This window comes from Leguminivora glycinivorella, chromosome 16 (genome assembly GCF_023078275.1).
Source record: "Leguminivora glycinivorella isolate SPB_JAAS2020 chromosome 16, LegGlyc_1.1, whole genome shotgun sequence".
Taxonomy (NCBI): Eukaryota; Metazoa; Arthropoda; class Insecta; order Lepidoptera; family Tortricidae; genus Leguminivora; species Leguminivora glycinivorella.
Window position 1 is genome coordinate 2,580,402 of NC_062986.1, and position 144,179 is coordinate 2,724,580.

The window sequence follows — 144,179 nt, forward strand, 5'->3', positions numbered from 1 at the left end:
TGAAGTAAATCATCAAACTATTTTTTTTCTATTAAAGTACCACATAATCTAACTGGGGCATGAATGTATTTTTATTTAAGGTTAGTAGAATTAACTTTAAAATTCAAAATCATTACCCTGGTGCGTTCATTCGTCTTTTTTTGAATAAACTGTTACAAAAAGAAGAAGTCAGTTTCGGTTCACGATTTAATTTACACTCTGTATTAAACCACAAATTAGCAATTCCTGTTAAGTTTGTACATTTGGATCACGTCTCCGATTTTGATAAAAATTGGTAGGCTGATAGAGTCCATGATGCTGAGCAAGATCCACTAGGTTTCCCAAAATGTCCCATGTAGTCTGTATGAAACCTTCCTTTTTTGTTACCAGATTTCTATACATTTTCGGTAACAAAAAGGAAAGTTTCATACAATCAACCTACGACATTTTGGGAAACCTATGCTCATGCAGCATCATGGACTCTATCAGCCTACCAATTTTTATCCAAATCGGAGATGTCATCCAAATGTACAAACTTAACGGGAATTGCTGAAATAAGAATCAAATAACGAACAAGTACAGTCAACAACACAGCTGTAAATATGGAGAAAGTCCCAAAGATATATATACAAACCTTAATGTACAGGCAATAAAGTTCTGCACGGGAAGCATGGTCGCGCGATAGACGATAAAATATCAGGCCGTCCCTATCGCACTTACAAATAGTGCGATAGGGACGGCCTCACAGATGTCATATATACCATAGATCAAGCAAACGTATCTACTTAGCGTGTCAAATGAACTCAGTGAAATCCACTGAGTTGTCCGTCTTTACTCGCAGCTTGCAGCTTTCGGGCGTTAATTTTTGTAAGTTGAAGTCAACCAAAACATAAAAAATGCCTCGTTACGTGATATTCAATTGCAACAACACAAAAATTATGAACAATCAAGAGCCTGAGACATATTTAAAATTACAGGCAAGAATCAACTTCAGTACAAAATTTGACACGCTCGGCCCCTATACAAATATATGAATTTGTTTCTTCTATCTAAATTAAGTTCTGTGGACGGCCTGCTATTTTATCGTCTATCGCGCGACCATGCTTCCCGTGCTGAATGCATATATTTGGCACTTTGTATTCACAGCTGTGTTGTTGACTGTACTGTGGTCACCACACATCATAGAGGAATAAATAAGGGAAGAGTTGTAACTCCATACATCAATAAATGCGAGTTATTTTTATAGGCATATGTAAGTGACATCTAGCGACAATCACGCGTCAATCACACGTCAAATATCGTGAATTATCAGTACCACTACTCGATACTAGGTGTCACAGTGTCTCTCGTCTGCCAAAAATTTAATATTAGAACAGTTTAATATTAGAACTAATTTGTTCCGTCTATTGTCCTTTGAGTCGTCGGCAACCCAAACCCTCCTTTGAACTTGTACACTCCTTTTTGCTGTGCACTTAACACAGCAAGGAGGAGTGTACAAGTTTCTAATGGGGTGGCAACGCGCATGTGACACTCTTTGAGTTGCAGGCGTCCATAGGTTACGGTGACCGCTTTCCATCAGGCGGGCCGTATGCTTGTTTGCCACTGACGTAGTATAAAAAAAAAAGTTTACAACTTATATTATTTATTTAATCTTTATTGAACAAAGAAACACAATGTACAATAGGCGAACTTAATGCCATAAGGCATTCTCTACCAGCTTCTATTACAACCGGAAGGAATTGAAAACAGAATACTGATTAGCTATAATAGTATTAACTATTGTAATATTAGCTAAACATTGGTGGGCATTAGACTTTTCGTTCGTCGCGACATCTATTGACAAGTAGCAGTACTGATAATTTACGCTAGTTGACGCGTGATTGTCGCTAGATGTCGCTTAACTATGCCTATACAAATAACTCGCATTTACTGGTGTATGGAGTTACAGTAACTCTTCCCTTGCTTATTCCTCTATACCAAACATTGACATTTCTGCGATTCAATGAAAGTTTTTTGAGCCGGGTCACTCAACTATGTGTGCTACCAAAAGAAACCTCGTAAAAGTGTAAACAGCCCAAACCAACAATAAACAACCCAACAAAATAACTAAAATACGTTCTCCATATTTACCAAAGAGTAGGGAAACAAACCAGAGTGTTATATCTATTTAAGAAAACGTTTGCAGTTACAAAAGAACTCTATGGGCCATTTTTTTTTTCAAAGTTGTCCCCCCACTTTTTTTGTAACATGGGTATTTTTACGCGATTCATACTCAGAATCGAGAGGTCTTTCGATCCTGATAGGAGAAAAAAAATGTCCCAAGATTTCCGTACATTTCTCAAACCTTCAATGTATGAAACAACAAAATGTATGAAAAAATGGTAACGGAATGAAAAAAAATCTTGGGACACTTTTTTTCTCCTATTAGGATTGAAAGAGCTCGCGATTCTGAGTGGAAAACACATAAAAATTTCCAAATACAAAAAAAAAGTGGGGTGGACAAATTTGAAAAAAAAAATGGCCTCTATATAGCTTGCGACTTTTAAACCATCTTCTGGGCGTGAGTGACGCTTTGTCTGTCTGTCTGTTGGTCTATCTGTCTGTGTGTGTGTCTGTATGTGCCTCCCTGCTCCCGAACGGATGAACCGATTTAGATTTAGTTTTTTTTTTGTCTGAAAGCTGAGTTAGTCGGGAGTGTTCTTAAGGTCCCCCACATCTAGCGTCTCGCGAGCGTCGCGTCGGGCCAACTGTATGGGCAAAGCGTCGACGCGGCGTCTTTTTCCATACCAGGCCCCGTAGCCGAATGGCATTTCTCCGACGCCAAACGAAAGCGATACGCCGCTGACTCTGTCGCGCCAATACGCAAGCGCGATAGAGATAGATATCTACTAGCGCTTCGTTTCGTGAGCGTTTCGTGAGCGATTGTGCCATTCGGCTAGCCACCCAGTTGGCCCGACGCGACGCTCGCGAGACGCTTGATGTGGGGGGGACCTTAGCCATGTTTCATGAAAATCGGTCTACTATGTCGCGGTCGGGGGTTTTTTCAAAATTTTAATTTTGCGGTTAGGTTATAAAGAACTAATCGATTGGTCTTTTAATGTCCAACTATTTAATTTGGTTGGGATATGTAATCATTTTTTTAAACCTATTTGCGCCTCAAAGCTGTTTAACACTCTGTCGTGTCGTATTTGAAATTGTCACTCTTCCTTATTTGCCCCTCTGATACAAGTAAATATTTGACCAAACAATCACATCTCGCCTGACAGTGGCAGACTGTGCAAATATTGGAGATTTCATGCATCGCCGATAAGTGTGTAAAGTGCTTATGCTGACATCTCCGGGTAGGCTCTTGAGACTGCCTGGTGTAGTAACGGCTTAAGAGAAATCAGTTTTTTTTTATAATTATTATAAACTGGCCAGTGATTGACCTTAGTCGCCTGATGGAAAGTGACGACTTGGTGTTGGTATTTTTGTTTAACATTGACGGTTGTAGATTAGGATATAGTACTTTACGATACAAGGGCGGAAAACAAGAAGTTCGCAACGATACGAGTTACGAATTACCTTTTCGCACATGTATCGTACGACGTTTTTCATTACGAGTGCGAGAAGTGGTTTATTTCTTGTCAGGTCGAAACTTCGGAGAGTCATCTGTACTAAATCGTATCGATTTAAAACACTCCCTTCGGTCGTGTTTTAATTTATCGCCACTCGTTTTGTATCGTAATGTACATACTATTGGCTACTTGACTTTTTTTCAAAGTATGTCTTATATTATTAATTACTGTCTAATTAAACGAAAAAAAAATAGTACCATATTTTATTACGACTTAAAAACCCGCAAAAAAAATTTAAAGTTTACTTTTACTTCATCAGGCAAAAACAACATCAGCCATATTAATCTATAGAATATCACGCACGCGCGAATACGCACTGTAACTATTGACATGTAATTTTAAATTACCAATAAATTATTATGAATTATGAATTATCTATGACATGATGTCAGTATACTTATTTAGAAAAAATATTTCACATTGTCACACCCGTCAACGACTATGAATTTTAATACAATAGAGGTTGCTTCTATGGAGATCAGATTACTACCTCTAATTTCCATAGTTGATCTGAATTATGTGACGTCACTCCATCGGCCAACACCGTTTTCGGAGTCCATAATTTAAAAAAAATATACACACATCTTTAATTAAAAATACGCAGTCATCACGCATTTTTAATGCCCGCAAGCTATAAATATTGATTTCTTAAGTCAAATACTACAGAAAACAATAACTTGATGTGCTAAATTCGATACGAGTCTAGTAGCCTATTGAGTTTGTAATTAGAGAAAAGTACCCCGATAAACGAGATAATTTTAAAATAAAATTATACAATTGTAGCCTGTAGCAATTCTATTCATCTCAATTCACAAACAGAACTTGCTTCGTTAATCAAGTGCTAAGGACTCCAGCGATAAAACTGGCAATAAAATGTAAGAAAACAATGTACTAACATAAGATATCAATTATAGACTCTATTGTAGAGCGGTAAAGGCTAGAAGTGGTTAAATGTGCAACAATGCAAGGAAAGCTCAGCGCAGTTACTGTTCAAAAGAGCCTGATAATTGCCCTTACTTTACTATTAAAGAGAATAGTCTTAAATGCATACAGGGTGTGGAAGGAATCAACGATATTTATCAAAATAAGTTTTTTGCAAAAAAAAATCATTTTTGGCACAAGCTTTTATCGCTGACTGTACCTTTCTTTCAACAGTAATCTGCTCTCCGAGACGTTTCTAAAAACCCCTTACTCGATGGGGATACGACGTTTCATAACAGAGTTCCTATAGCCATCTTTCTGCTCCATCATCAGATCAGCTCCATGATACCATAATATTGCATTGTCACGTGATTTACATATGTGTGCAAATTTTCAGCTTAATCGGAAACCGGGGAGTGGGTCAAATTTAGCTTCTATTTTTTGACCCAAACTAACATACTAACAAGGCAAGTTGAATAAAAGCTTGTAATAAGATAGAATTTTACAAATATTTATTATTTTATTTTATTTTATTTTATTTTATTTTATTTATTTAGAATACATACAGTCATTTATACATATGAAAAGGGTGCATATAAATATACGCATGCAAACTTACTCTAAAAAAGGCCTGGAGGTTCATAAAATTTAGAACAGTAAAAATACATAACACTTGCAAAGCTATGCTAAGGTAAGGCTAATATAAAGTTACATAATACAATAAGTATTGAAAATACAAAAGTATGCAAAGATGGTTACTACGTAAATCTTTAAAAAGCATGTAGTAACAAGTGAATTTAGAATGAAGATGTCCAAGGTGTACCATAATTATATAAACGATGAAGTTTAGCTATAATATAAAACATTTAACTTTTAGGAAGTAAAAAAGTAAATATAACCTTTAATAGCTATAAGATTTATGACGACCAGTTTGGCTCAGTCGGTAGTGACCCTGCCTGCTGCGCCGCGTTCCTGGGTTCGAAACCCGGTAGAGCAATTATTTATGTGATGACCACAGATATATGTTCCTGAGTCATGGACGTTTTCTATGTATATATCTATCTCTATCGCTCGTGCATATTGGCGCGACAGAGCCAGACTACCTTTCGCGGCGTTTCGTTTTCGTTTCGCGTCGCAGAAATGCCATTCAGCTAGGGCACCTGGGTGGCTAGCCGAATGGCACAATCGCTCACGAAACGCTCACGAAACGAAGCGCTAGTAGATATCTATCTCTATCGCGCTTGCGTATTGGCGCGACAGAGCCAGCGGCGTATCGCTTTCGTTTGGCGTCGGAGAAATGCCATTCGGCTACGGGGCCTGGACTTGCAAGCGTCCATGCATCACATCACATTCATAAAATACAATGGTATATGTTTCTGACGTGTAATGTATATGTGCAATATCAATAAATATGAATATGAATATAAGTTACATTCAGTAAGTAGTAGTAGTAGTAGTAGTAACTCTTTATTGTACAAAAACACATTAAAAATAACATACATTGAGATGCGAAGTACAAAGGCGAACTTATCCCATAGAGTAAGTTCACAAATTCAATTTATCTATTGTTCGACAATTAATGGACTGTATGGGGGCGAAAAGGGGAAAACGATAGAGTGGAATTTAGAGCCGAGTCAGCAAGGAAGTTGGTATGGAGTGAAAATGATAAATGTGATGTTAGACGAATAGTGTGAAATGAGTGTAAGCGAAGTTTACCTTACAGTCCGGGAATGTGAGGACTGAGTCGTCGGTCGCGTTGTAGGCCCGCTGGCGGTGATTTCAGCTCCTTGTCGCAAGCTAGAGGAAGCGTAAAACCGTTACCTTCGAGCTTTCAACTTAGACCTTCGACGTTCTCTCCACGGATGATCCTGGCGCTCTCCGATACACAACACTGATTGAAATTAAGTTAAATTACGGGTGATGGTGCTTTCAAATAATTTACTGCGAGAAATAGCGAGACTGGCTAAGGTGATGGTGACTGTTCGCGAATCTGTTGCGTACTGGCTCTGTCAATTGCATGACAGAGCAACCGTTTTTTTTTTAATATTCGAATTTCAACTGTGACAAAGTGTTGCCACAGTTAACATGAAAAAATATCCGAAAAATGATGGGCAAAACTGAACATTCCGCCCACCAAAATACACTAGTATTTTGACGTAGTGCGAAAAAAAAATAAAATAAAAAAAAATGGCGAAAGCGATACGGATACGAAAACATTAAAATTAAACGAGAAAATAGACGACACAATTGAACCGCTTTAGAGCAGCAGCTACACCGGTAATGGGCACAGCTTGACCACAGGCCGTTTGTACAACCCTGTGGCAGTGCGCACGGAAACAACACGACAGATTCCATCGGATCCGGGGTGTGTCTCGACGATGCGACCCAGGGGCCATTTCATTGGGCTCGTCTGCTCGTTTATGACGAGCACGAGTGCTCCGACCTGGATGTTAGACTCTTTGTCGTGCCACTTCATCCTCTGTTGGAGAGTATGCATGTACTCCTTAGACCATTTGCTCCAGAAGTCTTGGTGCATTTTCTGCAGCAGCTTCCAGCGTTGGAGAGGGCCAACCCGGACGTCTGCCAGATCCTCCTCAGGCACGACCGACAGGGGTTCTGTGGTCAAGAAATGACCCGGAGTCAAGGCTGAAAAGTCATTAGGGTCGGAGCTGAGAGGAGTGAGTGGCCTTGAGTTCAGCAAAGCCTCGACCTGAGTTAAGACCGTCGAAAACTCCTCGTACGTCAGCCTTTGGTTCCCTATGACGCGCAAGAGGTGTGTCTTTACCGCCTTGATCCCGGCTTCAGCGAGTCCCGAGAAATGTGGGCTCCCTGGCGGGTTAAATTCGAAATGAATTGCTTCGCGTGCGGCAGCATCCTCCACGAGACGTTGGAGGATGTTGCTCGCACCGACAAAGTTTTTGCCTTGGTCAGAGACTAACCGACTGCACCGACCTCGACGGGCGACGAAACGCCGGAGCGCAGCCAGAAAGGCGTCTGAGGACAACTCCGTAGCCAGCTCAGTATGTATCGCCTTTGTCGCGGTGCAAACGAAGACGCAGATGTAGCCCTTGTACGTCTTGTTCCCGCGACCACGACCAAGGGCGATATCGAAAGGTCCACCAAAGTCGACCGCTGAGCTCGAAAAGGCCTTCAGTTGAGTGATGCGATAAGCTGGTAGGTCTCCCATGAATGGCGCAGGAGCGCCCAGCGGGCGAACCCGGAAGCATTTCATGCACTTTGAGACCACGGCGTAGATAGCCCGCTTAGGACTCATGATCCAGAAATGCTGCGCCAGCAAATTATGGAGCGTTTGGATGCCCGGATGCATAAAACGCCTGTGGTATTCGTCAATCAAGAGATAGGTCAGACGGTTGTCGCGAGGTAGCAAAAGGGGATGTTTAACATCGAATTCGAGAGAGGCTCGCGACAAGCGTCCGCCCACCCTCAAGAGACCCGCGTCATCTAGGAATGGGCACAGTTTTTTAAATGCCTTCGGGAGAGAGTTCGAAAGACTACTTGTCACCTTCTCGATCTCCGAAGCAAAGTGGTGCTTTTGCACATGGCACACGAGGAACATGAGGGCCTGTTTAAGTTCTAGCGGTGTCAGGGGACCGCTCAACAAGTTGTTGGGCATCTTCTGATTCCTCGCGTTATATGCGAACCTGCGACAGTATGCAAGGACATGTTGCAGTGTCCTTAGCGACGAGAATTTATTCATCAGGTTGTCTGTCCATGATTCTTTCACTGAGACAGTGAGCACAGTGACCTTGCGCTCTTCGTGTAGAACGTCCAGATCCACTGCCACCGTGGACTTAGGCCAGTCAACCTTATCCAAACCTAGCCAAGATGGGCCCTGCCACCAGTTATTGTGGTGAACCAGGTCATCTGGCAAGAGTCCTCGCGATCCACAATCTGCAGGATTGTCACCAGTCCTCACGCGCCGCCAACAGTCTGGAGGGATGATATCCTGAATGTGACTCACGCGGTTAGCCACGAAAGTTTGCCATCTGGACGGGCAAGACTTTATCCACGTCAAAGCAACGCTGGAATCAGACCACGCACAAATTTCACAAATCTTGTGGAGGGGCGTCAGAGCCTCTGCAACAGATGCTATCAAGTCAGCAAGTAGAACCGCAGCCAGCAACTCTAGACGGGGTATCGACAGCTTACGAAGAGGTGCCACTCTTGATTTGCTGCAGACCAGATGAACATATCGCGTTCCATCCTCACCTGACGTCCGTAAATAGACCACCGCGCAATACCCTCGCTCTGAGGCGTCGCAGAAACCGTGGACTTCGAGCGAGACGAAATCCTTGACCATACGGCGCGGGACAGACACCGATTTCAACGAAGGAAGCTGCGCTTTGAATTCTTGCCATTCGGATGCAAGGTTCTCTGGCGCATCATCATCCCATGAAACACCTGAGACCCAGAGCAACTGCATGAGGTACTTCGCGAAGAACGTCACAGGTGAGAGGAGGCCCAGAGGGTCGAAGATTCGAGCGATCTCTGAGAGGATAGTGCGTTTAGTGCACCGTCGATCCTCGACAGACACTTTGAAGGTGAAGTCATCCGTCTGGGGTAACCACGAGAGGCCGAGAATTTTTAGTGAGATGTCCCCAATGGAGTTGAACTCCCGAAAGTCCTCGGAATATAGGTCTGAGGAGGGGACACCCTCGAAGAACTCCTGGTGGTTAGACGTCCATTTCCGTAGATGGAAGCCACCAGAAGCTAAGATGGTAGACAGCTCCGATCGAAGCTTCCGTGCTTCTTCGACAGACTGAGCTCCAGACACCACGTCGTCGACATAGATGTCTCGGTCTAGCACTGCTGAGCCAGAAGGGTATTCTTCTCCTGATTCTTTCGCCAGTTGAGCTATTGTCCGAAGAGCTTGGTAGGGAGCTGAGGACACGCCGTAAGTAACGGTCAACAGCCGATAGTCCCGGATAGGCTCATTGACAGACGGACGCCACAGGATGCGCTGATATTCAGCATCTTCCGGGGACACTAAGATCTGCCTATACATTTGCTTGACATCTGCTGTGAACACAACACTATGCCACCGAAAACGAAGGAGCAAGTGGAAGATGTTGTTTTGCAGCTTCTGCCCTGGCAGTAGCGCGTCATTTAGTGAGACACCCCGGCTGTCCTTGGCACTAGCGTCGAAGACTACCCGAAGAGGAGTGCTGGTCGACGAGGGCCTCAACACTCCATGGTGGGGTATGTAAAAGAACCCCCCCAAATCCACCTTTGGAGGATCACATTCCTCAAGGTGGCGACAGCTTTTGTAGTCCTTCATGAAGGCTACATAGTTCTGGTAGAAGTCGGAGTTACTTAATAACTTCCGCTCCAACAACAAGAATCTCTTAAGAGCGATGGCTCGAGAGCCCGAGAAGATAGGTTTATTAGAAGTATCAGCAAAAGGTAAAGGAACGACAAATCTACCTTCTTCTGTGCGACGAAAATTAGCGAGAAAGTATTCCTCGCACAGCTGATCTTCCTTCGATAAAATGACGGTGTTCGGAGAGTTGACATCTTCCAACTCCCAGAACCTCTTAATGGAGTCGTCAAGCGATAACTTGCCCACTACCAGCTGACAACTGTTGTTACGGAACCGAGAACGACAAATGTCCGTAGTACAGTCGCCTGCGTCTCCCATCAGAATCCACCCGAAAACGGTGTTGACGGCAGTCGCCTGGCCCGGGGCCCCATGGATTAAACCTGGGCGCAACGAAGAAGCGAAAATATTGACATTCAACAATAGATCAACAGGTCCTGGAATGTGCCAGTAGGGGTCAGCTAATTCTAAGCCCCTAATATGTTGCCATGATGACAGGTCGACAAGCTCAGGCGGCATCTCAGGACAAATTTTAGGCAGCAAATAAGCCTGAAACGAGAGGCTAGTATCAGCCTTCCCAACGCTCGGTGTGATGGTACATGACAATGTGCCACCAGGCTTCGACACGAGTTCACCGATACCAGTGATGGCATGGTTCCCATATTCTGCCCGGAGACCAAGTCTCTGTGCACATGCCTCACTTATGAAATTACAGCCACTGGCACAGTCAAGCAAGGCCCTTACCTCAACTAAATTCCCTCTGGCATTCTCCACCAATACCCTCGCAGTCGAAAATAGGGATGAAGCGGCAACATTATTGGCTACCATCACCAGAGGATTTGTTGAGCTCGATGGATGCTTCAAATTATCCACATCCGTTGCCGGGGGTACAGGCACCTTACCACTATTAAAATGCAACAGCGTATGGTGAGAGAACCGACATTGCTCACACCGCTGCTTCGACTTGCACGACCTCATAGGATGTGACCCCGACAGACACAGAATACACAACTTATTCTCTTTTGCACATTTAAACCGAGAAGCGGGGTCATAACTCAAAAAGGTTGGACAGGATGTAAGACTGTGGCCCTGTCCACACACCTCACACTTAGGAGCCGAGACTACCAAAGCTACTTTTGGCTTATTAGATGGCTTGCTACTACTTGGCTGCGGAGCACTAGCGACAAACCCCGATGCCCCTGCCGCGTCTAAGGCACGGTGTCGCTTTTCAATAAAATCCTGCAATTTACTAAACTCAGGAATGTCATCAGAATTATGTTCTAATTCGAATTGCTCTTTAGTGTTCCTATCAAGCTTCGACCACAGTAGTTGTACGAGAAGGAAATTTTTGTCCGGTAAGTTAAAACCTTTCAAAATCGACAAATTTTCAGCAAAAACCCTATAAACCCGCTGCAGGTCACTAGCCCGAGATGCCTTTACCGGCTCACACTGTACAAGCTTCTCATAGTATGTAGTAGCAATTAATCTAGTTTTGTTATATTGCTTGTACAGCGCTTCATATGCTACCTTATAGTTGTCATCAGTGACAGGATAATTCTTTATAAGGTCATAAGCTTCGTTTTGCACACTGGACAAAAGATAATGTAATTTTTCGACCGAAGCAATGTCAGTCCGCTTGTCCACCAAAGAATTAAACAACTGCATAAATGTTACCCAATTTTCAATTTTCCCATCAAATGCTTTAATTTGCAGTTTTGGTAACTTAGGCAAGACCGGCTGCGGCACGCCCGAGACTGACGAAGTCCCAGCACAAGGCTTCCTATTCTGCAACCTCGACCGTACTGCCCTTACTTTCGAATCGAACATCGCGGTATGTGAGCAGATCTCCCTGTGTTCGGACCGAGGAGCACTACTTAATAACTTTATTTGCGCTTCATGGAAGTTCTTCGCTATAGAACACAGCTCACTTTCGTCACATAGCGCAAGTTCGGAGTCCGACAACATTTGCAAATATTCAATTCTCATTACCTGATAGTCACGCGCAATCATCACCGTGTCAACCTCGGTTCCGACAGACTTATCGCCATTCGTCATTATTACGGCGTTAAATTACACTAAAAACGGCGATATTAATATAAAATTACAACAAAACTAATCTTCACAGAATAAATCACAACACAAAGTCGGTTGATTGACACTGACAGAAGTGACAGGTGTCAGCTGACAGGTGAGACTTGACAAAATTGTTGCCAATAAAATGAAAAGTGAGTGAATGATTTTTGTTAAAGCACCATTACCCGACCAACTTTCTTGCTTACCCACAAAATTTTAACAAGTCTACCCTAAATTTTAAAGTGCGAAAAATGACAATACAAATTTGAGAAAGCGAATATTTAAACGAAAACGACAAACCATAGGCGCTTTATCAAAGTATGCGGGTCGAAGGCCAAAATGTTCGACAATTAATGGACTGTATGGGGGCGAAAAGGGGAAAACGATAGAGTGGAATTTAGAGCCGAGTCAGCAAGGAAGTTGGTATGGAGTGAAAATGATAAATGTGATGTTAGACGAATAGTGTGAAATGAGTGTAAGCGAAGTTTACCTTACAGTCCGGGAATGTGAGGACTAAGTCGTCGGTCGCGTTGTAGGCCCGCTGGCGGTGATTTCAGCTCCTTGTCGCAAGCTAGAGGAAGCGTAAAACCGTTACCTTCGACCTTTCAACTTAGACCTTCGACGTTCTCTCCACGGATGATCCTGGCGCTCTCCGATACACAACACTGATTGAAATTAAGTTAAATTACGGGTGATGGTGCTTTCAAATAATTTACTGCGAGAAATAGCGAGACTGGCTAAGGTGATGGTGACTGTTCGCGAATCTGTTGCGTACTGGCTCTGTCAATTGCATGACAGAGCAACCGTTTTTTTTTAATATTCGAATTTCAACTGTGACAAAGTGTTGCCACAGTTAACATGAAAAAATATCCGAAAAATGATGGGCAAAACTGAACATCTATCTACACTAAGTTGCCATTTTAAATGACAACAAGCGCCATTAATTTCTCCAATCCTGAATTTTTATGATGTTAAATAAAAGCGTATCAAAAATAACATTGAGATAATTTCACAACAAATGTAAATACACTAAAATAATTTTTCATAACCATCTACTTCGTTCCTTCCACCCTGTATCCAGGTATCCCTCTTACGAGTTTTCGCTTTTGTTCAGTACTTACGATCTCTCGAAAAGGAAGGTATTATGTACACCCAGTCTCATATATTTATACGACATTTTACTTTTGTATTCTGACGTAGCTAATTGCAGCATGTTTCTAAAGAACCGAGAAGATACTTGCAGTGGGTACAATGGGGGGGATAAAAGTTTACTTACTAGATATTCAACTGTGGAATTGTAATGGAAATATAAAAGAGAACGATGCATTATTTAACCGTTTTGTTTTTTAACAGCTTTGCCACATTATCTCGTAATGTTTTTCTTTATAAGTTATAACTCATTGATAAATAAGTTGCATCTATATAATATAAAGCTACAACCCGACTGACATTTTTCAAAAAATAGGCAGAGGGGGTTTTTGCGGGTGGCAGTGTTTGGTGTGGTCGTATAGAGTTTGGTCCTGCGACCCCGGATAGATCAGACCGTCGGTCTACCGGTTCCGGGTAAAAAAATGTTGGACGGCCTGGCCAAACGGCTGGAGTTAGCCGGGGAGTGTTCGACCAAATGTCATAGAAGACCCTGGGCAGTTTTTGACGCCGCCATTTTTTTTTTCAAAATGGCCGACTTTTTTTTTTGTCAATTTTTCAAATTTATCATAGAGAGCTCAAATTTTGGTCGTAGAATCTCCAAGCGGCCTTGATTCGAATGAAATAAAAAAAAATTGAAAAATGCTACAAATGTGAGAAACCTGGCCACTTTTATTTTGTATGGCAACTTTTAAACCGTAAGAGATAGCCGGGGGGTGCTCGACCAAATGTCATACAGGTATCCGAGTTGCATTAAAAAAAAATCAAAATGGCCGACTTTTTTTTTTGAAAATTTTCAAAATGGTCCTAGCGCGCTGAGATTTGGCACACGGGTGGACGGTCGCGCTAAGATTAGTATTCAAAAAGAAAATTTTGAAAAATTCAAAATGGCGGCCTTTGAGGGCCAATTGAAATTTGAATGGAGGTTTTTCTTTTAATTACCATTGCTCCGTAACGGTACCAAGAAGTGAAAAGTGCTCAAACAAATGTTATACAGTCACCCGAGGTCCATCGAATGGCATTAAAAAAAAATCAAAATGGCCGACTTTTTTTTTTGAAAAATTTCAAAATGGTCCGAGCGCGCTGAAATTTTGCACACGGGTAGACAGCCACCCCAAGATTAGTATACAAAAAGAAAATTTTGAAAAATTCAAAATGGCGCCCTTTGAAGGCCAATTGAAATTTGTATGGAGGTCCTTTTTTTAAATCCCCATAGCTCCGTAACGGTAGGGAAAAGGTTAATAGTGCTTGAACTAATGTTGTACAGTTATCTGAGGTCCATCGAATGGCATTTACAAAATTTCAAAATGGCCGACTTTGAAAATTTTTTTTTATTTTCGGTCCGAGCGCGTTCAAATTTGGCACGTGGTAAGAACGGGGGCCAAAAATAGAAATGAGAAAAAAAAATTTGGAAAAGTCAAAAACGGTGGCGAGAGGGGACAAAGTCAAATTTCCCTACCAGTTTGTATGGAGGTTTTTTTTTAAATCCCCATAGCTCCGTAACGGTAGGAAAAAGGTTAATAGTGCTTAAACTAATGTTGTACAGTTATTTGAGGTCCATCGAATGGCATTTACAAAATTTCAAAATGGCCGACTTTGAAATTTTTTTTTTTATTTTCGGTCCGAGCGCGTTCAAATTTGGCACGTGGTAAGAGCGGGGGCCAAAAATAGAAATGAGAAAAAAAAATTTTGGAAAAGTCAAAAACGGCGGCGAGAGGGGACAAAGTCAAATTTCCCTACCAGCCTGAGGGAGCGTTCTACAGTCCGACGGTCATTGCTCCGGTCCAAGTTCCGAGCTGCGTACAGACAGTGCTCCCAAGCAAGAAAATATAAGTAAAAGTGTCTAAAAAGCGACGCGGCGGGCCGGAGGCCGCAGGCCGGAGGTCCAACTTCCCTACAAATCCTACAATCCCCACAGTAACTACGCGGAGGGCCGAAGGCCGGAGCGTGTCTGACAGGCTCCCAAGTACGCGAAGGCCGCAGGCCGAGCTGCGGGCAGAGTGCTCCCAAGCACGCGAAGGCCGCAGGCCGAGCTGCGTGCAGACTGTGCTCCCAAGAAAACAATAACAAAAAGTATCTAAATAAGCGAAGCGGCGGGCCAAAGGCCCGACGCGGAGCTTCGAAACCTAGCGAAGGCCGAAGGCCGAGCTCCGCGTAGGGCCGAAGGCCCGGAGCGTCCCTGATCGGCTCGCCGGCGGACCGGGAAGTTGGAGCTTAAACACGACCCAATAGTAAAAGTGTCTTAGAGAAGCGAAACGACGGGCCGGAGGCCGCAGGCCGTAGGCCCGTCGTGAGCTTCTCAAGACACTTTTAATATTGGGTCGTGTTTAAGCTCCAACTTACCTACAACTCTCACAGTAACTACGCGGAGGGCCGAAGGCCGGAGCGTGCCTGAGAGGCTTCCAAGCACGCGAAGGCCGCAGGCCGAGCTGCGGGCAGAGTGTTCCCAAGCACGCGAAGGCCGCAGGCCGAGCTGCGTACAGACTGTGCTCCCAAGCAGAACGATAATCAAAGTGTCTAAAAAGCGACGCGGCGGGCCGAAGGCCCGACGCGGAGCTTCGAAACGAAACCCAGCGAAGGCCGAAGGCCGAGCTCCGCGTAGGGCCGAAGGCCCGGAGCGTCCCTGATCGGCGCGCCGGCGGACCGGGAAGTTGGAGCTTAAACACGACCCAATAGTAAAAGTGTCTTAGAGAAGCGAAACGACGGGCCGGAGGCCGCAGGCCGCAGGCCCGTCGTGAGCTTCTCAAGACACTTTTACTATTGGGTCGTGTTTAAGCTCCAACTTCCCTACAACGCCCACAGTAACTACGCGGAGGGCCGAAGGCCCGGAGCGTGTCTGACAGGCTCCCAAGCACGCGAGGCCGCAGGCCGAGCTGCGGGCAGAGAGTGCTCCCAAGCACGCAAAGGCTAAAGCAAAAAAGCAAACAAGCAAAGCAATAAATCAAACAAGCAAAGCAAAAAAACATAAAGCAAAGCAAAAAACAATAAAGCAAAGCAAAAAAACAAAAAGCATAAGCAAAGCACAAAAGCAAAATAAACAAAGAACACCGCGGGGCCCTCGGGCCCCGCGCACCTTTAAAAAACTAGTTTTATCTTTAAAGCGACAAAGTTGTCATTTTGAGATGGTTCTTTGATTGAGTTTTAAGATATCATTTTGAATGATAATAGCATCCATTTGTATTGTTTTGTTTAATTACTCTCTATCGCAGATAAAAAGGTACAAATGGTGGACTTAATTCCTTAAAACATTACCTACTAGTCAACCACTGGGTCAAAAAGAAACATTTGCTAGATGCAGGCATCAGGGCAGTAAATAATAACCAGATGTCACATTATCTTTGTAGGGTCCGCTTTGACAACTAATCCCAAGATCTGGAGTCCGGTTACCTATGTTTGTGTTGTTGAATAAAGGACTTTCTAAGAAGAAATCACCTTTTAATCTTATCATTTGCCCCTGCGCCATTACAATTAAACACCCCATACACTAAGTTCTACCGTTCGGAAATCATATCACCCATTCCAATTCATCCACACCTATCCCCGTTAACAAGCCATTTCAATTCTCCAGGACCCACCATTCTGTCGTACCTCTACACGGCCCATATATTCCGCTTCCAATGCTGACAACGATAACCTCCAAAACGTCCTATATCGCTCCAAAAGTAGGCGTAGATACGACCCTTCGTAACTTACTAGTTTCTAGTAAAGTAAATTTGAAAACGGCGTATGTGGTTGTGTAATCTGTGTATAGATACGAGGTTCTGTAGTTTTATTTTAGATTGCGTTGGAATTCCACATGGGCGGTGAACGGGACCTATAAATCTGTCTCCGCGGTGCAACCGTGTTCATTTACATATAACTTCGCAATTGTATATGTCTGTTTGTTAATTTATTTTAGTTTCCGGTAAGTTTTTTAAAGGGGTACGCTGAAAAGGCGGGTGGTAATTTTGTCACACTTTTAAATAACGTTAATTTGTTATATAAATGTTGCTTGTTATAATAATTCGATACCTTTGGGTTCAATTGGCGTAAAGGACAAAATGCAGGTTTTCAGGAGAAGCAAAAAACAACTTTTTTTTTAGAAAAATGTTTATATCTTTTTTGTTTTGTGTGACGTATATAGAAAAATATGTAGATTTTTAGTATCCTTCACCTAGTGTAGCACCTGTAGTGATAAACTAAACGGTTTAGAAGTTAGATGGTTGTAAAGGACATGTCAAAATGCTATGAACGTCCTTTACACCCACGATTTTTTTGAACAGTTAGAGTTGATAGGGTCGTAAATCTTGTGGTCTTAGATGATTTTTATACAAATTCGGGGCGTAAATGTAACCGGAATGGTACAAATGGCAACTGTTTTTAGCTTAGTTTACAATTGAAAAACTTGAAAAATGTATCAAAACGTAGTTAATATGCCATAGAATAGCCACAATAGTGTTACAGTGTATATTTATCTAAATATTTAACATGAAGACAAAGAACAAGACTATTTTATACCCAGTTTTGCAATAAAGAAACAACATTTGCTTGCAACTATCTACTTAGTATTTTGGAAAGTATTATTTTAGTACTCGCCGCTGTCTCAACTCTCAATAAGTTACGCATTCAGTATTTAATTCTAGCAGGGAAACGCTTTCGTAGTTTAAGTAAATATAAAAACACTAATGGTAATCACGTAAACTTTAATCAGCAACTGTGAACAGTAGACTATATTAATACGACATTAATTTTAAGTCTAAAGTAGAAAGTTCTAAGAATAACTAAGAGTTAATTACCAATTTATAAACGCAAGTTAGGACGCGTATACAAACTGTGAACAACTAATAAATAATAGTAACTGTAGTCAAGACTACCTACTATGTTGATTCATATTTTTGATAATTTTAAAACAGAAGATTGTTATTTAGTCTTTAACCTGTTAAATAAGAATAATCTTAATTATGAGTTCAATCCTAGAAATACTATAGTCAATGCTTTAAGTACCTGTGGGTACATAAGTCACCAAACGCTAACGCTCATTCGCTAGAGAAACGCACCTGTTATTGTCGCACTAAATGTTAGTATAGTCTACTGTTAAAGTTTACTGGCGGCGTAGCTGAATGGCAATCGTCGACGCCAGACGCCGACAAAAATGCAGTCTGGTGCAATACGCAAGAGCGATAAAGATATATAGCTACGAAATAGATATTATCGTGAGCGTTTGTGCATACGTTGTGGCCGTTGTGGGTACGTACCCTGATTACCATAGTGTTTTTTTTTTAATTACCTACATCTCGTCGCAGTATAATAATACTACGAAAGCGTTTCCCTGCTAGAATTAAAGGCTGAATGCGTAACCTACTGACTATTCAACAGCGGCGAATACTAAAAAATTAACTTTGAGCTTGTTGCCAAAGTATTAGTAGATCGTTTTTAAGCAAATATTGATTCTTTATTACAAAACTGGATATAAAATAGTCTTGTTCTTTTTTGTTTCTAAGATAGCTTAGATAAATAATACACTGCATTAAACTAATGTCTATTCTATGCCAGTCTTGTTCTTTTTTGTTTCTAAGATAGCTTAGATAAATAATACACTGCATTAAACTAATGTCTATTCTATGCCATATTAAGTACGTTTTGACACATTTTTCCAGTTTTTAATTGTAAACTTATCACAACATTTGTACCATTTAGGTTACAATTACGCCCCGGTTTTGTATAAAAATCATCTAAGACCGTCATTTACGACCCTATCAAATCATGGGTGTAAAGGAAGTTAATAGCTTTTGACGTGTCCTTTACAACCATCTATCTTCTAAATCGTTTAGTTTATCACTACGGTTGTTACACTAGGTTAAAGATACTCGTAATCTGCATATTTTTCTTATACACGTCACAAATATAGGTCAAAAAAACAAAAAAGTGGGTTTATCTTTCTCTTGGAAACCAGCATTATATATCCTTTAAGACAATTGAACCCAATGATATCGATTACAGTTGCGGATCAAATATTTTTATTGCTGGTCGTAAAGGACGAAGAACAAAAAAACTTGTCCTTTACGCCCAACTTTACCACACTACTATAGAAAGTGATCCTTAAAAAGTAAGGGCTTAAAGGGCAACAATATATATCAAGGTGACTTACGACTATATTTTTATTTGTAGATTTCCTTTACGACACAAATAATAATTTATAATTAATGACTTGATATTTACGCCCCTTCAGAAAAACTATTTTTGCAAGTCCATAGTAGAAAATCTTGGTCGTAAAGGCAACTTTTTAAGAGATATCGAAATTTTAACTACACAGATCGATAGCGCTTGAAATTCTGAACAAAACTGTATATATAACTCATTTTCGCCAAAATGTCCTTTACGCCAATTGAACCCAGAGGTATCGATATGTTAGCTCGATAAGTTCAGGCTCTGAACGGGTCCGCCAGTTCCTGAATAGAACTAAACCTAAAATGTTTTAGATAGTAGGCTGTCTAAGTAAATATGATATCTAATGTGATGTCCTCAATCCCCTTTTCGTTTTGGCGTTGGTTTACGAGATCTGCGTGCGTAGCCGAATGGCATTTCTCCGACGTCAAACGAAAACGAAACGCCGCGCCAGTTCGTCCGGCTCTGTCGCGCCAATACGCACGAGCGATAGAGATAGATATCTACTAGCGTTTCGTTTCGTGAGCGTTTCGTGAGCGTTAGTGCCATTCGGCTACGCACCCAGGGTGCGTAGCCGAATGGCACAAACGCTCACGAAACGGTCGTCGGTCGTAGATATCTATATCTATCTCTTTCGCTCGTGCTTTCGGGGCGTTTCGTTTTCGTTTCGCGTCGCAGAAATGCAATTCGGCAACGGCACCTGGTATGTATGTATATAGTACAAGGATTTATTTTGGTTTTGCTATGACCGCCGTACCACATCTCAGACACTGTGTGACGATCCGATCATCTCGTTTCGTACAAATCTATGCATGCATATATAATAAGAATAGGGTTCAATATTAATCATTATTTTCATTCCAAATAGAAACATCATTCAAAACATCGGTAGCAAAAGTTCTAGGAAACAGGTCGGAACTCGACTTGGCGTCAGGCGATGGTGCGCAGCCAATCACGATCGAGATGAGCGCGTCGGCGCTGGAGGGTGCGCTTCGGATGCCCATATATGGTAATACAAGCGAGCAGGGTCGTCGGGGCTCCGGGGGGACGCTAGCGTGGCAGGTTCGGGCGGGGCCGGCACCCGAGCGGGCTATATAAGCCAGTACACGGGGCGCAGGGATCATTCAGGAACGAGTCGCGGGTCGAAGCAGCCACGGGGAGATCTCTCCAAAGATAAGAAGGAGTCATGTGAGTTCTTTAATATTTATCACTGTTTTTCTTTGTGATTTCATTATGATGTTCTATTGTGCTTTGTTATATGACTATTTTGTGGTACTTTGAAACATAACTGATTTATTAAGGGTTTTTATTATACACTTTGAATAATCTATAGATTTTAAATAATTCTCTGAAATTCTGGAGCATATTATATTATAATTTTATTACAATGCTTATCTGCATATTTTCTGTGTATGAGATCCGAGGGTCTTACATTAATTCCAAAGAATGCTGAAGCAAACTAAATTATTTTATATGAGAACTTATTACAATGTTAATTATATGGTTATTTATACAAGCTTTTGCTTTTAAGTGAACTAAGGTTCTAAACAACTTCAGAAAAACAATGCTTAACTGCATGCTTTTGTGTTTGAGATCCAAGGGTCTTACTTTAAGTCCAAGGAGTTCTGAAGCAAACTAAATGATATTTTATGTGTTAATTATATGGTTATTCTGTACAAGCTTTTGCTTTTAAATGAACTAAGGTTCTTAATCAACTTCAGAAAATGCTGAAGCCAATTATATTTTATTTATTCTTCAGAAATAAAAGATTATTTTTATTTCTTTATACATGATATTATATTTTTATTATTTATTATATCTGTAGAATGAGCTGCTAATGGGGACTATATCTTTGGAGGTTTAATTGCTGAAGTATATGGGATAGCTGGGTTTTGAGGAGCTTAGGGACTAGGTTCTGTCGGGAATGCCAGTTTGAATTAAATATTTTTATTTCGGATTTGTTTTTGATAAATTAAAGAGACTCAGGTCTTTTCTCTTGCTACTTGGCATTGAAGTTATGATGCTTGTTTGGGCAGGAGGTCCAGGCTTGAGTATATCAGCTAAGCGTAACGTGACAGTTGAGGCAAGTTTTGTATAGCAATGCGTACAAGCTTACCACATACAATGATGGCCATTAAATGGAATTGTCTTGTTCAAATATAGTAATTGTAGTCTTCATTTGTCGATATGTTGGAGGAGAGTCTGGGGTTCTATGGTTTATAAAGTTCAAAATTTTTAAGAGAACCGGTTGATAGGTTCACATTCCAGAAAAGATGATTCTAAGAAAGGATCCAAGGCCTGGCATTTTAGATGACAGAATAGGCGACCTTACCTCATGCGCAAACCAGGGGGTATTTGCCTAAATAAAGCCCTAAATACAAAATAAAACAAGGGGTTCTTGGAATTCTTGAATTGCTGAGAGTTTTTCCTTTAATTATCTTTGAATAGTATTAACAGTGAAGTTGTATTTTCATTTTCGCTGATTCTCACTGACAATATAAAATAGAAATAATAGAAATAGAATTCCAATTTCGTATTCGATTCGAAGAAAGAATTGAATTGGCAAATAGCTTTACGTTGATGGTCAGAGCTTAGTATGTATTACTGACTATGTATTGTAATTCATACTAAGACGCGTTGGGGATGAAACACCTTTAAAAATAAAATTCCTAAAAATTTTACTAATAAATTGAATTTTTCACCTTAATTATTGTATTTTATTTCTTTCTACTTCACAAAGTGTATATTTGACTATGAGAATTGAAAGAATATGTTGGTTGTAATTGCTCTATAAAATAAATTATGTATCGGTACTCATCTATAGGGAATATCAGAATAGCGGAAACTATTATTACCTAGGAGGTAGAATTTCTAAATGTTAGGGGAATATCTAGTGTGTTGAAACTTCCTACACTTGAGAAAAGGATTTGTGGTTACTTCGTACAACTTAGGCGTCCTTCCTCTACTAAACGATCACATTTTATTATTTTTCTTATGGCCAATCGTTTTAAATGCAGAACATAACAAACAAAATAAATTGGGATTAAATTTAGGGGTAGTTCTTAAGCTTAATGGGTTCTTGGGTTGTTAGATATATGGGGTGCTTATGGTAGAGTTTAGGCTAGGGTAGGTAGGTCACCTTTTGACTGTTACAACTGGCGATCAAATATATGAAAGAGGCGCGTTCCTAGCACACATTCTAAACTCGTGTAGGTGAAAGCAAACCACGCTTGTATTGTGAGATATGACAGGTCGACGGCTCGCTTTTTTGACCGGCGGTAACTGTGAGGTAAACGAGAGGGGGTGGGCGGCATTTTCAGCGGGGAGCGAGTGTAGCCATACTGTACGATAGTGCTGTATTATACTGTGACCGTACGATATTTCCGTTTATGTAAAGCTAATAGAGAAAGTATAAGTTCATATCATATTAAACATGTAATAAAATCGGGTAACTCACGTAAAATTGTCGAAGGTCGCTCGACATGTTTCGCTCCGTAACGAGGAGCATTTTCAAAGCTTTTTTTGGAGCTTAGCGAATGACGTAGTGAGTGTAGTGTGCAACCCAACAAATGACAATTATGCCGAAAGTGAGGGTAGTTTCGCACCGCCCCTGCCGACGCCGACCCCCGCGCCGAGCCAACGGTCGCAGCGAGCTGCGGCCCGCAGTCTGCGTCGGGATACCATCGCGCGCGTGCTCAATGAAAATGCTCCTCGTTACGGAGCGAAACATGTCGAGCGACCTTCGACAATTTTACGTGAGTTACCCGATTTTACATGTTTAATATGTCAGTTCACGATAGTTTTATTATTAAGTTCATATCATTGACGTTGCAAGTTGTATTGAATTGTCAAAAAGCGTCAGCTAGAGTTGAACAGATCCTTATCTTTATTTCCTTGCTGACTGTACAAGTAACAGCATAGCCAATGTGACAATCGCTGACGTTACGTGGCAAAACGCTCCGTCGCGGCTCTACAGTAGAGCGATAGCGAGAGCTAGCGATACTCGTACCAAAGATTATTTATATAGGATTTACATCATTCATATGCAAAGAGGATCGAGTATTATAAAGAGTTATTGTTGAAGTAAAATGTGTAATCACAGTGCATAGACTGCCATCTCTTGACACAGGCTTAAAACTTTTGAACCTCAGTTTTGACAATTTGGCCCAAATTCTTAGTTTGATATGTGTTAAAATGTCAAATATTAATATTAGCGCCATCTAGCTGAGCGTATCCCAAAGGTGTAATGCCATCTAGGCCACCGTACCTTTTTCTGTATGGTACTGAGGTAAGTTTTTTCTTAAACTTTATCTGTCTATACGGAGTTATATATGTCTTTGATACTAAGAATCGTACCTCTATTTTTTAGCGCCACCTATTAAATACACATAACTACACTGATCAAGTCTGTAAATCTATTTCTCTCAAAATGTGTATTGACGTGATATCATGATTTTAAAATAAAGACACTCAAAAATATTTGGGGAAAATATGATTTTGGCCACTTCCAGGCTGCGAAGAGTGCCATTTAGTTTTAAACAAAAGTCTCATACCTTTCAGGGGTACGCTTTTTTGTATGGGCTTTGTCTTTCCAGTATTAAATCGTAATTGCTCGTACCAAAGAGGATCTCTCAGTGCATAGACTGCCATCTCTCGACACAGGCTTAGAACTTTGGAACCTCAGTTTTAACAATTCGACCCATATTCTAAGCTTGATATGTGTAAAACACATTAACTCCGTATAGACAGATAAAGTCTAAGAAAAAAACGTACCTCAGTACCATACAGAAAAAGGTACAGTGGCCTAGATGGCATTACACCTTTGGGGTATGCTCAGCTAGATGGCGCTAATATTAATATTTGACATTTTGACACATATCAAGCTAAGAATATGGGCCAAATTGTCAAACCTGAGGTTCAAAAGTTCTAAGCCTGTGTCAAGAGATGGCAGTCTATGCATTGTGATTACACATTTTACTTCGACAGTAACTCTCTGTAATACTTGATCCTCTTTAATATGTGTTAAACATACATATATACATATGTATAGTCACGCCTGTACCTACCCCATAAAGGGGTAGACAGAGCACATGAACTACTCAAGTTTCAGTGCCACTCTTGGCAAAAAGAGGTTGAAAGAATTCGAAATTGTGACATTGCAGTGACAGGTTCCCAGTCCCTCACCTACGCCACAATTTAACCATATCCCACAGTCGACTTCTACGACACCCACGGGAGAAAGGGGGTGGTGAAATGTGTGTTAAAATAATCATTATCATCATCATCCTCCTCCTCGCGTTATCCCAGCATTTGCCACGGCTCATGGGAGCCTGGGGTCCGCTCTGACAACTAATTCCAAGATTTGGCGTAGGCACTAGTTTTACGGAAGCGACTGCCATCTGACCTTCCAACTCGAGGGTAACTAGGCCTTATTGGAATTACTCCGGTTTCCTCACGATGTTTTGCTTCACCGAAAAGCGACTGGCAAATATCAAATGACATTTCGCATTCGATACCTCTGGGTTCAATTGGCGTAAAGGACATTTTGGCGAAAATGAGTTATATATACAGTTTTGTTCAGAATTTCAAGCGCTATCGATCTGTGTAGTTAAAATTTCGATATCTCTTAAAAAGTTGCCTTTACGACCAAGATTTTCTACTATGGACTTGCAAAAATAGCTTTTCTGAAGGGGCGTAAATATCAAGTCATTAATTATAAATTATTATTTGTGTCGTAAAGGAAATCTACAAATAAAAATATAGTCGTAAGTCACCTTGATATAATATATTGTTGCCCTTTAAGCCCTTACTTTTTAAGGATCACTTTCTATAGTAGTGTGGTAAAGTTGGGCGTAAAGGACAAGTTTTTTTTTCTTCGTCCTTTACGACCAGCACTAAAAATATTTTATCCGCAACTGTAATCGATATCTTTGGGTTCAATTGTCGTAAAGGACATATAATGCAGGTTTCCAAGAGAAAGATAAACCCACTTTTTTTTGTTTTTTTGACCTATATTTGTGACGTGTATAAGAAAAATATGCAGATTACGAGTATCTTTAACCTAGTGTAGCAACCGTAGTGATAAACTAAACGATTTAGAAGATAGATGGTTGTAAAGGACACGTCAAAATGCTATAACGTCCTTTACACCCATGATTTGATAGGGTCGTAAATGACAGTCTTAGATGATTTTTATACAAAGTCGGGGCGTAATTGTAACCGAAATGGTACCTACTACAAAATGTGCTAAGTTTACAATTAAAAACTGGAAAAATGTATCAAAACGTACTTAATATGGGATAGAATAGCTACATTAGTTTAATGCAGTGTATTATTTATCTAAGCTATCTTAGCAACAAAAAAGAACAAGACTATTTTATATCCAGTTTTGTAATAAAGAAACAATATTTGCTTAAAAACTATCTAAGTAATACTTTGGCAACAAATTCAAAGTTATTTTTTTAGTATTCGCCGCTGTCTGAATAGTCAGTAGGTTACGCATTCAGCCTTTAATTCTAGCAGGGAAACGCTTTCGTAGTATTATTATACTGCGGCGAGATGTAGGTAATAAAAAAAAACACTATGGTAATCAGGGTACGTACCCAAATGCACAAACGCTCACGATAATATCTATTTCGTAGCTATATATATCTTTATCGCTCTTGCGTATTGCACCAGACTGCATTTTTGTCGGCGTCTGGCGTCGACGATTGCCATTCAGCTACGCCGGCAGTAAACTTTAACAGTAGACTATACTAACATTTAGTGCGACAATAACAGGTGCGTTTCGCTAGCGAATGAGCTTTAGCGTTTGGTGACTTGGCTATGTACCCAGGTACTTAAAGCATTGACTATAATATTTCTAGGATTGAACTCATAATTAAGATTATTCTTATTTAACAGGTTTTAGACTAAATAACAATCTTCTGTTTTAAAATTATCAAAAATATGAATCAATATAGTAGGTAGTCTTGACTACAGTTACTATTATTTATTAGTTGGTCACAGTTTGTATACGCGTCCTAACTTGCGTTTATAAATAGGTACTTAACTCTTTAGTTATTCTTAGAACTTCTTTCTACTTTAGACTTAAAATTACTGTCGTATTAATATAGTCTACTGTTCACAGTTGCTGATTAAAGTTTACGTGATTACCATTAGTGTTTTTATATTTACTTAAACTACGAAAGCGTTTCCCTGCTAGAATTAAATACTGAATGCGTAACTTATTGAGACAGCGGCGAGTACTAAAATAATAACTTTCCAAAATATTAGATAGTTTTTAAGCAAATGTTGTTTCTTTATTACAAAACTGGATATAAAATAGTCTTGTTCTTTGTCTTTGCTAAATATTTAGTTAAATATACACTGTAACACTAATGTGGCTATTCTATGCCATATTAACTACGTTTTGATACATTTTTCAAGTTTCTCAATTGTAAACTAAGCTAAAAACAGTTGCCATTTGTACCATTCCGGTTACATTTACGCCCCGAATTTGTATAAAAATCATCTAAGACCGTCATTTACGACCCTATCAACTCTAATTGTTCAAAAAAATCGTGGGTGTAAAGGACGTTCATAGCATTTTGACGTGTCCTTTACAACCATCTAACTTCTAAACCGTTTAGATTATCACTACGGTTGCTACACTAGGTTAAGGATTCTAAAAATCTACATATTTTTCTATATACGTCACAAATATAGGTCAAAAAACAAAAAAGATATAAACATTTTTCTAAAAAAAAAGTTGTTTTTTGCTTCTCCTGAAAACCTGCATTTTGTCCTTTACGCCAATTGAACCCAAAGGTATCGATATCAGCAATTCCCGAAAAGTTTGTACATTGTGATCATGTCTCCGATTTTGATAAAAATTGGTAGGCTGATAGAGTCGATGATGCTGAGCAAGATCCACTAGGTTTCCCAAAATGTCCTAGGTTGTTTGTATGAAACTTTCCTTTTTTGTTACCGAAAAAGTATATAAATCTGGTAACAAAAAAGGAAGGTTTCATACAAACAACCTAGGACATTTTGGGAAACCTAGTGGATCTTGCTCAGCATCATGGACTGTATCAGTCTACCAATTTTTATCAAAATCGGAAACGTGATCAAAATGTACAAACTTTTCGGGAATTGCTCACATAAGCTCCGAAAAACATTGGTATGAGCCGGCGTTCGAACCCGCGACCTCCGGACTGAAAGTCGCACGCTCTTACCGCGCTTCTAAATGTGTGTTAAAATGTCAAATATTAATATTAGCATTTAAACCACCGTACCTATCTGTAGGAGGTCTGTTCCGAGGTATTTTTCTTAGACTCTATCTATCTATGCGGATATACATTTTGTCTTTACGCGTACGAATCGTAAACGAATGTGATGGTGGTTAGTTTACGAAAACGTCGTTAATATGCGCCGCATTGTACGGAGCCGGCGATAACGCTTGTCGAAACAATGTCTTGTATCCGATTGTTCTCAAGTTCTGTTCCCAAAGGATGCTATTCCAATTCATAGTTTACCACTACTCGAAAGAACCATTGTAGTAGATCGCGAGATATGGGGGCGATTTCTGAATCTCGAACGCACTCGTCATTTCATTGCCGCCCATGGACAATTGGACATTGTAACATCAAAGAAGCCACTTATGCGTTGCCGAACTTTAAGTACTCTAAATACCTGATTCTTGAAGAACCCCATGTCATATTTAGAGCAAGGGAAAGTGCGTGATGACACGACTGGCTGGTCGTTCGCAAGTACGGTCAACCAATTGGACTATGGTAGAACTATGTCATAGTGACGTTATAAATCAGATTGTAAAAAATCACTTACTGCTTGTCATTTTGACATGGTTGTAGAGTGCCCTAGGATTCCAATTGGTTGACTGTACCCAGACATTGGAATGATGCGCGTGTATTGCTCAATAGCCCAATAGGAGCGTCCATCTATAAGTGTGTGTGGGTTCAAGATATTGCGACAGGCGAATTCAATACAAATCGCCTGGCATGTTCGATCTCCTCATTTACAATATCTGTGAATACAACACAATTAGATAGTCCTATATACGTACTACATATATTTATATATTTATTTGAAAACATATTTCAATGACATTACAGATAAATCCAACGCGTCATGAAATTAAATTTAAAAAACAGTAAATTAGAACTTGATTAGAACACTAAAAAAAATATTACAAACAATCATCTCCTCCTAGCCGTTTTCGGCTACGGCGACTGCATAGATTTATTTTGTACTTATGTTTTATTTTATTTGCTTATTTATTGAATAAAGAGTATTTGGAAATCTCACAAAAAAATAATATCTTCTTAATATGGCAACCAAGAAACAACAATAAGGATGACGACTACATTAAAAAAATGGCATTCTGTTTAGTCCGTCAGTTAGATCGTCCAAAAATACTGAACACATATTTTTCGCTTTTTCTAATTAATGAAAAAATACAAAAATATAGAGCATCAAAGTTCTAGAGTGGGGGCTTGGAACGTCACTAAACTTCTAAGTAAAAATTGTACCTAGGCGTGACGTCACGCGTAACTTCAACGCACTGTACCGTCGTCATTTTTCGTTTACGAGAAAAAAGAAAAAATACGTGTCGAAAATTCTTTGATAATGTAACTGACGGACTGATTAGTTTTTTTAGTCGTCTCGCCTATTAGTCCTAAAAGCTCACTTTACATTGGATTTCCGAATAGATGCATATCCATTCTAGAATAATAACATTGTTGGTACTAGAAGTTCTTGCAATGGCGTCTCGCAAACGCATCGATGCAAATATTGTGCTATGAATAGAAACAATGGGGAGTAGTCAAATCTACTCGTGCGGCTTCAGAAAGCCTAGACAAGGTGCCAATCACGGAGCACGAAAGGCTTTGGCTCAAACGCTCCTACGACAGAATGTAGAAAGACATCTTTTGTCTTTCTATCACACTGAGAGAAAATACAACCAGTTTTCATGTTCGTTCAACAAGTTTTTTGGTTAAAATAGCGCCTACGTGCTCTTTGGTTCAAACAATAAGCTACGTCTTGTCATTTGAATCGGCAATATATTTGAATCAACAAGTCGATTTTATAAAAACAACCTGACACATATTGTTTTAAACATACGTTTGGCTGATTCAAACAAATAGACCGCAACAAGTCGAACTTGTTAAATTCACAATGCAAATTTCTGTCAGTGCACTCTTTGACATAGTGCAATAGTGATACTTATGTTTCTTTCGCTGATAATTATAAGTGACTGGAAAGTTGGCTATGCGGCCTGATTTAGAGTAGCAGAAACCTATTTCATTGTCCTAAATACATCCGGCATAAAGAAGTGATGATTTCTGTACCTTGTCGCTTTTAATCGTTTGACAATTTCGTATGACATTTCAAACAAGACGTTAATATGACAAGGTACAGAAATCATCACTTAATAATCCGGTGACTGTGCAATCATGCCTGTATCTCATAAAGTGCTAGGCAGAGCACATGAACCTACCTACTCAAGATTCAGTGCCACTCTTGGCAAATAAGGGGTTGCAAGAAAACGAAAATTGTGACATTGCAGTGGCAGGTTGCCAGACTCTCGCCTATGCCTTAATTTAACTCGTATCCCATAGTCGACTTCTACGACACCCACGGTAAGAATGGGGCTGGGGAAATTCTTAACCCGACACCACATGGACTTTTTATTTTTTCTAATCCCTAAAAGTACAACTTGATGCGAAATGTAATTTATTAATTGCCAGTCGCTTTTCGGTGAAGGAAAAACATCGTGAGGAAACCGGACTAATCGCTATAAGGCCTAGTTAGTTACCCTTTGGGGTGGCAGTCGCTTTCGTAAAACTAGTGCCTACGCCAAATCTTGGGATTGGTTATCAAAGCGGACCCCAGATTCCAACGAGTGGTCCGCCGATGGACCGTGGCGAATGGTGGGATAACGCAAGGAGGATGATGATGATGTTGATTGAGCAATCTCTTAACTGTGTCTGGTAAAGGTACACATAAGTAAGTGCTAGGTTTTTAGGGTTCCGTAGTCAACTATAGGAACCCCTATAGTTTCGCCATGTCTGTCTGTCCGTCCTTCCGTCCGCGGATAATCTCAGTGACCGTTAGGACTAGAAAGCTGAAATTTCGTACCAAGATGTATATCAATCACGCCGATAAAGTGCAAAAATGAAAAGTGGAAAAACTATTTATTCGGGTACCCCACTTTAAGTGTGGGAGTGATTTTTTTTTTCATTTTAACCCTAACTTGTGATATATTGTTGGATAGGCATTTAAAAATGAATACTTACTACAATCGGTTTTACTACAATCATTTTTTGATCATGCTCATATTTTCGAAAATAATCACTCTTAAAGTAAAAAAAAATGTGTGTAAATGTGTGTGTGTCCCTCTAACATTTGAACCATAACTTTAACAAGTATGGAAAAAATCATTAAAGAAGAACTTTATAAAGACTTTCTAGGAAAAATATTTTGAACTTCATAGGTTAAACAGTTCTTGAAAAAAAAATACGGGAAACTACGGAACCCTACACTGAGCGTGGCCCGACACGCTCTGGGCTGGTTTTTTTGTACCTGCTCTACTACATATTACACACCAATAAACAAATAATTTCTCACAATAAAGAACTTAGCTCACGAAGGCGTAAAAATCTGTCCTCAATAATAAAATATTCCGAACACGATTTTTCTACAACGAACTATCGCTGAAAAAATGTGTTTTCTGTAACTTTTTTGAATATTTAACTTGTCTGAGTCGTTATAAATATTTTATGACGAGGCAAAATAAAAGGGATATTTTTTACATCGTCTTATTAAGGGTTGTGCTACACTGAAATGAAATGAAATGAAATATTTATTTTCCAAGTAGGCATATTACAATGAGCTTATGAACGTCAAATAAAACTATGCCGGCTCTAACCCTACGCCTCGAGAAGATTTCAGTCCCCGCTCAGTCGGCGGGGGGTATCCACTATGGGGCCGGCAAGAAACTCGGCGGGCCACTTCTTTTCAAAACATTACATCTTATAATTAACATGCATTAAAAAAACGAAATACAATTTAATCAGCAAAAGTATTCATAAAAATAAAAAAAAAATAACAGACAAGGTACCTACTCTATGGAAATTCATTTCAATAAATTATACAAAGTACAAAGCTACTATGATTAGTAAGAGATGTTAGAAAAAAAGAAAAATTATACATGATGAAGATAAAAAAAACGAACTGATACAAATAAAAGATAACTAAAATAACTGATAGATCAGTAGCCCATTTCTCAAAGCTGAAAGTTACAAGTTACAAGCGGAAGTCTCTTTCCAACTTGTCATATTAGACAGTGACAGCCACTTGTAAATTGTACCTTTGAGAAATGGGCCCCAGGTGCCGTAGCCAAATGGCATTTCTGCGACGCGAAACGAAAACGAAACGCCGCGAAAGGTAGTCTGGCTCTGTCACGCCAATACGCAAGAGCGATAGAGATAGATATCTACGAGCGTTTCGTTTCGTGAGCGTTTGTGCCATTCGGCTACGTACCCTGAGATTTCTCAAGCTAATTTTACACGATTTCTGAACTTGAATTAAATGTGCATTGGGGTAATTTCGAAGTACAGAAATGCAAGGGTAATTTCGAAAGGGGAATCTTGATATGATAAATAAAATGGTGATTTTTATGTGACCTTCCGAATTACTACAGTAGTTTTTGTACTAAAATTGACACTTCCACGAAAATACGGCGGTAAAACATTGTACACTTCATCTGTATGTACCGGATCTGCCAGTATAATTACATAACCCTCATCTTGCGAAGCCATATAGGCGGCTAGTCGGGTAATAACCGAACCACAAAATTAAAATTTTGAAAAAAAAAACCCGACATAGTAGACCGATTTTCATGAGACATGGCTAAAAACACTACCAGCTAAATCAGCTTTCAAACAAAAAAAAACTAAATCTAAGTAGATCGGTTTAATCCGTTCGGGAGCTATGATGTCAAAGACAAACACACACAAACAGACAGATACGTCAAACTTATAACACCCTGATGTTGTTTTGACGTCGTCTTATAACACCCTGTTGTTAAAAAGAGACAAGCAACGTCTCTCTTGACACTGCCAGATACGATCTAGACAGTTCAAGATCACTATGTTGATATTTACTTTAGACTAGCTATACCTAGTCTCGTTTTTATCATAGAAAAATAATCTCATTGAAGTGGCAGAACTTACGTTAACCAAGCTAAAGACCCTGGCCCCGTAGCCGAATGGCATTTCTCCGACGCCAAACGAAAACGAAACGCCGCGCCAGTTAGTCTGGCTCTGTCGCGCCAATACGCACGAGCGATAGAGATAGATACTACTAGCGTTTCGTTTCGTGAGCGTTTCGTGAGCGTTTGTGCCATTCGGCTACGCACCCTGGTTCAATTCCCGCTTAGACTGTCGGTAGACTTGGTGACATCTAAATTTTTAACCCCCGACGCAAAACGACGGGGTGTTATAAGTTTGACGTGTCTGCATGTTTGTCTGTCTGTGTGTGTGTCTGTCTGTGGCATCGTAGCCTCCGAACGGATGAACCGATTTAGAGTTAGTTTTTTTTTGTTTAAAAGCTGAGTCGGAAGTGTTCTTAGCCATGTTTTATGAAAATCAGTCCACTGTGTCGGGGGTTTTTTCAAAATTTTTATTTTTGGTTAGGTTATAAAACTTATTCTGTTTTATATTTCTCACTCACTGTAGCAACTAAGCGATGGAATGCTATGCACATCTCCAACTGCAACCAATCCTAAGGCCCGCCGTCTAATATAACAATAAAATGCCAGGAACGCAAAAGGGATGGCTGGTATTTTGCGCGCTGAAAATTATGTCAATTTTATAATGGTCCCCTTTGTAAGGACGTTTGGGGTTCCTCGGGAATAATGGCCACTTTGCGGGGCTGTCAAACATCGTGTGTTATTTTACGTAAATATGTGGAGCTTCCTTTTACTCTGTTTTATCTACACCCTACCGATCAAATATATGAAAGAGGCGCGTTCCTAGCACACACTCTAAGCTCGTGTTGGTGAACGCGTACTATGCTTGTATGAGTGACATATGTCAGGTCGACTGTTCGCGTTTTTGACAGGCGGTAAGTGTGAGGTAACCGAGAGGGGGTGGGCGGCACTTTCAGCGGGGAACGGGAGTGGCCATACTGTACGATAGTACTCTTTATTATACTGTAACCCTACTGTGAAACTATTGTCAGTTTAGAATACGTGGTAACGTAGAGGAATGAGTTCTGAATTCGGAGAACTCATTTTGTAATACCGGTAGAGAGAACGACACAGAATAATAAATAAGATGCCGTGTGTAGTTATTTATTTTATTTATTTATTTATTTATTGGAAAACCAACAGCACATGAAACATGTTAACAGAAACAATAGAAACAAGAGGCCAATTACAGGTTCTCACCGATAGAAATCTTATAGAAATTAACTTCACTAGGTATTAGGTATTACAAGTAGGTATACAAATATGCTTAGACTAGACAAGTACATAAATCTAATGTTAATACAGATGCGAAACAAAAGAAAAAACCGGGAAGATTAAAAAGAAGAAAAATCATCAAGCACACGAAATAGAAAAGAAAACAAAAAATAAAAATTAAAAGGCAAGCTCACATAAAGAATTTAAGAGTTAAATTACGCCGTATAGCCTGGGTATTTGCATTAAATACGTCAATATCGTGCTCTCTAGATAGCCTGTTATGTATAATATTAAATAGGTTTAAGTATCAAGTTTGTACGCCTATTGGCAAGACCATTCTATGTATTTGTTGTTATGCTCCATCATTGTATTACCCATGTTCTACAGACAATAAATATATACCCCCTTATTCATAAACGTAAGCTAAAGTTATCAAGCCGATAAAGTTCTTTTGTCCCTTTCCGGCGTATTAGTGATATAGAAAGGGACAAACAAACTTTATCGGTTTGATAACTTTAGTGAACGTTTATGAATAAGGGGGTTATTATGTAAAATGTAGGGTGATAGAATAGCGCCCATAAAAGGCTACTTACTAGAACCAAAAATTACATAAGGTACAGGGGGACAACTTCGACTTGCGGGTAATTTCAGCAAATTTATTTTTTCCATGTTTCACAATGTATACATTAATAGTTATTTGTTATACAAGGGTGCAAAGTTGTATTTTAACGCAGAGTGTGGAATTGAAAAACGAGCAAGTGAAAGGATTCTATAGTTGAACCACGAGCGAAGCGAGTGGTTCGAGAATAGAATCCTGAACTTGCGAGTTTTTTAACACACGAGAAGTAAAATACATTTGCACCCGAGTGTAACACAAAACTTTTCCCCTCACTATAGCGAGGAAACTACAATGCAAAAAATGCGTTTATCACTGCTTCCAGTACTTCCACAGGTGGTAAATCATCTTTATTACTAGATTCACCTACTTTTATCAATTTTAAAGCAGTTATTTTGACTTTATTCAAGGTCAAATTACTTTACCCACTAGTGGATAAAATGCGTTTTTACCCGCTGGTATTAAAGGACAAAACACGTGTTTCCGAGCTAGTGAGGGGAAAATTAAATTTTTTATCATGCAGAAACATCTGCGAGCGGTATTACATATTTTTAAATTAAAGGAAAAATAGAAAAATTCACACCTTTGCCGGAGTGCAGTTGGGAGGGCGGCTGGCTCCGGCAATGCCAGAGGTCGCAGATTCGAGTCCTGCCGGATGTGTGATTTTTTTTTCTATTTTTCCATTAATTAAAAAACATGTAATTTATACATTATTGAATACAGCGTCCACTTGTCACATATGACACGTGTGTGTTTTCAATTCTGGTTGTACATTTGGTCGAATCAAGACTTGAAAGAATCAACATGCGATATCCACTGTTGATTTTAAAATGACGCTTCTCTGACAGTTAAAGTGAATTCTATTTACTCTGTGGTTGGTATGATTGCTGTATATTTTTGGTTTGATACTATATATCTGGCTTGTTGTATATTACTATTTAAGTATGTTCATGTAAGTCTATTTATATTCTCTTATATGTGTATGTTTATTCAATTTGTGTGTTGGACATTAGAATAATTATGATTTTTATTTCGAAGCACCTACTCTTTTTGATTATGTTTGTTATTTCCGCTACCCAAAGGTTGTCTGGTAGAGATCGCTCTTTAGCGATAAGACCGCCTGTTGTCTGCCTCTATTTATAATCATTTGTTTTGTCTCCACTGTATCTTTTGCTGAGGTGTGCCAATAAAGAGTATTCTATCTATCTATCTATCTATCAACTCATTGAGAAGCGTTTATTGAAACATGTTGACAGCTGTCAGGGGTGTCAGGGGTATTTTTACGATTGAAAGGTTCATTTCGCGAAGCGTTTGAGGAAAACATGGAAGTTTGAGGACTCTGGGGAAAAACTTGGATTTGTACTTAATTTATTTTATAAGTCGTCGTCCAATAACCCAGTGGGATTCCATAGGCACTTAATGATGTTTTGTCGCAGATGGATCAGAGCTTAATCTGTGCCTGCAATTTCAGAGGTACCTATTGACATGCAGGTTGCTGACTCTTAAAAAAAAAAAGGCCAAGAGCGTGTCGGGCCACGCTCAGTGTAGGGTTCCGTAGTTTTCCGTATTTTTCTCAAAAACTACTGAACCTATCAAGTTCAAAACAATTTTCCTAGAAAGTCTTTATAAAGTTCTACTACCCTAATAAAACAGTTTTTTCCATTTTTTATTTTTGCACTTTGTTGGCGTGATTGATATACATATTGGTACCAAATTTCAGCTTTCTAGTGCCAACGGTTACTGAGATTATCCGCGGACAGACGGACGGACGGACGGACGGACAGACAGACAGACAGACAGACAGACATGGCGAAACTATAAGGGTTCCTAGTTGACTAAGGAACCCTAAAAAACTAACTAAATATGGCTCTGCGATCCAAATATACTCCTGGCTTCCAAAACGAGCACACGCCACTTATCCTTAAAATCGCCGTCAATAGAAAATGTCAACAATGTAAAGAAACTACATATTATACGAAATATCAATATTTTTGCACAATTTTATTATTTTAAAGGTTGAGGATCATAATGTGAGATGAATTAATTAAATAACACACGGATTTAGCCAGTGTCTGATTAGTTAGAATGGAAATTAAAGACATTTTGACTACAAGGTTTGTTTACATTGTTCACTAATTCTATTGACGGCGTCTTTACACTTATTTTTAAAAATCTACATGTACAGGGTGGTCCAAACCTTGACGTCCAAATTTTTTTGTTAGATTCCTCACGTCGTGGGCTATCAGAATATACTCCAGGTAGGTATATTAGCCGATTTTTCGTAGTTTTCGAGTTATGAATTTTTAAACTTTTCATTGCTAAGAAACTCTGAGGTGAAACAATTTACTTATTAAAATAAAACTGTCGAAATTTTTTGAATGTTTCGTTTTGTAACATAATCGTGGAAAGTTTCCAAATCAGTAATTCATTAAAAAACCCTGTTTCGATATTCCTAACGTTAAGTAGTATATTTAACTAAAATTCCCAAATTGAAAGGGGGGCTCCTTTCCATTTTAGCATTTTCGCTCCTGTAGCGCCTTAACTTTTTGCCCTGTATTTGACCCATTTCTAGCTCAACGATCCCCCCCCCCCCCCCCTCCCCCGAGTCCGCCCGAGTCCCCGTTTTGCGTATATCACTGTGGTATGGCCTCCGATCAAAGCGGACAATCATGCGGCAGAGAATTTATGGCCGTCGCGATCGGGAATGTACCTTTATTTGTGTCTGGTTATGACTGACTGGTATAAATGTTGGATTTTAGTCTTGGTGTCTATTAACCACAAATCGCTTTTATGTTGTGTACTAGGCGACGCCACCTACACATACATTTATGTATAAAACAAGGATTATTTATATATTCCTTTGGTCCTGATTTACATACTTCATACTAAGAATCGTACCTCGATTTTTTAGCGCCACCTATTAAATACTATCATAACTACACTGATGATGCCTACATTTTTGTTATTGACGTGATATCATAATTTTAGAATGAAGAAATATGTCAATTATTCTTATAAAAAATAAAAACACGCAAAAGTATTTGGGGAAAATATGATTTTGGCCACTTTCAGGCTGCGAAACAACGCCATCTAGTTTTAATCCTAAAAGGCCCATACATTTCAGAGATACATCAGGCGGACCGTATGCATGTTTGCCACCGACGTAGTATAAAAAAGAAACGCCCTTACCGAAGTTACACACCCTCTATCATCGGCTTCACAGGCAGGATCACTAACTAACCCACAAAGGCAGACCGGTCAGAATCTAATCTAATCTAGAGCGATTAACATTAGTAAATAATAGGTTCAGTACAAGAGCGATGTCCGCAGGTAAATTCCAAGTACTTAGAGTGTCTAACTATTACGGGGATAGAACTCTAAAAAAACGCGTACCCTATCTATTAAATTCCTTACCGGCGAACATTGTTCTTGAACGGAAAAAAACAGTGTTCAAGAATAAACTCAAAAAACATCTCTTGGATATCCTATAGGAATGGCGATGGCCATTACTTCCTACCGGATTGTCCAATAGATAATTTTGATTAATATAGCGATATTTTTGTTTTGTTGTATTAGCGAGCTCTGACTCCACAGTCAAACTATATAAATAGTTTTGTGGAGCTATATATTTAAAATAATGTTTTTGTATCCACATGTATAGGTATTAATTGAATAAATAAATAAATAATAAATAAATTGTTTCAATATTTTTTCAAGTAAAAATGAACAGACGGGGAAACATGAGTTTTGTTTTTTAAACTTTAATTTTCAATGGTACCTATCGTAACTTTCACAAATATTTTACTTAGGTAGGTACCTACTTTCAACTAATACCTAAAAGAACAGAACGTGCGAATTATTTGCATTAAATATGAAATATAATAAAAGTAAAAACATCTGTAGGACGTTACAATAGAGAAATTGATAATTTTTGACCCACTGTTACAATTGCAATATAAAACGCACTAAAATCCTTTGATTTCCTGACCATAAATCGCGGCTATAAGGGCACCGCACACGATCAGGACGCCGCTCACGTACCGTTGCACGTGTGCAATAGCCTTTACCGTGCGCGAGTCAAAACCGAATGGCGATAACGTTGAAAGGAACCAGGGTGGCTAGCCGAATGGCACAATCGATCACGAAACGCTCACGAAACGAAGTGCTAGTAGATATCTATCTCTATCGCGCTTGCGTATTGGCGCGACAGAGCCAGCGGCGTATCGCTTTCGTTTGGCGTCGGAGAAATGCCATTCGGCTACGGGGCCTGGGTGGCTAGCCGAATGGCACAATCGCTCACGAAACGCTCACGAAACGAAGCGCTAGTAGATATCTATCTCTATCGCGCTTGCGTATTGGCGCGACAGAGCCAGCGGCGTATCGCTTTCGTTTGGCGTCGGAGAAATGCCATTCGGCTACGGGGCCTGGGGCCGTAACGAAAACGAAACGCCGCGGAAGGTAGTCTGGCTCTGTCACGCCAATTAGCAAGAGCGATATAGATAGATATCTACGAGCGTTTCGTGAGCGTTTCGTGAGCGTTTGTGCCGTTCGGCCACGTACCCTGGTCTCCTTGATCTAGTGCGCTAGACAATTCTGTTCTGGGTTGTCGTTTCTTGAAGTGCTGTTGTCAGTCGTTAGAATAAAACGGTCTACACTCATTAAAACAAGTTAATTTTGCAGTGATTTTGTTATACCCAGAGAGCACTTACGTGTTCTCTATAATAACATGTTTAGGGTTCTGATGGGACTCCCTAGATTCTGCAGCGCATCTGGAATGTTCGCTGACGCTCACGTAGACGATTTCCATGCCGTAATGCGTAAAAAAGTCATGTCCATCAGGAGCAGAATACAGGGTAGTCCCAACAGCATTCTAAGCATGCTTGCGGACAGGCCAGATAGTCTTTTGCAAAGACATTGGATGTCGGCACTAATAAACCCCCATAGTGGGGATATTTATTACTTAAATTAATTAGGTAAGAATTATTAATTGTAATTAGTTAAAATAACATAGTTTTTAAGAACTTAACTAACAATAATCAATATAATCATGGACTTGTGTCTGAATAAAGAAATTATTTGTTTTTATCATGCAGAAACGTCTGCGAGCGATATTAAATTATATTATTATTATAATATTACAGAGTATTAATTAAGTACCATATATTCTAAATTATCTGGCTTAGCAAACGTCCATTAGCAATAAGCACGCAATAGACGTTTCAAGGACGACATTGTCCCCGTTGTGTCGGAGCAGCCTCCACAATATAGTGTTAAAAACATAGTAGGTAATATTAGTAATACGCGATTAAGTCCCATTTGCATTTTTAAAAATTATACTAGTTTAACAAAACTACATTTTCGAACATCATCCTATTTAGGAGAAGTGCCCACACTATAACTGTCAAGAATAAAACTGTCCCCAGTTATTTATAGGTTGCCTAGGACGTGAAGCTACTTCTGGCCATCAGTAGATTGGTGGTGGATTTACGGATGGTCATTCAGGTGCAACTTTAATGGTAAAAGGTTACCCACTTAAAAAATAGAGTCGTCAATGTTGTGATGGTGAAGTGAACATCTTTTGCGGCGCTGAGACCAACACGTGGAGCCCCTTTTGACACTATTAAATTACCTGGGCGACCAAGTTTCTCTCGGACTTCTTCTCGACCGTATTTCTCTTTTAATAACGCGAAAGCATTAAAACTGAAATTCGCTTTTTCCGTGACCTAAAATTAATCTAGATCGATTTTTCAGCCATGTAAACCAGCACATAACTAATTTCAGCGAAATAGATAGAGCTGTTTCTGAGATTGCCGGAATATAAAAAAATCCTTTATAAGTATAGGTATTAGATGTAATTCAAGGTTAGTGGGCTGTCAACAACTGTCAAATTCCATATAAAATGGTGGGATCTCGGGTTAACCCTCTATATTCGGTGGTGCAAGTTACCCTAAAAATGATAAGATGTAACACACAGGTTACACCGAGCGGGTTTTCCAAGTTTTTCAACTGGTAAGACTGTTTACGCGGTAAGACTACAGCGCGCGTAGCCGAATACAGAAACGCTCGTAGATATCTATCTCTATCGCTCTTGCGTATTGGCGCGACAGAGCTAGACTAGCTTTCGCGGCGTTTCGTTTTCGTTTCGCGTCGTAGAAATGCCATTCGGCTACGGGGCCTGGGAATAGGTGGTCGAATCGCGTTCTGCTCGTCCCCTGTTCCAATTTCAAAATCCAGTGCAGCCGGACTCGAAAATAAAACAGAAGCTGTAAATACAGCGATCCTAATAGAATTTTAAAATATTTGTGTTTCCTATAAGGCGGCCAAACAAATATTGCGCAAGTGCTTCGCTTGCGATATGATTTTGGTTAAGATGTGGTTCTATTTGAACAATCTGTCGTTTTAAACGTATTTTAAAAGCATACCAATGTAATATTGACTGCATGGGCATTGCCGATTGGACAACGGCCACGATACAAAATCAAAATTTCGAAAAACCCCCAGATATAGAGGACCGATTTTTAACGCGATTAATTCCGCTTTCAAACAAAAAAAAACTAAATCTAAATTGGTTCACCCGTTTGTAAGCTACGATGCCACAGAGAGACAAACACATACCTACACAGACAGACAGACAGACACGTCAAACTTATAACACCCCGTCGTTTTTGCGTCGGGGGTTCTTAAGTCAAATGACTGATGACGAAGAACAAAAACAAAATTATTCAGAATGACGAATACTTACTTGATTTTATTGTTTATTAAAACACGTAAAAAAACTCCTTAACTAGAAATAATTACAAAAAGTAATCAGTCAATTATACCGCTCCGCACCGCTTCCGGTGCAAAAGTGCCCATAACGCTCGCGGCATTACCCCGGATCGCTATGACGAGCCTTTGCACCAGAAACGATTCGGATCGCGGGTTTTCTCCCTTTAGCCTAAGTCGACGACCCACGTCACGCACAAAACGCTTCGCGTCCGCGTTTTTACGGTTCCGTACCAAAAAGGTACAACAGGAACCCTTATGGTGCGACTCTGTCCGTCTGTCACATTGTTAAATATCTCGAAAACTACTTACTTGCTATCGATATGAAATTTGGAATACTTATAAACTTTGTGAACCTCTACAAGTTGAAAGTATTTTTTTTTTTAATTAATTAATATTAATGATAGAAAATGGCCAAAATGAAAGGGGGGCAAACTGAAAATTTCAAGTCACTAGGTCAAGTGGGGTATCGTTAGAAAGAGCTAAAATTGTACATATTAATGAAAACCATATTTTATAATTTTTTGGTTGTGGAAAAAAAAAATTTTTTGAAGGAAAATGTAAAAAAAAAAAACCGCCCCCCCCCCCCCCCCCCCTTTTATCTCCAAAGTTTACCAACATAAATTTATGAAATTTTCACCAAACATGGCTATTATAATGAATATTACAGGAAAAATAAAATCGTACACGTATCTTGAAAACTTTTTATTTTATTTATAAAAATCCTTTCAGATTTACTTTTTCAATTTCAACACCCTTGCGGGTGTTTATTGTACCTGTATTTTTTAACAAAATAACAATGAAATTACCTGCTTTCAAATAGAGGTAAAATGGTTAAATTCGTCTCACGCAATAAACAATTATTCCATAAAAATCATCTTCCATCTTCTAGCTCGCGCGCATTAGTTTACTCAATTTGCCGATAGATGTCGCTGTACGTTGAACGCTCATTTCCTACATCGCGTTTTTCCTGATATAATGAGGTCGGTTCAGGAGCGTCCTTGCGACATGTCGTAAGTCGTAAACTATTGAAGTCGAATAGTCTTGATTTTATTTGGACGTTGTCTAACAATAAAATTATATATTAAAATATTACTTGTTATGTGGGAAATTGAGTCTTGAGGGATTTCGTCAAATCTGTAGAGTTATATGAATAACATTTTGATGATTCAACTATTGAAAGTTTGTACGGAACCCTCGGTGAGCGAGTCCGACTCGCACTTGACTGGTTTTTTTTTAAATTAATTATCTACTAATCTTATTTGAACATACATTGAAGTACTATATTTTTAAAAAGCGGCTATCATGCAACATGATCGGTATCGTCTTAAATAGTGGAGTAAAAGTAAGGTACCCTGGACATAATTCAATAACTCGTCCTTTTTGATATTTTATTGGGTATTATTATTAAGCATCAAATAGTAATTATGTACATAGATAAAAAAAAATACGATCGTATTCATATCTTATAAAAATCATGAGATAAAGTACATTATCCCACTTTTCGCTAACAGCAAAATAGTTAACCGAAAACTTTGTTAGATTAACTTTGTGGTGCACTCAGATGCGATCAGTTATTAGCGATATTACACAGAAAATAAATCTGATTGTGTACTTTTTTTTACCGTTTTCATTTAATGTGAATATCTAGGTAGGTAAAAATGGTGACCATGATATATATATCAATTTGCATGGTATTAAGTATATATATACATTTAACACCGATCTTAAACATATATTTTTAACGCTTAAATAAACATGAATTTCTCAGTAGGTATAAATTGTAACTGAGATTTTTTTGCTTAAGACCAGGTTTTTGTGTACTATAATCATGATTTTATCAAAATTAATACTGTGAAGGTCGCGCTTAAGAAACTGTAAATGTCAGTAATTTAAAAGGGTGCAAAGTTGTCGTAGAGCGGCTGTCGCGGGGCGGGGGGAGCGCGCGGGGCGCGGGCCTGGGAGAGCGCGCCGCGCACCGGCCGCGTCACCGCGGCGGATCGGTTAATAGGTTAGGGACGTAAGATACCGGCCACACCAGAGCGTCGCGTGTCTCGGGGCGCGCAACGGACGTCCGCGCCACGCCACCTGAGTGTAATTCAAAAATCGTCTCCTCAGTACATTTTGTATAGGAAGGACGTAAGACGCGCCCCAGGCGGCGTGGCGGCGGCGTGGCGGAAACACGGCTCGATGCGTCATTATACAGGCTGATTTCGTTGCGGAAACGTCTTCCTCGTCCGATGATGAAGATGCGTTTGCCTTGCTGCAAATTCTCAATATGCAGAGGCACAGGAGATATTGTTCACCCTATGCGAAAATTATCCGAACATTACAGATATTTCGAAACCATGGAAAATTTGCATGAATATCCGGATCTTTTTCGTACAGTTTATAAAATGTCAAATAAAAATGCAAATAATAAACCTTTGAATTCAGATTTCTTATCCCTCATGCCTGTTTGCCCCACCCAACCATACCCAGGCTGGCCCCGACTCCAAAAATAATTGATTTGTTTATAATTTGGATGTTTAGATTATTGCAATACGATAAGAAATCTGAATTCAAAGGTTTATTATTTTTTGCGTTTTAGTACTTTTAGTTTCTCCGTGTTTTGTAACGCGCTTATTTTTGAAGGCGGTTTTATATTAAAGAAAAATTTATTTATTTATTGATTTTAGTGGTTCCTATTGATATTATATACGTACAGTAGTGAAAGAATTATCCTTTAACTCCTAACCATTGAGGAGTTGACCTTCCATCATCAGCTCAGCGACATTAAAATTTTTACCATCAATCGTAAATATTGGTGTACCTATTAAAAATACACTAAAAACATTACATGTGCCTATAACATTTGAAGAGTTCCCTCGATTTCTCCAAGATCCCATCATCAGACCCCGACTTGGTGCCAATAGGACCATCTCGGGGTTATACCCGTTCGATTAAAAAAAATAATTTGAAAATCGGTCCACGATTCTCGGAGATATCGAGTAACATACATACAAAAAAAACCGGCCAAGAGCGTGTCGGTCCACGTCCACGCTCAGTGTAGGGTTCCGTAGTTTTCCGTATTTTTCTCAAAACAATTTTCCTAGAAAGTCTTTATAAAGTTCTACTTTTTTGATCTTTTTTCATATTTTTTTAAACATAAGGTTCAAAATATAGAGGGGGGGGGGACGCACTTTTTTTCCTTTAGGAGCGATTATTTCCGAAAATATTAATATGATCAAAAACCGGCCAAGAGCGTGTCGGGTCACGCTCAGTGTAGGGTTCCGTAGTTTTCAGTATTTTTCTCAAAAACTACTGAACCTATCAAGTTCAAAACAATTTTCCTAGAATGTCTTTATAAAGTTCTACTTTTGTGATTTTTTTCATATTTTTTAAACATATGGTTCAAAAGTTAGAGGGGGGGACGCACTTTTTTTTTCTTTAGGAGCGATTATTTCCGAAAATATTAATATTATCAAAAAACGATCTTAGTAAACCCTTATTCATTTTTAAATACCTATCCAACAATATATCACATGTTGGGGTTAGAATGAAAAAAATATCAGCCCCCACTTTACATGTAGGGGGGGTACCCTAATAAAACATTTTTTTCCATTTTTTATTTTTGCACTTTGTTGGCGTGATTGATATACATATTGGTACCAAATTTCAGCTTTCTAGTGCTAACGGTTACTGAGATTATCCGCGGACGGACGGACGGACGGACGGACGGACGGACGGACAGACAGACATGGCGAAACTATAAGGGTTCCTAGTTGACTACGGAACCCTAAAAACGATCTTAGTAAAAGTAAACCCTTATTCATTTTTAAATACCTATCCAACAATATATCATACGTTGGGGTTGGAATGAAAAAAAAAATCAGCCCCCACTTTACATGTAGGGGGTACCCTAATAAAACATTTTTTTCCATTTTTTATTTTTGCACTTTGTTGGCGTGATTGATACATTGGTACCAAATTTCAGCTTTCTAGTGCTTACGGTTACTGAGATTATCCGCGGACGGACGGACAGACAGACAGACAGGGGGAAACTATAAGGATTCCTAGTTGACTACGGAACCCTAAAAAACATTCAGTCGAATTGAGAACCTCCTACTTTTTTTGAAGTCGGTTAAAAAACAACCTTTATTGCCGGCCGGCAAACGGCTAACCGATTGAAACAGAAACATAAATGAAAAGAGAGGGCGAACGGCGACACCTGCGTGTCGGCGATTTCAAAGGTAAGCGCACGTGCACCCGATCTCGCTACCTACGCCCAGGTGCGGGCGCGGCTTTCGACCTTCGCGCCGTGCAATAGAATTTAATGTCGGCTGCTCGTGTGCGGTCTGTTTGTTTTATAGAGTGGCGGCATTTTCAACATCAAAGGGTGAGCCTATTTTGTGCAAAATTCTGTTATATCAATAACTTCTCACGTCACTAGATTATCGACTTTGAATGTCGAGTATATTTATAGTATCATCACTTTATTTCAGTGTACGAATTTCGTATGTGTTAAAAATCATTGTTCTAGCTTCATAAACCAGGGAGGAAATAATGGAGAGCGTTTATATGTCTTGTTTTGCCTTAATTCAATATCATCACATATTTTTGTTGCTGATAAAATAATACATCCTATATATCAAGGCCTTGTAGCTCGGCGAAAGAATCGTGATCGCGGAGTGCGCCGGCACTGATTATAATTATTTTGTCCAGTTATTATAATAACCTATACAAAAAGTACCGATAGTAGAGGTATTCTAATCTATATCTGCATAGAACTATTTAAAACAAACCACAAAAGTTCATAGTTGATCGTTATTGGTACAGTCAGCAACTCAGCTGTGAATACAGATAAAGTGCCAAATATATGTATACACACACCTTAATGTACCAAGTACCAACACTTGTACAGGAAATAAAATACTCTATACATATTTTTGGCACTTTGTCTTGCCAGCTGTGTTGTTGACTGTACACGATCTAAAAAGGAGCCGAACGGTTATTATAATTACGCGGTGACTTGCGTAGTCGGCGGCCGCGCGATACATAGTGCTGTCTCTGTCAGGCCCCGTAGCCGAATGCCATTTCTCCGACGCGAAACGAAAACGAAACGCAGTCTGGCTCTGTTGCGCCAATACGCAAGAGCGATAGAGATAGATATCTACTAGTGTAGCGTTTCGTTTCGTGAGCGTTTGTGCCATTCGGCTACGCACCCTGTTCTCACTACCACGAATTTGAAGAACAATATTGCTGTCTCTCTCAATCTTTAGGCGTCATTCATATATTACGTCATACTAAATGTGACAATCCATGTTAAAGGATTAAAAAAGCGTGACATTGGGGGGTCCAAATAGTAGTCCATAAACCACGTCTTTGACCAACGTGAGTGATATCTCTGTCACTCTTTACGTCTTTACTAACAGAAATTTAAATAACAATAGTGCTATCTCTGTCACTCTTTACTAACAGAAATTTAAATAACAAAAATGCTATCTCTGTCACTCTTTACTACCAGGAACTTAAATTATTGTAGTGCTATCTCTATTCTCTGTCACTCTTTACTATCAGGAACTTAAATTGTTATAGTGCTATCTCTGTCACTCTTTACTACCAGGACCTTAAATTATTATAGTGCTATCTCTGTCACTCTTTACTGTGTGCGGGAAGTGCACATACCACGAGTTTGACTAACATGAGTGCTATCTCTATCACTCTTTACTACCAGGAACTTTAATTATGATAGTGCTATCTCTGTCACTCTTTACTATCAGGAACATAAATTTTATTATTACAGTGCTATCTCTGTCACTCTTTACTACCAGGAACTTAAATGATTATAGTGCTATCTCTGTCACTCTTTTACTGTGTGCGGGAAGTGCACATACCACGAGTTTGACTAACATGAGTGCTATCTCTGTCACTCTTTACTACCAGGAACTAAAATGATTATAGTGCTATCTCTGTCACTCTTAACTTCTAGGAACTTAAATATTTTTTTCGGTTTCGGTTTTGGTCTTGGTTTCGGTGTCGGTTTGGTGTAGGTTTCGGTGTCGGTTTCGGTTTCGATTTCGGTTTTCGTTTCCATTCCCGTTTCGGTTTCCGTTTTCGTTTTCAGTTTTGTTTTTGTTTAAACTAACAGAACTAAAACTAAAACCAAAACCAAAACCAAACCAGAAACGGGAAACCGAACACGGGAAACCGGATATCGGATACCGTATATCGGATACTGGTTACCGGTTACTGTCTACCGTTTACCGGATACCGGTTACCGTCTACCGGTTACCGGTCACCGTTTACCGGATACCGGTTAACGGTCATTGGTTACTGGTTACCGGTTACCGGTCACCGAATACCGGAGACCTGTCACCGGTTACCGGTTAACGGATACCGGTTACCGGATACCGGTTACCGGATACCGGTTACCGGATACCGGTTACCGGATACCGGTTACCGGATACCGGTTACCGGATACCGGTTACCGGATACCGGTTACCGGATACCGGTTACCGGATACCGGTTACCGGTTACCGGATACCGGTTACCGGTTACCGGATACCGGTTACCGGATACCGGATACCGGTTACCGGATACCGGATACAGGATACAGGATACCGGATACCGGTTACCGGTTACCGGTTACCGGGTACCAGATACCAGAAACCAGGTTTTGATTTCTGGTTTCTCATGTTACAACGTGTATAGATTAGTCGATACCAAGTCGGACACTTCCGATTAGGCGATTTCGGCTCGCATTGTTACGCAGCATTCGAGTGTTGAGTTTCTCACACATGAGGCCCCCTAATAAAATTTGTACCACTCATATTATTGATTTGACTCTCGCAACACAAACACCTCATGCCCACACAAATACACACAAAATAAAATCATTCACAAACTTCAAATCATTCAAAAACCACGCGCTCCTCGCGGTCCTCTAAGAACTCCCTCGCGAGAGTCGACACTTCAAAATGAAGCGACATCGCATCGGCTCATCGTCCACAAATCCGAAAAGATCCACCGATAAATTTGTACCGGAAAGACCTCACCGCGACAATGTCACATTACCCAAATTACTTCAAAAATCCTCTGAAAGTGAAACAGTTCATTAGGTTTACCGTAAGAGTGAGTGAGACAGACACGCACTGTGCTTCAAATTTGCCTCGCCAAAATACGTTACACACGACTCGAAAGAATACAGTCTTAAGCGCCGCAAGCTTTCATACATATTACGTTGTTGTGATCCAAGCATCTCGTCAAGCTCGATAGGTACTATTATTGAGCTAACGACTTGACCAGTTTAACGTGACCTATCGGACTAATTGATTTGTATGACTTTTGTCACTTGTAATAAGGGAGCTCTCTTATACTGGACGGTGAAATATTTGTTATCGAAGCGTTTTGAAAACGCGGCGCCCTTGATATCGCCGAGCGAAACACGTGTTGACGACTCGCCGCCCGTTCCCGCTACTACTATACTAGCTATACCTACTCTGTGCACGACCTTATTCTGCAGGTAATAACGTTCATATTAAAGCGCAAGTAAGAAAAATATCAATTAAGTAATGAATCTTACATATTTGTTGTTTAATTGATTTCGTATAGTACTAAGAATATATTAACGGCAAAATTTACCATCTTTCAATTTAGTTAGGTATTTTTCCTTTCCTAAAATTATCAATATTTAAGATTTTGAACAAGCGCCAAAAGTATTGGTATAAGTTTTAATAATTTATCAACACACGTAATATTATATTCATAATAAATTGCAGGATTACGGTTAACAATATTTTCTAGTGAAATACGCCTGAAAATGTGTAACTTACTAAACCTTCTTTATAAATGATAGTTCTGTATGAATTATTTATAAAAATTAGATGTTTTTATATGAAATGCAGGTGTCACAACATAATACAAGCACTTTTTCCGGATTACATTTAATACTTTAGTTATAAAATCAAAAAATATTCAAAGTTCGTTTTTATTTTTTTTTAAATTGAATCAGAACCCTAATTTGATTAATAATTTGTATTTTAACTATCACTAATGATACTTTATACGACAGAAAAAGAAAATTACGGTTATCGAATTATGTCCAGGTCAAGCTATTTTTCCTGGTCTAAAATATGTTCTTTTGCTCCCTTGTGACGCAATCTACTCTGAAAAGTTTGCATAAAGAGTGCAAGAAAGAAATTGTGTTCCATATTGGCCAGAATACTAAAAAACCTAAGCCACCGAAAGCAAAGGGCAGTCGCGCACGAAAAGCGCCATAACTCCCGCTTTTTACTGCTGGCTGATTGTAAGAAATAGCATCCCGGGATTCGATAAAAGAAATTCCAATTTGCCGTCTCTTTCACACTTTGCTTTTTTAGATGTGAGTGAAAGGGATAGAATGGAATAGCAGAGGCACGTATTGTTGAGCCTTTTAAGGCTGGCTCTCGGTTATTTCGTGACTATGTTCTTTGACTGTTTTGGTGGAAATATTAAAATTAGACTTATATTGACCGTGATATTGACCGTGATTACCTTTTTGATTTTTGTCGAGCTCCCGATATTTCGACGCAGTTGCATGCATCATGATCACGGAAAACTGACGAAGGCGGGTGGATGTTACTCGCTACGCTCGCGGTTCAATATTAGAATCTTTCACTTGCTCGGGTATTAATATTGGCACTTGCAGTTATTTATAACTTTGCCCTTTGTGTGCTCTTTTTAACCCCCGACGCAAAAACGACGGGGTGTTATAAGTTTGACGTGTCTGTCTGTCTGCTTGTGTGTGTCTGTCTGTGGCATCGTAGCTCCCGAACGGATGAACCGATTTAGATTTAGTTTTTTTGTCTGAAAGCTGAGTTAGTCGGGAGTGTTCTTAATAGCCATGTTTCTTGAAAATTGTTTTGTGTGAGGTTATTTTTATATTTATCTACAGGGTTAGAATGTGAGAACATATTTATTATTATTTCGGCTTTTTAGATCTCCCGAATCAAATATTTTTAAACCTAGACACGTAATGAAAATAAAACTTTTACCCAAATATTTACAACTACCCTGCTTTATAGATAATACGGGCTAGACGAAATAAAACAAATCTCGAACGTATCTCAAACGGTACCATTTGAGATTCCTGCGAATCCTGCAGCTTAGCATACTAAGGGAAATAGATTATATAATGTGGTAACAGATACTGCACTCGAAAACAAATAAAAACAAGCTTCAAAAGTACGTCAATTAGTTCCATTCCAATTTGAAATGTCTGCTGAATCTTACAGCTTAGAAACTTATTTTAAACCTATATATTGATTTAAACTAACACGATTTGCACTCATAATTTTAGAACTGAACGGGACTTAATTGCGTAAAATTTGATATCACATTATGTTCGTGGTCACGGGTTTATACCCGTATAATGTGATGTTATAATAAACCTTTTAAGTACCTACTTAATTTTATTATTTGAGGTATTTAGTATATGAACAACAATAACTAACATAGTAGCGGCTTCGAACTGCAGTAGCTCATGGTAAAGCCAAACGAATTTTAGGAATATGCCTAGATAGAGCCCAAATATGTATTTAAAATAATGAATATCATAGCTAAATGGGACAAACGTCTACTGAGCCCAGTCACTTACCAACACTCAATAGTTATTTGTTTTACAAGAGGGCAACGTTGTTGTTTAACCGCACGTGCTAATGTTGATACTCGAGCAAGCGAAAGATTCCAACATTGACCCGCGAGCGTAGCGAATGCTTCAAAAAGTGGAGTCTTGAGCGTTGCGAGGGTTTCAAGGCATGAAGGTTAAACAAATTTTGCCACCGAGTGAAACACAAAAATTTTCACCACACCAACCCGAACAAAATACTGACTATAAAACATCAAACTAAATCAAAACCATCAATTTATTCAATATTTATGATTCAATTTCATCATTTATAAGTAAAATCTACCAGCCAGCATAAGACATCAAGTTAAAATGTGTATGAAATTACTTTGCACTCTTGTGGATAAAATGCAATGTTGCTGTCTGTTTTCGAATAGCAAAGAGAGCTTTTACCAGGTGGTGTGGTGAAAACTATTTTAAGCCCGTTCCGTGCACACGTGGAAGTTGCGAAACTCCTAGGAGATCGGCGTATCTATATTTTTCACGTTATATAATCTGTGATCCAAACCGAAGGAGACATAAAATATTTTATGACATCATAAACCCATTGCTATCTCACTCACAGACGTAGATTCAGTAACACCCTGTACTGATATCCGTTAAATTAGGTACCTTACACACTTTAACGCCATAGTAATAAGGGTCATATTCGCATAATGAACCATTTCAATGTAAGGGGTGATTAAAAGTTTCGTAATAAAATTTATAGTTTTGATGCTTTTAATTTTATAGTGGTGTGATTTTGTTAATTAATGGCGGAGTTAAAATTGTTTTTGGGTCATATAGGGCCGTTATTCCTTTAAGGGACTGTCTACACACAGGCGACGCACGTCGTAAGACGCGGAACGGACGCCAGCGCCGCGCCGCCCGAGTGTGATTTAAAATATTTAGTAATGTGACAGACAGACATACAGACAGACGTGTTCATATCCATAAGGGTTCCTTTTGTACCTTTTTGGTACGGAACCCTAAAAACGTCTCCTCAATACATTTTGTATAGGAAAGACTTAAGACGCGCCCCAAGCGACGCGGCGCGGCGCGCGCCTCAAGCGCGTCTTACATAAGCACGTCTACATCAGCATTTATTACTCCCCGCACCACACATCATGTACTGCAAAGCAAAATATACTGAGGAGACGTTTTTTAAATTACACTCGGGCGACGTGGCGCTGGCGTCCGTTCCGCGTCTTACGACGTGCGTCGCCTGTGTGTAGATAGTCCATAATAGTTAAGGGTGGAAGCGGGGGTTTTAATAGCGGGTATGCAAACTTGCACATAATAGTTAAACTTGATGTTTGACCTATATAAATCTACATATAAAATTAAAGAATAAATTGACATTTATATTTGTATGAAATGAACTAATTTGATCACGTATTCAAATTATTTAAAAAAAAAGCGCGCAAATTCTTATGAGCTAATAATGTTCAAACAATGTTTTTTGATCCTTGAAATTGGTTTTCGCAGTGTTTAGCTCTTTAAAGCTTTTATTCAAATTCAAAAAAAAATAATTCACCTCTGTATCCGTTTAGCCCTGCATGTAATTATTAAGTACTTACATTGCCTTGGCAGCGATCTATTCGCCGGGTTAGCCAGTAACCTAGTTATTTAGTTAAGTATTAGATTTTAGTTTATTGGTTGGGGACTGAAAATCATCGGTCTCGCTGAGTCTCATCCATTTTACTGCACACACATCTGTAATTTTACTTACTAAGTTTTTATAAGTTCTTACATTTCCATTTCGTGCTGTGTTGGTAAATAAATATGTTTTTTTTAATTATTACATACATACATACATATTATACGCCTGGCTGTATCCCGTAAAGGGGTAGGCAGAGCACATGAAATACTAAGTTTCAGTGCCACTCTTGGCAAAAAGGGGTTGAAAGAAATCCAAATTGTGACATTGCAGTGACAGGTTGCCAGCCTCTCGCCTACGCCACAATTTAACCCTTATCCCACAGTCGACTTCTACGACACCCACGGGAAGAAGGGTTTTTTTTTATTATTATATTATTATCAATCCTATTATTACAAATTTGAACTGTTCAAATTTTCAGGTACGTCCTTTTTAAGATACAAGGTAAAATGTTGTCTATAAAAATATCCAATATGGAAAGGCAAGCTAAAACTTTACCTTCGTTTTCTGACATATAAAACATATGTCTGACTCGTTTAAGCACGTGGAGCGTACTGAAAACCTGTCAAATATACGGTTCAAGTCTCAATACACGTGACTACAAAATGTTCCATTTGCGTACGTCGTAAAAAACAAGTATACAGCGTGTATTTTTTATCTAACCAAAAAAATCAATGTCAGTGTACGATGAAAAAATATTACCATGTTTTTTTTTATTTTTATAACCCCTGGTTTAAAGGTAATTTTTGGTTAGCTAATCGTTTTCGTTGATGAAAACTATAGGTACCAATCAGCCATCTAAGATAATATATCTTTTTAGCTACGATATAAAAAACACCTAGTGAAGTAAATATTTAGATTACCAAAATTTACATACATATTTAATAAAAATACCTCCACGACATACGCCTTAAAGAAAAAATAAATAAACATAGCTGTGGGTACTATATAAGTTATGTAACAATATACACATAATAATTATATTTATACATTCATATGGTCTAAAACACTCCTTATTCAGAAACAAAAATCGTCATCCGTCACACAAATAAATACCGTTACCGGGATTCGAACAGTACTAGCTTTACAGGCACGACCACTGCCGACAAGGCTAGACAGGCCGCGGGCCGTCAATCACTATATTTCGCTCACTTTTGTATTTACCGGCCTCTTATATAGAAACACCCTGTATATTCTGACATCTCAACCCCACTGCTCAACGTCAGTCGAATCAAGGAAAGTATTTCTTCAATATTGGGGAGACTATTGTTATGATGTACAGTCGGCAACAAAAGTTTTTGGAACTCACCATTTTTAGATTTTTTTCAGTACAGATGATGTTTTTTTACACACTAGTGCGAGAAGTGGTTCATTATATGTCAGGTCGAAACTTCGGAGGGCCATCTGAAAAACGTCGTACGATACACGTACGAAAAGGAAATTCGTAACTCGTGTCGATTTAAAACACTCCCTTCGGTCGTGTTTTAATTTATCGCCACTCGTTTCGAACTTTCTTTTTTACGCACTTGTATTGTAATGTACTATTCTACTCCCGTAGTGTTATTCATCATTTACAGTGTCGTGCATAGATAAAATAAAAGATGCCAGCCCCCGGCCGGCGCCCCGCGCACCTACGCATACGATATATACGTAGCTCTTAAAGCATTGTTAGGAATCCTTTAATGGATATAGCAGGGCGCCGGCCGGGGGCTGGCGGCGGCGCGGGGGAGTGAGTGCAGGAACAGAGGGGAGGCCGACGCGTCCAAATACAGTGCGAAAACAGTGCGAATTTCACGAAAGTTATTCTAGAAAACTATTAAAAACTAAGTGCATGGTCGTATTGGTAAAGTATTGTATGCAACGGTATTTAAGTAACTGAGTCAAAAAATACATATATTTCGGCTTCGCCTCAAATTGTTAATCACGCCACTCGTCTTTTTTGACCTCACTTAAACGTCAGTTGCATAAAATATTATTATTAAACTTTTCTAAATTATTAAACCCCTGCAGTTCATGCAGTTTCAATCAATTCAATTAATCTATGTCTAAAATACACAAATCTGTGAACAAAATGTTCATTTGTTTTAACAAATAGAGTAAATCTTGATTTTAATGAAATTTGGAAGTATCGAAAAGAGGGTTCTACGGAATCAAAACACGACTCGTTTTTTTCCAATGATCGTGGAGTCCTACCATGTGAGAACCATTTGATGCAAAAATTATCAGATTTCGAATACAATTTGTTTATTTGTTTATTAGGATCACCAACAGAAGATACAATATACATACTATTAATTACAGATTATAAAAAGCCCATTCATAATTGATCCCCCACTTATAGGTAATCACAGCATGCAAAAACATAATATTAAGTATGACAATATTCCTATTGCCCCAAGGGCTATATATAAATTAACTAAGTTTACACATTTAAACTATTACAAAATTACAAATTAACACAGAAATGATCAATAAGTAAACAGAGTTAGCAAGATCCGTCAACAGATAGTAATTTGTTTTTAAATGAGGATTCGCTGGCGTTAAACACATCCAAAGATGGGTCACTTTTAGTAAATTCGTTGTACAGGCGAGCCAGGCGAGGCAAAGGCGAGTGCGCTAAAAGGTTTGTCCTACTAGGAGGCACATAGAGTAAAGAACACGGGTAACGTGGCAGGCGGGACAGAACTTTCAGACTTATCTGACTAACCATTTCCATGCAGTCAATCTTATTGTTTAGAAGCTTGTGCAAAAACATTAGGTCCAACATACTACGCCTACTAGTAAGAGAAATAAGATTAAATTGTTTAAGTCTAGAATTATATACCTGGCTGCCTTTTCCAAAACGATAAGATAAGTGTCTAGTAAACAGTTTTTGCAATCGTTCAATTCTTTCAATATGTATTTTGTAACTAGGATTCCAGATCACACTACAATATTCTAATTTACTCCTTACGTAACAATTGAATAATTGTAGAACATTCCTTGAACTTCTTACCACATCTCAACACAAACCCCAGACATTTGAATGCAGCATCAATTGTCTTATCTATGTGACTTACAAAGCGTAGCTTGCTGTCCATAATGACACCAAGATCTCTTATTTCGTTGACCTCTTGCAAATTTTCGTTTAGTATTACATATTTCGATGGTATAGGATTTCGTTTTCGACTGAATTTTATATGGTTACATTTACTGGGGTTCAGAACCATTCCGTTAGACCTACACCATTTTACCAACACGTCTACGTCATCCTGTAACCGATGGACATCAGATTGATTTTTTATCACACGGAGCATTTTCAAATCATCTGCAAATAGCGTTACAATCGAGTGATTAAATTCAAGAGTTATGTCATTAATAAATACGTTGAAAAATAATGGCCCTAGATTAGATCCCTGTGGTACGCCAGAGAGTGCAATAAAACTGTCAGACTCAGTGCCTTCTATCACCACAGTTGATGGCCTGCCTTGAAGGTAAGTTTGGCACCAGTTAAGTAAACTACCTGCAACACCGAAGTTGTGCAATTTATAAACTAAGATTCTGTGATTAACCTTATCGAAAGCCTTCGAAATGTCGGTGTATACCGCATCTACCTGGTGGCCTCCATCGACAGCTTCTGCGATGTTACTTACATAGTGTGAGGGATGCTGGACTACGGAGCTACCGCCCGCCACTGAGGCTCCCGTTCCCCCCTACACCGCGCCCCGCAGACGCCGCAGCGCGAGAGTGAACTCGTCCATTTGCCCGCGGCACGCCTCACCGCACACACGTTCCGTACTCCGAGCCTTAGAGATTACGATCCCAAAATAAACAATTTGTAGTTTCAAGTTTTGTCTCATTTCTGAACCCTTTTTAACAGTTCAGAAGTGCGATCGAACTTACTTTTAAAATAAAAAGTAATTACTACCCGCCCACTACAGATATTTTATTGTAATGAATAAAGAATCACGCTCGCGCTCCAGGCAGCGTTCGCGCTCTGGGCGACGTTCGCGTACAAGCCGACGACGTAGTAGAAGTAGATCAAGAGGGCGTACTCCGAAAAGAAGAAAATCAAATAAGATTAATGCTGACTTAAATACGAGGCTTAATAAATTAGAAAATTTAATGACTAAAATAGTAAATTCTACTCAAGGCTCGGCGGCGGTGGCAAATAAATCAAGGGAACAACAAAATATAACCCCTGCCGTTTCAGTTCCAGTAGATCCAACAAATGATGGCGTCTCGTTATCAACGACGCCACCAGGACGGCCTACCCCAGAGCTTGACGGCGCCGGCGCCGTGTTATCGGCAGGCGAGCTGACGTCACCGGGGGCGCGCGGCAAAAGCGCCACGCCCCAGTCGCCGCTGCTACCGGTACCGGCCGCCTTCACCCGGTGTGCGCCAAGAGAAGCCGGATCTGCTGCGACCACTAGCGCTACCACAGTTTGTACATCGGAACAAGGTCAGATGCACAAATTACTATCAGGCTCTGATAATATACCTGCTTTTACTGGGGATGCATCAAGTGATATGACAGCGCAAGTTTGGATACGACGTTTAGAAGCGCTAGGGAAAATATTCAATTGGAATGAACGCTTCCTTATTTACCAAATGACGACCAAATTTGCCGGAAATGCTCGCTTGTGGTTTAATTCGCAACAAGACATAGACTATACATGGGACCAGTGGAAACAAAAATTACTAAGTGATTTTCCTGAAGGACGAGGCATAGCTTCAAAATTATATGATTTTGTTACTGTCAAACGTGAAAATAATGAAAACGTTCTGGACTTTTATTACAAAAAGTTGTTACTTGGTAAAAAATGTGATCAGCCAGACCACGTTATAACGGACGTCATTATTTTCACGTTGAATGATTCATTGTTGAGAGCTGGTGCGCGGGGTGCCGCTTGCCGTGATACTAAAAGTTTAATGAGATATTTAACAGATGCTGGTTTAGATTGTACGAATAAAAGTAAGGCTAGTTTGTCGAATAACGATTCAGGGAAATCTAAAACAGCGCGGAAACAGTCTCAGCGTGATGACGTCACTTGTTATAAATGTGGTGTTAAAGGTCATTTCTCTTCGAATTGCACAAAAACCGATGCAAAGCAATGTGATCGATGTTCTAGATATGGACACGTTAGTACTGATTGCAAAGAGCAAAGACACTGTACGGTTTGTGACAGGTGGGGTCATGTTGCTGAGAGCTGTTATCGCAAGAAAGATACAAAGCCACCGAAATTGTTTAAAATGTCGGATGTTGATGTGAATGACAGAAAATATCACAAACCTGTTTTGATCAATAATTTTGAGTTAATGGCATACGTGCATTTTGGCAGCGCTATTAACACTATCACGGCCTCGGCTGTTGCGCGCGCGGGTTTGCAGTATACGCAGGGCACGTCGCATAGTATTAAAGTTTACGGTGGTGGCCTTATAGCACCTATCGGTGAACTTACGGCACATATTTCACTAGATCAAGCGTCAGCTACAGTGCCAATTTATGTGGTAGATGACGAGGTACAAGATACTGATATGATAATAGGCAGGACGTTTACTGAGCTACCGAATTTACTAGTGATTAAGACTTTCAATGAGCTGACAATAAAAGAAGTAGACAAAAGTAGCACCGAACGTAGTGATCCGTTACCTAACAACCCTACATCAGTTGATCGGATATTAAAATTAAACATCGTTCACGACACAACTTTATACCAAGGTGTTAATAAAGTTTTAGTGTCTTTGGCCGATGATAATCAAGAACACAGCGGTGATACAGTTATCGTGAAACCCTCTCACCATCGTACTCCTGGTAGGGAGTTAGATGTTTTAGGATGTCCAATTCGATTACACGAGAGTTTTGGCGAGCTTAATCTTATAAGTCATAGTCCGACGCCTATAAAAATATATGCCTCAAAATGCGTCGCGAGGGCTTACCCGGTTAGAGATAATACGTTGAACACTGATTTGGTAGGTGAAGATCGTGAAAAATTAGAGCGGTTGTTAGAAAAATATGAGCATTGTTTTGCGGGACATGAGGGTCGGATAGGATCATCTAATGTCGAAATGTCGATTGAATTAACAAGTACAACGCCTTTCTACTACCGACCGTATAGAATGTCACCACAAGAACAAGCTAAAGTCAAACAAATTGTTGATGATTTATTAGATCAAGATATTATAGAACCTAGTGATTCCCCATACGCAAGCCGCGTAATACTTGTATCAAAAAAAAATGGTGAACCGAGGATGTGTGTGGACTATAGGCACCTTAATAGTATAACTAGAAAGGACAGGTATCCTTTACCTTTAATACAGGATCAAATCGACAAATTGAAGGGACAAAGATATTTCAGTACCTTGGACTTGTGTTCTGGGTACCATCAATTGTGGATACATCCTGATAGTAGAAAGTACACGTCCTTTGTCACGCCTTTTGGGCAATATCAATATAAAAGGGTCCCATTCGGCTTAGCCAACGCGCCAGCAGTTTTCCAACGGGCTATCAATCAAATGTTGGGAAACCTTAGATTTAAATTTGCTGGTGCGTATTTGGATGACATAATGTGTCACTCGGAAACCGTTTCCGAAGGGTTAGAAAGGCTTGAGCAAATACTTACTCTGATATCATCGGCAGGTCTGACTTTGCGTAAAGAAAAGTGTGCGTTTCTTAAAACTCAGATTGAGTACCTCGGATTTGACATAGCGGGAGGTGAAATTCGACCTTCATCAAAAAAATTGGAAGCAGTTGAGAATTTTCCCAAACCTATTACAGTTCACCAACTAAGGCAATTCATTGGATTAGCCAGTTACTTTAGAAGGTTTATACCTTCGTTTGCATTGATTTCACGCCCTTTAACAATGCTTCTTAAAAAAGATGTCCAGTGGCTTTGGGGAAAATCTCAAGACGAAGCTTTTAACAAAATCAAATCGGTTTTAGTTTCGTATCCCGTATTAGCCATATATAACGAAGACTTTGAATCACAAGTTCACACGGATGCATCTGCCATCGGCCTGGCAGGAGTACTAATGCAGAAACAACCTAATGGAGAGTTTAAGCCCGTAGCATACGCGAGTCGTCAAACTACCCAGGCTGAAAGCAAGTATCATTCGTATGAGCTCGAGGCGCTTGCGGTGGTTATGAGCTTGAATAAATTTCGCGTTTACTTATTAGGAAAACCTTTCACGGTTGTAAGCGATTGCAATGCCTTAAGCACTACCTGGACTAAGCGAGATATGATTCCCAGAATAGGTCGATGGTGGCTTGAGTTATTAGAATATGATTTTAAAGTCATATACCGTCCCGGGAAACACATGCAACATGCTGATGCCTTAAGCCGAAACCCAGTTGACTTAGTGCTTCATATTGATCAAACGACTTGGGTTGCGGCTGTGCAACAAGCTGATTCAAAATTAAATGCTATTATACTCGATTTGAAGAATGAAACCGCTAACAAGGATATAAAAAAAGAGTATTGTGTAACTGACGGTTTACTTTGTAAAATGATTGAGGGCAAAAAGAGAATAGTAATACCTAAGTCAGTGAGGTGGCGCATGGTTAAAATGTTCCATGATGATAACGGTCATATGTGTGAAGAAAAAGTCATAGAGTTAATAAAAAAGAAGTATTGGTTTGAAAAATTACGTCGGTTTGTCACAAAATATGTTAAAAGTTGTATTTCGTGTCAATTTGCAAAGAAACCGTCAGGTATTCAACGCGGTAAACTAAATCCTATTGATAAAGGAAACCAACCATTTGAGACAATTCACGTCGATCATCTAGGACCGTTTTGTGAGTCTAGGGAGGGTAATACTTATCTTTTGTTGGCTGTTGATGGGTTTACGAAGTATGCTTGGTTACAGCCAGTACCGAATACAAAGGCAGAGCACGTATTAACCACTTTGGAATTACTCGAGAAAATTTTCGGTCGACCCGTTCGTATTATAAGTGATCGAGGTAAATGTTTTGCCAGTCAGCAAATGGCAAATTATTGCACCAGTAGACATATAAAACATGTCATGAACGCTGTTGCCTGTCCACGCGCGAACGGACAGGTTGAGCGCGTAAACAGAACCGTTTTACAGTCTCTCACTGCTTGTATCGGAGACAAGCACGATGCTTGGGAAGACTATGTGTCTCAGGTGCAACGTGGTATTAACTCGACCATGAATAATTCCACAAGACAGAGCCCAGAAAGTTTAGTACTTTCATATAGACCACGATTTCCCCTGGAAGCCACTTTTACACCTGAAGAGATTTTTGACGCTGAAAAGATTCGTAACGAGGTGGCTGACCGTTTACGCTCGAATGCGAGTTACATGAAAACTCGTTACGATCGTAAACGGATTTCGGCATTACAATTTCAGGTTAACGATCTAGTTCAAGTTGAACGTAGAATATTAAAGAAGGGTATAACTAGTGGAAAGTTAGTTGACAAGTATGCAGGTCCTTATAAGATTACGAAAGTATATTCTAATGATCGATACGAGGTTGAATCGCTTAATTCTCGTGGACGTAAATACCGTAATGTTATTGCCGCGGACAAGATGAAACCATTTAGGGTTCAAGAGAACTCTGATATAGAAAGTGATATAGACGATTATGAGTTCGAAAATTGAGTGATATTCTCTGTCAATCAATAAATGATTAAAGAAAATGTGTGATTTTAGATTTTTTGGTTGGTCTATTGAACTAATATAAAAATAATGTATTCCATTCGTTACAATCCTAAGATGTAATTATTGAATAATCTTATTTTGCAAAGTTGTTAAGTCGATTATTATTTTTTTATAATGTTATATTGTAAAACATAAAAAAAGAAGAGTATTACTGAATTTCTTGGAGTATTATTGTGTTATCAATTAACATAACATTAAACATAATGCCGAAGGGCATGCTGATGCTACCGCCAAGGTTAGTTGAATACTTTAATTTATTAAAAAAAAATATATATTTTTACTTCTAGCTTCAATCGAATCAGATTGGTTCAAGAAAAGTAATACAAAGTATTTTTCTGTCTAGATCTCGTAGGCTCAGAATCATCAGAAAGATGGAGCCTATGACCAGTAAGGTTAAGACCAGATAGGTTTGAGGTCTTTGACGAGATTGCATAAGTCCGCCTCGTGAGCGTAGTCAGTCAGACAACGTTCATGGCCAGTTAGGCTAAGGTCAGTCAGATTTGAGGCGGGCTGTATACGTTTTAAGAGGGGTCTTTGACAAGAAAGTTTGAGATTACAGATGATTCAAAGAGTCCGCCTCGTGAGCCAAGTCAGTTAGACAATGTTCATGGCCAGATAGGCTAAAGTCAGTCAGATTTGAGGCGGGCTATTTATTTTTTATTGGATGGGTTATCAATTTGTTATGTCCCTCTGACCCTCACTATAGATTCTATGTGAATTTCAGGTAATCCGGGGACGTATTACTATCAGGATGGGCGACTGTGAGGGATGCTGGACTACGGAGCTACCGCCCGCCACTGAGGCTCCCGTTCCCCCCTACACCGCGCCCCGCAGACGCCGCAGCGCGAGAGTGAACTCGTCCATTTGCCCGCGGCACGCCTCACCGCACACACGTTCCGTACTCCGAGCCTTAGAGATTACGATCCCAAAATAAACAATTTGTAGTTTCAAGTTTTGTCTCATTTCTGAACCCTTTTTAACAATAGCTAAAAAGATTTGTACAAGTCGATCGCTTGGGCATAAACCCGTGTTGATATGGAGAGAGCTTGTCCTTTACATGATCAAATAGTGCAGCATAAACCAGCCTCTCGAAAACCTTGGCCATCGAAGACAGTATGGAAACGGGCCTATAATTTGAAACAAATTCGCGACGGCCACTTTTAAATATAGGTATAACTCTGGCTCGTTTCCATGCTGATGGGAACAACCCTGACTTCAGAGACGCATTGTATATAATCATAAGTGGCACAGAAAGTGGCTTTGCACAGGTTTTCAGAAATACTGGAGGAATGTCATCGGGACCCCTACCCTTTGTAGCATTTAATTTTCGCAATTGTAATTCAACCTCGACCCGTGTAAAAGATAATCTTACAAGTTGATCTGCCGTGTATGTCACGGGTAGCTCCCCGCTACCTGAATTTGGTTGGTTTACAATATTATCCGTATTTCCGTCGTCATACACTGAGCTAAAGTGGTCTGCAAATAGGTTACTGATCTCTCTAGAATCACTAGCTTGCCTGTCCTCATACAACATAACTGGTGGATAATTTGAACTATTTTTACGCATGTTTTTAATATGGGTCCAGAAGTATTTAGGGTTTTTCCTAATTTGTTTTTCTATCGAAATTATGTAACTATTATAGCATGTTTTCATAATTTTGTCACAATCTACCCTCAAGTACTCAAATTCTAGTTTATCTAGTGGGTTATGATATTTTTTAAATCTAACGTGATATTTATGTTTTCTATTTAAAAGATAAATTAGGTGAGTGGAGTACCATACGGGAAAGGCACGATTACGATTGTGTTTAGTCATAGGCACATTTGTTTTAATAATTTCACGCAATATCTCGTAAAATCGTTCTACCATATCATCTATATCATTATACACCGTGTTTCACTTAACACTAAAAACCTGAAAACACTTTGTTCAGAATCGAGAGTAGAATCGATTGAGCTATATCTTGATGGGGGTAATATTTTTATTTAAATTAGTATTATTAGTTATTTTTTACGTGCCCGTTCTATTGTACTCGTAATACAACATTGTGTATATCGCATTTCTAGAGGTTGTTTACCTTTTTTCAGTATTTAGGGGTATTAATACTGGCCGGTTACTTGGACGATTATTTTTCCGCTACTAGTTTGACGTTGTTTGTCAGTTTAATCTTAATGTTTATCATAAGTCATAACAAATTGAACTCGTACCTAATTACAACCTTGTCATTTTGAATATTGAGTTTATTTGCTTACTGCGATTACCTGTCTAATTTGAAGTTTACTGTGACAAAGCTTTAAAGTGTTTTACAGTGACATGTTAGCTGTCTATTGGTAAACCTTATGTCGTTGCAGTAACGTACACAAATAAATAGTCTTATGGTTTATGATGGTAGTTAGCAATTATTTTATGGAGTGTAGAGCTAAAAGTCAAGTAGAGCTGTACAGAAAATTAAAAATTCAATTAAAAAAAAAGTAACTATCAGATTAAAAGATGAATACTCTAGATGAGTTTAAAAAAATAAAAATCAGTTGGGGTGTCTGAGGTTTTGAGTGATACCGGAAACACCGTGTATTTATCGAGCATATGGTGCCATGAGATTTTATTCAAGTCGTTTACAATACTTTCATAGTCAGCTTTATAAAAATTCAAATTGGCACATGATTTATTTTTCCTAGGTATTATTTCGTCAGGTAATTCAATATTTAAATCTAATGGACGGTGATATACATCTATATGTTTAATCGGACATAAGCTTTCCGTGACTTTGATAACGTTTTCATTACACAGTACCAGATCCAAAATGCGTCCCCTCGAGTTCGCCACCGTATTAAATTGTTTCAAATTGTTTAATAACATAAAATCAATTAGATTACTTTTAAGCAAACAGTTATTATAATCAGAAGGCCTAGTATACGACGCATCAGCAGTCCACGTATACCACAATATGTATTTTTAGCATTTTTTTTAGTAATTGGTAGTACCTACTTTATTTGCCTATGTTTATTTTCTATGTTTCTTGTCTTGGCATTTGCCACGGCTCATGGGAGCCTGGGGTCCGCTTTGACAACTACTCCCAGGATTCAGCCCTGTGAGCCCTTCAGCCACTTTCCCCATCTTTAAAGTGAAATAAAATAATCAATAAAAAAATGATTATTTCCTATTCAATCATCACCCTCCTTGCGTTATCCCGGCATTTGCCACGGCTCAGGGGGCCTGGGGTCCGCTTTGACAACTAATCCCAAGATTTGGCGTAGGCACTAGTTTTTACGAAAACGACTGCCATCTGACCTTCCAACCCGAAGGGTAAACTAGACCTTGTTGGAATAAGGTTATGGTTATCAGTATCTACTGTTTCAGATCGATATCAGTACCTATTTAAATAAGTGTACAAAATGGCGAATTCCGTGGCTCGGTTTTCCAATTACCCACATTTTATGCTTAATAAAACTTTTTTCCGGAACTTTTGCCCCTGACAGTACACCTTATATATAAAGGGCATTTATGTTCTCTTACTATTAATTAATTAATTTTTTTATTGCTTGTTTTATTTTACTATATAAGTATATTAGAAAAGGGAAAGTTGCTGAAAAGCGTTTAGGGTTTTCACGATAATATAATGACTAGCTTTTTCAATCAAAATTTCTTACGATTTTTTTCTTATTTTGCTACCACTTTCTATACATTTTGTAACGGGGTAACAAAAGATGAACGTAGGTAAGAAAAATGTATGGAAATTCTGGGACACTTTTTGTCTCCTATTCTCTGACTACAATTGACCTAAAATTCCCTAAAATGTATAAAAAACAATGACAAAAAAAAGGTCTTAAATTATTATAACGTACCTTTCAAATACTTTCGCCTCTGACAGTACACCTGATATATAAAGGGCATTTATATATGTTTCCTTACCGTGAGCAACAAAGGTTCGATATAATATTTGACACCGAAATACTCCCAATGCAGCGTAGTGCAAGTGAAATAATTTGTGAGAGTGGCGTGTCGAATTTGTGAGTCGCGACTATAGAAAATAATCTTCTTTGCACCTTTGAATGTAGGTATCTGAAATAAATAAAAATAATATTTTATTGAATAGGACAGAATGAGATTTTTCGAAAAATACGTGCGAAATGTCATTTGATATTTGCCGTGAGGAAACCAAAAGACTAATTACAACAAAGCCTAGTTATCCTCCGGGTTGATGGAAGGTCTGATGGCATCATGGCAGTCGCTTTCGTAAAACTAGGGCCTACGCCAAACCTTGGGTTTAGTTGTCAAAGCGGACCCCAGGTCCCATGAGCCGTGGCTAACGCCGGGATAACGCAAGGAGGACGATGATTGAATAGGAAAGAATCATTTTTTTTATTTTACTATAAAGATGGGAAAAGTGGCTGAAGGGCTTACAGGGCTGACATAACATAGCTATAACATGGACTTCTAATTGAAAAAAATACTTCAATAGTTTCATTAAAAAAACTTTACATGTCCTATCCTTATCGTATGTACATAAACATAAAATTCGAATCAGGCTGATGTTAAGATACTGACCATTTAACAAATCACTGCTGACCTACGATCGTAGCGCTCTTTCGTAGCACGTAGCCGCGTAAACGTAGCTAAAACATGCGTAGAAGCAAACCGACAACAAACACTGAGTGCGTAGCCAAATGCACAAACACTCACGAAACACTCACGATAATATCTCTTTCGTATCTATGTCCATCGCTCTTAAAGCCAGGCTACATTTCTGCGGCGTTTTGGTGACTTTTCGCTTCGCAGAATTGCCATTCGGGTACGGGACCAGAATAGATTAATAAAAAGTACTATTACAGTCTGACTAAAAAGAGTAGAAAAGTGGCAACATCGTAGTGTCGTCCCATTTTCTCACACATATTGATTTGAAAAAGATGACACTACAATGTTGCCACTTTTTAATTTCTATTCTTTTTGGTCAGACTATAAAACTATCATCAAAAACAAGACAGAAAAATCACCATTCCGCCCACTAAAGAGTTACATGTATTACAACCATAAACACTGAATCCATAAGTACTAATATTATAAATGGGAAGTGTGTGTGTATTTTTGTTTGTCCGTCTTTTATGGCAAAACGGAGCGACGATTTGACATGACTTTTTAAGTGGAGATAGTTGAAGGGATGGAGAGTGATATAGACTACTTTTTGTCTCTTTCTGAACCTTGAAAGTTTGTATGGACCATTCCGCAATTTTCTAATGTAACGCGAGCGAAAGCTAGTAGATTAATAAAAAGAACAATTAAAGCTATCATCAAAAACAAGATAGAAAAAACCACCATTCCGCCCACAAAAAAGCAACAGCCGCAGCATAATTTCCGATTCGGCAACAAAACGCAGAATATTCATCAATCCGCAATCAGCGGTGAAAACTTTCGTCTCGATTATTTCCGTCGCGATTTACTGGGGCCCGGATTGCTCGATTCCTTCCGATGTTAAGCATGTGCTGTAATACACGCTATACTACGATAAAGCGAAGCGATAACCGAAAAAAATCCTTTCGAACTGAAGATTAGCGACGATATGTACAAAACAAGAGACGAACGATTTTATTCTAGCGTAACACGATATACTAGGTACAGATGTAGCGAACAATCTTTTAAGAGGCAAACATGTTCAAGCGCGAAAATGGTGAAATTTTTCGTTTTGAATTGCGAGATAACTATTAGGGTGCCTTTTCACCAGAGATGTGCTACTAGCTACTACTAATCCCAAGATTTGGCGTAGGCACTAGTTTTACAAAAGCGACTGCCGTGTGGCCTTCCAACCTGAAGGCTAACTAGACCTTATTGGAATTAGTCCGGTTTCCTCACAATATTTTCCTTCACCGAAAAGCGACGGGCAAGTATCAAATGACATTTCGTACATAAATTCCGAAAAACTCATTGGTGCGAGCCGGGGTTCGAACCCGCGGCTTCCGGAGCCAAAGTCGCACGCACTTACCGCTAAGCTACCAGCGCTATTATGTCGTCAAAGATGATTCTATAGTTTATACCGTTTTTATCTCAACATAAGTCCGAAACGAAATCCAAGAGCAAAGTAAATTCATAGCAAGGCTTGGAACCGGTTTATTTTTTACCGGTTAAAACCAGTTTATTTCGATTTTACTCCGAGCTTTTTAAAGAACGCGAACGTTATGAGAACTTTATTTTAACCGAAATAAACCGGTTTATTCGACCAGCGGCGAGACGCACCTAAATACCTAAGTTCCCGCAGCAAGTTTTTTGTATAGTTAGAACAGTATTTCCTATTATGCTGTGGTTTATTTTGTTCTAAACCGGTTGATCGAACGAAACCTTTATGAAAGAGTTCTTCTAAAAACCGATTTCAAAATAGCGGTTTTTCGAGCGAAAACGAAATTTAAAGGTTTGTCCGCAAGTACATGATAACGGTTTGAAAATGTAACCGGTATCCAAGCCCTGATTCATAGCTTTAAATATTAATGCTTATATCTAAAAAAAATCCACTGGCACTGGACCACAGCCTTTAATCGTAACGTGTCCGAGCACAATGCCACATAGAAACTTTATGCCAAATTATTGGATTTTTGGTCCCTTAATCAGAGCCGTAATAGGCCCCCTTTGTGCGCGCGCGATCTGTCACCCGTATTGTGCCGAACGAATTTAGTGTCTATTGTGCGGTATGTAAAGTCGGTAATTTATAGATGCCTTTGTGGTGTTGTGCGTCGTGTCTTTGTCGTTTTAATTTGACGTTTACAAATTCTCGACGGGGGTGTATTTTGTTGGAGTGATGAAGTCTATTGGTGTTAAGAATTTGGGCCGGAAAGGTGGAATAAGAGATTATCCGTGAGGTGAACAGTGGACGCGATGACTATATCTTTCTTGACTACATTGATAAATTTTTATTAAAAAAAAATGGAAATAAGTAGTTTCTTAGAGTTCGTAACTTTCGAATGACAAACGTCAAATTTTATTAATTATGTTCTTAAACACCAGAATATCTTTTAAGAAGAACTTAAGAAGCTCATTTTTTTTAGTTCTTACTTTTCTAAATGCTACTAAAAAGTGTTGCGTTGACATAAATGTATACTAATATTACTAATATCAGAATGAGGAGGCACACTCAAAGGTTATGACAGATGGCGCCACCCTATTAGTCCATACGTGAGAGTGAAAAGATGATATGTTTTTTCTCTCTCTCACATATGAATGACAGTGACATGCCTAGACACTTGCACAGGCGCCGCCTGGCGGGATAAAATGTCAGTGTGCCTCCTCATTATACTTTAAACAACAGTTTGCGATGTAAGCAAACGGAGAAATATTTGCAAGATTTTTATCATTTTCAAAAGGATTCCCGTTTTTATTTTCATTTTGATTCGCTTGATAATTCAGATATAAGACAAAAGTAGGAATTATTTCCAAAACTATTATGGCATAATTTGGGCCAAACCGTATAACCCAAAGGTAAACTCATTAAGTAAGTCATAATCATAACTATCAGACCCCAGTCAATTAACTATCACACAGCCAGATTACTAGGTTATCATAACTTATAACCATAACCATTACATTCAGCATCCATTCTGACCCAAAAACATAAAAACGAATGCGGCCTTAAACTAAACATATAAAAAACTATGACCTACGGCCCGTTGATATGAAACCTAATGTACCGTTCACCACAAATAATAAAATGGTACAGTGGAACGTAAAAACATTCGCAATTTCCCTATATTTTTTATATTCTTTTTATTGAAAGTAAAAAGAGTATAAAGTAGGCTCCGGGGCTGGTTCTGTTTAATCAGTTTGATATCACATTGATGCAGGTTTTGATCTTATTTTGATAGTAAATTGGTTAAATAAAATGAAATCAAAGATCCTAGTCAAGTGCATGATAGAAAACGGCAATCGAAAATAAAGTTTGCATTAGGGTAGTTTCGAACGACAGAAATGATCGGGTGATTTCAAAAGGGGAATCTTAATATGATGGAAATAATGGTGATTTTTATGCGACTTTCGAAATTAGACGATTTTCCTACCTAAGTTTACTTGAATTTTGTAGCATCAGGTGTCTGTTTTATTTTTATTTATAATTTGTCATTTTGTTGTTATTAGATTGTCATTCTGTATAGACTCCCAAGGTCCCCAAACATCAACCTTATTCATAATTATAGAATATATCGCATTCTATTTTCATTAAAAGTGCGTAAACTACCCGTAGACAAGACTCGCGGTCGCATCAAAATAAGATCAAAGTGAGTTTTGAATGATTCACGGTTATTTTCATTCGACTTTCCTAATTCCGTGATCCGTGATTACCTTTTTGATTTTTTACCAAGCTCCCGATATTTCGAAGCAGTTGCATGCATCATGATCACGGAAAACTGATGTCAAAGTTGTGTAGACATCGGGAATATCGGGACAAACCAAAAAGGTAATAATCACGGTCTATATCCAGGTTAGTATCAAAACTAAAAATCATGGTGATACCAAATTGTAAACAAGAATCGTCTTCCCGAAGAGGAAGTATACCCGTAAAGGAGTACCGATTGTTTTGATGTCGGCTTTTTGCATGTGAAATTATTTATTACTTTGATTGGATCAATCTACTTTTAGATCCTACGTTTTATAGGCTTCTGCTTTTCTTATGGCTTGCTTTATTTTGTTCCCGGAAAAAAGGATACGACGCCATCACCGTCAAAAAACTTCAACAGTTCATTTTCAGAGATTGCTAAACTCAAACGAGCTTTTCAATCTTTAAGTATTAGGCTTATGTTGACCGGGATAGACCGTGATTACCTTTTTTTTATTTTTGTCGAGCTCCCGATATTTCGAAGCAGTTACATGCATCATGATCACGGATGCATGTAACTGCAAGCACAGTATAATAAAGAGTACCTACTATCGTACAGTATGGCCACTCCCGCTCCCCGCTGAAAGTGCCGCCCGAGAGGGGGTCTCTCCGTTACTTCATAGTTACCGCCTGTGAAAAACGCGAACAGTCGACCTGTCATATTTCACTTATACAAGCATAGTACGCGTTCACCTACACGAGCTAAGACTGTGTGCTAGGAACGCGCCTCTTTCATAATTATATTTGATCGCCAGTGTCCGAGGTGTGCTGCAAGCATGTTTTCCGTACATAGTATAGCATTCCAAGCCGATTTTGAAACGCATGTGAATATTGGTCAACAAATATGCACAAATAAATAAAACTAAACTTGTAACCAACATCAGGGCAATTAAAAAGATAAAATATAAAAAAAAATATGATACCGACCCGAACCCGACCCGAAAATTCCTAAAAATGTTATATTAAATCTATCTCTGACTATACCTTCGCTTTCACTAAACATCCAACAGCGTTAACGGTCAATATCCCCACAATCACAAGTTTTCATCAAGAATAATATAAAAGTTTCGTTATAAATTCACTTAAGCATATCATAGGTAATAAAAAAGTTTTTTAATCAATCTACGAGGCACAATCTCACTGCCGGCTCATTTAAAAGACGAAGTACGCCATTTTTCTTTGGCAAATACGGGATAGTATAGAGCATAATTCGTTTATGCTGTAATCATGTTTATTTACATACGCTTTTGTTTAAAGAAATGTCAATATTGAGACTGATCCGATCCGATCCATGCCGAATAGAACTAATAATTCACTTGTCTTGTTTGAATTTTTCGCATACTTTTTTTTGGTCCGTTGTTTCGAACTTTTAAATGTACAGGCTCCGTAGCCAAATGGCATTTCTGCGAAACGGAACCGAAACGCCGCAGAAAGGTAATAGTCTGGCTCTGTAGCACCAATACGCAAGAACGATAGAGATAGATAGCTACGAAAGAGATATTATCGTGAGCATTTCGTGAGCTTTTCCTTCGTATTTTTATAGAAACGTAATACGAACGTGTCATGCTGTACTGAAAAACGTCGTACGATGTACGTGCGAAAATTAAATTCGTAAGTCGTGTCGATTTAAACTATTGTCTGAACTAGCATGACAAATACGAATGTTTCCGGAAAAATAAGAAGGAAAATATTTTCGCACTACAACTGTAAATAAACATAATGTGTGCCGGATTCGAACTGCACGTGTCAACTCCAATTGCGTTTTCACATTATCCGATCAGACACTTTGAGTAATTATGTTAACTAGAGAGGGCACCTCAACTTGATTTTGTGTAACAACACTTAGAGCTGATCAGCACACACGCGCTTAGTCTGTGCCGAACGGCTGTGGTAGATTGACGTATCGCAATGAAAAATATTTCGTCTAAATAATGCCGTCATGTGTAGTGAGGTACTGCACAGACTGCTCAGGAAAATCTAACAAAAGCTAAGGAGTGACTTTTCATACGTAGGTTTACTGCATTTTTGTTTAAACACGCTTACTTTTAAAAAAATGTATCAATATAAACTCATGCCGAAGCGCCATGTTGCGGCGGCCATGTTTCGTTGAAACCAAAGAGTAAAAAATGCAACAAAAGCAGACGTGACAATATCGCAAGTTAGTTCAAGTTTCCTATCATACATTAAATTATATATATTTATCGACGCAAAAAAGGTTATTTAATTATTATTGTCAGAATTGCACAGTTTTCCGACATGTCGGTCTATAACAGATTCTCAATAAGTACGCGTGTCGAATTTCATGTGAGTATGTAAATGTAAGTGCAGTACCTAACCTGCCTGAATGAATTTGGGTAGGTAGACGGTCAAGCAAATTATGAGAGTATAAAAACGCGCGAAATTCAAATTTTCTATGGGACGATAAACCCGCGCCCATACATACATGGATGTAGATAAAGTTATATGTGGATAATTAGGCATTAAAACACTCATGTTATCTTATTAACACAACAAAAACAACACTCATCTTTTAATGCCTACCATTATGCAAATGTCACATAAATAACTAATATCCAGTTGCGGCTACGTGTACACATGTACGCTCAGTCCGTATACAGCTTTAAAAAATGTGGGCATTTGAAAAAATTGGAACTCACAGAGTTGTTAAAAAAAGTTAAATCGCTGTCGGTTTTGCAACGATAATTAAGCATGGAATTTCAATAAAAACATCGTGAATTATACTAAGCTATAATCTAAATTCAGAACGTGAAAAAAGTTTAGTTTTAAATACAGATTTCAAGCTTGATTATCATTACAAAACTAACAGCGATTTATGTTTTTTGTTAACAACTCACGCTAATTGAAAGTCATAAATTAAAAAATGCCCATGTAAACCCATGTCACTTCTATACTACGACTTCTAATCTATGCACTCTATGCAGGGCTCATCATCGCGACCGAAAGGTCGTAAGCGCCGAGTAAAATCGTAGCGCTTGCGACGTTACGGAAGCAGGCCATTGGTTCACACCCCGCCCCCTCGCCCCGCCTTCAGCTTACAGGCTGTGACACGTTCGTTGTTTGCTATAGCTCCTCTATACGAAGTAATAATTACTCAATGGATCAGACATCAGATGTAGGACCGATGTCCTATGGATCGAGTATTATAGAGAATGACTGTCAAAGTAAAATGTGTAATCACAGTGCATAGACTGCCATCTCTCGACACAAGCTTAAAACTTTTGAACCCCAGTTTTGACAATTTGGCCCATATTCTTAGCTTGATATGTTTTAAAATGTCAAATATTAATATTAGCGCCATCTAGCCGAGCGTACCCCAAAGGTGTATCGCCATCTAGCTCACCGTACCTTTTTCTGTATGGTTTTGGGGTACGTTTTTTTCTTAGACTTTATCGGTCTATACGAAGTTATATAGGTCTTTGCCTATATATATTATTATAGGCACCATCTTTGATATTCGACGGTCCCAAGTAACACTGTCGGATCTACAAAATCGTCATTTTCATTTTATTGCATTAATGATCTTAAAACATCCAAATTTATAATATGACATTTTCAGAATTTTACATTTCTCTCTATTTTCCGAAATAATATGTCACAAGAACGTCGTATCTTACACAGCGTCTAGTTTACAATGTCGGATGTCGCGTTGTAACAATGTTAGCGAGAGCGCGGGTAGGGCGACGCGGTCGTTTGTGCCACTACCCACAATATTGTATGGATAACCGCCGACTTCGCGAGCTCACACACTCGAAACACAAACAACAACATCTAGCTGTCGTATTTCACCACTATAGAAGAAAATGCACAACACAGGTAATTTAGTCGTAAATGACACATGCGACCCATATTATTACCTATTGTCCAATAAAAAAAGGCGTTAGTGACACATACGACCATTTTATATGAACCATGTCCAAACAAAAAAGTAGTATGTGACACATCCGACAAAATCGTTTAATAATCTCCTGGCAAGAATGTCGGTTGTACTATTTCTGAGGTTTCCTCAAGTATTTTCTTATTTTGACTTATGCACATCTTAAGAGTATCTAAAAATAGTAACTATTCCTAAATTTTATAACTTAATATCATAATTTGACAATTTTATAGAGCAAAAACCTGTTTGCAAAACTTTGATTGGCTCTGCTGGAAAGTAGTCATTTCGCAAATCCGACAGTGTTACTTGGGACCGGCGATATTTGCCTTTGACTTCCTTCCCACATAGGTTATCGAATCGCGGATAATGTGAAAATAGTCTAAAGGTGCTCACTGACTATCCTGTCTATCAATTACAACATCATCCTTTATCCCGGCATTCGCCACGGCTCATGAAAGCCTGGGGTCCGCTTTAACAACTAATCCCAATTTTTTTAGCGTAAGCCCTAGTTTTACGTAGGCGACTGCCATCTGACCTTCCAACCCAAAATATCAAATGACATTTCGCACATAATTTCCGAAAAACTCATAGGTTACGAACCCGGGACCTCCGGATTGAAGGTCGCACGCTCTTACCGCTAGGCCACCAGCGCTTCACCTACCTTCAAAAATACCAATCTCAATATCCCACAATATTAAAATCCCGGCAGGTGGAATACAGAAACGGAACTTGACCCTTTGGGATTCCTTTCTTTGAAGCCTATTTCACTTATTTCGTATTGTGCAATGAAATTTATATTGAAGATTTTTTGTTATTGACGCATGACTGCCCAGTTTGTAGTCTTACAATGGGTTTGACAACGATATACTTAAGTAGTAGTGCCTGTGTGGTGACGGGTTAAGAATTTCACCACCCTCTTTCTTCCCGTGGGTGTCGTAGAAGGCGACTATGGGATATGGGTTAAATTGTGGCGTAGGCGAGAGGCTGGCAACCTGTCACTGCAATGCCACAGTTTCGTTTTCTTTTAACCCCTTATTTGCCAAGAGTGGCCCTGAAGCTTTAGTAGTTTCATGTGCTCTGCCTACCTCTTTATGGGATACAGGCGTGATTGTATGTATGTATGTATGTGTGTATACGTAAGTATTTGCTTGTCTGCGCACTTTTCCTCATTCTCTAAACTAGTGGTTTTTAAACTGTGGGGCGCGCTCCCCAGAGGCATTTTGTTTAAGGCAGCAGAGGGAGGGAGACGTGCTTCTGCTAAATAGTAAATTACGATTTATTAATAATACTTTATCTATCAATTAATCCTAAATTATACCGTAACATTCAAGGTTTTCACTAGCAAAACCAACGCATTGCATTTCATTATAGTGCGGAATGCCACTCAAAAATTATATGCGAATTTCTGCTACTTATTCTCTACAAATCCAGACCAATGAGTCAGTCAAAAAAATTTACTCTGTACAAATACTAACGAAGCGCCGTCGCCTAGCGGTAAGAACGTGCGACAATCCGGAAGTCGCGGGTTCGAACCCCGGCTCGTACCGATGAGTTTTCGGAACTTATGTACGCAATGTCATTTGATGCCAGTCGCTTTTCGGTGAAGGAAAACATTGTAAGGAAACCGGGCTAATCCCAATAAGGTCTAGTTGCCCTTTGGGTTGGAAGGTCAGATGGCAGTCGCTTTTGTAAAACTATTGTCTACGCCAAATCTTGGGCTTAGTTGTCAAAGCGAACCCCAGACTCCCATGAGCCATGAGATGATAACGCAAGGAGGATGATGACTCAAAGTGAAAACTGCGACAGTTCAAGGTTCTACAATAAAGTAGCCATTGCGTTATTCAAACAAAAGTGCACAAGAAAGCGTGTTTGCGCGTGTCCCAAACCCGAATGCGGGTGGTTTACACTGGGTACCTGCAATATCCGCCAGTAGCTCATATCCACTCAAGCGCCGCTTTACTGTGTGGGACAAGGTATAAGCGGAAGCGTGTTATCAATAAAGGTGCTAAAGCTCGAACGGGTGTGGCGTTGTCGCGTTGACTTCTTTTCTTCGTCGAAACCTCATTACTGAGGGTCGTGACCACCATAAGTCGCTGTACGTTGCAGCGCCCTCCACTTTTCCGCCGATCTTTTGCCTTTCTTAAGGATTCCTGGAGCCCAGTGCGTGTGACCTTCATGATTGCAAATAAAGAATTATGAATTATGATTGTGCTGAACCAGCGCGTGGGTAATCCGGCTCTTTTATGATGTCTCTCCACTGGTCATGCTGACTTAGAGGTTCTTTATTAATTACGTATTTTAAATGTTTACGAGGAATTTAGGAAGGTAAGATTATACGAGAATTCATAGGCACGGACCATAAACATATACTTATGGGGTACGTATCACAATGTCTAAAGTTAAAAAACCTAACGTCAAATGACCTATGTTCAAAATACCTAAAATCAAAATACATAATGGTGTTTCGACCGAAATTCAAAATACCTAAAGTTTAAAAAGGTGAATATTATAATGTCTAAAATAAAAAAAACTAACGTTAAATGACCTACGTTCAAAATACCTAAAATTAAAAAAACGAACGTTAAATGACCTACGTTCAAAATACCTAAAATCGAAATACCTAATGATTAAATCCGAAAATCAAAAATGTCTAATAAATGGGGCTTAAATAACCAGTTTATCCTTGAATCGTCGACAGACAATTAATCGAATATTATTTCAAAGACAACGTTTAAAATAATTTCATTTCATCGACAGTTCATATCGTAGAATGATCGATACAAGTCAAATTAAACCGTGGACTTTTACTTCGTAGATAACTTATTCCGAGTATACTTTATATCGTGGTATTTTGTTTTGTATTTTTTCATTTCATTTTGTTTTACATTAAATAAAATTTATTACGCGTAATATTATTTCAATTGTGTAATTGTGTATACCTAAGTATTTCAATAGTTAATTTTTCTAAAATTTTACAATTTGTAATTTTTTTGTTTTTATGTTTGGTCACAACTAACGTAACCTCTTCTTCTAACCTATTTTAAAGGTCGTGCGTTGATGTGTAGGGTCGCAGTTCTAATCTAACCTAAACCTACTCTGTAAGCCGTTCTTTTCTGTGTGATCGCAGTTCTAACCTAACCTAAACCTACTCTGTAAACTGTTTGTTTTGTGTGTGGTCACAGTACTAACCTAACCTAAACCTAATCTGTAAACTGTTTTTGCACGTGGTCACAGATCTAACCTAACCTAAACCTACTTTAAAAGCCGTTCGTTGTTGTGTAAGGGCGGAGTTCTAACCTAACCTAAACTTACTCTAATATAGGATTTAAACCAATCGGGTTCCCTCTATTTGGCATACCTTTAATTGTCCGAAATGATTTTCGCATAACAGACTTCGCATAATCGATTTTCGACGAATGTTAATTTGGCAGAAAACTTATTAATTGGCACGTATTTAACCGGGCGACTAAATAACCATAGAAATGGGTATCAAAAATAATAGTTTGGCGACTAAAATGGGGCCTCAAAATATTTAAATATGAGGTAGCATTTTAATGTCATTACGGCTACGGTTTATTCAGACGCGAGTACCAACTATTTATTTGGCAACTGAATTATTATATTGGAAACAATTTAAGAGATACAATTTAATAGGAAAACGGCTGTCTATTAATATAAAATATACAGTTCTTTTAAAATACTTATATAGCAAATTAACATAAAAAGTTCATTTAAAATTTATACATCGGCACTCATCACCTGAGCTGTCATTTTAATAAAAAAAAAGGATTCTTATAAAATACAACCGTCGACAAAATATTATACTTATTTAAAAATTAGGTGTTTGGGGGTGCTGGCAACTTTTCATGACGTTTACTCTATCGAATCTAAGGCTGGCCTTACGCAGTCTTAACATCACTCTGAAAGATTTTTTTTTTGTCAGGAAAACCTTACTCAGAATATGCTTTGGCATAAATCGTTCCGCAGATTTTATAATATCGAATCTTAAATGCTGGCATAATGTTCATGAGCAAAATAGTCTTCTAAATGTAAGAGTACTTCCGTAGATTTTTGTTAGCATAATATTTAGGCGGTAAAAAGTTGTCCATCTTCTTCCTATTTCTGTTTTGGTAGCGAGTCATGTGTGTTGAGGATGCATGCCTCTAAGACTGTGTTTCATTTTATTTTTGCTATCGTTGTTTTGTTCTGTAAGAATGTTTTGTAAGAATTACTTAGCAAATTTGGTAGGACTTATTATTCTACTAAAAAAAATAACCGAACCCTAACCCACTTTTTGCTAGCAGAAAATAATTCTGCTCGCTCTTGTAATAATTATACTATACGATTATCATGGCATTTTTTTTGAATACCACGTCGGTGGCAAACAAGCATACGATCGGCCTGATAGAAAGCGGTCACCGTAACCTATGGACGCCTGCAAGTCAAGGGGTGTCACATGCGCGTTACCGACCCATTAGTAGCTTATACACTCCTTTTTGCTGTGTACTTATTATAAAATGATTTGGTACGCGTTCCCTCGCTTGCAACTCGCTCGAAAATAGATGTGACATATTTAAATACTACCCGTGGTTTACGGGTCGCAAATACGATGTTTGAATAGAATAAACATTTTTTCGTGAACACAGGCAAGACAAAATACACATAATAACAACAAGACAGAAAGGAATGAAGTGCCACGAAATGGCCTCACCTCAGCATGTTGCTGGTGACTTCCAGCGCTGATCTTCCGATGAGACCATCGTTTCCATAAAGAAACGATTTTATATGTGTTTTAAAAAAACCTACTTCCAAATCATTTTTTTAGTTGCCTCCGCAATTTAGATACTACTTTAAACGATGAGCTAAGTATAATTATTTAGGTGCTAACATCTATATGACTACAAATATTAAAAATCTTACGCTTTACAATACTAGGTCCCAATTATTATTTTAGTCGCCAAAGTATTGTTTAATGTTCCTCGACAATATTTTTGTCGCTTGAAATTTGCTGCCGTTTTTTCAATAATAATGATGCTTAATATTTGAGGCTCATATATATGTTTTGTCGCCACAATATTAAAACACAGCCAAATTATATTATTGTATGCCCGACATAACTTCCTGTTTAATATTTTAGTTGCCCGGTTAATTATATGCCTTATTAATTTGACATAATATAAAATAATATTACCTAATATTACTTTGTACGAAAATGAGTTCGCATAATACTTTTTACGCCGATTGTTTTTTATGAATAACATTGATTTGCAAAATTGTATTTGGAATATTTCTTAAAATCAGAATAACCACCCATACTAAATGCAGTCAGGAGAGTCGGTTAGGTTAGAACTGCGACCTCAAGAAATACAATATTTTGTTAAGAATGCACGAATGTCGGTTAGGTTATATTAGGTTAGAACTGCAACATCAATATAGTAGTATTAGCTATGATAAAAATTCTGCGTGATAAATTTCGACTAAACAATGTTATGCATAAAAACCACTCGACGAAAAACCTTTATGCACAACATATATTCGAACAAACAAAAATATGCCTAGATAAATTATGCGTAACTATACTATGCTTAAAATTAATACTTCAATATACCCTCTTTTACGCTCGCGGAACCTACCCTACTACTTCGGTATTTTGACCGGTTAATCATTTTAGGTATTTTGACCATAGGGTATTTCAAATGTTGGTGTATAAAATTTAGGTTAAATAGTTTTTGGTATTTCAAACATTAGGTATTTAGTCCAATAGGTATTTTAAATTTCGGTAATTCGTGCGTAGGTGAAACTTGCTTAGGTATTCAAAATCATTAGGTATTTTGAACGTAGGTCATTTAACGTTAGGTTTTTTAATTTTAGACATTGTGATACGTACCCGTTAAACATTTATTACTTGCTCCGTTTCATTTTGATTACAACTTGTACAGTCAACCAATTGGAACCCTAGGCCACTCTACAACCATGTCAAAATGACAAGCAGTAAGAGATTTCGTACAATCTGATTTATAACGTCACTATGACATAGTTCTACACTGCCGCGCCCCGTAGCCGAATGGCATTTCTACGACGCGAAACGAAAACGAAACGCCGCGAATCGCAGTCTGGCTCTGTCGTGCCAATACGCAAGAGCGATAGAGATAGATAACTACGAAAAAGATAATATCGTGGTGCCTTCGGTTACGCATACTGGCTTAAAACAGTGATCGCTATAAGTTTATGACTTACACACGCCACGCCAAACGCGACAGGTAGCGATATTAAGACGATAGGCGTTCTGCGTGGCGACAGATCTGGCTTTGTGATCTAGTGCTCAGATATATTGGAATCTAGTATCAGTTCTCGTGTGCATTCAGTCACTTCAGTGTACAGACAAGACGAATAAATATAGTAGATGCGGACAAAGTGACAAAAATATGTATACACGATTTTATTCCTTATAAATGTTTTGGATACATGTTTTTGGTACCTTTTCTGCATCTATATTTAACACCTTGACTGTACCATTCATTTTGAATAGGGGTCTCTAGGGGCATTTACAGAGTTTGGGGCCCCCCAATTTATTAGCGTAAGTTGTTAACAATAATTTACTCACTGTCAGTTTTGTGACGATAATTAAGCATGAAATTTCTATAAAAATATTGTTTCTGCATTAATTACATAAACTTTTAGCGGTAATCTACATTCAGAATGTAAAAACGTAAGATGTTATGCTTAATTGTCGTCAGAAAACTGACAGCGAGTTGATTTTTGTTAACAACTTACGTTACTTGAGGGGTTCCAAATTCTGAAAATGCCCTAAATATAACTACACCGTAATTTAATATAATATAAACTTTATCTCAAGCGGCAGAAGAGTCGAAGGTCATTCTAGAAACTGACCTAAAAGTCGGAAATTGCTGAAAGTAAAGAGTGTATTGAGAGCTAACCCGGCGGTTGAGAACTATGTCGACCGTTTAGCTCTCAACTTGAGGACTGGGATGTCCTAGGCTGTGGACTGGATACTAAAATACATTCAAACCCATACTTAATATTATGAATAGGAAAGTGTGTGTGTTCCTGTTTGTTTTTCCGTCTTTAACGGCAAAATTTTTTTAGTGGAATAGTTTAAGGAATGTAGAGTGACATAGGCTACTTTTTTTCTCTTTCTAATCCCCCACTTCCCTGAAATGGAGGTAAAAGTTTTTATGGAGAATTCCACAATTTTTGAATTGAACGCAAGCGAAGCGGGCAAAAACTAGTATTTAATTTAATAATTTTGTTTGTTACCTTCTTCGGTAACTATTAATATCAGGGAAAAAGAGTCTAATCGACATATTTTTGTGCGAAAAACGCAAATTAACTCAATTTTCAAATCAAACGTCGCTCTCGACAACACACTATCTAAGATAAAATACGACGACGCTTTTATCATATACTGCAAAGTTAAAAGTTATTAAGACTACAATATTTACTGACAAGAGCCGAGACAGGATAACTCAACAGATACGTTAAGTTGTCTTAAGCATCCTCGCACTAGGGATGAGTTACCTCGTAAATTACTCTAGTGGCATCCATCATATTTTGACACTGTTGGAATAAAACGAGGTTTCCTCGCACGTTGATTAAAAATGTGTCTGGTTACTGTTGGCTTCCAATGGAATGTAGATACATTAATCATAAAGAATACCAGCTTATAGTAAATATAAATAAATATAAGCTACATTGTAGTTTTTGCGAAAATAACTGTTACCCCACATTATAACTCCATACAGCTGATCGCAGTGCAATAAAAATAATTCAAACTTTTCTCAAACTCTTTTGATCGAATCAACTGTTAGCTTAATTTTAAGCAAACTACCTCAAAATCTTACACACCTTATAAAACAAATGTAAATGCAAATAAAAAATAATATTTCTTATATTACCTAAAGTTAAAATGTGTTTCTTACAATCCCAAAATTTCTTCAAATTTAATGAAACCACAGAAACCCGTACAAACGGTTACCCCAGATTATAGCCCCATACGGCGTATCGCAGTGCGAGTATGCATTAAATTAGAAGCAACTTATCCACCACGCCGCGCTCCCGGGCGCTGTGAATATTTTCACTCAGTTTGCTTTGACTGCTTGTGGATGGGTTGTACAAGGATGTAGCTATTAGCTGAAGATGCCAAATTTTAAAGTACGGCTTGGAAAAATACTTCGACTCAAATTATGAGGAAAGTATTAGTTATTTGTTATACAAGGGGGCAAAGTTGTATTTTAACGCCGAGTGTGGAATTGAAAAACGAGCAAGTGAAAGGATTCTATAGTTGAACCACGAGCGAAGCGAGTGGTTCGAGAATAGAATCCTGAACTTGCGAGTTTTTTAACACACGAGAAGTAAAATACATTTGCACCCGAGTGTAACACAAAACTTTTCCCCTCACTATAGCGAGGAAACTAAAACGCAAAAAATGCGTTTATCACTGCTTCCAGTAGTTCCACAGGTGGTAAATCATCTTTATTACTAGATTCACCTACTTTTATATCAATTTTAAAGCAATTAATTTGACTTTATTCAAGGTCAAATTACTTTACCCACTAGTGGATAAAATGCGTTTTTTCCCGCTGGTATTAAAGGACAAAACACGTGTTTCCGAGCTAGTGAGGGGAAAAGGTAATTTTAACTAACTGTTGTATATAAATAATACTTTGATCTTAATTTGAACAAGAAAAAGAGCCAAAACTTTAATTTACTGCGTGTAGTATGTGCATATACATACATACAATCACGCTTGTATCCCATAAAGGGGTAGGCAGGGCACATGAAACTACTAAAGCTTCAGTGCCACTCTTATGTGCATATGCATGGAAAAAACCATTTTATTTGCTAAAATGTAGTAAATTTTGAGTGACTGTTGAGTTGAGATTTCTGAATGTTATTAGATCACACTAGCCCAGTTAAAACAAGTCACAGGAAGAAAATATTATGATTAACGTTACATCACATTTATAAAGTACTAAATTCATGAGCGGAATGTAGGGAATAAGGCCTCTTAAAATTCCTAAACACTTAAAATTAAAATACCTAAACACTTAAAATGCCTCGTAGAAAGGCGAAACACGTGACGATTCTTGTATTGTTTAGGGGTGGTTTTGTTATTTGCGTATTTATTTTTGAGGTGGTGGGGTAATATTAATTAAATTAAATTAAATTAAAATTGCTTATTTGATAACATAAAATGTTTCCAAAATTGCATGTATAAAGTAGGTACCTACGCATAACGGGTAAACACTGATGATTGACTAGCACGTTATATATACGCGGACTAGCGAAGTAGTCTTCTAGATTTTGACCGCATTTGTTCAAATACGAGTAAGTCGGATAGAAATGAATTGACTGTGACATCACTCAACTCGATTTTATATTAATTCCATATTAGCAAATTGTTCGGATTCGTTTTCTCAGTTCTTAAAAAGAAGATTGGACTAGGAAGTAGGCTATGGTCTCATCCAGTAACTGTACGTATGTGTAGTATGTAAGCTATCAGTAAGCGGGTTAAAGTTAACTTTGGCAGCGCATTGTTAACGGTCTACCGGCTCGGTTAACTCCCGATATTCGTATAGTATGCACGGACCGTTCGCCCTTACAGTTGGTTTAAGCTTCTTTGCCTAGTGTTCCTAACGGCTCAGCCACGACATTGGTCTAAGCGCGACAGCGGTGAGCGGCTGCCATACATTGAAGCGAGACACAGCGATGGGACTTTTCATTCGCACGCATGGCTGCCGCTCGCCGCTGTCGCGCTTAGACCAATGTCGTGGCTGAGCCGTAAGATGAGGCACTGACTATCAGGGGCCCATTTCTTGAGGTTACAAGTTACAATTTAAAAATGGTAGTCAATGTCTAATATGACAAGTTGGAAAGAGACTTCCGCTTGTAACTTGTAACTTTCAGTTTTAAGAAATGGGCTCCAGATCGCAACGGCCTGTCAGTTATTCAGATATGTCACTTTTACTCGCATTGATGATTGAGATTGGTGTTTTTCTCATAACATATAAGTGGGCATTTTTAGAATGTGGGTCTCCCCAATAAGCGTAAGTTGTTAAAAAAAAATATCTAGCTGTCAATTTTAAATAAAACTAAGGAGGGCCTACCGGGAAACTTGTTTATTTTTAAATCGACCTTGTTTTCATAGGACAAATAATTACGGAAAGGTACCTTTTTTTCTGCAAATGACCCATCAATCTTATAGAGAAACCGACGTGACACTCACTGATCGTTCAACAAGCCAAACTCAAACCTCGAACAAGAATAGAAAAACATGACTATAACGAATAACCCGGCAGCCTCCAAATCTAGGGTGAACAGGCATCTTCTCTGGGCGATTTCACTCCATCGTAGGCCACGTCTTTGCCTTTGGCTAGCCTGTGGCCAAGAGTAAGCCCATTTATAATTTAAAAAAAAACTTTAGCAAATAGCAACCAAGAAGCGATCCCTAATACAAAAGGGCCAATTGATTTACTGATTACTGATCAAAACAAGTCAACCTGAAGGACGGCGGCCTTATTACGAGGGATTAAGGATCGGTTTAGCTTAGCCAGTCCAGCCCTCGCCGGGGATGTTAAACAAGCGTGGAAAGTAATTAATATTATCTACGTTCAGGGATGTGTACAGGGTGTTTGGGAACACAAATAATAGTAGATTATGATACAAGTATGATACAAGTGCGATAAATAAGAAATTCGGGTTACTACAGTATGGGGTTCTTCAAAAACCGGCCAAGAGCGTGTCGGGCCACACTCAGTGTAGGGTTCCGTAGTTTTCCGTATTTTTCTCAAAAACTACTTAACCTATCAAGTTCAAAACAATTTTCCTAGAAAGTCTATATAAAGTTCTACTTTAGTAATTTTTTTCATATTTTTTAAACATATGGTTCAAAAGTTAGAGGGGGGGGGACGCACTTTTTTTTCCTTTAGGAGCGATTATTTCCGAAAATATTAATATTATCAAAAAACAATCCTAGTAAACCCTTATTAATTTTTAAATACCTATCCAACAATATATCACACGTTGGGGTTGGAATAAAAAAAAATATCAGCCCCCACTTTACATGTAGGGGGGGTACCCTAATAAAACATTTTTTTTTCATTTTTTATTTTTGCACTTTGTTGGCGTGATTGATATACATATTGGTACCAAATTTCAGCATTCTAGTGCTAACGGTTACTGAGATTATCCGCGGACGGACGGACGGACGGACGGACGGACGGACAGACAGACATGGCGAAACTATAAGGGTTCCTAGTTGACTACGGAACCCTAAAAAGGAGTGTACAAGTTTCTAATGGGTCGGCAACTCGCATGTGACACCCCTTGAGTTGCAGGCGTCCGGATACGGTGACCGCTTTCCATCAGGCGGGCTGTATACCTGCTTGCCACCGACGTGGTATCGATACGAGTGGCGATCAATTAAAACACGAACGTAGATACTGCTTTTTAAATCGACACGAATATAGATATAATTAGAATATAATAGAATAAACATTTATTATTAGTGAACACAGGCAAGACAAAATACACATAATAACAGCAAGACAGAAAGGAATGAAGTGCCACGAAATGGCCTCATCTCAGCGTGTTGCTGCTGGTGACATCCAGCGCTGATTTTCCGATGAGACCATCAAGTGAGAAAGATTCACGGAGGGGAACAGACAGAAGAAATACAAATCACTTACAAGAACTAGGTCAAACAGTTAAGAAAGTGAAAACGTTACAAGAAAAATAACAACAGACTGTGATCGAAACATAAAATAAAAAGAATTATAAAAAACAGAACACACTCAATTAATTAAAAAGAAAAAGTGTCGTACACCAGATCACACACGATGCGTTTCAACGTTTGGTCGAACCATTACATTGGTTGGCTGTACATTAAAGCGGCAATGGCTAGTTGCAACTAGCGCCAGCAGTAGCTACACTAACTAAAAGACAGGTTTGTGACAATTACTTATTCGCATATGTACAAACCTATCGTACAACGTTTTAAAGCACATAAATGGCCACATGAATTTTTGACTTGCGTAATGAACTTTACTCATTACCTAGCAAGTGCGGCCGGTAATATAGCTCCATAAGGCACTGTAAATGTTAGAAATCTCTTTGCTGCAGTCGGGGTTTAAAAAAAAGATTTTTGTGGTTAGGTTATAATTATACTACATTCATATACGTTTATTTATGGGAATAATTAGGAAAACGGAATATGGATGCAAAAAAAAACTACACGACCCTGCTTCTCCGCGTCCATAAAAACACTTATAAATACCTCCGGATTCCGTATAAATGGCCGCCGTCCACAAATAAGGGCACTCTGTAGATTATTGGGCCTCCTGAAAGGGCGGCTTAAGGCCCGGGCCATGAAACGGCCTAAGCTGGAGAAATTAAAACCTTATCCTGCTAGTTCGTTTGTGATGATCTGATGATTGATAGATATTAAATATGGTGATATTATTAATTTGGTTAAGTTTCATTTCATTTCATTTCATTGCATTAAGTGCGCCTTTTGTACTTTAAGCTTTTTCTCTAGGTTCTATAACTTGCGACTGGAGTATTTATACAATTCGCATGTCCGATCTTCTTCCTTCCTATATCTGTGAAATCAGCATTTAATCTCTTTAAACCCATAACTAAGGCCGGCAACAGACAGTCTTAATTTTCATAATCTTAAAAAATCATAATCTTATAAAATAAGATTGACTGCCTTGCCACACACATTTTTAAAATTCAAATTATTCGCAATCTGTCAGATCAATCTGAAAAAAGTCATAATCTTAAAAAATAAGACTGTGTGTGGACAATCTGTGGTGTGGACAGTTGCGAAATTATATGAGAATCCGTGCACTCGATCTGATTTCTTAAGATTATGAAATTTAAGACTGTCTGTTGCCGGTCATAATCAGTATGGTTCTCTCTATATGTTCACTTGTTCAGTATGGTTCGTAGACAAACATTTCTTGACATTAACACCAGACAGCAATTTTTGAACCTCATTTAGCGAAGAAATTTAAAATGCGGAGAAAATCCCCAGGATAAACATATCCAGGCGCATCTGGCAGACGAAACTAGTTTAAAAAGAATATGAAATTTCCATACGCAAATAAATCTTATTTGGCCCGTTTGCATGAGCCGTTTTGGCGGGGATCCTAGACTCTAATCCATCCATACTTCCATACTAATATTATAAATGGGAAAGTGTGTGTGTCTGTTTGTTTGTCAGTCTTTCACGGCCAAACGGAGCGACGAATTGACATGATTTTTTAAGTGGAGATAGTTGAAGGGATGGAGAGTGACATAGGCTACATTTTGTCTCTTTCTAACGCGTGCGAAGCCGCGGGCAAAAGCTAGTAATGCATATTTTAAAACTAAAGGATAATTGAAAAACTCACACCTCCAGCAGGACTCGAACCTGTGACCTCCTGCTTTTCCGGAGCAGTCGTTATGGCCAACTTAGCCACGGAAGCCTGCTGGATGCGTGCGAATTTTTCCATGCCTTTCCTCAATTCCTAAACGCCTTAGGGTGGCGTATAGACATCTTCCTATAAGAATGAATCTTAATAATCTCTATAACGACGGTTTAATTATTATTAAACTGATTTAATATTGTATGTATATTACCTTGTTAGAAATAAACATGACTAACATCTAATGCCGATATAAAGGGAGACGTAAAGGCATCAACAGACGTCAGGAAGCATTTGATCAATTAAGTTCGTGAGATTTGGAGCTCACAGAAAAATTATAAGAAGGCGACATTAGGTATGTAGCAAAATATTGAAAGTAAAAGAAACGATATCGATGTAATTATATTCTTACGTTAATATACAAAATAAGAACACATCTGAAAAAAATGTTTAAAAAAAATGTATCAATAGGAAATTAACAAAATCAATACGTTCTTCAGGGTAAAAAGAAATATATATTTATATTACCTACCCTGCTTTAGCATTATCAGTTCAATAAAATCCCCCAGAACCCTCCCAACTTCATGACCCTTCGATAAAACCATAAAGAAAACACGGCCCCTTACGAACACGCACAAACTGTTCGCTTTAATGTCAAAATTAGACGTCTTAAAAATTTAATAAAAATCAACTGCAATATGTACGCCATCCGAGTATTCAAAGCCTAAACACAAGGACATTATTTTGAAATACGGCCTGAGAAACACTCCGTTCAAAGTCCCGGTCGGAAAATTTATATCCTCGTAAATCACCCTTATTCATAGGTGTTTTGCTCGAAACTCATATATGATGCGAGCTCCGGTCATTAGGACGGCTGAGGATTGTGAAAACGCCCAAATTAAAAAAGCCATTAAAAAAATACGGCGTCGATTTGAAAATGGAATTCGGGAATGAATTAGGCTCGGATTGGTTGATGCGCAAGGGTGTTGTTTTATGGTCGGTTAGGTGTTTTTGGTGGAGACCTCGGAGGAAATATAGACTGGAGTAGCCTTCATGTTGCGTCTACGTACAAATAATTCTAAAATAACACATGTAAAGGAGTACTCACAAATGCAAAAAATATTATTGTCAATACACACGCACATTATGATAAAAAAATAACACATACTCATTATGATGCACACAGACATATCACACATGGAAATACTTCGTAGAAACACAGTGTATACGGACACTAAATGCGCACGTGTGTGTCTCAAACTATAGGGATGATGCAGGCATCGATAACTGAAGTCGATAATAATGAATAAAGCTAATTATAATTTTAATGATGTCGTTGCTTTTTTTTAGATCTGTTTAATGTTTGGCACTATTATAATCATATTAAGATTCACTAATGACAATCCTGGGTAGTAGGTATCACGCGGGTGGACTAGCGATGGATAATAGGATTAGTAGGTAAAGAAATATTTGACATTTTGACAAAACATTAATTTACTTTTCCAGACTAACTAATCAACAACGTTTACTGCGGTTGGTGGTACTAAATCATTTTAGACAAACTTGGTTAAATAAATAAACTAGACATGGTTTAGTCTTCATTAACTGTTATCAATCTGTTTACATCAGGCGGGCCGTATACTTGTTTGCCACCGACGTAGTATAAAAAAAAAAAAAAAAAATCAATACTGGTTCAAAGTGAAAAGATTATTAAGTACATGTAATAAAACTCAAATCATTCTCTTACGGAAAATTGCAAATATATTTCAAATGAATTGTGTGATCAAGGTTTGCAAATCATACTTTTTTATCGATAGTTGATATTTCATCGACCATGCCCACATCTCTACGATGGAGTCTCGGTCAGGTAATTTTTCTAATTTTCAATTATCCTTGTCAATATTATTATATGTTCTATTCCAATTGCAATTAGGTTAATTCTTACAAAATATAGAAATGAAGTCTCGTGGGGAGTGCGCCTTTTCTTAATATTTTTATGAATAAATTGATATATAAATATCGACTCTATTTTAAACCACATTAGGTAACTTCTTAAACAGCAAAAAATCGAAGTCTCGTGGGGAGTGTTCATGACGTAATTTCTACCCACCAACAAATTTCAAATCGATTGCATTCGATCACATAAATCGATATTCGATGACGTATGACAAAAATATTATCACTTAGATAATAAAAACAGTAATACAACAATATTAAAATTACTTACAAATGGAATATTATGCCATCTTTTTGCAAACTTGAGGTATTTCAGCGCTTATTACAAGTGTTCACAGCACACGCGGGCATTTTTACTTAGCAGTCATATGTGTCGTGGCGATTCTCTGAATGAGCATGAATCGATTGTGAAATTGTATTTACGTGACTTTATGAACATTTGTTCAAGTTTTTTGGCAGAGGGGTAAGTAACTGAAAGGCTACTCCAGTCTATATTTCCTCCGAGGTGGAGACTAATATCTACTGCTTATTTTACACATTTGCAATCATTTTACAGTCTGTGCGGAAAAACAGAAATCACGAATGTATAGGGCACTATAGATTCCACGATTCTTCTCTTTCCGAACAAGCGTAATTACGGAAATAATTATTTCTCAATTTAATGATCGGCTGCTAATTTACCTAATTTATTTCCACCAAAGAAATATGTAAGTACTTGTCAATTATAATTAGATTAAATACGTTTCCAAGGTTTAATAAGTAGACAGATTCCTTTGTAAGGTAAATTATTTGGGGATTTCTCTGGATGCAAAGTTGCCAGTATTTTGGAAAAATTACCGAAAAGTTTTTTTTGTACAGAAAAGAGTAATTGTAATTTTAATTGTTCGTTCATATTGGCGCGTTAAAATTGCATTTCTGTAATAAACAATTTAGTTTAACATTTTAGTCGATAATGTCGTCATTTCAATGACTTAATAATAAACCTGTCTCGACTACACCAAAAATAACTTACTATTATACAATATACATGCAATTCAAAAGTACCTAGATAAAAGCGTCTCCGTTATTTCATTCTAGACTTTTCTTTTACAAATAAAATACCAAACAAGTACTATTGACTCGGAGATCGCCGGTCACCAGCACATTTGACTTAAACTAGAGGTAAATAAATTTTGAAACGCAATTTTATTCAATATACTTTTCCGTCGACTATGAATCCAAGCGTGCCCTCTTTAGGTTGAAGTTCAATTTGCAAAAATAGATTTAAGTATTCCGTTTCTATAGATAATTTTAAAGAGAGAAAATGTATTTACTTTTCTAAAAACACGGGATTTATTTGGCACAAACCAAAGATTTTATTTATATTTCTCGATGGAATGGAATGGATCTAAGTCGTAAAAGTTTCAATGAGTGAAAACCGTATATTGAAAACCGCACAACAACAACTTTAAGATTCAAAGTAAATCACGTTTTAATATAGATTTGATACTATGATACTATGTTATGGCCCTCTGACGTTTATTGGTCTAATGAAGTGAAATCGAGCGTGAAATACGCGCTAATCAAAAAACAACGCCAAATATTTAGAATCATATCGTATAAATGCTGGGTAATCAAATCTCGTTTGACTAACAGATAACACAAAATAAGATCATCAAAATAAATTTTGAATGATTATATTTTCATTAGACTTATATTGATCTTATATTTTGTCGAGTTTCCGATATTTCGACGCATTTAAATGCATTATGATTACGGAAAACTCCCATCATTTTCTGTGATCACGATGCATGTAACTGCGTCGAAATATCGGTAGATCGACCAAAATCAAAAAGGTAATCACGGTTTATATCCCGGTTAAAGTAAATGAAAATATCATCAAAATCCCGACGATTTTTTTAATGATAATCAACCTCTGTTTGCCATAAACACGTTCAATTACCTTATCATTTACAGCGCCGTTTTAATTGAAGAATAATAAAATTGTGGGCTTATTTTTCTTCTGAACATTTATTACAAATTCAATTTTATCCTCATTATAGTACCTGCTAACGTTCTTATAATTAAGCGCGCCATTTTATTTCGCAGCAAAAATTCCCGAAAAAAATACCTTTATTTTTTTATTTCTCTCCCATGATTTATAATGGGGAAAACCGAAACTTACCGATTTTTTACGAGCCACAATCGCTTGATTTAATAAAACACTCCATCCCGGACCTATCAGCGCTATGCTGCAAAAAGGACGTTTTTTACAACACTCACTAAAACTTTTTTTATGGCAGGCAACACTCGTAAAAGGTATAAATAAAATATCGCGGGGCAACACTGCCGGGGGAGCGGGGGTATCGCAATAATTTCCACGTTTTTGGCTATCCGAGAGGCCTTTCGATTATAATTTATAGGTTGGAATGAAGGCTGCGTATCAGGCAAGAGTATACGCTCATAAATGTTGCCATAAAATTGTTTGCGCGAACTGCTGGGTAATCAGATCACGTTTGACTAACCGATCCGAGCCAGAATAAAAATACTGGCGGAAGCTCATTCTCGCGAGGTATTCGGAGATAGATCTGATATGAAGGCTATATATGTAGATATGAAATTGGCTTATCTGCCAAATATTTCGCAACGCAACAGATTTAGGTAAACAACTATCGACGAAGGCAGAATCAGGGTGAAGTCACATACTGTATCAACATCGAGCAGCATTTTTTTTATTTATTTTTATTTAAAGGTAACATATTATACACTTTACATTTTTGAAGTTCTTCACCAAACTGTTCAATTGCTCATGCAGTTTGTTGGCGATACAGCGCTCACTTTTTAACCGACTTCAAAAAAAGGAGGAGGTTTTCAATTCGACTGATTTTTTTTTTATGTACCTACAACAAATCGCTAGTTAGTATGAACGTGCGTAAGCGTTCTCAGTGCGTTTACACATGTAATAGGACCGATATTCCATACATTACAGGCGCCATCTTGGATTTTTTTCCATTGAAATGCTTCCGACATCCGATATCGGATCGGATATTGTGAAAACGGACTCATACTAACGAGCGATTTCTCATACATAAAATGCGGCTCGATGCGGATATATGTGAACCAGCACCGACAAGCAGCACTTAACTTACATAACTAAAATGTATGACACCTAGTCATACAAAATCAATTTTATGTAATAAATTAGACAATAGTAACAAAAGCCGGTTGTCACACTTCAGTATTTTACATCTACATACTTCTACATCTACAAATCTAAACACAATTTCATGTATGCTCATAATATTTCCGTTTCTGTTCTCATATAAATACTAACATTCACGAACTTTAGGTTGTATTTTTCAGAGAAAATCTTTTACCGACTTCACAGCTGTTCCTCAAAAGAATATTTTGGAAAAAGTGCCCCAGGTACTTGAATGGAACCACTCCCGATATTGGGGCACAAATGGACCCTTTTTGGGCAACGGGCGTTACGAACAGGCGAACGTACTCAGCGTAAAGTCCTGCAAACATTCACGTTTTTCGCTAAGCTATTCGCTATTCCATTATAAATTTGTCTATGGAAAAGACCAAATGTTTTATATTAAATATTGAACACGATTTTTATCGAACTTCATTTTAAAAATGAATAAGGTAGAGCGGGTCAAACCTCGACTGGGAGACAATTCTAACTGGTCCATTTTTTCCATTATTACACTACTAGCTTTTGCCCGCGGCTTCGCTCGCATTAGAAAGAGACAGAAAGTAGCCTATGTCACTCTCCATCCCTTCAACTATCTCCACTTAAAAAATCACGACAATTCGTCGCTCCGTTTTGCCGTGAAGGACGGACAAACAAACAGACACACACACTTTCCCGTTTATAATATTAGTATGGATGATTTTGAGTTCTACATGTATCCTTTGAACACGCCTACCATATATAACCGGTGGACACTCTATTTAATAATGCAAACTGTGAAATATGGGACTACGCTACGGGAATAACGGGCATAAATAGAAAAGCGTGCTTCCAAAACAATATCTATTAAAGGAATGAAAAGACAATAGAAAATACAGACATATGTCAACTAAGTCTTATTCATAGACACCTACATGCAGTATGCATACAACACACCCTCACACTTAATTGAAGATAGCAGGTATAACAAACCAAGGCATTGAATAATAGGCAACCTTATAAAATTCACAAGAAAATAAATTCAAACAGCTATTAATCAATATCCGGCATCGGAAAGAATCTCACAGGCTTTAAGAGTCGACCAAAACGGCTAGTAGCCGGCTGGGCCCTCGGCAACGGTGCCACTGGTGCCACTGGCTCAGCAGCGGCCGGGGCGGACCCCTGTTCATGCGCGCCCGCGGTCCTTGCACTCGCCGGATCAGCTGTGCCCGACACCTGACCACCAGACGTATCCCAACTAGGCCACACCAACGGCGTACCAATACGATTGCGCTCACTGTGCTTAATTTGATCAACGTGCTTTTTAACTAACGAACCATCCACCCTTTCCACCATGTAATTCCTAGAGCCTACTAATTCTTTTATTGTACCCTTTATCCACCTTTCCGAATTGGCGTGCTCACGCATGTGCACTAGATCCCCTACTTGAAATTGACGCTCGCGACCCCCAGCGGCTCTTACTTGCCTCTCCTGCGCGCGCTGCACAGTACGCTCGCGCTCCTCTACTCCACGAAGCAAATCTAGTCGGCAGCGCAGCCTCCGTTTCTGCAGCAACAATGCAGGAGAATCGCCCGTGGTGCCGTGAATTGCGTTTCTGTAGGACATTAGATATGCTTGCAAGGCTAAGTCGATATCCACCCCCTCTCGCTTTGCCTTCTTGATTGCCTTCTTACAAAGCTTAACGGCGTTCTCAGCGGCACCGTTTGACGCTGGATGATATGGATGCTGATAAGCAACAATGTGTCAACCCACACGCCAACCATTTTGAGAAAATGGCGTCTAAAGATTTTTTCTCATTTTTTTGTGTTTCTCTTAAAATAAATTGTTTTTTATATAGATTGTTGTATTTTTCAGCTATAATACGTTCAGTAGTAGTGATTATTGTAGCTTAATTTCAAAACAAACTTCAATTTGACGAAATAATGCCCTTTTCTTTTATTGCGAATTGTTCGACGACGTCAAACTTTTTCAAGACTGTGTTATGATACTTAACCCACTTTTGCTAATTGTTTAAAAATATCTATGAGCCTTAAATAAACATGTTAAAGCACATAAATTGTTATTGTAAAATACTCTACCTATGCATATTTTTAATTTTATAAGTGTCAAGTAACATATCAGTCATGGTCACTTATGTTATTAGGTATAAATAATAAAATAATAATAAATATTATAGGACATTCTTACACAGATTGACTGAGACCCACGGTAAGCTCAAGAAGGCTTGTGTTGTGGGTACTTAGGCAACGATATATATAATATACTAGCTGCCCGGCGTACTTCGTATCGCCTTATACTTGGAGGCGCAAAACATGGGGCAAGGCAAAGAAGTGACCATTTTTACTTGACACAATTAAGTAGCTACATCATTAATTACATTATAGCGTACCTATTTAATATACACATACCCATAGCTGGGCATTAACTCGTTAATCCGTTAATTAACGAAGTTAACATTTCGATTAACGGATTAACTTTTAAGTTAACTCTAAAAAATGTTAACGGATTCGTTAACTTCCGTTAAATTTCTCCGAGTCCGTTAATCGTTAATTTAGCAGGGCAGCGCCGCGAAAAACACGCTACTGTAAAGTCCGAAGTACGGAAAATCCTAGGATTTAACCGGTAAATCCCAGCTTTTACCGATTTTGATCGCCAAAAGCCCAAATATTACCTAAAGAATTGTTGTTCACATGGGTTCGCTTTTACCAACGTTGATTCGATGAATCCTAAGTTTTACCATGGCAACTGTTCTAGATTATACTGTGGTTCTAGTGACAGGGCAGCAAATTCGAGCCCAATTTACGACCACATTCTCTTCCCTAGCTTCTACCCGGCTTCCGCCTGCTGTGATCTTGCAGCTCTCCTGACACAGTTCTTGGCAGTAGCTCAGGCAATCACTGCCTTCCACATGTAGCCTAGAGTTCAATAGGCTTGCTGTAATTCGGGCTTTTACAGTAATATAATACATTATAGTGGATTACTGATACAACTAAATATATACCTACAGTAAAAATATTTTTTTGTCACGCGTTAACGGATTATCGATTAACTTTAACTTACGTTAAATTTGTTGAAATGTATCGCATTAACGATTAACGAAGTTAACTTTTTTAGTAACGGATTAACGATTATCGAAGTTAAATATTTGATTAACGGTGCCCGGCTATGCACATACCTATTGAAGAGATAAGATGACTTACCTTTTTCCTCTTGTGGCAATCATCCGGTTATTGCGTTGTTTTAGTTACTAACTGTAATACTTTAAATTGCTTTTGAAATCAATTTGGAGTTTTTTTACCATTCATTTAAAATACACCATTTAAGCTAGTTTATTCCAACTACAAAAATATACTACATGAAGAATAGAGATAAAGGAGCAACCTCTTTATGTATCAGAAGTGCACATATTAAAGAAAAGATAGGTGGCGCTGCAATCGCAGGTGCATAACGGTTTGACAATCTCTTAGCCTTCTCGGTAGTGACCCCGCCTACAGAGCAAGAGGTCCCGGGTTCAAATCCTGATGAGACCTTTATTATTTTTTTCTACAGATATTTTTTCCTCAATTTTTTTTTTAATATCCAAATATATATTTTGTTTAGTATTGACAAAATTAAAATACTAAAAAAAATCAAAAAACAAAAAAATCGCTGTCAGGATCGAACCTGAGAACATCCGCATACGAAGCCAGCGCACTACCACGGGACTACGTCTTGATTTGCTCAGTCTGACGAAATCAGTCTAAAGTAAAGAACGTCTAATGTCATGTCACGTCTTTGCCCGGCAACAGACAGTCTTAAAAATTCATAATCTTAAAAAAAAATTGTATGCAAATTGACAGTTCAAACTGACACTGACAGATCTGTCAGTGTCAGTTTGCATACAATTTATTTTTAAGATTATGAAAATTAAGACTCGTCTGTTGCCGGCCTTTGAGTATTGAGCGAGACATGCGCTCCTACCGGAGAGATTTGTAACTGCAATTAATAGGCCTCATTTTCGCGACTGTTCTACTTCGACAGATTGTCCTCCTTACCTCTATTCTCCATGATATACTATTTTTATTTTATCTCAAAACACAAATCACAGCAATTGACAACGTCTAACAGATTTTTTTTCTGTTATGACAGCTCATTCTCATTCATTTCATTTCAAGCAATATTTTTTAGCCGCATTACCTGGCCGCTACATATTAAGGTGGATGATACAATGGCTCCGGTTGTGCGATGCGAATCGGAGCCAGTGTGACATCCACCTAATCAACTACTTGTTGCACGATTAGAGTGAGATGGAGCAATAGGTAGAGAAGGACAAACATGTATTGCCTCACTCTATCGCTCTATCTCACTCTAATCGAGCAACCGATCGCCATGTGTGTAGAGATCTTGAGGATTGTGATCGTTTCGGTTTCCTTCGCCTAAGTTTTGCACGGAGCGAATGTAACTATTTATTTGCGATGGTACTGGTTCATCACTACTTTTGTGAAGTATAAAATTAATAGCTGTAACAAACTGACAGATTTGGTTCGAGTCGGACAGCGGATTTAATTCGCTCCGAACCATATCCGGCCGTCTGTAGAGCACGCGGACCAAATCCGACCGGTCCGGCCCGAACCAAATCTAACCGTCTGTTACAGCTATTAGAGAAAATTTATAAATCTGGCAAGCAATTTGACAATGACAACTTCATAGACTACTTAAAATAGCTGTAACAGACGTGTGCGTTCCGATTTAGTATTATTTCTTTAACGGAATAATTACTAATTTTCACATTATTTTGCCATTCCTTATTTCTTTAACGGAATAATTACTAATTTTCACATTATTTTGCCATTCCTTATTTCTTTAACGGAATAATTACTAATTTTCACATTATTTTGCCAAGATAAATTAATAAAATCACAATGCGTTTGGAACGCATCCGTCATTAATGTAAGTTTGGAACGCACCTGTCATTAACGTCACGTCATTGTCAAGTTGTCAGGTAGGAACAATTTGTATGGGAAAAAAGAATCACTGTTTTCTAATTATCATCACAATATTTACGTGTTTTTACACTGCCTAAACCTTCTGCGGTCTAATACAAACATTTCAATACCAAAATTACGTAAATCGGTCCAGCCGTTCTCGAGTTTATAGGTAACTAATAAACGCATTTCATTTTTATATATATAGATAAATACTTATATACATAGAAAACATCCATGACTCAGGAACAAATATCTGTGCTCATCACACAAATAAATGCCCTTACCGGGATTCGAACCCGGGACCGCGGCGTAGCAGGCAGGGTCACTACCGACTGCGCCAGACCGGTCGTCATGTAGGAATCAATACATTATTTATTAGTCAAACCTTTTAATGATTTTTCTACTCCCGAACTGTTATTCGTCATTTACAGGATTGTGCGTATCGAAAAAACTGAAAACGCATTGTTTGGTTCTGTAATCATGGCAACGCATTGCATTAACGATACTGCGTGCGTGCGTGGGAAGTCTTTGGGCAGCTGAGCTGACAGTGCAAACCTTTGCAATACAGGAAACAGTGTGAATTTCGCGAGAATTATTTAAAAAAAAAACTACCTATTAAAAACTAAGTGCATGGTCTTTATAAAAGTATTGTATGCAATGGTGTTTAACTGACTTCAAAATACTCGTGGAAAGTACGCCACTCATATTTCTTGACCTCCTTTAAACGCCTGTTGAATAAAATACTATAAATTAACTATTAGAGTAATGATCATTTCTAGACACATATTTAAATTATCTGTGCTTTTTCAACAAATAATCGTTACAAAAACCAAATAATCATCTTTAAAAAAAATAAACTACTTATCTAAAAAATACAACAAAATATTTTTTTACGCTAAGAAATAGACTAAGTCATTGAAATTAATAACTCATGACTTGTACAAGAACAAAACATAAAATATCTTTAATAAAATAATAAACTACCATTCAGGTAAGTATTCAAAAATCAAACAATATTTTTATGCATACATTAACACGTCTTAATGTAATTAGTAATTATAAAAAAAATAGTAGCTTATATTAGATTTTTTTATATAAACACGTACTTGTAAAAAATGTTTGGAAATTATAATAACGAATATGTATATTCATGACTTAAAATGTTCAATTTCGTACTGAATTTACCATTCATGTGCAAAAATATACTAATGGACTAAGTCATAACTTATTCAAACATAAATTAATATGAACAGTTATATTTTACAATATAGTGTCATGGTACTTATACCAAAAACGAACAATTTATGACCCGAATATAATTTAACAATAATGACTTATGTTTTATATCACGGGTCGTAGCATAAAACAACGAATAAAATATCATTTTGCAATAATCATTCAAGTCTCATAGTGGGTAACTATGTCATTTTTTGCGTTTTGCAAGAATGAGTCAAGTGTAAAAAAATCGTTGAGTCAACCCTCATAACACATTATTGTAATTTAAATATGTCTTCTGCCAATTACTATAATAAGTTAAGGTTCTTGACACATTAATGCAAAACAGGCAACACACGATAAAGGATTTGCGTTAACCTTTTTTTTACTTTTGGGATAGTAAAAATTTTCAAAATGAAAAAGTCAATTTTGCAAATAGAAGTTTAAAAATCCAGCTATAACATGGCATTAAAATCTCATTTTTTTAGTTTTTGTGGGTTGACACATTATTGCTTATCACCATCCATATGTCGGTGTCAGTATTTTTTCAATTCCATTTGATTGTAAAAATTGATCATATTGTGCGCTACAAAATTGAGGACCATTATCAGAAACTATCGACCTTGGCAAACCGAATCTAGAAAAAGTTTCACACAAAACTTTAATGACCGATGACGTCGTCGTTCTTGGCATTCGGAAAATTTCGATCCATTTTGTAGTCGAATCTACGATAACAAAAAACGATTCGTTCTCGATAGGGCCTAAAAAGTCGACATGTAGACGCGTCCATGGTTCTGTAATGTACGGCCACGGCTTGGGAGGCGCCCGGGGCGGCGCGCTGCTCTCGGCCACGCACGCGGCGCACTCGCGGCACACGCGCTCCACGGCCGCGTCGATGCCGGGCCACCACACGTAGCTGCGGGCCGTGCTCTTCATCTTCACCATGCCCACATGTCCCACATGCAGCTCTTGTAAAATTTTGCTTCCAAAACAATATCTATTAAAGGAATGAAAAGACAATAGAAAATACAGACATATGTCAACTAAGTCTTATTCATAGACACCTACATGCAGTATGCATACAACACACAAACATTATAAAACATGGAAAAAATGGACCAGTTACATTTGCCCCCCAGTCGAGATTTGTCCCGCTGTAACTTAGCTGAATTTTATTTTTATGTGCCAAGTACTCTCACAAACTTGGTCATTAACTGAGGCTCTAAATTTTAAACTCAAGGTTTGCCAGCGAAAGATGGCGCGTAGTATATTAGGTATTCGTAGAACTGACCACATCAGAAACACGGAACTACGCTCCAGAACTGGAGTTGTAAATGTGGGAGTCAAGACCACTAAGCTAAAGTGGGATTGGGCTGGACATGTCTGTCGCATGCCCCCGGAAAATCGCCAAAATGATTACAAACTAGAACCCGCGAAACACCTTAGACGGGACAGGCAGACCAGGAGATGGCGGGATGACCTGGACGCATTCTACACAAAATGGTGGGGAAACGCCGACAACAGGATCGAGTGGAAGAAACGAGGGGAGGCCTTTGTTCAGCAGCGGGAAAAGTTCAAGTTACAATGGCCAAGAACATACTGTCGCGGCAAAATGCACTGCATGTTCGACTTGCGCAGTACCCCTGTATTATCATAAGAATTACACGAAACTGAAATATGGCGGCGATGCTGCCAATTTTGCCGTTCGAGTAAATTGAGCCGTCCCAAAAGTAGTCTTAAATTATTATTTTACTCGTTTTTTCCTATGGCCTTTCTGGTGTTAAATTCGAAAATTTCATAATGCTCCGTTCTACCTTCCACCCCCCATTTTTGGGAATTAGGTTGTTAGAAAAAGACAAAACGTAGGCTTTGTCATTGTCACTCTCCATCCTTTCAACTATTTTAAAAATCACGTCAATTCGTGACTCAGTTTTTCCGTGAAAGACGGACAAACAAACAGACACACACACTTTCCCATTCATAATATTATTATAGTAAGGTTAAAATACAACATTAATCTCCCTTTTTAACCCCCGATACAAAAACGACGGGGTGTTATAAGTTTGACGAGTCTCTCTGTCTGTGTGTCTGTCTGTGGCATCGTAACTCCTGAACGGTAGAACCGATTTTTTTTGTCTGAAAGCTGAGTTAGTCGGGAGTGTTCTTAGCCATGTTTCATGAAAATCGGTCTACTATGTCACGGTCGGGGGTTTTTACAAAATTTTAATATCACAACAAATACGATTTACCATATCTTCACAACAAACATAAAAATATAAAGACTCACGTTAAAAAGATCAAACTTAACTCGGAAAACCTCAAAGTCCTCAAACGTCTAAGCAAATATTTAAAAATCTTTAAACGACGGCAAAAACGTGGAGACAAGAAGCTAACGAAGTCAGGAGACCAGACTCAAAGGACTTTCCGAGCACGTCGAGAGTTGTAGGACGCGTTACGAAAAGGCTGGCATAGAATAGTGTGGGAGATGGGATAAAAAAATATACATATGAGGATGTCGAAATCTTGTAGCACTGTCAATTTAATAGCAAAAATTGAGTAATACATATACACCCTGTTTTTATTGAATTCCGTTAACTTTAAGGGAAGGTTCTTTAGATTAAATACAATTAGTTTCTCTAAGAAATAGCGTCTTAACTCTTACGGTTATAGAGTTAAAAAATAAATAAAGCTAACTACTGAACACGTGTGTCACAGCCTTTACCAATTACTAATGTTATTTGTTTTGACATGTGCCGTCAATCACTTGACACTAACTTGAATGTTATTCTTAAGGGTCTCTCACACTCTAATAAATTCATTTATTACTTATGTATGAAAATGATGAAAAAATTTTTTTGCGAATTTTACTAAAAGTGATATACAGGGTGGTTCCTGATAATGAATCTTAAAACCTGAAAACAAAAAAAACACAGTGTATATTATCGGGTTAAGAATTTCACCACTCCCTTTCTTCCCGTGCGTGTCGTAGAAGTGAACTGTGGGATATGGGTTAAATTGTGGCGTAGGCGAGGCTGGTAACCTGTCACTGCAATGTCACAATTTGTATTTCTTTCTACCCCTTTTCGCCAAGAGTGGTACTGAAACTTAGTAGTTCATGTGCTCTGCCTTATGGGATAGAGGCGTGATTATATATGTATGTAATGTATGTATGTATATACACCATAGTGAGTGGACGCTCAGAGCGAGCGTGCGTACACCTTATGCAGCGTCGACTCAGGACACTTATTTGAGCTTCAATTGTTTGACTAATCGTACTTTGCCCATCACTGGTCTAGGTAGTCCGTCTCTACTCACAACTTGCAGCTTTCGCGCGTCAATTTGTGTAGGTTAAAGTCAACGAAAGCATAAATAATGCCTCATTACGTGATATTTAATTACATCACAAAAATTAAGAACTCAAGGGCCAGAGATATAATTATTATGTTACCTATTTCAGGTAAGATACAGCGTGACAAATCTCGACTGGGGGACAAATGTAACTGGTCCATGTTTTACAATGTTTACATTATTAAATAGAGTGTCCACCGGTTATATTATGGAAGGCGTGTTCAGTGGATACATGTAGAACTCAACATCATAGTGTAATAATGGAAAAAAATGATCAGTTACAATTGCCCCCCAGTCGAGATTTGCCCTGCTGTACCTTAACTAACAATGCCAGTACAAAATGATTTGTAGATTGGCGTTAAGTGTCACTTTTAAGCCATAAATCTATGTCAAAAGTGACACTCAACGCCAATCTACAAATAATCGATGGCAACAAGACATTTTTTGTGAATCGATGGCAACAAGACATTGATTGTGTATGATCTTCTTATATTTAATCTATGATAATACAAATACACAAGCGTATGTCAGTAATAACTAGTAATGGCCTCATTTACTACTATGCTCTTATCTAAAATAATCCCAGAATTTCCACAATATTCTCACAGGTGAGAATATTCTCGGCGCATAATGCTATTTAATCCCCGCCCGCGCTGGTTTTCGGACGGCATATAGGTACACGGTGTATAATGTATATTATTGTGAGTTGTCTGTATACAGGGTAAGGTTTTAAAGACACTACAGAAGTCATGAAAATACATGCATACCATGGAGACGTTTGATAATAAGTTATTGTAAAGTTATTAATGCGTTAACAAATTATTATTAATAACTTAACTTATTTAATTTTGTATACGTAATAAACATTGCAATGGAGCGCAATATTTTAGGTGTTACTAGGATGGATCGCATCCGGAATACTACACTGCGCTCCAAAACACGAATAGCTGATGTGGGGGAGAAGAATGCCAGACTAAAATGGGACTGGACAGGCCACGTTTGCCGCATGCACCCGGATATGTGGGCTAGCATAGCCACCAAGCAGATGCCTCGAGTTAAGCGCGGACGTGGCAGGCCTAGACGGAGATGACCGGACAACCTTGACACCGCCATGATGAATTGGCCAGAAATAGCACACCAACGGGAGCTGTGGAAATCACGGCGTGAGGCCTTTGTCCAGCAGTGGGACACATAATCGGGCTTTAAAAAAAAACCTTGTGTAATAAGATGTTTTCCTTGCGCCATGGCATGGGGTTCTTTAAGAAGCAAGTATTTAAGGTTATCAAAGATTGGCAACGCCTATGTGATTCCACAGATGTTTCTTATGTCCAAAGGCAATTACTCCCATCAGGCGGCTCGTCTGCACTTCGCTGACTATTAATTTAAAAAAACGTAGGTATTTGCACGAAGAGAGCTAATCAAATAGTTCAGACTAAGAATTTTTCATGTTCATTCTTGTTATATTAAGGTAAAAAGCTCCAAAGCTCGACACGCTAAATGCCAATACCTTTCTGTCATATCTATTGTCAATGACTTAAGACTGAAAGTGACATCTACTGGTTGTGTCGAGCACTGGTACTTTTACCTTATAAGGTTACTAATATTAAATGAGAAAGGTGTATGTCTGTTTGTTTGTCCGTCTTACACGGCAAAAACGAGCGACGAATTAACGTGATTTTCTTAAATGGGGATAGTTGAAATTCCCTAAAAGGGGTAAAAGTTTGTACGAAGCTTTCCGCAATTTTCGAGTTAAACGCGAACGAAGCCGTGGGCAAGAGCTAGTAAGGTTATATACATCATACGATGTCACCCTGTATATTTTATGTTATACATCGAGTGCAAGACGCGAACTTATATTTTGTGCCGGCAGACTTGTTGAGTCACTAGCTTTTTAATGTAATGACAACAACTTAGGGGTGTCACGTCACTTCGTGAGTTTTCGAATATAAGAATCATAAGAATGCAGCTGTTGTTAGGTATTCAATCTTAGTCACACACTCGCTTTAAAACTCTGAAATAACATGAAACTTAGCAAGGACACTTAAGTAATATGTGCAATATGTTTAACTCGTAGAAATTCTAATAGATACAGTTATAAATACAATGATTAGAAGATTTCGTATCATTCCTGAAAATCGATCGTAGTAGTTTTACGAAAAAACGAAACAAACGAGTATAGATAGATAGATAGATAGAATACTCTTTATTGGCACACCTCAGCAAAAGATACAGTGGAGACAAAACAAATGATTATAAATAGAGGCAGACAACAGGCGGTCTTTTCGCTAAAGAGCGATCTCTACCAGACAACCGAGTATATTAATACTTTTAGGACATTTTTTTATCATTTGGACCTAACGAGTTTGTGATTGTAAGTATAAAAACCGCCTTCAAAAAAAGCGTGTTACAAAACACGGAGAAACTAAAAAGCCAAAAATAATAAACCTTCGAATTCAGATTTCTTATCGGATTGCAATAATCTAAACATCCAAATCATAAACAAATCAATTATTTTTGTAGTCGGTACCAGACCAGTTCGTCGCCTTGCTATTTCCCGTTTGCCCCACCCAATCATACGCAGGCTGGCCCCGACTCCAAAAAGAATTGATTTGTTTATAATTTGGATGTTTAGATTATTGCAATCCGATAAGAAATCTGAATTCGAAGGTTTATTATTTTTGGCTTTTTAGTTTCTCCGTGTTTTGTAACACGCTTTTTTTGAAGGCGGTTTTATTTTTTGTTAAAAACTATATGCATTTATGGGTTAACGTCTATGATATTAACCCCTGGAACGCAGTTGTCAAAAATTTTCTACTGAATTAATAACTTTCAATCTGTTAATTACATGCCTGGGATAGATCTGGAACAAGCCGCTTGAGGGGTTAATACATAGTATCTAATTACACAGCAAACCATTATCACAATATTTTCAACCCGCTATCACTTACATCTTGCATATTTATTGCCCAAAACTTGCCCAGTATTTCACAAACTTAATTAAATTTAATAAACCGCGACAACCCTGGCTAGCTGGATTATCGCTAAACCTACAACTTTACCTTTACTTGCAGTTTACAGTATAATAGACTTTAGTACTTTGGTGTAAGGTGGGAGATAGTTGTACGATATAGTGGTAGTATAGGTAAGCTGGTACCTGTGACGGGTGTCTATTGTTTGCCCGACAGTCATTTAACATAATATTCATTTGCCCGAATCTAACTTGCCTGAATTTCATTTGCCCGAATGATTTGTTTACCATAAAAATCATATGACATACTCGTTGTTTATCCGAATATTACCTTCCATAATCATACAATGCCATACTATTTGTTAGCCATATTATTAAGTGCAATAATATGGTTTCATAGAATATTCAAACGCCATAAGCAATTATTGCCATATTAATTGTTGCCCATATTATTACCTAACCTAACCTACTTTCTGATAGCAGTTTCATTTTCCAGTTGTCACAGTTCTAACCTAACCTAACCTACTTTCCAGCAGTTTCATTCTCCAGGGGGTCACAGTTCTAACCTAACCTAACCTACTTTCTGATAGCAGTTTAATTTTCCAGGGGGTCGCAGTTCTAACCTAACCTACTGTCTGATAGTATTTTCATTTTCCGGGGGGTCACAGTTCTAACCTAACCTAACCTACTTTTCAAGCAGTTTCCTTTTCCAGAGGTTCACAGTTCTAACCTAACCTAACCTACTTTCTGATAGCAGTTTCATTTTCCAGGGGGTCACAGTTCTAACCTAACCTAACCTACTTTCTGATAGCAGTTTCATTCTCTAGTCCTTCTAGTACCTATTATAGTAGTTTTCGATTCTGCCAAAGCACATTATGGAAATTGACTTTTCTGGACGCTAATTTGTATGACAAATGATGGTATGGAATGTGGTAATTACGGATTTCGATTATTCTGACAAATGACATTATGGAAACTGACTTTATGGGAAACAAAGTTTCTGGCACTAGATTAATATAGTAAACAATGATTATGGCATAAGTTGTTATGAGAAACAATATTATGATTGTTGAATAGGATGGCAAATAAAATTATGGCAAATGAAATTCTGGCAAATGGGGGTATCCCACCTGTGACCGTCGAGGTGTCTGGGCATAGATGACTTGTCGGTAGATCCCTCGTAAACCCTTGTGTAAAACTTTTTTTTTATACTACGTCGGTGGCAAACAAGCATATGGTCCGCCTGATGGAAAGCGGTCACCGTAACCTATGAACGCCTGCAACTCAAGGAGTGTCACATGCGCGTTGCCAACCCATTAGAAGCTTGTACACTCCCTTTACAGCAAAATAGAGTGTAGGTACAAGTTCAAAGGAGGGTTCGGGTAATGGCTGACATCAAAACGTACGTGAGGAGTGGGGAAATCAGGCGGCTCAAACTATTTCATCCCTTTTCTATGTATGAAATCGTTTGAGGCTGCACCTATAGCATGATGGTCGCGCGATAAACGATAAAACATCGGGCCGTCTCTATCTCATTTACAAATAGTGCGATAGGGACGGCCTTATGTTTTATGATTTATCGTGCGACCATGCTTGCCTGGATTCCGGATCTTTATCAAATGACATTATTAATATTGGTATTGTTTTGTATTAATTATATGAAGACAAATCGTAGTGCAATATCAATTTTGAAGTGAAACTTCTAATGATACTTTCAACTGACAGCGTCTAACGCTCACTGACAACGTTTAACTCTCAGTATTGCTAACTCGAAATACCCCTTTCTATTTTCATTTCCTATTACGAAGTTTCACTTCTTCCGCGCGGAGGGACTTCGGCCACACAATTTTTTTTGTCTACAGTTTTTACAGACGTCAAAAATACTAAATATTCAAAATTAATTTTGCTTGGACGGTGAAACCAATTTACCCGGGTCAAATTTCAAAATACGCCTCTGGAAAGGAGGAAAATTCTTATCACCACCCGATGATAATAAGAACGTATTGCATGCTCTATCTAGCAAGTGCAGCAACAGCAAGTGAACGTGTCTAGTACATAATGACGTCACATATAGGTTTAGCCGCGCGTCCTTATGAAGTCTGTTTGTTTTAAGTTTCAAACTTTGCACTCAGGACGCTGGAAATAGTCAACTAGCTACGTAGCTGAAATTCTCATTTAATAGTTTCAATTTAAAATAAATAAAATAAAAATGACGACTGAGTGGTTACCACAAATTAGCCGGGGCAGAGGACGACCAAAGAAAAGATGGCGGGACGACCTCGACGTATTTGCAGAGACTGGCAAGAGCGGGCATCAAACCGTGAGGACTGGAGAAAGAAAGGGGAGGCCTTTGCCCAGCAGTGGGACACCATATAGGCTAGTAAAAAAAATTACCATAACTACCAACACTAATACATGAGAAAAAGTTACAAACAAAAACGATAAAACTTAAACAACGAAGCAAGAAATAAGAAATAAAAATAATAAAAAACCTAAAATTAACATTAACTACATCTTAAAGTATATTTACAATTATACATTTTATAGGTAGGCAATGGGTACCCGTCTCAGCTTGTTGCCAGATATATATACATATACCCAGCGCTGGTTTTCAGATGGGCCCCTTTTCCCGTAGGTCGGTCGTTCAGTATCGGGATGCATCAATTTTAAATCTTAGTATATCGCCATCAAGAAGCGCTGGTAGCCTAGTGGTAAGAGCGTGCGACTTTCGATCTGGAGGTCGCAGGTTCGAACCCCGGCTCGTACCGATGAGTTTCTCGGAACATATGTGCGAAATGCCCCAACACAAGCCTTCTTGAGCTTACCGTGGGCCTCAGTCAATCTGTGTAAGAATGTCCTATAATATATATATTATATATATATATATATATATATATATAAATGTCATTTGATATTTGCCAGTTCGGTGAAGAAAAACATCGTGAGGAAACTGGACTAATCCCAATAAGGCCTAGTTACCCTTCGGGTTGGAAGTTCATATGGCAGTCGCTTTCGTAAAACTAGTGCCTACGCCAAATCTTGGTATTAGTTGTCAAAGCGGACCCCAGGCTCCCATGAGCCATGGCAAATGCCGGGATAACGCAAAGAGGATGATGTTGATGAGTATATCCCCATCGAATGTATCGGAGCGGACTAGAGCTTAGAAACATCAGAAGATGCCTCATATCAAGGTGTTTTATTTTTAACCGACTTCAAAAAAAGGAGGAGGGTCTCAATTCGACTGAATGTTTTTTTTTTTGTATGTATGTTACCTTATATCTCCGAGAATCGTGAACCGATTTTCAAATTTTTTTTTTTTTAATCGAATGGGTATAACCCCGAGATGGTCCCATTGGCACCAAGTCGGGGTCTGATGATGGGATTCTGGGGAAATCGAGGGAACTCTTCAAATGTTATAGGCACTTGTAATGCTTTTAGTGTATTTTTCAAAGGTACACCAGTATTTACACCTGATGGTAATAATTGTATGTAGCTGAGCTGATGATGGAAGGTCAACTCCTCAATGGTTAGGAGTTAAAGGATAATTCTTTCACTACTGTACGCATATTCGGACTGATACATATAATATCAATAGGAACCACTAAAAATCAACAAATAAATAAACTTTTTAACAAAAAATAAAACCGCCTTCAAAAATAAGCGCGTTACAAAACACGGAGAAACTAAAAAGCAAAAAATAATGAACCTTTGAATTCAGATTTCTTAGAGGATTGCAATAATCTAAACATCCAAATTATTTTTCAAATCAATTATTTTTGGAGTCGGGGCCAGCCTGCGTATGTGGGTGAGGCAAACAAGAAATGGCAAGACGAGGAACAGGGCTGGTTCCGACTACAAAAATAATTGATTTGTTTATAATTTGGATGTTTAGATTATGGCAATCCTATAAGAAATCTGAATTCAAAGATTCATTATTTTTTGTTTTTTAGTTTCTCCGTGTTTTGTAACGCGCTTATTTTTGAAGGCGGTTTTATTTTTTTGTTAAAAAGTTTATAAAGTTTGAATAGGTAGACGCTTGTTAAGTGTGTGTTCACATTATTATGAAGCGCTTCGGCAGCTCTGATAAATCTGATGGCGACTGTACAGAGTAGTCCGACTTTAAATCTGGAAGTTGCGGGTACGAAACCCCGCCTCGTAGTACTATTGAGGAACTTAATATGTGCGAAATGTCGTCGTGGCAAATGCCGGGATAAAGCAAGGAGGATAATTTTGATGATGTCTATACACTACGGGAGCGCCAAAGTTCATATAAAATTGTTATATAGATTATTGGTAGTCCGAAAATGTTTCTCATACCATTTTACATTATAACGATCATTATTTATAACAATTTTATGTTAATAACTATCGTAACTTCGAATGACTTATGTTCATAATGTCATTCATCATAAATACGTTTTATACTAATGTTTATGTTTATATACTTATTGATCATAACGATTGCGAGTAATATAATTTATCGTTATATTAATTTTAACAGAACAGACTTCACATGTGACAGTCCAGTTAGGTGCGACGACGAGCGTAGCGAGGAGGAGCGTGTTAGGTTGACCGTGAGCGAACCAGAAACGAATTTTTAATGTAATTTGTATACGTCACTGTAAAAGCTTCAAGCGCGCTTCTTTAAATGGCACAAGTTTTTCATAGAACTTCCCCAAAACTTTTTAAATAATTTTATGATGAATGATTTTCTTAAACACAAAATTAAGTATGTTATTAAATATTTGTATAGAATTTATGATTAAAAATTTTCGACTAAATGATTATTATGAACAGTGATAGTAGTACTATTGATAATAATGAAACAAAATTATGATCAGTAAAATTATGAGAAATGATCATTCGGAGCACAAATCGGTATAAACAATAATTTTATAACAAATAATTTTATATGAGCCAATATGGACCCCTACACTACACCTAAACAATGAAAAGAATCCTCTTTTCTCCAGTCGGGAAAACTTGAAGTCAGCTTGAAGTCTAGCTCAAACACTTCAGTCTGTAGACTGCCTTTGTTAATTATCAGGCGTTGGCAACTATTGATTAGGTAGATAATGGAGGTGTGCATTTCGTTGTATGATTTGTATTTCTTTATTTTTAGTGTTTCGTACCAGAAAGAGGTACTTAGGTACAACAGGATAGGAACATTTATGGTGCATCACCTGTTTAATTTTAATCAAAGACAAATCGTCATTACTTTAAAAAAATCTCGTATCTCACGCTGCTTCTCAAAGTTAAAACGCAGTAATTCTATATGCATTCCATACATACTTACTACAATTTTCTTTTCATTAACAGACGAAGATACGAGGTTTTTTTTAAGTAGTGACGAAATGTAACTCCGTATACAGATAAAGTCTAAGAAAAAACGTACCTCAAAACCATACAGATAAAGGTACGGTGACCTAGATGGCGATACACCTTTGGGGGACGCTCGGCTAGATGGCGCTAATATTAATAGTTAGTTAACATTTTAACACATATCAAGCTAAGAATATGGGCCAAAGTCTGTATGTCTGTCTGTTTGTCTGTTTGTGTGTGTGTCTGTCTGTGGCACCGTAGCTCCCGAACGGATGAACCGATTCAAAATTTAGTTTCTTTTTTTGTCTGAAAGCTGAGTTAGTTGAGAGTGTTCTTAGCCATGTTTCATGAAAGTCGGTCTACTACGTCGCGGTCGGGGTTTTTTTTTACTCTAATTTTTCCTAGACTTTATATTATATCACGTCTTTAGATAAAAAAAATTATAAATGCAAACGAAAACTTTGTTTCTGGCCGGAATTCGAAACCCAGACACATGTGATGTGCCTGCGATCATTAGACCGACCCTTTTACGACTAAGCTACGCGCAGCCGATGATGCGCAATCGGCGAAATTAACGACCATACTTTGCGCTTACTAACGCGAAAAAAAACGCATGAAAACTCGAAAATTCGCGTTTTCCGTAACAAAATTCAGCGAAATCGTTTAAGCGGTTTCTGAGATCGTCTATACATATACATAAATAAATATACAAGAATTGCAAGAACCGCATCCACCGCAAACACGACTAGCCAAGTCTAGTGTATGCATACAGTAGGACCAAAATATATAACAAAATTCCGCTCGAATTGAAATCAACAACCAGCGATAAATGTTTCTTTGAAAAACTCAAATCTAAACTGGTGTCTGACGCACACTATTCAATTGATTCCTATTACGATACCTAACACTGGATCAAACGAGTAAAATATACAAATATACACATACTTATAAAATTCGCTCGCTCAGCCTTGCCTGTTAATAATTAATGTAATTTTTAATCTAGCAGTAAGCATGCCAATGTACCTGACGTGTAAAATTTTATTTTATCAATAAAGGATTGTATTGTAGTGTATTTGCTCGTTTAAAAGTATAAGACTTATTCACGAACATGTTTGCACATAAAATACAATCGTCAATAGATACGGTCCATTCATAGAGCCATAAAATAAAAATAAATCTCAATACAGTAGGCTCACCGTAACAAAAAATCATAAAAAAATGCATTACCTACGTACGCAAATTATATGTCCATGCAATTCATAATTTACTTCAATAATTCCCAGTTAATTTTAAACCTTAAAATATTACGAAATAAGTTAAATTCCGTGTGTCAGTAGTGGAATTAGCCCTGTAGATGGACACTGACATAAAGGGAGTAAAAAGCCGTGTTCAAGTAATAAAATTTGGCATAAAATGGCCGCTAAAGTGGGAATTATCGTCGTTTAGGTTTTAACTGTCGTTAGTACGTCAAATGATGATGTAACACGTTAATACGTTGTTGTGTTCCCAAAAAGGGTAGGCAACATGAAACTGCAGTTTCAGTGCCACGAGTAAAAAAAACATATGGGAAAAAACAAGAATTTATTCATAGAATCAATAGAATCAATATATCGGTACCAAAACATGAAAAAAAGTAATTAAAGTGTATATTGTGAAGGAATATAAGATATAATGTAATGTGATATAAATTATTAAATAGAGTGTCCACCGGTTATATAATATATGATAGGCGTGTTCAGTGGATACATGTAGAACTCAACATCATAGTGGAAAAAATGGATTAATTACAATTGCCCCCAGTCGAGATTTGTCCCGCCTGTGCCTTAACGTAATCTGAAATAGGTAATGAAGAATATTTAATTCAAACAGATTAAAAAGACTATCTCCTTTACTAGCTGCAATTTTTACAAGTAATTACGTACATCTCAAGTATTTAAAGAAAAATCTAGCCTTTTATAGGTTATTGAAGGAGTCTAGGCAATTAAGAATTGTTTCACGCTGATCGGCTCCGTAGAATTTTTCTCAGGAATTTATTCGAAAAACTTAAGAAAATATTGTCAACTGGCGTGAAAAGATTGTCCTGTGAAATAGAAAATGATTTTTCACTGATCCTTAAATTGTTTTAACCTTTGAAACGCTTTATTTATTTTATTTTATTTATTTTAGGTAATTACAAACATAAATCTCTATTTAATTTACATAGTATCGTTAAACCAATAAGGTTTGTCGCGATACCTATTCCATTCCGCGGTAGATGTTATACAATGCAACAATCATATAATTATGTAGGTATTCTATTCATTATACATACTCGTATTATAACCAAAACAAGAAACCGCCAGCATTGCACTGAGCGCAAATAGCTTAAAATTGGTATTTCTCGGTTTCTCGTTTATCAATAAGTGGATTAAGACTACTTTGCTGATTGCATAACCGATAATTCGTAGTACTTAGCATGATTTTCACCTTAGTGCGTTTTTACATTATCCGATCCGATATCGGATGTCAGAAGGATTTCAATAGCAAAAATCAAAGATGGCAAAAGCTTAATGTATGGGATATCGGTCCTACATCCGATATCGGATCAGATAATGTGAAAACGCACAGGTGTGAATACCCTGTGGTCTTCTTCACCGCAGTGACATTGACACTTGACACTGACAACTTTGGGCGACAATTGTCATCATTATGTAGATTGTAGGCCACTGAACCCCTTACTGAGCTAAAAATGTATTAACACCTTCAGTGTACACAACTGAATTGACTGTCTTGGGTTACAATGGACTTTCTTTTTAAAACATGCCTTGCTTCCAAACACACTTTATCTCTGAGTTATCCCTTATAATTCTAGTTTTTTCTCCGTTGCCAATTTTTGAGCTTATTTCCGAAATCACCCATTTCTTCCGATATCGACTTATCAGTCGCCTCCAAAACTCCGTATTTCCGAGCGCTAAAAACACGTTGTTTGTAATTCCCGATATCTTTACACTAAATCGGTCATTCCGTTGCCTACGGGGGGCGCTGCCATTTCACCCCATTTCAACCCCGAAACAGCCTAAGTTGGGGTAAAACGGGGTGAGATAAGTCGTTGTGGGGCGGGAAGGGGGAAATGTAGGGCGAAAAAACCAGCGCTTTCCATCACTAGGCGAATATTGCGATGTCAACGCTTTGGCTAAATGATTTTATGTGTTGGATTGGAAAACACTTATTCATGGTGCGGTGACAAGCGGATATATGCGGTGGGGAAAGTGTTACTATTTTGGGAATGATCATTGAAAAGAATATTATTGTTATACAAGCCTTTGCTCGCGATTTCGATTGCGTGGCGTTAGGATTTTTTGTATGTAAATTCCTTAAAATCAACACTAACTGACAGGCTATACATGTTAATTCGTGTCTTTCACTTTCGTATTGACTTTCTGAGGTGTTTTACTCTTTTTACATGACATTTATTTTTCTTTTATGCCTTTAATTACTACATAAGACTAGCTCTGAATCTTGACCGTCTCATCAGCCCTGTCCACCCCTTTTGGTTGGGAATACGGGCGTAATTTTATGTGTGTGTATGTGTGTTCAGTCTTTGTGTGATATTTGGCATGTTTAAACACTCTTCCACTGTAAGTACATTTTTAAGTTAATTTAATTTGAGTTGAAAAACTGTTCATTTCAGTCCTTATTTTGTTTAGGGGAGAACATTTTACATGCTGATGTGGTCAAAACCGCGTCAACCTACCTCAGAGACCCTCAGGTTCCGTACTAAAGCTCAAGATACTGGCGTTGTAATCATATTCGTATAATGTTTGACATGTCTGAACACGCTTCCAGGTAAAGCAGCAGGTATTAGCGCGCACCTAGGTAGTACTTATGGAATTATGTATTCGGCGAACAGCTTTGGCTGCGGTGCAAGGGACAGGAGACATATCTATTTATTTTATTATAAATGGGCTTACTCGTGGCCACAGACTAGCTAAATAAATAAATAAAATAAAAATAAATAAATATTATAGGACATTCTTACACAGATTGACTGAGGCCCACGGTAAGCTGCTCAAGAAGGCTTGTGTTGTGGGTACTCAGACAACGATATAATTAGACTTCTTTTATTATTTAGACTTATATCTTATATACTCGCAAGTCTGCTATTGCTCAACATCTCATTGAGTCGGGTGCAAATCATTGGATCGAGTTGCATAGTCCTAAGGTAATTTCGACGGAACGCCACTACATACCGAGATTGGTAAGAGAAGCCATTGAGATTCACAAATATAAAAATTTCAATCGTGAGGATGGCTTCAAACTATCTAATGTATGGAATCCAGTGATTTGTTTGTGTAAAAAACCGGTGAAGTCAGAATTGAACAAACGTAGTGACACTGTGAGTGTAGTGTGTTTGGACAGACCATCGAGTGTGAACGCGACCAGTGGTAACGCTGAAAGTGAACGCAGCCGACGCGCGCGAAGGAGGGTAGATCGCGCGCTGTCTATACAACTTTAACATCCACCCGCCTTCGTCAGTTTTCCGTGATCATGATGCATGCAACTGCGTCGAAATATCGGGAGCTCGACAAAAATCAAAAAGGTAATCACGGTCTATATCCCGGTCAATATAAGTCTAATGAAAATAACCGTGAATCATTCAAAACTCTTAACGATATAATTATATAATATATATGTCGGGAAGTCATCAGTACGGGACATCAATTGATTACCTACGAAACGCAAGCGCAGCGTTGGCGCGCTTCTACTGAGTCTGACCTGACGTACCTGCACGACCAGTGGTAGGGTTCAGGTATAAAACCAGTGTCGCCTGACCGGCAACGGTCATTATGATTTTGTAATTACTTGGTTACTGGTCACTGGTGCGTGCAGACGTATCAGGACAGGAACAGTATCACGTTTCGTATCATGTCCTGTTGTTAATTAATTGTTCTAAACCAAGTCGTTTACCTATCAGTTACTGTAAAATTGAAAGTGTGTAAAATAAATCATTGATTACTATCGTCTTCGTCTCAATCCTCGATGACCCAGCAACGCCCCGATGTGTGAAAATGGTGCCAATCCTGACATGTCACCGACATCAGAAGGTGGGATCACATCGAGGCAAAGAGACATATCAAAATTGTACCGGAACGGAAGTACCGCCATATTGGCAATTTCTCGAAGCGCAAAATCAACAAATGCGCGCCCTTGACCTACTATCCACGGGTGACCTTTCCGGACTTGGAACCCGATAAACAAGAAACTAACGCCATGATATGGTGTGCTACCGCCGACGTGTGTATGGTCAACGCACCATTGGAGGGCGACCAGCTTGTCGTCGCCATCCGCAAGTTGCAGTGACTATGAAGCGATCAAGGAAAATGTTGTTTATCTAAATATATAAAAGAAGAAGCTGACTGACTGACTGACTGACTGACTGACTGACTGACATATCAACGCACAGCCGAAACCGCTGGTCCTAGAGATTTCAAATTTGGCACGTAGGTTCCTTATATAGTGTAGAGGAGCACTAAGAAAGGATTTTTCAAAATTCACCTCCTAAGGGGGTCAAATGGGGGTTCAAAGTTTGTATGGGGAAACAAGATTAGTTTGACTATTTTATTCGAAACTTCACAGGAAGATTCCTTAAGACATATGACTGAATACGTGTTTCAGGTTTTTTGAAAATGTAACCCCTAAAAGGGTGAAAAGGGGGTGATAAAGTCAAAAAATCAATATGGGTATCGTTTTTATGGTTTATGTATGTATGTATGTATGTATAAGCTTTATTGTACATAAAGGAAACAAAAGAGACACAGTTACAGAGTCAGTAATATACAATGTAGGCGGACTTATCCCTTAATGGGATCTCTTCCAGTCAACCTTTGAGGAAATGAGTAGAAGCGAATTAACGATGAGTGACGAATTCAAAAATGTACAACCACTAAAAGAATTAAATGCAAATTTTGTATACACATGGTAACAAATATATACATATACAATTACATTAATACACCAATATATACATATATAATAATATAATAATAAATAAACAAATACTCATAAAATATATATTTATATAGGTACTTAGACCAAAAAGTATATGGATATTAATTCGAACCACAAAGCAAGACGACAATTAAAAAAAAAATAGATAAAAATTAAAGAAAAAGAAAAAGAGAGGAAAAAAAAAAAAAACAATCCGATAAAAAAAAAAATTAAGTGTCGGAAAGCCATAGTTTTTTAAGGGTATATCGGGGGTTTATCGGGTCGCTGATCACGATAAATACAACGTTTTTAAAATCTAACGAGGCGGAAGTGAAATACCTTCTCCCCTGTTGTGGTGCAATGGGGTTTAAATATCAAAAAAATATATAAAAGAAGATATTGACTGACTGACTGACATATCAACACACAGCCGAAACCGCTGGTCCTAGAGATTTCAAATTTGCCACGTAGGTTCCTTATATGGTGTAGAGGAGCACTAAGAAAGGATTTTCCAAAATTCACCTCCTAAGGGGGTCAAATGGGGGTTCAAAGTTTGTATGGGGAAACAAGATTAGTTTGACTATTTTATTCGAAACTTCACAGGAAGATTCCTTAAGACATATGACTGAATACGTGTTTCAGGTTTTTTGAAAATTTAACCCCTAAAAGGGTGAAAAGGGGGTGTTAAAGTCAAAAAATCAATATGGGTATCGTTTTTATGGTTTATCGGGTCGCTGATCACGATAAATACAACGTTTTTAAAATCTAACGAGGCGGAAGTGAAATACCTTCTCCCCTGTTGTGGTGCAATGGGGTTTAAATATCAAAAAAATATATAAAAGAAGATATTGACTGACTGACTGACATATCAACACACAGCCGAAACCGCTGGTCCTAGAGATTTCAAATTTGCCACGTAGGTTCCTTATATGGTGTAGAGGAGCACTAAGAAAGGATTTTCCAAAATTCACCTCCTAAGGGGGTCAAATGGGGGTTCAAAGTTTGTATGGGGAAACAAGATTAGTTTGACTATTTTATTCGAAACTTCACAGGAAGATTCCTTAAGACATATGACTGAATGCGTGTTTCAGGTTTTTGAAAATTTAACCCCTAAAAGGGTGAAAAGGGGGTGTTAAAGTCAAAAAATCAATATGGGTATCGTTTTTATGGTTTATCGGGTCGCTGATCACGATAAATACAACGTTTTTAAAATCTAACGAGGCGGAAGTGAAATACTTTCTCCCCTGTTGTGGTGCGATGGGGTTTAAATATATAAAAGAAGATATTGACTGACTGATTGATGTATCAACACACAGCCGAAACCGCTGGTCCTAGAGATTTCAAATTTGGCACATAGGTTCCTTATATGGCGTAGAGGAGCACTAAGAAAGAATTTTTCAAAATTCTCCTCTTAAAAGGGTGAAATGGGGGTTCAAAGTTTGTATGGGGAAACAAGATTAGTTTGACTATTTTATTCGAAACTTCACAGGAGGATTCCTAAAGACATATTATGACTAAATACATGTTTCAGGTTTTTGAAAATTTGACCCCTAAAGGGGTGCAAAGGGGGTAAAGTCAAAAACACAATATGGGTATCGTTTTTATGGTTTATCGGGTCGCTGATCACGATAAATACAACGATTTTAAAATCTAATGAGGTGGAAAAGAAATTTTCTCCCCTGTTGTTGTGCAATGGGTTTAAAATATCCAAATTAGCCATAAGTATAGCTTTAGTTTTTATCTTTACTTCTGGTTCAAGAGATTTCAAATTGACACGGAAGTTCCTTAGAGGAGCACTAAGAAAGAATTTTTCAAAGTTCACCTCCTAGCATGATAATTTGACAGGGGCAAGGACAGGGACAGGGCCAGGGACAGGGACAGGGACAGGGACAGGGACAGGGACAGGGACAGGGACAGGGACAGGGACAGGGACAGGGACAGGGACAGGGACAGAGACAGGAACGGGATAGGGTTAGGGACAGGAACGGGATAGGGATAGGGATTGGGATTGGGGTAGGGATTGGGATTGGGATTGGGATAGGGATAGGGATAGGGATAGGGATAGGGATAGGGATAGGGATAGGGATAGGGATAGGGATAGGGATAGGGATAGGGATAGGGATAGGGATAGGGGTAGGGGTAGTGGTAGGGGTAGGGGTAGGGGTGGGGGTGGGGGTAGGGGTGGGAATAGGGATAGGGATATGGATAGGGATCGGGATCGGGATCGGGATAGGGATAGGGATAGGGATAGGGATAGGGATAGGGATAGAAATAGGGATAGAAATAGGGATAAAAATAGGGGACGGGGACGGGGATAGGGATAGGGGAGCGACGGGGACAGAGACGGGACGGGAACGGGGACGGGGACAAAGATAGGGACGGGGACAAAGATAGAGATAGGGACGGGGATAAGAATAGGGATTGGGGTCGGAATAATCGGTCGGCAATCGATATCTAGGCAGTGTAAAATGCAGGTGGCTCAGTTCGGCGAGTATCCTGCATCCGTAATAACTATTACATTCAATGTGCTGTAAGAAGATCGTTGTTTGCTTGCCTTTTATATGTTTACGTTTGCAATAAGTATAAGCAAAATGGAAGAAATTGTAAGCGATAATGCAAGGAAGTGCTTTTTACCCTACCGACCATAGCGTCGAGATACTGGCTATGTGGGTTGTATGAAGTTTCCCCAGTATAAATATTTATATAGGTAAAATACATACATATTCGTACCTACTACCTACGCTGTGGTCGCTGTGTAACAATTCTACAATCATTGCAAGAATTTCTTTAAAAACAATAGGTGTAAGGTACAGTCCAAAACCGGACCGTACAGCAAATAGATCAGTTACAATGGCCCTCCAGTCGAGAATTGCCCCGCTTTACCTTAATCGAAATAATCGCGGACAGATGTACCTACAAAGAAACCTACGGATCCAAATGAAAATCTTATTTTTTGTAAACGTTTCAATAAGAATACTTTTATTACGCGGGCGAAGCCGCGGGTAAAAGCTAGTGAGTGATAAGAATGGAAACGGTCATACTCGTTTTCATAACCGTGAGAAAAAAAAAAGAGGAAGTACCCGCTAAAAAATGTGTCAACGTGTTTAAAGGAGCAGCGTCTACGTTCGCAAATTGTTTACACAGTATAGCAGTAATAACTCTACTTACAAACTTCACGCCGCGCAGTGCGTCGAAAAACTACCCTCGCACGCAGCGAGTACCTACATGCAAAACTGGGAAATATTGAGTTGAACAGTGGCGGTCGCGTGTGCGCGCTGTGTTAACGTGTGTGTGAAAATGACGTCAGTGCCGAGGACATTTCGTTACTGAAGTGTTTATGGGGGTATGGAGAACAGTTCTAAAAATCTGGAAATAATATTCTTCAGAATTCCTAGACATCCAGAAAAATTCCGACCGCGTCGCCCCTGCCGGATATCCACATACTACTCAGTAGTGAGTCGTCCTTACACTGTGTCGTTTACCGTAACGTGGGACCAGTTCCAGGAGCTGTTTATTGCGAGCTAATTCCTAACCTAGAAACGTGGTAGTAAGGTCACGTGTCTAACCTTGAAAGCAGGTGAGTGATGCATTCCATTATGTTATTTGGTGAATTGTGGATTCCTATTTGTGGAAATTTTGAGAGTACACTTGGTGAGAATGAAAACAATTATCTCTCTCAATCTCAATGAATCTCTTATTGAAAACGTAGTGATTATAAAATTCCAAAAATTGTAATTATTGTTTGTGTTAATGAAACAGCTTTTTATTCTGATTTTGTTAGTTTCCAAGATCAGTATTCTATAATGTTTCGTAGTTTATAAAATTTGAAGTGATTGCCAGTATTAGAGTATTACCCCTAAATTTGTGATTTATCTCAAATTGTTCATTGAGTGAAAACAGAAGCTACGCATATGAAATTTTATGTTGCAGTGTGCTACAGTCAAGTCTACACAACGTGAGGTATCTAAAGTCGCGTGTACCATCACGCGAGTACCACAGACAATGCTCAATGAAATGTGATCTGGAGAATGAAAAAAAGGGACAGTAATGGCCAGCTGTGATAAACCACGACGTGCTTCACTGCACCTACTGCAGCAGTGGCAACCGCTGCTTGGCGCCTTCGTGCTTGAACTGGTCTTCGTGAGGTCTTCATCTTTGGCTTCGATGTGTGCGTCGTAGCGACGAATGAGAATACGACCTTGGACACTGATACTTGAAGCTGGTGAGCAGTGTCCATTTTATTGGGATATTGTTGAGATATTTGTTCTGTTTAGATTGTGAATTCTAAACAGAATGAAACTCATGTGTTGCTAATGTATGTGTGCAATCGAAGAATGAAACTCGTCGTTTTCATGGTTAACGTAATTTTTGTTTTGTACCATATTGCTATGGGTTGCTTTGGCTCAGACTGTATACACCATTACAATCATTCGTAAACGTAGGAGTAAAATTCGGATCTATTTTTCCGTTTCCATGCGGCCACGACTGTGGGTGGCGTGCGTTTGATTTGGTGGTGTAATCGGTCGATGTTGGATGCCGTATGGAGGTAGTCCATATTCATGTGATGAACACCGGGTAGAGGTGGTTCATATGTCGCCGTGTGTCAGCTGTATGACGTGTGTCAAGTTGCCGAATGGATGCAACTGTTAGAGCACTGTAACTCATTACCTTGATTCTGATTTAGTGACATTTTGATCAGTGAGATCAACACGTTGAGTTTCATTCTACTATTGTTGACTTATTTTGGTACCTACATACAATTTTGAAAAGGTTTTTTTGTCCTTAACTAAAATGATAGGACAAAATATAAAACTGGTAAAGTTGACTTTTTGGTCATGTTTTTAGTTAGTTTCATAATAAAGAAAAAGTGAAAGGCTTTTTCTGATCTTACAATTTTAGTTGCGGATTAGAGTCGTTGTTTTGCGAACCGTGAATTTTAGGTAGTTCTGTGACAGCAAACAAATAGGTTAACATTTAATGGGCTCACGATAAATTGAGGAAAATGCCAGATAGCCACGTACCATTTGATGATTTAGATGTAAAGGTAGCGAGTGTAATATGGATAATAAGGATCTCAGTTCGGCTGGTCAGACCGTACGTACCAGAGGCTTCAGCGTAGTCGTAGCCCGTTAGAAATCGGCATCTGCTGTGCGCAGTCCGTGGGTACGCGATGCGCGGGAACTCTGGCAGAGGTCGGGTCTTGCAGAGACCGTAGAGTCACAGGGTTGACTCGGCGATCCCGTGGGGATGCGCGTTGTGTGTGGTTATGGTATAACCAATTGGGCCACGAATGAGATACTTGTTTCGATTTTATGAAATTTAATGTTTTGAAGATTTGATTGTGAAGAATAACTAAACTGGTACTTGGTTATTTTGGCATTGCGTAGTGTGTAAATGCCATCTTAAAGTTTTTAATGTCAATCATTTTACTTTGAATTACCGAGTTTCTTTGAGATTTTGTTTTACAAAAAAAAAAATGAAGAGAGAAACCAGACTAAGCTAGATCCTAAGTACAAGGGTCCATTTCGGGTTACAGAGATATTAGATGGCGATCGCTATAATATAATCGATTAAGATAGATGCGGGGGATCAGAGCTTACCTGACGAAATTGAAGTTGATTTAGATGTTGGTTCAGATCAGTGTACATCTGATGAAGATTAAGTTTACATGGTGATGTGACCGTACCAGAGGTTGATGTGTAGCCGTAGCTCGGTAGAAATCGGTATCTGTTTACAGTCCGTGAGTACGCGGTATTGCCATCAACCCTGGCGGAGGTCGGGTTTCGGGTGAAACCATGAGTCCGAGGAAGAACTCGGCTGTCCATGAGGGACATTGAGTGCAACTGTTGCCCGGCTATGTGTAGCCGTGCGGTCCATGAGGGACGCGCATTGAGTGCAACTGTTAGTTGCCCGGCTATGTGTAGCCGTGCAGTCCATGAGGGACGCGCATTGAGTGCAACTGTTAGTTGCCCGGCTATGTGTAGCCGTGCGGTCCATGAGGGACGCGCATTGAGTGCAACTGTTAGTTGCCCGGCTATGTGTAGCCGTGTCACATGTGAAACTTAATCGTAGTTTTGAGTCGGATAGCGAGTCCGCATTTGAAGTTGTTAGTAATCAGTGAAGCTCTGAGACCTAAATTGTGATGAACAATTATATCTAGTGGATTAGATATGTGATAAATGTCGTTATGACGTTTTGTACATTGATTGAGTAGTATTCATCGCGAAATGTTATTGATTTTGTGGATTTATAACAATTAATGAAGTTTCATTTAATTTATGACCTCTGTGGGTCAGGAATGACCGAGCAATATGATCCTGTGCGCAAAATTTGTTACAGGTTAACACACAGGGACGTGTGTCGCGCAGGATAGCCGTGTCGGGAAGTCATCAGTACGGGACATCAATTGATTACCTACGAAACGCAAGCGCAGCGTTGGCGCGCTTCTACTGAGTCTGACCTGACGTACCTGCACGACCAGTGGTAGGGTTCAGGTATAAAACCAGTGTCGCCTGACCGGCAACGGTCATTATGATTTTGTAATTACTTGGTTACTGGTCACTGGTGCGTGCAGACGTATCAGGACAGGAACAGTATCACGTTTCGTATCATGTCCTGTTGTTAATTAATTGTTCTAAACCAAGTCGTTTACCTATCAGTTACTGTAAAATTGAAAGTGTGTAAAATAAATCATTGATTACTATCGTCTTCGTCTCAATCCTCGATGACCCAGCAACGCCCCGATGTGTGAAAATGGTGCAAATCCTGACATGTCACCGACATATAAATACTTATATACATAGAAAACATCCATGACTCGGGAACAAGTATCTGTGCTCATCACACAAATAAATGCCCTTACCGGGATTCGAACCCGGGACCGCGGCGCAGCAGGCAGGGTCACTACCGACTGCGCCAGACCGGTCGTCAAATACGAAGACGTGGCCTACGATGGAGTGAGCTCGCCCAGAAGATGCCTGTTTTTTGCTTATTTATTTTCCCCATCATCCTCCTTGTGTTATCCCGGCATTTGCCAAGGCCTGGGATCCGCTTTAACAACTAATTCCAGATTTAACGTAGGCACTAGCTTTCTATCTGACCTTCCAACCTGAAGGGTAACTAGGTCTTATTGGGAATCAGTTAGGTTTCCTCGCGACGTTTTCCTTCACCGAAGCGACTGGCAAATATCATGACATTTCGCACATAAGTACTATATATTCATTGGTACGAGCCGGGGTTCTAACCCGCGACCTCCGGATTGGAAGTCGCACGCTCTTACCTAGCCACCAACGCTTTCATTTTTTTTTCCCCATGTTCCATAAAAAAACCATACCTAATGGGTTCGAATCTCCGTAAGGGCATTTATTTTTTATGTGATGCTGATGAGCACAGATATTTGTTCCTGAGTCATGGATGTTTTCTATGTATAAATATAAGTATTTGTATACATATTATGTATGTCGTTGTCCAAAAGCCTTCTTGAGCTTACCATGGCACTCAGTCAATCTGTGTAAGAATTTCCTTTTCTTTCTTAGCCTATTTGAGTATCCCACTGCTGGGCAAAGGCCTGGTCTCTGGTTCTTCATGACTCCCGATTCTCCGTTGCCTCCGCCCAGTTTTTAAGAAGGTGTCAAGGTCGTCCCGCCATCTTTGCCTACGGTAGGTGGGTAACCCCGCCCACGCTTCTTCTTCGGCATCCACATAGTGGCTATGTTAGCCCACCTATCCGGATGCATGGTATAGAAGTGGCCGGGCTAGTCCCATTCAAGCCTATCCTGTAACATTTTTTTTTTATCCGCTGGCTCCTCTGCCTTGCGTCGGAACCCCTAAAGCGGCGGTAGTTTGCGGCAGCTCTCCATTTCTGTGGTTTTTCTGTGAGGTGGATGTAAATAGGATGCTCAGTCGGTTGTCTTTCGTTATGCGTTTAATGGGGACGTGTATATACGTCGCTGTTGCTACTTCAGAGAAAGAGTTGATATAGAAAATTCGCAGCGGAATTTGGCAGGTAATGTAATGTCTTATGTGTGTCTCTAGCAGTTTATGTATTTATCGAATATCCATACTAATATCATAAATGGGAAAGTGTGTGTGTCTGTTTGTTTGTCCGTCTTTCACGGCAAAACGGAGTGACGAATTGACGTGATTTTGTAAGTGGAGATAGTTGAAGGGATGGAGGGTGACATAGGCTACTTTTTTTAACCCCCGACGCAAAAACGACGGGGTGTTATAAGTTTGACGTGTCTGTCTGTCTGTGGCATCGTAGCTCCCGAAAGGATGAACCAATTTAGATTTAGTTTTTTTGTCTGAAAGCTGAGTTAGTCGGGAGTGTTCTTAGCCATGTTTCATGAAAATCGGTTAACTATGTCGCAGTCGGGGTTTTTTTCAAAATTTTAATTTTGTGGTTATTGTCTCTTTCTAACGCGAGCGAAGCTTTCCACTGAAAATATAAATAGGCCAATTTTCCGAACCTTTTTGACCCCAACAGAATCCGTTGTTTCTGTTTCTATTACCTACTAAATAAAGTTATAAGCGAAAAACCTTCAAATCTATTTAACTCGTTTTCAGCAAAATAAATTAAGGATTCTTAAGTATATTTCATAATTTAACCTCCTAAAGCTTAAAAAAAAAAAAATTAAAAACTCAATGTTTTCGCTAAAAGGCTGCTCAAAAACAAATGAACTATCTCTCCCATCCGACGGGGAAAGGTAAATGGGACAGGGTACCCTAGCCAACGTCACAATCTCTAACGCTTCGTAAATGTATCGTAGCTAGCTCACCTTATCGCTCTTCTATAGTGACGATAGCCACATTAGCCACATAACGGCAATTACGCAAAAGCTCAGAGCCTAAAATACAGTAGCGGAAAAAATCTATCATACTGGTTATATATCGAAAACAATAAGTCGAAAATTCTTAAAATTAGACTTTTATGTCAAGTAAACAACTATTGGATCATCATTACAAATATGTATTTGAATTCTTACGAGTCTTAGGACCCACTGCACGTGGCCCGTGGGCAGCCACGAGAGACTGATGCGGATTAGAGACTTTACACACACCGATCATGTATGTTACTAATATTGAATTAACATACATACATACAATCACGCCTGTATCCCATGAAGGGGTAGGCAAAGCACATTAAACTACTCAAGTTTCAGTGCCACTCTTGGCAAATAAGGGGTTGACAGAAAACGAAACTGTGACATTGCAGTGACAGGTTGCCAGCCTCTCGCCTACGCCACAATTTAACCCATATCCCACAGTCGCCTTTTACGACACCCACGGGAAGAAAGGGGGTGCTGAAATTCTTAATCCGTCACCACACGGGGAATATTGAATTAATTAATATAAAAACACAAAATATCGAATACTGCTAACAATATAATATAGATGGATGGATTTATCAATCTCAGAAGTCGTTGGTATGAAAATTACACCACAAACCGCTACTGTATCAGAGGGCGAGAGCGGACAGCGCGCAGCAGCCTACGAGTCGCTGGTCGTTCGCATGTACACATACATTGAAATGATGCGTGTGTAATGAGCAATAGCCCAATAGCACACTTGTATCGAAATGTACTATATTGTCACGTCGGCTAGACTGGCTGGAAAATAATCGGAACACTACCTCCAGTGGACGGGAAAATATATTATGAAGATTGGTAAAAATTGCCAGCGGTTTGTTTCTTTGCATTTCGTGATTAATGTGCGCTATCGCAGGCACATCTCGGACAAATATGGAGGAATGAAATATGGTTTCTGATAATGATTTAGTGTTTGAAAATATTGGTAGGTATTTGTTCGGTTTAAATTAGTTAATTTCTTCAAAGGTAGAGTTGTCTAGAGTTAGTCTATTTTTAAAATGGTGTGAACAATTGTGAATAACCTACGCTTGAGTTTTTATCCGACGACTGTGGGGAGTAGTATGATCATATCATCATAGTAGGTAGTTCATGTACATATGTGTATAATTTTTTTTTTTTCATACTTATCCATTGAGCCGCTTTCTTCTTAATAATGACAAAATTAACCCTGCCAAGTAGCGCTACGTCAAAATCAAATAATTTCAAAATGCATTTTAAAACTAGATGTATGGGGGCGATTTTTGAATCTCGCATACGGGATTTTGTCACTAAAATACCGGTTGAAAACGGTAACTTGCTTATTATTTTCAGTGACAATTTTCTGAATTCGAACGCGTGAGACTCAAAAATCGCCCGATGATCCTGGGTTCGAAACCCAGAAAGGATATGTATTTCTGTGATGAACACAGATATCTATTCCTCAGTCATGGATGTTTTCTATGACATACAATATAAATATGTATTTATTTATATAAGTATGAATATCGTCACCTAGCGCCGATCGTAGAATTACTTTGGGGCTAGGTTGAACTGTGTAAGGTGGCCTCACAATCTAATATTTTAATCTTATATTTTTAAACAAGCAATTATTAAATAAAATAAAATAAAATAAATATTGGGGGACACCTTACACAGATCAACATAGCCCCAAACTAAGCAAAGCTTGTACTAAGGATGCTAGGCGACGATATACTTACATACATATATAGATAAATACATACTGATATACGTAGAAAACATCCATGACTCAGGAACAAACATTTGTGTTCATCACACAAATAAATGCCCTTACCGGGATTCGAACCCAGGACCGCGGCTCAGCAGGCAGGGTCACTACGGACTGAGCCAGACCGGTCGTCAAAATAATATGTCTGAAATTTGTAATGTGGGGGTTTTCGGGGCTGAAAAATCGATCAAGCTTAGCCTTAGATTCCGGAAAGCGCGAATTTTCGATTTTTCCAAATGTTTTTCTTTTGCAATTCCGAGTGAAGCTCGGTCATCCAGGTACTAATTTTACAGCTACATACCCGCTCTGTACCCCAACAGCAAACACTACAAAATCACACCTCACTGAACTTATTTAACCAATGAACAGCAAACAGAACCCGACTAAATTGGAAACAGATTCCAAGAAATCGAACCTGTAGTCTCTGCCCGTTCGAACGTAAATTATATATCTATTCAATTTACTAAACATATACAAGGCGATGAGAGATCGTAGAAAAAAAAATGGATAGAATGCTCACTCCATATATCAGACCCAGTAGCCGAATGGCATTTCTGCGACGCGAAACAAAATCGGAACGCCACAGAAAGGTAGTGTAACTCTGTCATGCCAATACGCAGTCCAGCTGAGTGATAGAGATAGATAGCTTACGAAAGAGATATTATCGTGAGCGTTTCGTGAGCGTTTGTGCATTCGGCTAAATGCAGTCTGGCTCTGTCGCGCTAATACGGCAGAGCGATAGATATAGTTAGCTTCGAAAACAATATAACGTGAGCAGATCTGCTACTTTACAATAGATGTCGCGACAAACGAAAAGTCCAATTCTAACAATTTTCAGCTCATACTATAAACTATAGCAGAAGGAGAAGGAGGAACTTAGAAGTACTAACTTAGAACTTTTAGGTAAATAGCAATTATGCTATTTACAACTCCCTCTGCTTCTAAATTATTGTAACTGTAACTTAGAGTGAGCTGCAAAATTGCATGGATAAATTATGAATTCATTGATAAATTTTCCATGCACTTTTGCAGCTGTGACGAACGAAAAGTCCAAGTTCTAAGTCAACTGCTATTTTCGACTACCTCTACTTGTAAATAATAGTTAGGTCCTGTTGTAAAATATTGAGGTTCATATTTCGGTAGTAGCGACTTGAATGCCATCTAGTGTCAAGTAGCGGTACTAATAATTCCACTGCTTCACTTGACGAAAATAGCATTTTGGTATGAAAAACTGATGTCTAGAGCACTCTATCCTTACTTATTTCTCAGTGTTTTTCAAAGTGTGGGTCGCGACCCCCAGGGGGGTCGCGGCACTTATCCTGGGGGGCCGCGAAGTTTAGGTTTAAGAGAAACTTATGACAGGCTAATTTGATTTTTTCTAACTCAATGAAGTCAAATTCTTGCAAAGTCAAAGTCTTATTCCTTATTTTGTTTTTATATGTAGATATATTGTTGAAAATGTCAGCTCACATAAATATGAAGTAGCAAATGAGATCAAGCCATTATTTGAAAACCCAGAACGCACCAATTGAAATGGATACCAACTCCAATTTATTCAGCTTACTACACTATCGACGAATTCCTCACAGGGAACAACTAAAAATGTAAAGTAATGTTATAATTTCATTTTCTACAAATTTTTACAAATATTAAGATTTATAAATTTAACAGAATTTTCTTTATATAACAAATAATAAATACCGATAAATGTATAATTGACTACCAAATGTAATAACAATTTAAAGTTTTTTTAGTTAATACTAGAAATTAATTATTGACGTGTAAAATACTATTTTTTACCAATAAACGCTATCTATCTATCTATCTATCTATTAGCAATCTATCAGATGCTAGTTCCAAAATTTGCTTCTTTCACCGAGGCGTACGCGACTTATTAAAAAAAGGATTCAAAATCCAAGTTTTTGAGAAATATCTTGAGAATTGGTTTTTTTGACTTTGCAAGCTCTCCACCATAACAGAAATATGGATTTCTACGTTCACGTTTATATTGTGTAAAGATGTTGTCCACAACTATTTTTTTGCTAGAAATCCGTTAACTTTATCTGCTGTAATTATGTTTTCGTCAAAGATATCACGGCAAGATACTCGTTTGCTACTTTCAATAGCTAAACATAATCAGAAAATAAATCTGCAAATCCAGTTTTGTTATACTTGATATAGCTAATATTTGGCAAAGAAAGAGCTATGGGGGTCGCGAAAAAGTTAAGGAGTCATAAAGGGCCGTGACACCATAAAGTTTGAAAACCACTGCTCTATGACAAAATTTCCTTTAGAATATTCCAGATATATTTAGAAGGCAATTTACTCGCGAGTCGCGAGGCTGGCTTGCGTCGATTTTATTATGAAAATAATCATAGCGGGCATTTATTTTGCATGTTTTAGAAGCGCTTATTTAGTTAATGTAGTAGGGAAGGCTGTTTTTAGTAAATAAATAAAACCAAATTTTTGTTATAGAGGTCAACTAAGGAGATTCTTTGAATGTGTATGTGCTATTTTATTATAGTAGTCTAGTAGTACGAAAAGAAGAGCTGAATCTAAACATTTAAAAACATGTTAAAATATCTAGGAAAATGAACCATCTAAACAAAACGGAGACCAGCGCTGACCCTCAGATTAGCATGCATTTATGCTGAGTCGGGACCATTTCGTGGTAACTTATATGTTTTAATTTCTTTTCTTTTATTAGCTGTTTCAGTTTGTGTATTTTTTGTAGTTATCACGAATAATAATTGATTGATTGATTGATTAAAGATCATCTGTGCTCTGGGAATACGCCAAAGTTCTCACTATGCGATGATGATCTGTCAATTTCAAACGTGACGATTCTTCAAACATAATAAGCTTCAATTTTGGCACTGAATATTCGACCGTTATATGCTAAACACTGAAAACGCCAACTCTATACTTAGTAGGGTAAGACCACCAGTGAATGAACACTTAAGAAATTTTTCACTTTTGAAAAATCATTTTTCAAAATTTATTAATATTTATGATAATTTAATGTAGTGTATTCAATCTTCATTTAATAAACAAGAATATAGTTTCAGTGATTTTTTTATTATTTTAATAGTTTTTGAGATATACGAGCATTTATCAAAATATAACCAAAAACCTAGTAAATGAACAAAAAATCGAATGAATGAACACAGTAAAACCCAGTGAATGAACATTGTTTACAAATAGAAACATATTATTTTATTATGCTTACGTTAACCATTATGATTAAGTACAAGCTAAAGAGATCAAAAATGTAAGTAAAATATACAATATTGTAATATTATCTCTATATAAGGTGCTAACAAATTAGTCACGGATATTTTTACGGCTGATAGTACTCCGCTCCTGGAGTATATTTAATGTATGAAACATCATAGGTTTTGTTATGTTTTTTTAGAGAAAACTAGGAAACAAATATGCTATGTTAAAACACCCCGTTAATAAAATTATTAAATGAGACCTCTCTAGACACTGTTAACGTGACATGAGAGACACTGTTAAACATCCTGACAGGCAATTACATTACAGAGGATGGTTACTTAGAAAATAAATTAAAATAATTTTTTTTGTTAAAGGTATGAAAACAAAAAAAAACATTTTTTCAGTAATTTCTAGTGAAAGTTCATTGTTTTGATGTTCATTAACGTCCCTTAAAATATCCGTGACAAATTTGTTAGCACCTTATATTATGTCTTCATCAATCATGACCGTTGCTTGAGTTTCTTTTTTAACCCCCGACGCAAAAACGACGGGGTGTTATAAGTTTGACGTGTCTGTCTGTCTGTCCGTCTGTCTGTCTGTCCGTCTGTCTGTCTGTCTGTCTGTCTGTCTGTCTGTCTGTCTGTCTGTCTGTCTGTCTGTCTGTCTGTTTGTCTGTCTGTGTGTGTGTCTGTCTGTGGCATCGTAGCTCCTGAACGGATGAACCGATTTCGATTTAGTTTTTTTTTATTTGAAAGCTGTGTTAGTCGGGAGTGTTCTTAGCCATGTTTCATGAAAATCGGTCCACTAGGTCGCGGTCGGGGGTTTTTTCAAAATTTTAATTTTGTGGTTAGGTTATTGCAAAGTTTCTTTGGTTTAGGCTGACCAGATGCCACCTTGTCTTTTTTAAACTGGGTTTCTTTTTTATTTTCTAATTTTCTCTTCCGTAGTTCTGCATTATCACTTCTTTTTCTGTCTTGTTGTTTGTTCTTCTTCTTTTTGTTGCTTTTCAGCATATTATGAAGTGTCGATTTCGGAATATTAAACTGTATACTAGCTATTTTTTAGTGTCATTGAACCGTTCATAATAGTATTTAAAGCAATTTCTAGGTCTTTTTGAGTATAGCAAAAGCGTTCATATCTTTTTTTCCGTCCATATTGACCCAAAATAGAATACAGACCGAGTCACTTGAATAGCCTCACCCCTAAATTTTGAAATTTCTGTATAAATATGTACGAATATTACTTTCATAATAGTCTTAATTTGACTTCACGCGCAGTGCATTACGATACAAGACAAAACATGTTCGAACCTGTACTGGAACACCGCGCCCTGTGCCGGCGCGTCATTTTGTCCGCGTCACATGATTAGCCTCAGTGCTATTCGAACATTACTCGCGTGCGTTTGATTCGGTTTTTTGGTTGCAATTATTCAATTAAGCGTTGAATATTACGTATATATTATTTTTTAGGTCTTATTTTATTGTTTAGCTACCATGGGTCGTGGTCGAAAATTAACTGAAATAGAAAGAGAAAAAGTGAATTTTTTTTTAGATCAGAAATTATCTCACCGTGAAATAGCAATTAAAATTGGCCGCAGTCCTAAAGTAATTAATAATGATGTGAAAAATAAAGAAAACTATGGAAAAAACTATAAAGGTCGTACAAAATTGGCTAGTTCGTCACGTGAACGTCGGCTTATTTTACGTGCAGCATCTAATTCTTCCAAGACAGCGCGACAAATCGCGAATGAAGTTAACACTAGCGCATCACTGTCTACCGTGCGACGCATTATAAAGTCATCCCCATACCTTAAACGGAAGAAAATCAAGAGGAAACCTCATTTGCGCGACCGGCATCAAAAAGCCCGATTGTTATTTGCCAGAATGCATATGTCTTGGACAAATGAATGGCGTATAGTTGTTTTCAGTGACAAAAAAAATTCAATTTAGATGGTCCAGATGGCTATTCATATTATTTTCACGATCTAAGAAAAGAAGAGCAAGTGTTGTCACGTCGTCATTCAGGAGGTGGCTCAGTAATGGTATGGGGGGCGATTTCTTATAACGGACCTATTCCAATTTCAATTCTCAGAGGCAAACAAAGTTCAGCATTATATACTAATTTATTAGAAGACAAGAAAAAAGATATTCGCAAAATTATTAAACTTCGGAACTGGATTTTCCAACACGATAATGCATCTATACATGCGTCACGTGAAACAAAAGCTTGGTTTCAAAAAAATAAAATTGAAGTTTTAGATTGGCCATCTAACTCTCCGGACCTGAATATTATGGAAAATGTTTGGGGCTATCTATCTCGCTAGATATTTGCCGGTGGACGACAGTTTAATAGCTGCGCAGATCTTGAACAAGAAATTCATAATCACTGGAATAATTTGAACCAAAATTACATTAATTCATTATATTATGACTCTATTCCCGGACGTATTTTTGAAGTTATCAAAAATAATGGAAAGTATACAAAATATTAAAAACAAATTATAATCGTATTTAATGGTGTTTTATTTCACTGAGGCTATTCAAGTGACGCACCCTTTTCACTACTTTAGGGTACAATCCGTATATTTATTTTTCTTATTTTTACTTTTTATGATTAAGCCATAGTACTACGCTAGTGAAGTTTATTTATAGAATCAAACAGGCAATATTGAATATATAACAGCATTTATACCTATTTTGGGGGTGAGGCTATTCAAGTGACTCGGACTGTATACAAATAGCATGAATTGTCCCAATAACTCAAAAACTTGTTAATGAATAATATAAAGAAAAAAAAAGGATTTTATCGAATTGGAACTTACACAATGTATGAAAATATATTTGTCGTTATGCTGTTCATACATAGAATTAGTCGAAATCTAGTAAATGAACAAAGCATAATTTCCATAGTTCATTCACTAGATCTTTCATGCCTATGTATGAACACTTGTGTTCCAATACTGGCCGAAAGGATCAGAATAGTTGTATGAGCAGTATTTCAAAAAACAAGCTTAATACTATCACGTTAACATTTAAATTTAGACAAAAAATTAAATTGAGTCAATACCAGTAAATAAACACTCTGTTCATTTACTGGTTTTAGAACATTTGATAAGTCAGTAATGGAACACTAAAAAATAATGAATTAATCGCAGAATAAAGGACTGACGTGTACATTTTTAAAAGGTTTGACACTTATTTCAACCAAATAACAAAAGTTTTTACTCATAAATATCAAATGAACACTTTAAATGTTGCTCCAAACATGTACTGTTCTTACCGGGGATTTAATTTCTCCATACAAAACTTCAAAAACAGAAACACGTGAACTTCAATCGTCGGCTATATTGAAACTAGACGAAAATATTTATTGCATGCATTATAATTGCATAGAAAACAAAGTTGCCAATAAGAGAAAAAATACGTCAAATGGTAGAAATAATTGTATTTCTTATTTTAGCCAAAAAACGTAATTTTGTTCATTCACTGGGGGGGGTTCATTCACTGGAGGGTTGACCCTAGGACCATACCAAACTTAGTTGGCAGTGATTTTGACAGCTGTCGGTAGCTCCAATCGTGCTATCAAATCGTTTCCAACAATTCCAACTTACAATTAGCTTGGCCTGACTATCACCTCAAAATATCACTCCTCAGTCATTAAACACATAGTGTGAAGTGGTCAGCGTGTCCGACATACTCCTATCCATACAGACGATGAAAGCATTTGTTTGCACTGGCCAGTGGTCACTCGCGGGGCCGAGCGCCGCTGCATTATTTAGCGTTCTTTAGCAAGTTGCCCATTGACGGCGTGGAAAGATCTTTTCAATACAGATGATGCCTTTGCCCCCACTAGTGCGCAAAGTCGTTCAGGGTTACCCTCATCTGGCAGAATAATTTTGGCCAGAAACACACTTCGCACTTTTGGTTGAATGTTAATTTTGCAACAAATATAGTTGGCACTGTTACTACCACGGATACGACACACTTGGCAGGATATTCTTCTGCAGAACATTACTTTGGTCGAATTTGATTTAGCATAAATTTATGTACCATAATAACTTATATAACATACAAACAAGAGCAAAATTATGACACGCTATCAAAAAGTAAATACTGTCCCAAAGCCACAGTTAGGTACGACGACGAGCGAAGCGAGGAGGAGTGTTACTGTTAGGTATCTTGCATCCCTGATACGTCGGACTCGCTGTCAGAAACCAAATTAAAAGGAGAAGGACAACTATGCCACCTAAATATTATGCACAAATATTATCTGCGAAAGAACGTACGATTCGGTATTATAAAAATCTGCGAAATGAGTTATGCAAAAACATATTATGTGTAAAGTATTTCTGCCAAGCGTGACTTCTGCCAATATACTGCAAGTTTCTGCAAGACAATAGTGAACCATTTCGAGGATATTGTAGTACCCAAGCGCTATATCGGATCGGAGACAAATATAGGCTCTGCCAAGGTATTCATTACAAGACGGGCCTTAATCGCTCTGAAAAAACAAAACTCGCATTTGCCTCGCACTCGTCCGCTCCACGGCACTATCCAGAAGAATTCCCGTCGTGAATGTACAACCATTTTTGTTAGCTTGCCTCGTTCGTACTGCTGAGCGAGTTTTTGCCTCGCTGCTGAGGCTGACGCCATATTGAGAGTGATCGTCGTCGCTCGGAAAATCATCTGTCATTAATAATAATAATAATAAGCCCCCAGGGCAGCTTGTGGCGAGCTGAATGGGAAGTGGCATCCCTTGGGTCCCATGCCCCCGAGAGTCGGTCAGATCCCTCCCTCCGGCTTGCCTTCATTGGCCGGCCAGAGTGAACACTGAGCAGGGGTCGCAGGACTCTCACCTCTGGCTTGCCTTAACCGGCCGTCCAGAGTGGGGTGCCAGAGCTATATGCTTGCAGGGTGGAAGTGAAATATGCATAAGACGCGAGTTGGCACAGTGGCTGTTTCGTACAGACTGGGTAGAAAGCGGCGCACACCTCTCCACACCCTGAGCCGCCCACGCTATGTTGTGCCCTTGTCGCTCCGTGCGAGCGGCCGTTTTCGGGGACCCATATAGTGAGTTGGCGAGTCACCACTTGCCTATTTTGTCATGTTTTGTAACATATGAGTAAGGCAGGTGCCATAGTTTTTCCAATAGCACCGGTTACGAATCCACTAGCAACTCAACATAATAGCCCGGTTTCTTTTTGTACCTTTATCTTACAATAGTTCTGTCCTTGGGTGCATTACTATAGTGTGGTTGCCGGCTAGAAAGAATAGCACCAACCCATTTCTTCCTTGGGTGTCGTAGAAGGCGACTAAGGGACTACTGTGACAGGACTAAATAACCCATAACCATTGACCAGTCACTGCATTCCTTTCTTCCATCAGTCGTATCGATCAAACGGCCCACTGATACTAGGGGGTTAGGGACGAGAGAGTGGGTCTGCAGAAGCGCAACTGCTCATTCACTATAATCGCATCACGCGCAGATGACCTTTGCAAAATTACTGGACTCTGATACAAAAGCCCTGCGGCGATGGAGTACTGGCGGTGAGGTTTCGGGTTGTGATGGATCCGGGCCTTAGTTGGTGCTCTGCACGCAGGCGGCCAGACGAGAGTGGTCGCTCCTTGGACTCGACAGAGGCGGGAGGACAGGTTCGGCAGCACGTCTGGCGACAAAGCAGCCCTATTTAGGATCGCTCTGCTTTCCCCAATCCGGGGAGGGGCCTAGAAAAGGTGGCCCAAACATAGTCCGTCTCACCTTTTACGCCAAGTGTCAAACCGCGGTCACTTGGGCATCAATTTCACGCGGTCGAAATAAGAAACGAAAGCAAGTATGTAAAAATCTAGTTTTAGCGACATGGAACGTCCGCACTCTAAAAGACAACGAGCGCAACATGTGCCCTGAAAGGAAAACTGCAATAATAGCCAGAGAACTGTCGCGCTATAACATCGATATCGCAGCTTTGAGTGAAACCCATCTAAGTGATAGTGGAGAACTCTGTGAACAACTTGGTGGCTATACATATTATTGGAGTGGAAGACCTGCTCAAGAAAAGGCAGCAAATGGAGTGGGCTTTGCCATCAAAAACAACATCGCTAGGTCAATGCAAGAACTGCCAAAAGGTATCAACGATCGAATCATCACCCTGCGCTTGACTCTAGCTTCTGGTAAACATCTTCACCTTATAAGTGTATACGCGCCGACTTTGCCATCGCCAGAAGAAGACAAAGCTCGTTTTTACCACGAGTTGCGCCACGTCCTGGAGGGCGTCCCCTCGAGTGATAAGTTAGTTTTGATGGGCGATTTTAACGCACGTGTTGGTACGGATTTTGGTGCTTGGGAAGGCGTTCTTGGACGTCATGGGGTTGGTAATTGCAACACTAATGGCTTAGATCTTCTGACAATGTGTGCAGAATTTAACCTTTGCTTAACCAACACTTGCTTCCGTCTAAAAGAAAAATACAAGACCTCGTGGATGCACCCCCGATCTAAGCATTGGCATCTCTTAGACTATGTGATTGTTCGTAAAACAGATCTCAGTGACGTTCTAATCACAAGAGCCATGCGAGGAGCACAGGGCTGGACTGATCACAGGCTTATAAGATCCAAGCTTCGCATCAAATTAAAAGCACCACGCAGAATCCAACACAAAACCCACAAACTGGCTTACCCAAAACTTATTCACTCGAAAGAGATGCAGAAGGCTTTGGATGACGATTTCGGCACTCATACTGTAACTGAAAATAACATCTCAGTTGACGAGGCTTGGAAAACATATTCAGCTAACTTAAAAGAAAGCGCTGAGCGAGTTATTGGAAAACCATCCAAGAAAAACCAAGATTGGTTCGACTCATCAGAGGAAGAATTCCAAAAGCTCGCTGATGAACACCGACGCGCTCTTCGTAACCGTAGTGCCAATCGGAAATCCATAGATCTACAATTTAAGACTAAGGTACGTGAGCTCAAGGACCGCTGGTGGCATAACAAAGCTGAAGAATTGCAACATCTGGCTGATTCTAATCAAACCGGCAAGTTTTTTGAGGGTATTCAGGCGGTTTTTGGTCCAAGAATTAGGAAAACTGCACCTCTTTACTCTCGTAGCGGAGACCGCCGCCTTACTGACCAAGGCGATGTACTTGCTCGTTGGGCAGAACACTTTAACGAGGTCCTAAATCCCATATCGCAGAGAGTTGACATGGATTACATCAATGCTCTCATAAACTTGCCGCTGAAGGAGAATCTGGCCGACCCTCCAACTTTCACAGAGTTTTTAACAGCCATAAGGAAACTTAAGAACGCAAAGACACCGGGCGTGGATGGTTTGCCCTCAGAAGTGTATAAGTACAGTGGACCAAACATTCTGAATAGGCTTTTTGCCCTGGTACTAGAGGTATGGGAGACCGAGATTGTGCCGCAGGATTGGAAAGATGCCTCTTTATGTAAACTTTATAAAGGTAAAGGAGATATAGCTGATTGTGGTTCGTATAGAGGTATATCTCTTCTAGTCACTGCTGGTAAAGTACTTGCGCACATAATAAACACCCGACTGGGCACCCTAGCAGAACAAATCCTACCAGAGAGCCAATGTGGTTTCAGGCCTAACAGAGGTACGGTGGATGCCATATTTGTTGTGAAACAAATACAAGAAAAGTGTGCAGAGCAAAACCGTCCTCTGTTCATGTGTTTTGTAGATCTTGAAAAGGCGTTTGACCGAGTTCCACGTCTGGCCCTCTGGTTAATTTTAGAGAAAATTGGCTGTCCACCAAAGCTAGTAAACCTAATAAAGCAATTTCACGTTAACATGTCAGCTAAGGTTCAGCATAACAGCGAATTTTCGGACTCTTTCTTAGTTACTAGTGGTGTAAAGCAGGGCTGCGTTATGGCTCCTACTTTATTTGCTTTATACTTCTCGGCGGTGATGAGGGACGTACTTAGCCGAAGCATCGAACCAATTCACCTGAATGTAAGATCGGACATGGGGGTGTTTAATATTTCACGTTTCAGAGCGAAACAAAAAGTTCGTCAGGTTTCCGTTCTTGAGATCCTCTATGCCGATGATGTCTGCCTGATGGCTAACAGCTTAAATGCACTGCAAGGCTCCATAGAATCTCTAAGTAACTCGTGTGACAGATTTGGCTTGGTGATAAGCGTCACCAAGACCCAGGTACTCAGACAACCAGTTAGAGGTACCAGCGCTGATAATGCTCAAATCGTCTTGGGTAATTCAGCATTGAAAGATGTCACAACTTTCAAATACCTGGGCAGCCAAATACGTAGTGATAATCGCCTTGCCTCAGAAATTCCGTCACGCATAGCCAAAGCTGCAGCCACATTTGGCAAATTAAACCAACGTGTTTGGAAGTCGCACGATCTTAAACTCCAAACCAAGCTTTCTGTGTACAAGGCCATGGTGCTCCCAATACTTACCTACGCTTCAGAGTCTTGGTGCCTGTACAAAGGAGATATCAGAAAGCTTGACACTTTCCACATGCGTTGCTTACGCAACATACTCAGGATTAAGTGGCAAGATCGTGTGACGAACACAGAGGTTTTGCGACGAGCCAATATGTCCGGTATGGAGGCAGCTCTAATGAAGAGCCAGTTAAGATGGTGTGGCCACGTTTGTCGCATGGATGACTGTAGACTCCCTAAATCCGTTTTCTATTCGGAACTTAAGGATGGAAAACGCAGCCACGGGGGACAGTTTCTGCGATTTAAAGACGTACTGAAGCGCCACCTTAAAGCCTGCAATGTCTCACCTGAGCGTTGGGAGGAGCTGGCGGTCAGGCGACCAGAATGGCGCAAGAAGGTAAGAGAAGGTGTAGCTACTTTTGAAGAAGCTCGACTAGAACACCTAGACCAAAAGCGCCTTCAACGGAAGTCTCGACCCAAGCCGTCCTACGCATACACCTACAACGAACAGGGCCAGCTTTACTGCGCACAGTGCGACCGGATATTTAAGACCAAGTTCGGATTCGCGAGCCATATACGTGCTCATCAGAGGAAAATGTAAAGGTCGCCGTTGTCGGATACGACATGGAGGACTATATATATATATAGTGCGGACAGGGACAATTGCTGGTTTGTGTCACATTACATTTTGATTAAACTGTTCTAAAGGGCCTCTGCGCTGTTGGCTTCGGCCCCACGTATGCCTTACAAAGGTCCGGGACCCCATGGTCCCGAGATATGTAAAGAACAAACATAATAATAATAAAATACTTTATTGCACACTACAGAAGAAAAAGAAACATAATTCAGAACAGATACAACGTGGTAGGTAACAACAGGCGGTCTTATCGCTAAAACAGCGGTCTCTTACAGACAACCTTCAGATAGTCGAGTGGCGATCGGAATAAAATTTACGGGTGGTGCAAAAAAGAATAACAGAAGGCTAGTACCTAAATGTACAATATAATAAAATACATATACTACAAATATAAAAACTATGATAGACTACATATACTAATAAATACAACAATATATGAGATATAACTACGGAGACCATTTCAACGACATGAAATTTCTTGGAAAACAGAAAGTTTATGAAGTAGACAAATAATGATCCTTCAACATTTTTTTAAAAATGGGTCATTACCCATTATTATGTATGTACAAAAATTTCGACTCATAAAATGGGACTTAAATTATAGTTAAGTATTACTTCAAAATGACTTCATTAAGTCATTTTGAAGTAATACTTAACTATAATTTAAGTCCCATTTTATGAGTCGAAATTTTTGTACATACATAGTCTAGAGCCGTTATAGGGCATAATTATTTATCAGTTGACATCGGCCCCGTGTGGTGACGGGTTAAGAATTTCACCACCTCTACTGACTGAGTGTTACGCGCTCAGTTTGAATTCGCATTAGAATTTTTACTTCAATAACTATATTTTTAAGTATTTTTACTCCAAAACCCCTTATCCTGGTTTACCCGAAGCGTGTACTAGCCAAGCGTCGTAAGCCAGTTGCGTTTGGGCCATAATTACACAGCTCATGCTTCCCTGGCTTTTAATTAAAGCAAGTCTTGTTTATTAACTTTTTGCCCGGACTTATGCGAGCTTTTTTCGGACGCAGAAAGAATTAAAGAAATTAAAATGTTTCGTTGTTCGGAATGGGGGATGAAGCGGGCCTGATAGTTTTATAAAGACTGGATTAAAGTACTTAGGATTGTATTTATTCGGGTGTCCTTAAATTAACTCCAAAACGAAGAGGTGATAGGATATCTCATTTAGCTATCACATTGAGTGAATTTAACTTTAAAGATTTTTTTGTGTTATTTTTCACGCTGTTTTTAACCCCCGATGTAAAAACGACGGGGTGTTATAAGTTTGACGTGTCTGTCTGTTTGTCTGTGTGTGTGTGTCTGTCAGTGGCATCGTAGCTCCCGAACGGATGAACCGATGTAGATTTAGTTTTTTTTTTTGTCTGAAAGCTGAGATAGTCGGGAGTGTTCTTAGCCATGTTTCATGAAGATCGGTCTACGTCGCTGTCCTTCCTTGTTTCCTTGTTTGCCACCCATGATATATTTTAAGACGATACAGGAGGGGTCAATTTTCCATACCGACGCTCTCGACTATTTCCTTCCTGGTTTTTGAAGATAGAGCAATGATTTTTTTCAACACAGGTTATACTTATTTTTATCTGTGTCGGATAGGGTTGTAAATAGAAAAAAAACCAAATGTTTTTTTTTTCAGAATTGTGAAAAAAAACCGAGCACCTTGGTTTTTCTTCTAAATATGGTTTTTTTTTTCAGATGAACAAATAATACGACAATAACGGTTTTTCGTGAGTTGTAACGTGTTTCAATAACAATAACGTAAATTTTAATTCAATTAACATTAGTATACAAACGTTTATAGGGGAATCCCCGATGCTGCGTGTAGCGTGGCGAGGCGGTGGTGTTGCCAACAGTAAAAAGTGATAACTACCAACTACAGATTTCGTAAATGTTACTTTTATAAGACCAGAAATTAAAGTTATTTGATTAAATTCGTTTAATAGTTAACATTAAGTCTAAAAAACCGTATTAAATTATTAACTACTTTCAAATTTTGGGATATGGGTTAAATTGTGGCGTAGGCGAGAGGCTGGCAACCTGTCACTGCAATGGCACAATTTCGTTTTCTATCAACCCCTTATTTGCCAAGAGTGGCACTGAAACTTGAGTAGTTTCATGTGCTCTGCCTACCCCTTCATGGGATACAGGCGTGATTGTATGTATGTATGTATGTAAATTTTGAGATTTCGTACTTTAGAAAAAAAACTGTTTTATCACGGTTTTTTTTCATGTTTTTCTTTTTCAGACCAGAAAAAAAACCATTTTTTTGCAACCCTAGTGTCGGACCATTTTGATTTTTTGATATTTTTTGTTTTATTGACGCTCCATCAAACATTTCCAAAAACGGCCTTTTTCATTATGGCGCAAAAAAAGGTGCGATACTCAATATTGGTAACAATTAGCCAAAAAAACTAAACGAGATTATTTCATTGTTGTTCATATTCTCAAATTTCGTTACGATTAAGTTTTGAATGAGGAAACAGTCGAGAGCGGAACCTCGATTTTAAAGATTTTTTCGCAATATCTTTTAACTGAGTTGTTCTTGATGGACAATTATTTTTTCGATAAATATAGTTAATAACACTAGTATATTTAACTAAAATTTCCAAATTGAAACGGGGGCTCCTTTCCACTTTAGCATTTTCACTCCTGTAGCGTCTTAAGAAAAATACAATATACTTATGTATACCCAAAAGAAAGTCTACCCCGTGCGTTCCGTACTATTTTTACACTTTCGTTCGTATTTATCTTTGTCCAAGGGACAACTTTTGGCTGCCTCTCAACGTGAAGTTATGAATTGTTTTATCAAATAAAACACAGTGCGTCTGCTAACTTCTTCAGTACATTTTTAAACATTGGAGTTTTTCGCCAACGCTACCGAGCAGAGACTAGTAAATGTTCAAGACAGACTAGATCCTTTCAATACTACGTCTAATTATTTGCTTGCTATATAACGACTGCGAGAATCATTTCATTCTATATGTACAGTAAAATCAAGGTTCTGAGAAATTAAAAAATAAAATACAATACATATAGCACATAATAAAAAATACAAATCAGAAAAAAAGCTATTTAGAGTAACGACATTTTATTATAATTATTTATTTTAGACTAAAGAATGCTGCTTGCCTTAAGTAGGTAACGTTACGTAATGTTACGTAAGTATTTAATGTATTTATGTGTAAAATCCACTTTTGCGACATAGAATTCGGTAAGGCAAATCTTTCCTTCCCTCGATTTCAAGTGAAGATTGGTGTCATTTTTTCTTTTCTATCTAAGACAGTTTTGGTAGCAGCACTGGATCTAGTATTTTCCTTCAGGGACTTAAAAATAAAATACTTATATATAATATTATAGAATGAATGCATATCAGTACCTACAGAGGAGCTTTCGTAGGCTTTTTAAGATCATAGTCCGCGCTTAGTTTACTAGGTAATAAAAAACGTCAAATCGGGTAGTGATGGGACATGCTGCTAAATGCTACCAACCATGAACCGGTTTTATTTTTTATTTTTTATACTACGTCGGTGGCAAACAAGCATACGGCCCGCCTGACGTAAAGCGGTCACCGTAACCTATGGACGCCTGCAACTCAAACAGTGTCACATGCGCGTTGCCACCCCATTAGAAACTTGTACATTCCCTTTTGCTGTGGTAAGTACACAGCAAAAAGGAGTGTACAAGGTCTAAGGAGGGTTCGGGTTGCCGACGACTCAAAGGACAATAGACGGAACAAGTTAGTTCCGTAAGTCCTCCTGTCATCAGCACACCGCACCCTCGTTGAGCTCTGGCAGCCTTACTCACCGACAGGAACACAACACTATGAGTAGGGTCTAGTGCTAGTGTGGAACACAACACTATGAGTAGGGTCTGGTGCTAGTGTGGTTTTTAATATTCAATTTTTTTTCCTTTGAGAAAATGTTAAAACTGTCACAAAAAAACTGTTACAATATGTATATTACGCAAATCATCTACCCTAAGTATTTTACGTAGGTACCTACTTGCCAACAATGACAGCCATCGCAGAGTTATATATACTTAAATTGTTAGTCTTCTTTACTTATTAGACTCACTAGACTTCTCCTCCAAAAAACGCTCCACGGCGCCCTTTAAAGTGAATTAGCTTTTAATTTAAGATAAACCTGATTTATCGTTAGTCAGAGACAATTATTTACAAAGTTCAACGGTTGGTACAACCTCAGGTGGACTGTGTATTTTTTGAGGCGGTAACACTAAGGCCTACGTACCGTGCCTGCTAAACAGTCACATCTAAAAAAAAACATTTTTTCGAGAAATCGCGTGTCATGGATCTCTCCATTTGGATTATTCGTAATGTGTTTGAGTTTACCATTTCATTAATATTTATAGGAAAAGTTTTATAGGATAATTGCAACATGGGACACATTTTCCTATATAATATGAGAACAACTTAAAAAAAATAGAAATGATTGTGCAATACGGCCACAATTCAAAAATAATTATCATATTATAACAGGCTACTTGGATTTGTGGCTGTGTTGCAGGTCTTTCCAGTCGATATTTTTTGTGAAGTGGCTATACAAGGTGCTCGCGAGGAACCCGCATAACTTGAACCACGCGTTTCTAAGGCCAAAAGAAAGAAAAAATGTTATATGAATTTTAAAATTTTTCGCGAAAAAAAATTTTTTTTTGTTTTTTTTTTTACTTTTTTGGACGTATTTTCACATAAAAAGTAATTTTTATCCATAAAGTTGGCATTTAAAATGAGTTCCTTAATTTATTTTTCTAAAAACCAAATTTTTTGGAAGTTTTTCTTGTCACATTTTGACATCTATCAATGACTACTGTGAGACTATGCTCCACAATTGCGCATCAGCGCCGTTAAGAAGACCTTATCTACTGAGTAACAATACGGAAATGTTTTTTTTTAATTGGCAATAACTCTGAAACTAGACGAAATCTAGAAAAGTTTATATGACATTTTAGTCTTAAAATGTGACCAAGAATATGCCGTTAAAGTTATATGGGTTCCTCGCGAGCACCTTGTATACATCTTGTAAAAAAGCTTAAAAGGGGATTTTTCTAGGGTTCCGTAGTCAACTAGGAACCCTTATAGTTTCGCCATGTCTGTCTGTCCGTCCGTCCGTCCGTCCGTCCGTCCGTCCGTCCGTCCGTCCGCGGATAATCTCAGTAACCGTTAGCACTAGAAAGCTGAAATTTGGTACCAATATGTATTTCAATCACGCCGACAAAGTGCAGAAATAAAAAATGGAAAAAAATGTTTTATTAGGGTACCCCCCCTACATGTAAAGTGGGGGCTGATATATTTTTTCATTCCAACCCCAACGTGTGATATATTGTTGGATAGGTATTTAAAAACGAATAAGGGTTTACTAAGATAGTTTTTTGATAATATTAGTATTTTCGGAAATAATCGCTCCTAAAGGAAAAAAAAGTGCGTCCCCCCCCTCTAACTTTTGAACCGTATGTTTAAAAAATATGAAAAAAATCACAAAAGTAGAACTTAATAAAGACTTTCTAGGAAAATTGTTTTCAACTTGATACGTTCAGTAGTTTTTGAGAAAAATACGGAAAACTACGGAACCCTACACTGAGCGTGGCCCGACACGCTCTTGGCCGGTTTTTTATTATTCGAATTAAGGTCATATAACTATTGAACCCGTAACTGCAAAAATCTCAATAATCAAAAATTTTG

General features: G+C 38.5%; 1 protein-coding gene across 1 annotated transcript; it reads right to left on the reverse strand.

Moving 5' to 3' along the window:
* Positions 1 to 6,786: 6,786 nt before the first annotated feature.
* Positions 6,787 to 98,946, reverse strand: LOC125234885. The gene is made up of 3 exons (XM_048141306.1): positions 98,807 to 98,946; positions 93,281 to 93,413; positions 6,787 to 10,539 (listed from the first exon to the last, which is right to left on the reverse strand). The coding sequence occupies exons 1-3, from the start codon at positions 98,944 to 98,946 to the stop codon at positions 6,787 to 6,789; spliced, it is 4,026 nt and encodes a 1,341-aa protein (XP_047997263.1).
* Positions 98,947 to 144,179: the final 45,233 nt, after the last annotated feature.

Coding starts and splice junctions, on each gene's coding strand:
- LOC125234885 (XM_048141306.1), bottom strand. CDS start 98,946: ATGGTGAAGATGAAGAGCACGGCCCGCAGCTACGTGTGGTGGCCCGGC. Junction 93,414..98,806: donor GCGCCTCCCAAGCCGTGGCC/GTACATTACAGA, acceptor AATGTCCTACAG/AAACGCAATTCACGGCACCA. Junction 10,540..93,280: donor AGCGCGCGCAGGAGAGGCAA/GTAAGAGCCGCT, acceptor GCATGTGCACAG/AGACTTGGTCTCCGGGCAGA.